General features: G+C 47.5%; 9 protein-coding genes, 1 long non-coding RNA gene and 1 pseudogene across 12 annotated transcripts; 4 read left to right on the forward strand and 7 right to left on the reverse strand.

The window, feature by feature from the left end:
• Positions 1-9,057: 9,057 nt before the first annotated feature.
• Positions 9,058-11,045, reverse strand: LOC100844292 (GATA transcription factor 2). Its single transcript, XM_003574275.4, has 2 exons — positions 10,205-11,045; positions 9,058-10,033 (listed from the first exon to the last, which is right to left on the reverse strand). The coding sequence occupies exons 1-2, from the start codon at positions 10,571-10,573 to the stop codon at positions 9,317-9,319; spliced, it is 1,086 nt and encodes a 361-aa protein (XP_003574323.1). The 5' UTR covers positions 10,574-11,045; the 3' UTR covers positions 9,058-9,316.
• A 14,474-nt stretch (positions 11,046-25,519) lies between these two features.
• Positions 25,520-27,366, reverse strand: LOC100844905 (metalloendoproteinase 1-MMP). Its single transcript, XM_003574277.4, has one exon. It carries the CDS (start codon positions 27,091-27,093, stop codon positions 25,711-25,713), a length of 1,383 nt encoding a protein of 460 aa, XP_003574325.4. The 5' UTR covers positions 27,094-27,366; the 3' UTR covers positions 25,520-25,710.
• A 1,738-nt stretch (positions 27,367-29,104) lies between these two features.
• Positions 29,105-30,923, forward strand: LOC112271497. Its single transcript, XR_002964574.1, has 2 exons — positions 29,105-30,419; positions 30,494-30,923. It is a non-coding gene; the product is annotated as an uncharacterized LOC112271497 (long non-coding RNA).
• Positions 30,924-40,054: 9,131 nt separating this feature from the next.
• LOC100845211 (S-norcoclaurine synthase 1) lies at positions 40,055-42,791 on the reverse strand. Of its 2 annotated transcripts, XR_002964347.1 has the most exons (5): positions 42,423-42,791; positions 42,104-42,351; positions 41,590-41,914; positions 41,073-41,258; positions 40,370-40,506 (listed from the first exon to the last, which is right to left on the reverse strand). XR_002964347.1 is itself a non-coding variant. In XM_003574278.4 (4 exons), exons 1-4 carry the CDS (start codon positions 42,681-42,683, stop codon positions 40,276-40,278), a joined length of 1,065 nt encoding a protein of 354 aa, XP_003574326.1. In that variant the 5' UTR covers positions 42,684-42,788; the 3' UTR covers positions 40,055-40,275. The 2 variants fall into 2 exon arrangements, 1 of the variants encoding a protein (XP_003574326.1); XM_003574278.4 differs by lacking the exon at positions 41,073-41,258 and having other exon boundaries at positions 40,055-40,506; positions 42,423-42,788.
• A 1,544-nt stretch (positions 42,792-44,335) lies between these two features.
• LOC100827174 lies at positions 44,336-55,755 on the reverse strand. Of its 2 annotated transcripts, none has more exons than XM_010236694.3 (17): positions 55,407-55,755; positions 52,523-54,507; positions 52,157-52,393; positions 50,993-51,348; positions 50,656-50,872; positions 50,508-50,583; positions 50,369-50,421; positions 50,160-50,270; positions 48,505-50,082; positions 48,316-48,422; positions 47,612-47,714; positions 47,275-47,455; positions 46,806-46,873; positions 46,304-46,419; positions 45,357-46,202; positions 44,902-44,998; positions 44,336-44,819 (listed from the first exon to the last, which is right to left on the reverse strand). In XM_010236694.3, the coding sequence occupies exons 2-17, from the start codon at positions 54,495-54,497 to the stop codon at positions 44,803-44,805; spliced, it is 6,138 nt and encodes a 2,045-aa protein (XP_010234996.1). In that variant the 5' UTR covers positions 54,498-54,507; positions 55,407-55,755; the 3' UTR covers positions 44,336-44,802. The 2 variants fall into 2 exon arrangements, with proteins under 2 accessions (XP_010234996.1, XP_010234997.1); XM_010236695.3 differs by having other exon boundaries at positions 50,160-50,267; positions 55,407-55,754.
• A 2,421-nt stretch (positions 55,756-58,176) lies between these two features.
• LOC100827488 lies at positions 58,177-62,650 on the reverse strand. The gene is made up of 11 exons (XM_003572021.4): positions 61,972-62,650; positions 61,774-61,849; positions 61,527-61,664; positions 61,307-61,423; positions 60,637-61,002; positions 59,960-60,276; positions 59,773-59,872; positions 59,618-59,677; positions 59,447-59,533; positions 58,922-59,062; positions 58,177-58,821 (listed from the first exon to the last, which is right to left on the reverse strand). Exons 1-11 carry the CDS (start codon positions 62,118-62,120, stop codon positions 58,486-58,488), a joined length of 1,887 nt encoding a protein of 628 aa, XP_003572069.1. The 5' UTR covers positions 62,121-62,650; the 3' UTR covers positions 58,177-58,485.
• Positions 62,651-62,900: 250 nt separating this feature from the next.
• On the forward strand, positions 62,901-65,609 carry LOC100828101 (annotated as a pseudogene).
• A 10,962-nt stretch (positions 65,610-76,571) lies between these two features.
• Positions 76,572-79,588, reverse strand: LOC100828404. The gene is made up of 2 exons (XM_010238355.1): positions 79,226-79,588; positions 76,572-79,109 (listed from the first exon to the last, which is right to left on the reverse strand). The coding sequence occupies exons 1-2, from the start codon at positions 79,586-79,588 to the stop codon at positions 76,572-76,574; spliced, it is 2,901 nt and encodes a 966-aa protein (XP_010236657.1).
• Positions 79,589-83,171: 3,583 nt separating this feature from the next.
• LOC100828706 (glucan endo-1,3-beta-glucosidase) lies at positions 83,172-86,353 on the reverse strand. The gene is made up of 2 exons (XM_003572024.1): positions 86,116-86,353; positions 83,172-84,079 (listed from the first exon to the last, which is right to left on the reverse strand). The coding sequence occupies exons 1-2, from the start codon at positions 86,351-86,353 to the stop codon at positions 83,172-83,174; spliced, it is 1,146 nt and encodes a 381-aa protein (XP_003572072.1).
• A 3,632-nt stretch (positions 86,354-89,985) lies between these two features.
• Positions 89,986-92,996, forward strand: LOC100845820. Its single transcript, XM_003574280.4, has 3 exons — positions 89,986-90,532; positions 91,361-91,534; positions 92,281-92,996. Exons 2-3 carry the CDS (start codon positions 91,424-91,426, stop codon positions 92,731-92,733), a joined length of 564 nt encoding a protein of 187 aa, XP_003574328.1. The 5' UTR covers positions 89,986-90,532; positions 91,361-91,423; the 3' UTR covers positions 92,734-92,996.
• A 1,898-nt stretch (positions 92,997-94,894) lies between these two features.
• Positions 94,895-97,517, forward strand: LOC100846122 (VAN3-binding protein). Its single transcript, XM_003574281.4, has 6 exons — positions 94,895-95,643; positions 95,712-96,123; positions 96,253-96,396; positions 96,745-96,794; positions 96,899-96,956; positions 97,036-97,517. Exons 1-6 carry the CDS (start codon positions 95,338-95,340, stop codon positions 97,263-97,265), a joined length of 1,200 nt encoding a protein of 399 aa, XP_003574329.2. The 5' UTR covers positions 94,895-95,337; the 3' UTR covers positions 97,266-97,517.
• Positions 97,518-122,523: the final 25,006 nt, after the last annotated feature.

Consider the following 122,523-nt stretch of genomic DNA (forward strand, 5'->3'; position numbering starts at 1 on the left):
TGTAATTATGTGGTGCCAACTCTTTCTAAATATATACTAGTCGGCAAGAGTTCTTCGATATGAATGGGGTTTTGAGCACTCGTGCAGCTAGGGTGATCCCACATATGGTTTGAGGGATGAGAAGGGGACAATGTCGAAGAGTTTTATTGTTGTTGCTAAAAACCTTACATAGTCACATATAACTATGAGGAGTTATTGTAGTATCTCTCTATACCCTAGCCACCAAAGTCCAAAGCATATCGCATCAGACGTCTCCTTTGTCCTGGCCGGCTGGCAAGCAAGCAATCCAATGGGTCCTAGGCTCCGCTTCAACGATCGGAGGGGGCGGGGACCCTAGAGCTGCGCTTAGCGCTATACTAGGTACCTAAAGTTAGGGTTTGGTCAAGCTACAACGGCGTTGTGGTGGCCATAGCATCACTCCTCGTCCACCCCGTTGAGGGCGATCTACTGATTGCGTTGAGGAGTGTCGGGGGGATGACCCCGGGTAGGGTCATGACGACACGCTCTAGCCGAGATGACGAAGGCAAAGCCGGCATGGTCAAGTATGCCGGCATCGTAAAGCTAAGTTAACACTAAGCCGGCATACCGGGTATATGCCGGCATGACTATCTTGTCTTATGAATTTGCAGGATAAGAACGAGCCCCTTGATCTCGGCCCGTGCCGAGATCCTTCAAACGGTCTTATCCTGACCACGCGGCGCAAAGAAAAGCAACGTCATCATTATTGCGGGAAAAGCAGTCGCCGCTTACGTAGCGGTGCCAGGCGACTGCACAAAAGAAGCACCGAAAGAGAATCTCTGACGGGAGCCGGCAGAGGTTAACAGTACTTGTTGCAGGGTGCCAAGGAAAGTAAAGTTGTCTTGTCCCCCGCGGTGCCACCCGGAGGGAACCAAGCCGCGTGCCCGGCGGGGCCCAAGGAAGGTGATGTTTGTACTCGGCCCACATGTCAGTGTGACATGGGCGGCCTATAAATAGAGAACTACCCCTATGTGGAGAGGGGGGCACTGAGTCATCTAGGGTTTCCCCTCCTTTTTCTTCTTCTTCATCCTCAAGAATACAGCTCAAGGAGCGCCATTGTAAGAGCTTGTCTATCTCGGCTAATACAACAAAGCAGGAGTAGGAGTCTTACCTTGGCAAGAGGGCTCCGAACCTGGGTAAATCGATGTGTGCTTGTGTGCTTGTGCGTGTTTCCTTTCACGTCCTCCCTCCTCCGGTTCCTCTTTCGTCCATCAGCCCCAAGTTAAGCCATCCTATGGCATCTGCCGGACACCACCACGACAGTTGGCGCCCACCGTGGGGCCAGCGGCGGCGCTGGCTGGAGTCTTCATGCGGACGGGAAGTTTTCTCGCCACCGGAGAGCGCGTGGTCTCCGTTTTGGTCCAGAGATTCGGCTCTCTAGGCTTCATTGACAATAACGCGGGCTGCTTCAACGACGCACCGCTTCCCTGCGCGGGCCGCTTCATCAACTTCGGCATGCACGAGGTTTATGTTGCCACTGACAGCCCCTGCAGGTACCCAGAGCGGGTGATGTTGGCCGAAGCCCCCCCCCCCCCCCCCCCCGTCGTCTGCACGGTTCGCGGTCGGTATGTCGACAACCCCGCTGACCGTGTGGAGGTCATGGTGACGGCTGATGGTGCCGATGCTGGAAGGGACGCTATGGGAAGTGGCGCGGTCCCAACCAAATCCGGCAAAACGGCGAAACTCCCCATGGAGAAGCCGGAAAACATCGCTGCTCAAGCCGGCACGTCGCTGCTGCCGCCGAAGCCGACCCAGCTCCAGGCCTCCATCGAACGGCTAACCGCGCCATTGGCGTCGAACGCTAACCCAGCCCAGCTGCAGGCGGAACTGGAGTTGGAGTGACAAAAACTGCTGAAGGAAGCTGTCGACGTCACTCATGCTCGGCAACAGCTTGATATTTCGCTCCGTGAGTACAACAAAGCCCATGGTCTTAGTTCTATTGCATTTACTAACCCTAGCCGAGTTGGAGAGGTGCGTAACCGTGGCAAGAACTTGAATGCCGAGATAACTAGAGATGGCAGGGGTGTGCCAGCAGTGTCGGCAAGTTTTGCTTCAGCGCTGAAGCCGAAATCCAATACCCCTGTCAAGAATCTCAAAGCTGCTGATGCTGCGGCCGAAGAGTTGCCGAATCTTACAGGAGAGGCACTCCGGCAGCAGCAGCTGCGCGTGAAAGAGCTGCTCCATACAGCTAATGAGCAGAATGAGGCATACATGAGAGCGCATGGCAAACCCGGCGCATATCAAGTTATTCAGTCCGCAGCAGATGCTGGTGGCCGAGTTGACAGACAAGCATCTTCACCTGGTGGGAAGCGAGATAAAAGTGTCAACTCTGGCCGAGATAAGCAACTAGAGCGTTATGACCCAGCCTTGGCAGAGAAACAGATGGTTAGGAGGGTTGATGACAGCCAGACTGGTCTGCATCCCGGTGACAATCACCAAGACCAACAAGAACGTTACCCGTTTGATCATGGCCACCGACCTCGGGGTCCGGCACCCAATACTGCTGCAGGTCAGCAGGGTGTCGGGCGCAACCCCTCGTATCGAGGTGAAGATCGCCAGTATGACCGTCACGATGATGGATACTCGGCCATGGGTGACGAGGGTTATATCAGATGAGAGCGTGATAATCTCGGCCCGCTCGGAGGACGAGTTGGGAACAGGCAAGTGTCGCCCTTGGATGCCCGACATCGGCTTGATAGAATTTATCTGTCTGAACTTCTGGAGGAGCAAGGCCCTCCGGGACCGCGTTGTTTTGCGCATCGGATCATGAGGGAGAGACCAGCTCCGGGTTTCTAGCTGCCCAGGGGTACGAGAACATATGACGGCAGTACTAAGCCGGAAGATTGGCTGGAAGACTATATCACTGCAGTAAGCGTGGCAGGCGGCAATCGCAGATGGGCGGTACGTTATGTACCCCAGATGCTGGTAGGGCCGGCAAGGATATGCCTAAACAATTTGTCGGAAGGGAGCATCAATTGCTGGATAGATCTTGAAGAATCTTTTGTCAGCAATTTCACTGGCACTTACAAGAGGCCAAATCGCCCTCAGAAGTTGTCCATGTGCATGCAAAGAGACAACGAGACTGACCGGGATTACCTAACAAGATGGAACAATCTCCGCAATTCCTGTGAAGGGATAGTGGAATCGCAAGTCATAGCGTGGTTTGCCCAAGGATGCCGGCACGACAGCATGGTGTGGCAAACACTGCAAAGAGAGATGCCGGATACCCTATCTGAGATGATCCGGATCACCGACATGTATGCGCTTGGCGATCCGACTCAGCCATCGCTAATGCCGGCAGAACCGCAAAGGGAGCAGCCGGCATACAATCCTGCCGGGGCATTCCGGAGGAATGACCATCAAGATCACCGCAACAAGAGAAGGGATGACAGACCGGATTACCGATATGGGCCAGCCCATGTCGCCACTATTCAGGATCAACCTGATGCCGGCTCCAGCCAACGTCAAAAAACAGGAAATCAGCAGTGGGACAAGAAAGGAGAACAAAAGAAGCCCTGGCAAGATAAGCCGAAGTATACGTTCGAGGTGATGCTGGATCAGCCTTGTCGTTTCCACACGACTAACCCCAACAAGCCGGCGAATCACACAACGCGGCAGTGCAACTGGATGCAGCGGGCCGAGAAGGGTGAGGCAAGTTGTTTACCCCCTCCTACACCGCTCACAGGTGCTAACGCACAGATCCAGTGACCACCTCAGGCAAACAATGCCGTCAACTAGGTGGAAGACCAAGATATCTCGGGATATGCCGGAAGAAATGAGTACAAGGAGCATCACCAAAGCTACATGATCTTCATCACTGAGCCGACTGGCAAGCAAAGTCCGCGCAGGCGAGAGATGGAGGTCAATGCTGTAATGCCGGCTGTTCCGAAGTTCATGTACTGGTCGAAGCAAGAGATCAACTGGAGCCGGGCAGACCATCCCAAGGTTATGCCCAACCCCGATGGATATGCTCTGGTGGTTGACCCGACACTCATCGGACCCGACATTAACGTCAAGTTCACTCGGGTTCTCATTGATAATGGGAGCAGCATAAATATCTTGTACCGGGACACGATGCTTAAACTCGGCATTACTGATAACATGCTTGAGCCTAGCCGGACTACCTTTCACGCTATTGTGCCGGGAGTGTCTTGTGCCCCGGTAGGCAAGATCCGAGTCGACGTCCTATTCGGCACCAGGGAGAACTGTCGGACCGAGAACCTAGTGTTCGAGGTGGTGGACCTTAGTAGTCCGTATCACGCGCTGCTTGGTAGACCGGCACTCGCCAAATTCTTGGCGACTACTCACATTGGCTATCTGAAGATGAAGATGTCGGGACCAATTGGTACCATAACCATCACTGGCAACTACAAACGCTCAATGGAGTGCGCAGCAGCCGGATCTGCTTTGGCCGAGTCACTGGTCATCGTTGGCGAGAAGAAGTTACAAGAAGCTGTTGCGATGGCTTAGGCGGCACAAATTGGCCTGCCGGCTATGACCAATCCCCATGGAAGTGTGGCTTTTCAGACAGCCAAGGAAACAAAGAAGGTACAGGTTGACAACGAGTTTTCGGACCGCACCGTCAACATTGGTGCCTGCCTGGGTGAAAAATAGGAAGGCGAGCTCACCAGCTTCCTCCGTGAGAATCGGCACATCTTCTCACGGTCAAATCAGGACCTGCCGGGTGTGTCGAGGGAGTTGGTTGAGCACTCATTACATGTCAGACCAGGCGCAAAACCGGTGAAGCAGCCCCTTCGACGCTTCGCCGACGACAGAAGGAAAGTCATATCGGAAGAGATATCCCGGCTTCTACCTGCCGGCTTTATAACGGAAGTGTTGCATCCTGACTGGCTGGCAAACCCAGTCATGGTTAAGAAGAAAAAAGACGACCCAACTGCTGCCAAGGTGTGGCGCATGTGTATCGACTACACCAGCTTAAACAAGGCGTGTCCCAAAGATCTTTTTCCGGTACCTCGAATTGATCAAGTGATCGATTCTACAGCCAGGTGTGAGTTGCTGTCCTTTGTAGACGCGTACTCAGGTTTTCACCAGATACCGCTGAACCCTAATGATCAAATAAAAACATCATTTATCACCCCGTTCGGGCTGTCGAGGGCGATCTACCGATTGCTTTGAGGAGTGTCGGGGGGATGACCCCGGGTAGGGTCATGACAACACACTCTAGCCGAGATGACGAAGGCAAAGCCGGCATGGTCAAGTATGCCGGCATCGTAAAGCTAAGTTAACACTAAGCCGGCATACCGGGTATATGCCGACATGACTATCTTGTCTTATGAATTTGCAGGATAAGGACGAGCCCCCTTGATCTCGGCCCGTGTCGAGATCCTTCAAACGGTCTTATCCTGACCAGGCGGCGCAAAGAAAAGGAGCGTCATCATTATCGCGGGAAAAGCAGTCGCCGCTTACATAGCGGTGCCAGGCGACTGCACAAAAGAAGCACCGAACGAGAATCTCTGACGGGAACCGGCAGAGGTCAACAGTACTTGTTGCGGGGTGCCAGGGAAAGTAAAGTTGTCTTGTCCCCTGCGGTGCCACCCGGAAAGAACCAAGCCGCGTGCCCGGCGGGGCCCAAGGAAGGTGACGTTTGTACTCGGCCCACATGTCAGTGTGACATGGGCGGCCTATAAATAGAGCACTACCCCTCTGTGAAGAGGGGGGCACTGAGTCATCTAGGGTTTCCCCTGCCTTTTCTTTTTCTTCCTCAAGAATACAGCTCAAGGAGCGTCATTGTAAAAACTTGTCTATCTCGGCTAATACAACAAAGCAGGAGTAGAAGTCTTAAATCGGCAAGAGGGCTTCGAACCTGGGTAAATCGTTGTGTGCTTGTGCGTGTTTCCTTTCACGTCCTCCCTCCTCCGGTTCCTCCTTCGTCCATCGGCCCCAAGTTAAACCATCCTATGACATCTGCTGTGACACCACCACAACAAGGAGTACGGGGAGTAGGGTCACGACTCTTTAGGAGTGGTGTATCTAGTTTTGTCATTGTGTTTTGCACATAGTTTACGTGGCTCGGTTTGTTGTTTCTTTCTCCGATAGGCGATGTTTGGCCACTTTCAACTTCATCGTGGAATGAGGCCAGTCTTCCTGGATCTACGGTGGTCATATATCAACTCTCATCGTCACCTTTCTTCTGTGGGACGCTGGTCTGTGTTTCAAATCACGGCCGCCGGCGTCTTTTGGTTCCGACCGATGACTTCTTGACTGACACATCAACAATGTTTTCTCGGTTGCGACGTGGTTCGGATGTTTAGAGTCAGCATCGAGTTTCTCTCACGGCACGCCACTGGCCAACGCAAGAGGAACACGATGTCGTTTATCAAAACAAAACTTGCATGCAACTTTTTATTGAAAAAACGATTCTATAAGGATTGGTTGATTTAACGACCATTTCCTTCTCACACTACATCGTGGAGATACTCCATCCTAAGGAGAGAACAGGCAGAATCGTCACGTCACAGATGAGTCGTCCGCTTCTCTCCCTTGCCAAAAAGAGGCCACTTCAGGCACAGTTCATGTGTTACCTGAACCACTCACCGTTCTCGCACACCTGTTTCTTGCTAGGGAAAATTGGCCACAAGACACCGTTATTTTATGGCCTTTGCCGAAATACACTGCCGGATTGCGTCTTTGCCCAGTAGCATTACAATTTTATGCCCATTTGCCACAACACACTGCTTGGCCTAAAACAGAAAGTTTCACTTTTTTTCACAATACCCCAGACCTGAATTTTAAACCTATGATTTTGTGGAATGTTATTGTTCGACTTGTGGGGAAATGCTAACCAATTTTACAATCAAATTATGTCAAAAGTTGACACTTACGTACTGCCTTTTGGGCCTAAAATTTCTGTTGTAGTAAAAAAAATCCTTATATGGGCCGGACCGTAAATTCTACGTGGCGACAATCAAGTCAACGTTTCACAAGCACGAGTCAAGACGTCCACGTGGCGCGGTCAATCCTACGTGACAAAAGAAGACATGTCAACAAGTCAAACCTCTCATGCCATGGTCAAAGGGTCAAATGAGTTAGAGTAGGGGGCAACAAAGGTGTGGGATGAGGTTTTTGGTCCATGGTGAACCATGGACCATCCCTTACTTCCCCCTCATGGTGCACACAAAAGCTATGGACCAAAGGAGCTACTTTTATTATTTTGCTTTCACTTTTCTCTCTCGCTCAAGGGTAGCCATGGTCTTTTGTCATGGACTCATAGGCTATAAATTTCCCCCCATGGGGGCATGTATCATTCACACTCACTTGAATAAACTCAAGGGGAGAGTGCTAGAGTGCTCCCTCTAAGATTCGCTCTTGCGCGCTGCTCTCGACTGAAAGTCGATCGGCCTCGAGAAAGCCTTCTAGGAGACTCTAGTTTCGAGGCTCCGAGCTAACCTTGGTTGGTTTGGGTTCAAGGTGAAGGGGTTGGGTTAGAGTTCCAAGGGTATCCTAACCTCGATACTTGGAAAGACGCGTTCGGTCCAAGTATGAGGCGGCCCCGACGAACCTCTCGCCAAAAGGTGTCTTGGGAAGATCCGCTCGGCACAAGCCCTTGGCTAATAACCCCCTCGAAGCCTTTCCTAACATAAGATTAAGTCGCACCCGCAGAGTCGACCGAACCTATTTAAAAAATATCGACGTGTCAACTTGTTCAAGTGTACCGCGACCTTCGCTATAAGCCCGGCGTACACGCCCTACTTTTATACCCGCACTTGTGCCATCGAGCATTGACACCCCTTACTCTTATTGTTGTCGAGAACAACAACAATTTCAATTAGAGATTTTTTTTTTCAAAACCATCATCCTCCCAAACAAAAAGCGTCATCCAGAGAAATAAAAATAAGTCCAACTTTCCATTTTGGGCTAGACAGTGTGTTATGGCAAATGACCACAAAATTATAATGGTACTGAACAAAGTCACAATCCGTCAGTGTGTTTCGGCAAAGACCAGAAAATAACGGTGTGCGGTGACCAATTTTCCCTTCTTGCTATGGTCGTCAGAAAGCTAGATCTACCGAAGGAAAAAAAGAGGTGAAGTAGCGATTTAGCGGAGGAGCAATAAAGCTGCCACGCAATGAGCAGATTGAAGTACTACTAGAACCAAACCAAAGAACGGACACAGAAGAGAGATCGATACTGTTGCCAACGAGAATGAACAGGCGAACCGTGCAGGCTTCCAAAGACAACGCGTCCATGGAGGAAACGGCGTATGAAGACGCCGTTGTTGTCCAGTTAAGAAAAACTGAACCCGAGTTTTTCTCAGAGACACCTTAAACAGAAGGGATGGGATGCATTGGTGCTGCACGACGATGCCTTCGAGAAGAAGGCGACGTCCGAGGACGCCGTCGTCACCGGCACTGACAAGATCTGTGCAAGATACACAGGCCACCACGAGCAGTGCGACGACGAAGCCGCACGCCCACCACTTCTCAAATCCGACCACCGCTGGCCGCGCTCCAAATCAGAGCTCGCAACAGCGCGGCCACATATGCCGACACTGCTGGGACGCCACCCTGGCACGCTCCCGAGCCCACCGCCGAACACCACCGGAGCACGAGCCTCCACAGAGAGCCGCCCCCACGCCGGATCCGGCACCACCAACCTCGAATCCGGCGCGGACACAACGCAACAGGCCCCACCGGCCAAGAAACCGGCACAACCGCCACCGGAGCCCAACGCGGAACTGGCGCCGCTGGTCACCAAAGCGCCCATAGGAGAGGAGCACCGGAAACAAAGGCCCCGCCACTGCCGTCCCCGCACGGGCTTTTGTCCGGCGGCGACCACCGGCGGCGGCGAGGAGGCATGGGAGGTAGGTGGCGGTGGAAGCTTGGGGGGACTGGGTCGCCGCCCGACGCGGAGCGATGCGGGGGCCTAGGGTTCTAAGTTCTTGAAAGCATCGATATAGGGTCTAGCTGCTTCGATCGGAAGGGAATTCACTTGAATTATGTCCAGAAAAAGTGCAAGTTTGAGTCTGATTTTTCATTTGGCATGATTAGTGAAGTTTTTGAGGAACCTTGGACTGATCGCGATGGGAATTATACCAACATGTAATTGATATTGATCTCGATCTCTCAGGGTAGTAGAACTTAAAAGGGAGGCACGTACTAACAAATTAATTAACAGAAAGATGAAAAAGAAATCTGGAACAAGAAGGCAAAAAAGGTAAGAAAGAAGTAGAGGAGACGGGAGAATTTTGCAAAAGGAATCGATCCAGCGAGGCTGCGCGCGATGCATGCCGTGGCTAGCTCCATCCGTACGTACGCAGGCACATCCGGTGCTTAATTATTTAACAGATGCCGTAGTCACGGAAGAGGAGCTCCGGCTTCACGGTCGCCGCCCCGGCGGGCCCCGTCGGCACCGAGGGGTGGCTGCCGCGGATGAGGACGATCTCCTTCTGCCGGCGGAGCTCCATGACCTTGCGGTGCGAGTTGGAGTGCTGCGTGAGCAGGAACGTCGGGCTGGCCGCCGGCCGGTACTCGGGCACCAGCCGGCCCGACTTGAACCGTACCCCGCAGGCATTGCACAGCGTCTTGGGCCCCAGCGGGCCCGTCCGCCACTGCGGCGTTTTCTCCGACGCGCAGTGCGTGCACCGCCTCACGCCTCCCTCCACCAGGCCCACGGACTGGTCCGCCACGGGGGGGCCCTGCTTCTTGCCGCGGCTGCCGTTGCTGTTGTTGGGCCGGGCCGGCTTGTTCGAGGACGCCGGGATGTCGGACGACGAGCAGGACGAGGAGGAAGGCGATGACTGCGAAGGCGGGCGCGGCATCAGGGAGTGCCACGCGGCGGCGGCCGCGGCGCTCGCACGGGACCGCTTGCTCCGCGCGCCGCGGCCCGGCGGAGCCGCCGCTGTGATGCAGCTGCCATGCTGACCAGCCGGGCTGTTACTGGCCGCGGCAGCAGCCTTCGCCATTGCCGCGTGTGCGGCCGAGGAGTAATTCGGCATGTCGGAGTAGGAGTCGTCCACGAACTTGGATAGCCACTCCAGCTCCGCGGCCTCCTCGCTCTGTAACACCACATACACAACATCGCATTGTTCAGCTCCGCAGTTCGATTACTCCAAGTGTCAGAATTCGCGAGGTTATCAATTATGCACGGAGGCATAATGAATTGCGTACGCAAGTAGGCGTAGGGATCGATCATTTAGGCGTTTAATTATGCGGTGCTTAGTGCTTACGGGTATGTAGAACTCGTCGGCGAAGGAGAGCATGGACGTCTGGTGATCCGACGACGTGGCGGACGGAGTAGTGGCCGCCGACGGCTCGCCGACGCCGGGGCCGAGGTGGTGGTAGTGGTAGTGCCCGTTGTCCGCGGCGGCGGCGGGGAAGAAGTCGTGCGCGCCGGCGCCGGCGCTGGAGAGGTCGAGGAGCTCGTCCACGCGCATGGAAGGGTCGGCGGCGCCCATCGGCTGCATCCCGTAGAAATGGTAGCCGCCGCCCGCGTGGTGGCCCATCGGTGCAGCGGCGCCGGCGCTGGAGGTGGTGTTGTACGCGCCCATTCCCATGCCGAGCTCCACGCCCATGGCAATTTCCCACTCCGACGCCATCCCGGAAAACTAGCTCGCTAGCTGTGTACCGCGTACTGAATTGGAGGTTGCTTAAAATGAGCAGTGACGATACTGGCCCGTTCCAGTACGAGCTGAGCTAGCAGTGAGGAGGGAGTGTGCGAGAAGGTATATAAAGCGGTCTAGAGAGAGAAAGAGAGGAGCTCTTCTCATGTGCGAGGTGACGAGATGGGGGTGAAGAAGTGCGTTCTCATGGGGCTTTGAAGAGCGAGCTCCCTCCAATCAGTCACCAGTAAGAAGGGTTGTTGCGGAGTAATTAATACAGTACTCCGTAGACACAAAGAGAGGGATGAGAGAGAGAGAGTTAAGGTGGTGCGATTAGAGGAGGTAGGGGATTAGAGTGCGGAGAGGAGAGGAAACTGCAACCCCAGTATAGGGGCAGGTCCCCAGCACCCATCCGGCCCCTCTCTTTCTTTCTCTACCCACCCACATTCATGTGCTCCACCACTTGTGTCCCTCCCTCCGTTCCTGGTAGCGAGAGCTTTAATCCCCTCAATCACCTAGCTTTCCGCTCACTCATTTCGTTTCACCGTGCATATGTACGTCGAGTACTACTGGTAGTTATTAGTAATGGTTTTTCCTTTCTATAAAGAAAGAAGAAGAATCTGTCATGTGCGAGTAGTACTTTAACCGTAGGTCCGTAATGCACGCACACGACGTACCACGTGACTCCGTGAGCTGGAGCCTGCGGCGAGTGTCGTCTCCTCAGTCCTCCCCCATGGAGGGATGGAAGGAGTGGACGCCGCAGGAAGCAAGCATCACGCATCATTTGCATCCTGACGGGAAATCAATGAATGCTTCCTCGCGGGGGGAGGGATTTTCGTACAGCCAGCATATGCAGGCAGCCCCGAAAAGTCTGCGCACCCAGAATGGGTACGGCCTCCCGATCGAAAAATTTCCCAGTCCGGCCGGCGAGGGGGAGCAACCATGCTGCGGGAAGCGTGGCCGTTTCCGGTGGCGTCGATTGCCACCCGGCCCTGCGCATGCAGAGGCAGCACAGCAGCTAGGTGGGTGCTCGTTTTTTGCCGGTCTCGGCATGCAATAAAGTCCCCCCCCCCGCCCCTGCCCCTGCACCGCGTCGCGTGACTCCTCTGCCCGCTTGCTATTCACGTCATTGCTAACTCGTCGTTTCTGCTGGCTACCCACCGCCCAGTCTGCTACTACTGGTAAAGTTTGGGGACAACGACGCCGGTGGCGCGCGCGGAGGAGGGCGCCGTGCATCGTCAGGCCGGCCCTGGCGCCCGGCGGGCAGGCGGGGCCCGGGGAATCTTTCTTTATATGGGCGAGAGGCCGAGTCGCTTCCCCGGGAGGGCTAGCGCGCCTGCGTGTTCCGGTATGCGCTTCGTGGTGAGCGACTCAGGCCGGGCATGCATGTGCCATGATGGGATCGATTGGTAACCAACGTAAAGGCGCTTCCCGACCCATCACACCTTTGCTTGGGTTCCATAAGTGCACTGCATGCATGGCTGATGGCTCGATGCATGCTGCCCATAAGCTATACTCCTATTAATCAGCTGCCATCAATACTTCGCATGTATTTTTTTTTTTGACCAATACTTCGCATGTATTATGTATACGTAGGAACGTAGCATGTCGTGTCCATAGCCATTAGCCAGGTTTATTACTGCAGAGAACAAGTTGGGTGCCTTTCACTCGAGGGATCGAGCGACCAGTGGCGCTTTGGCCGTGCACCGATCGAGAGAAAGACCAGGCTACCGATGTTTGTACGTACGTATGGTAAGGTTTTGGATTCAACCGGTTTAATCACTGCAGGTGAATTGGCGAGCTAGCTAGGAGAGAAAGGGACGGCCCATCACTAAGTAGGGCACGCATGAATGGCCCGACAGCGGACATGTTGACACATGGTGCGCCTGACACACGAGAATATTGATACGTGAGCTAATGATGCGAAGCTGTCGTTTTACGCGTCGTCCCCTCGTGTAAACCTTTAGACGACACCAGTAATTGTCGGCTTTTGATGAGTGTTGTGCAGTAGTAATGGAGTGTAGCTGTAGAACTCGATTTGATTACTCTAGCTAGCGTGCACTTGTTGTGTATGCGTACGGAGTAACTCCAGTTTAGAACAAACGTTACCCTGATTGCAGGCTAACACTTCTTTTATATTCATATATATATATAGAGAGAGTACCATCGGATCAAGAACGGAACTCTGAATTCTTCGACGAGCAGAAATCGATGCAATATGTGTGTACCTGCTAAACGCAACATTGCCTTGAGAGCCGGCCGGTTATTAGAAAGAAAAACTAATCTTGATATTTATGCAAGTCAAACTTACATTAGCTGTACTTGTCTCCGGTGCATGGGCTCGTCGAAAGAAATAAATCGTGGGCCACTATACGTGTGATCACACCGAAATCACATGCTAAAAGCGATCCGGGGCATAGGAAAACATAATTAATTTGTACGGAAACTATACATTAACCTGGTCGCGTCACATGAAGCTAGCAAGCTAGCTTGAAGTGAGCTGCCATGGCTTGACCACAGCTAGCTTACTTGCCACTCTAGGCTCTGGTCAAAAGGCGAAGCTATCTAGCTAGCTAGCTTACCTTTTTTTTTCCGAGTATATCTAGCTGGCTTACTTAGCTTAAGAGCCTGCTAGTCATATGAGCAAGGATAATAGCATAGCCAACTCCTTGTTATATTCTGTTACCATGTCGTGTATAACTAGTGCAATAATCAGTAATATATAGTAATTAGCTATAAAAATATACACAGTATGTTTCAAAATGTAGAGCTAGCGTACAACTTTGTGGACTGTCAAACTTTTTAATTTTTACCAACCATATAACAAAAAATATCAACATATACACTTAATGTCAAATGATTATCATTAGATATATTTTGAAAAAAAATCCACAATATTTTGGTTTGGCACGTTATATACTTATACTCCATAAGCTTGGTCAAACTTAGAAAGTTTATTGGGAGAGATTGAGGAAAAATGAACTGCAATCCATCCGTTTCTCATGAATCGTGTCAACGATGGGTTCAAACGAACAATCCCTAACAAATCACACAAGGTGATTAGACAGCGTACGTGAGAGTTTTTAGGAAAGAAGTTCCCCCTTACAAAGAGTAGCATTAAAATTTACCCTATCGTCTCAGCGAGAAACCGGATAAGGTATGCTCGATCGGAGGTGCCCGGGCTGCCAGTCACGCTCTCTCGCCACTGGACCGAGTTTGCGCGGGCGTCTACTCAATCACTTCGTCCGTCGCCGTCCTCCGCGCGCAGTAACCAATCATGTGGCGCGGCTGGACTGGAGGTACGTAGTGAAATTGAGGAAAGCGAGCGTGGGGCCGACATGTGTGCAGTTTGGCGCGCTTGGTTGGTAACGCTTGCCCGGGTGTCGCTGCGGTGTCCCGTAACACGAGTCACACACGCATCACTAAATCTTCAATTTGATTAATTAATTATGTATCTTTCTTAAAAAAAATACATCATTAGATTCGTTATAGCTTTCTAATGATATAATTTTTTAATTTTTTAATTTATATTTATTAGATAAATTGATAATTTTAGAATGTGTGCGTGCATCATGGAACGGAGGGAGTACTTGGCTACTTACACCCCTCGTAAGGTAAAGAGGCTTTGCAGGGGCCGGGGCGCGCGGGGGCCGGGGTTGACGTCAAGGCAACGTGGAGTGTCGGCGCTCATGGGGACCCTCCTCCCGCGGCTCCTCACTCCGATGCAAGGCCGGTTTAACTTTCCACCGTTGCCCTGCCCCCGGCGGCAGTGCAGACTCTTGCAGTGCGTGCCCACCTCGTTGCCCACTCCGTTCTCTCTATCTCCTCCCAATCCAATGCGCGCGGCACTCCACCAATGGCCAATGGCACTGCTACTCGACCGGGGAATGCACGTTATCCAGACCAAGACGGAGCTACTAGACCAGTGGGGGTAAGAGTTGCAGTAGTAGTACCATACAAACACATGGGCAGTGCCCCGCTGTTCCCTCTGTTTCACCGCCGTCCAGGGGCCGGTAACGTGCGTACGGCGGCCGCGCACTGCTTACTCCGTGGTAAAAGGAACAAAAGCGAGGGAAATGACGTGCATGTGCGTAATGCAAGCGAGCGGTGACGGAGCTCGATATTTTTGTTGCATGCATGATGAGTTAATCAGCGTACCCGACGTTCGTGAATGTGGCCGCGGATAATATATAGCTGGAAATGGTGGGAAATTCCTCCTCGACTGCTCCCAGCTGCTACCTTCTCCCAGCTCTCGGCGCGTCAGGAAATTAAAAACCGGCGCCACGCTGCATACCCGTTGGCCTGCACGCTGCACCCATCACCACGTGGACGCCTTCGCACAGGACTTTCCATCTCCCTTCCGTACGTTCTCCTTGCCTTGATCTTACGCGGTACCTAATTAATCTCCCATGCATGATGCATGCATGCTTCAATCACATACATGCATATGCATGCATGCACGTACGTGTACACCTAATTAGCAACGTCAACATCCAAAATCTATCATGAAAAGACAATCCAAAACTTCTCGATCGACCAAACAGCGGATTAGAGAGGGTATCCAAGAGAAATAATTAGCCATTGTCATTTAGCGCGGTGATCAACGGTTTGTCGTAATCTCATGTTATAGCTAGCTAATGAAACGGAGGGCTCTCTGTTTGAAGTGGCGACAGGCGAGGGAAACCCCGGCCTCAGGCCACTTAATAATGACGCATACATAATGTACGGGTGACATGTCGGATGTGTCTCGGGTCGACTAAACTGTGCGTATCAAAGGACCACCCGCGCGCACTGGCCGTGGTAATCAATAATGATGCAATTGATTGAAATGATTCTGTCTAGACTAACAATACACTGCGAATTTTTCCAAAAAAGCATTTCCTTGATATATATATTTCCTTTTCCATTATGATGAGGGCGCGCGAGCTACTATCACACACAAGATAACCAATAGTCCAATAAGAGCTCCAATGAGACGGTGTGTATGATGGATGGGACGATGGTTGCCATTTCGCGACCACATGAAGGACCACAGAGTGGAGCATGCACACTGCTGTCTCGTCATGGACAAGGAAAATGTACGAGATCGTTTGCTAGCTGTACACGGCCCAGGCGGACCACCGTACGCCATGCACCGGCTTTGTAGCAGCACCCTTGCCTCTTGCCTGCACCCACCACGCCCACACTGTACACTGTGTGCCAAACACACATAATGTCACGAAAGAACTGACACGCAGCTGGGGGCCGCAGCTACTGGGGCCCGATCCCGTTAACCTTGCTGGCTGCCTTGGCGTCATGCACGTTGCATGCACCGACCGTCATGGCTCTCGGGACCAACGGATAAAGTTTTGGCGCCTGTCTACACTCTACACACATGCATGAGATGAAAGTATATAGTATGGAGCAGTAGCGAGCCACTTTGATCATTCACTGAGAAGTTATTGTAATCGATCTGATCAATTTACTCACAAGGGACAGCGACATGCTTGTGGTTGCTAGAGAAATGTCTGACACTGACAGTAGGCAGCGCATGCTAGCTAACATATACAAACACCAGCAACACAATAATTTACCACCAATAATGGTATCCACACCGCAGGGTCGTCATCAACTGATTATGAATCAACGTACTGGAGTCCTGCACGGTGCACTTGCTACGCATGCATAAACAGCGCCCCTCTGTCTGATGCCAACCGATCGAGCAAGTTCATGCATAGCCGATGCATGCACAGTTGCACACGGACGCACGCCGGGCCGGCCGTTCTTCGGAACTTCCTTCCATTCCATGCCTGTGTGTGTATCAACCGGGGCGTCTGAACTCTTCGGGCGAGCGGCCGGCCGGCTGGCGGGCGCGGACGCCGCAGAACGTGAGCTAGCAGGACTATCGGCATCGAATCACGTGAGGGGCAACGAGGATCCCGAGGAGCGGCTGGTGTAGTATGTGCTGTGTTTGTGGAGGGTCCCGCCAGCCGGAATGCGCGCGGCACGTGCCCACTCGTGCTTTACGCAGCGGCCCGGCGGCCTCCTCCGCCCCACGTGATCCACTCTCACTCTCCCGTCGTCGATCGTAACCCGTCCAACCAACGCGCTCGTCCGATCAGTTTAATATTATAACTAACCCCGTCTACGCCAGCCTAGCGCGGCCTGACACGGGCGCATGCTACATTGCTACGTCGCGTGAGGCCGGGACGGGTGTGTCGGCTGGAAACTTCGCAGGCGTCGCGTGGAGGCGGAGGATCATGCGTGCGTGGTGGTGTGTGTTGGTTGGGGAGAGTGGTGCGCAGGCCGCGTCGACTCGACGGGCGGATGATGGATGGCCGGGCAGGATGGGGGAAGGGAAGGGCGTGTCTCTTTCGGGGCTCTGACGCCGGCCTGCTGGGCGTCACGTGGCGGTTGCTTTCGCAGGGCCCCTGCCGTACCTCCTGCCACGAGCCGGTTGGCGGCCGGGCACCCCCCGTCCATACCTCCCCCCCTGCCGACGCGACCAGCCGGCGAGCGCACGTCATCAGTCATGTCATTTTCTCCCTCCTGTGTTTACCGACTACAGTAATTTAGCCGTTTTTCTACCACTAGGTCTACTACCTATGTATAGGTAGGTAGGTAGGGAGACCCGCTCGATCCGTACGTTCGTGTGACTGCATGCTGCTGTAACATTTATCGGAACAGGATGAAACGGTGGTGATAATGCATATGTATCGGTCCTGCACGGTCACGCTTGTGGGGTTCCCGTTACATTGATCCATGCATCTTGCAATGAATGCCACAAACTGTAGCGATGAGATCATCATTCAACCGCGCCCGCTCACATGCATGGTGACTCCACTGACCTGCGTTCACAATTCACCACTCCACTTCCACTGGTTAACCGGTACTCGCTATGTTCTCAAAATTCCCTATGTTTAGGGCTTTTCCGGATCGCATGATTATAAAATCATAGAAATACGAAAATCAGAGGATTGAAATGTCGTGAACATGACTTCAATCAATAGAGATTTTCCATGAGGTCTCATCAAATGTTAAAGAACCCATCAGAATTAGATCAATTTAGGCACAAGCCTTAGGAATCTAACATCTCTATTCCTTCTAAACGAATAATATCCATAGAAAAAAATTAGCAGGGCTTATTCGGTTTACATGATTATAAAATCATGGAAATACTAAAATCAGAGGATTGAGTGTCGTGAACACTTCAATCAATAGAAATTTTCCATGCGATCTCACCTTCGAAACGAATGATACTCATAGAAAAAAAAATCTAAGGTTTGAAATTCTGTAAAAGTCCTCTAGAAATACTAAAAACCGAATTAAGCCCTTGGGTTAAGTCAAACTTTATTAACTTTCTAGAAACAAAAATCAACATATGCAACACCAAACTAGTATCATTTGAACTACTCCCTCCGATCCATAAAAAGTGTCGCCCACTTAGTACAAAATTTGTACTCTCTCCGATCCTAAATTGTTGTCGAAATATTACATGTATCTAGACGCTTTTTAAGAATAGATATATCCATATTTAGGCAAATTTGAGTCAAGAATTTAGGGTCGGAGGGAGTACTAACTTAGTACAAAATGGGCCACACTTTTTATGGATCGGAGGGAGTACTATTAAGTCTATTTTCACATTGCAATTGTTTCGTGCTCCCTGGGTTCCTAAATACAGTATACAAAGTCCTGCCTTCTTTAAGTCCGACCAAGTTTATAGAAAAAACTCCCAAGATAAACAATTCCAAATGAGCATACTATGAAAATATATATAATGACAAATTTAATCAAACTAATTTGGTATTTTTTTCTATAAATTCGGTCAAACTTTAAACAGTTTGACTTAGCGTGAAGTTAGAACTTTTTGTGTTTACTAGCTGAAATGCCCGTGCGTTGCAACGGAACAACAAAATAAAATGATACATTCAAAAACATGCATCAAAACCTCTCTTTACTCTTCTTTAACGATCACCAAATATCCATTAAAAAAAGTTTTCTTCCAAATATTGTGTCTCTATACTCTAGTCTCTCAAAATAGAACAATACACTTTCTTCTGAAAATTATATAATATCACCCGGTCAAAAAAGTTTTGATACGTAATCACTTAATTTTTTTAGTTCTCTCCACTATCTCACTTCACCCGTAAAACAAAGAGTTAGAAGGGGCAACAAATTTATGTTTTGGCAGCTGGATGTTCTCTCTACTATGCCCTAGGCGCCGCCACCATTCTCTCTCGCAGTCTGTCTCATGCATTAGCTTCTTCTAACAATTCGTCATCTCCTCGTGTAATTTAGCCCTAGGAGGAGACGGCCATGGCTGGAAAATGAAAGAGGGGACCAGCCGTGGCCGCACCTGGGAGACAGAGTGGACGGCCGTGGCTTGGGTTCCTTGCCCGATGGGTGCCCGATCGGGTCTCATCTTCCGACTCCCGTAATGTTTCGGCGTAGCGATTTTTTTCTCGTCAGATTCGGAGTTTTTGCCCGACTCTCGTAACGATCCCGCTTGCGATGGATTACCTCGCGGAGTTCCAATCCAATTCGGTGCAGGTAACGGGCCGGGCTTAGTAGTTCCAGTCCAATTCGGTGCAGGTACCGGGCCAGCCGACTTAGTAGGCCTAATATACATGCAATCTTAGAGGGCCCACAAATTTTTTGGAAAATTTGACAGACGACGGTGAAAAAAACGGTCCGTATTTTTTAGATAGGTATAGATAAGAACTGAGGTAGTATTACATATGTCTGTGTTTTTATTTACAAGATCGGTCAAAGTTGATGAAGTTTTACCCAGAACAACCCCCAAAATACAAACATTTAGACATTTAGAAACAGAAAAAATATCAGCTGGACTTGGATAATTCTTGGGCGCGCTCGAGAGTTGTTCCTCTCTTTCTTCTGGAGGAGCCTGTGGGCCTAACAACTAACTACCCCTAGCACCGCTTGCTTGCTCACATTGGCAGCGTCGGAGAGCGAGGGCAAGTATCTTCTCTCTCGCGCGCGCGGACCACGCCGTCACGTGGGCAACACCCCGGCGAGGCGAGACAGGGCCGGCAGGCTCCAGTGGACGGAGCGGGGGGACGGGCCGCTGGTCCTCGTTTTTGCCCTGTTTCGCCACTGCTCCGCCTGCTACGCGCGCGCTGTGACTCGTACGTGTACAGTGTACGGCCCAAGCATCCCGACTTTTGCTTGCCTGCCATGTTTAACCCGTTGCTAATCAACCTACTGTAGTAATCTTTTACTGCCAGTAATTACTATAGGCTCAGCTGTTTGCAGATCAGAGGGCCGGGAAAGCTTTCTCTAGAACAAATGCCCACGCTTTCGTTCTCCTCAAGGCGCGATCAGTTCATGCATGCATGCAACAAGAAAAGAAATCAAAATCCTGCCCTTTAAATTGTGGCCGTCCGGTAGCTTTCACGGTGGCTGGATGCATTCAATTGATCTTTTCATCGTGTTTCCTTTAAGCCGGCTCGGTTGTGTGCTGCGGTACGCTTCGCTTCGTAGGTCCACCCATTTGGCAGTAGGTTTTTTTTCCCTTTCTTGTGATGTACACATCGCCGATCCTTTTTAAAATTTAAAATGCTTCCAGTGGTATGGTACGGAGTATGCTGCTAACTGCTCACACGCAGGGTCAAATATCTCTGTTCGCTTGGCACATAAGAAGCTTAACTTATGCTCTCTCCGTTTCTAAATAATTATCGCTGTTTTAGTACATATTTAGAAACAAAGGGAGCACTGCTACTAGTGTACTGCCCAAATTTTAGCTCGTAAGACGGGGATAGAAAATGTTGAGTTAATTGTCCAACCTAACCAACAACATAGCAACACATGTCCTGTTCGATTAGTTACCACACTTTCCAAAAATCAGATGCTACTTAACGCTAGGCCGGCCGGTTGTACACCTGCTTTGCTTTGCAGGGAAAAGCTGCCAAAATGTGCTTTTTTCAGTTGGGCGATCGAACCTTTAATTAATGGAGAGGTTTATCGTGTAGGTAAAGGGAAATTAATCATCAATTGGTCCGCAAGCACTCCACCGTGACACGCACACACCGCACTGCATCTGCACATGCATTTGTGCTTGTGAGAGTAGAATTGCTTGCTTGTACCATGCGCCATGACTTTTCCCTGCCTGTCTTCCCAGCTAGAAACCAGAACTCTTTTGGCGCCCGCAATGGTTTGTTGCACACAATTAAGAGGTGCACGGCGTGGCCTATGTACCCCAAGAGGTCGAATTAATTCAGAACTGTCGTGTATATAACCATGTTTGCATTATTGGTACGGTCCCTGAATAGCTATAGCTATATCTATGTTGGAAATCAAGATCACTGCTCTCATTTCCCCCTCCCTCCAAAAACTACCCTCCTTTAGTGGTTGAGCAACTATATATGTTCATTTGTTTTTCTTTCATACGTTTGTAAATGCAAGCTATTTTTGGAAACATTATACAAATGCGCGCAAGCTGTATCACAGAAATACCTGTAGTATAAAAATGTATTTCGGCTGGGAAAAAGAAAAAAAATTCATGGATATGCACTTTGTTGTCATGTTTTTGAACATTGAGGGTTGGTGGTGCACATATACATTAGCGCAATGTCCCGCACATATGTTCGAGTGTCTTTTGTAACAGGGAACTGTCATCTACAAGTAACGGGTTCACGTCAATATAAATACAAGCTTCGTTGGACGCTAGCTAATGCTCGCACAAGCACATCGTACGCCGAGTTGACCTGCAGGGCAGCTGCAGAGTGGGAGTATATGCTTCCTTCACACTCCTCTCGGCGCGTTCTCCATTTTCGGGGCTGTGTGCAGTGCGCTGCTGCAGCTTCAGGTTACATCAATGCTCGTCCACTGCAACCCAATTAAGAAAGCCCGCCTGTTCCGTTGACAGTACTTGGAGCAAAATAAATTCGGGCTGATGATCATTAGTTAGAGAGCAAGCAAAACCCATTTGGCAATTATTGCCCCTTAATTGCTTTGTTGACGGCATGCAATTTGCGTCGAACAGTATATGAGTTCACGTCACTCTTCCAAAAGTAAGAGCTGCTCTGGTCTGCTGCAGCATACCGGTGTCGATCTAGTTCGTCACGTGTTCTGCATACGCAGCATGACTTGCCTTAATTTGTCATGAAGAGGCCGGCATATGTACCACTGCAACTTGCTTATTCTATGAGCTTGATCGGTTCAAGGAGAAAATAGGCTACCAAGGAAACATATGCATAATTTGTTGTAACTAAAGTCAACCTTGAGTATAAGAAACGAGACGCAAGGGGTGGAGAAACAGAGACCCTGGTTGGTTGAATTGCATGCATCTGCCCGTCATTACAGGGACACATGCATGGCCTGAACTGGAGCACTCACATTCACAGATTCCTATGAAAATGTGAAGATTTCTTCAACCCGCAGTCATTGATCGATTGGTGCACACGACCCTTCGGAACCGCAATAAACCAGCAGTATATCTTGCTTGCTTTACGGTGATCGAACATGAATCAAATTACGCTAATCTTGAGTACTATGACAATGGAGCTAGGTTGACCTAGCAATGCCATTCTTTCTTTCTTCTTATTTTTTTACACACAATGTCAGTCGTTTTTGTTAGATGGTACTCACTCCGTCCCGAATGAACTTTTAACTTTATTAAATATCTCGGAAACAATTATAGTGCAGTGCTTAGTAATCCTTGTGGCTAAGAATTTTGCAATGAAATCTCTCGAAAACATATTATCCATGTTATCAATCTTTGCAACACGAAGTACCTTCTGGGCATCAACAAAAAAATTGTGATTAGACTGGAGGAGCAACATTGTCACTCGTACCCCTGCACGAACTTAACTACTTTCAAAGGTTTCAAAGAGTCACTTGACAGGTGGAGCAAAGAGCATGATTTCGACAATATTAAACCTACAAAGCCCATTATTTGGGTAAAAGGCTGTAACAAACAGCTTGGCCCACAAACAACTCGGCCCAATTAATCATTAAACTACTATTGACCGAACACTAAAACACAACGGAACCACTACCATAAAGAAGATAACCATGCGCTGCTGCAACGATCAATCCTTGTCCAATCTCGCCACCGCGTTCTCCATCAAGGTCGATATCACGCCACAATAAGATATATTTAGAAAAACCCTTAATGAGACATGGTTGAAAGAATAAGAAAGTAGACAAAATTTTCAAACGAACTTTTTTGTTGTTGTCAACAAAAAACAAATTTTTTACGTCACATAAATTATTAAATTATTTTTTCTCGTATGGGCCTAGGGTATAGCTGACTAACGGGCTGGGCTTTTTCAAAAGGCCTGCTGGCACGGCGTGCCCGGCCCGTTACGGTCTCGGCCTGGCACGGAATTACGTCTTGGCCCGTGCCTGGGCCTTGGCCTCGAGCCCGTGAGCCCTGTGCGTGTTTATTTTTTTATTTTATTTTCACAGCTCAGCAGCCCCTCTCATATTCTTTCTGGCCCATCTTCTAACTCTTCGTGGTTCCAGCCCATCTTCCCTTCCTCTTTCTTCTGGCCCAGCCCGGCTCATTTATCGCTCGCCTCTTTGCTCGGCAACCTTCCCTCCCCCTGGCCCAACCCGTCGCCCGTCGGTCGTCTTTCTCCTCGAGCAGTCGAGCGAGCGCCGCCACCCCCTCCCTCCCAACCCGCTGCCGAGCGCCCCAGCCCCCTCGCTCCGTTGCTCGTCTTCCTCCTCGCGCGAGCGCCTCCACGGCAGGTATCTATCTCCCCTTCAATTCACTCGTTCCCGACCGTTTCTCCTCCCATCACCCCACGAACAGATCCTGCCCTTTAGCTCCCCGTTTCATCTCCTTAGTCTTCCCCAATTCGTAACTGAGGCAAAAATCAAGGTAGGGCGGCCGCCCGGCCCTCCGCCCTTGCGTGGTAGAATCACCATGGGGTGCTCTAGTGTTCGTGCAACTCGTCTTTTCTGTGTGAGCTTTCATGTGGTCGGTGCTCTCAAGCCTGGGTTCCTCTGCTCGGTGGCTAATTAGCCAGTCACACACTGCAGCCACCGCCATGGCAGCGATCTCTGTGTGAATGGTCAGTAAGCTTACCTACATTAACTCGTTTTGTTGTGTCCATTGAAGGAATGACTGTCCATCGTGCTTCCTGCTGTGATACATCAACTCACACGATTGCATCAACCAGCTACTTTTGTTTCCTTGCAGCAGAAGTTCAAACTTTAGCCCTCTAGAGAAAGAACCTTAGATGCTAGCACCATGTCCCACCACATACGGAGTAGTATTGTGGTTACATTCCTTCAGATTAGCACCATTTGATTTTGACCATATGTTTGCAACTGTGTCTAAAGCCTCTCATGATGGGTTAGAACATAGAACCCACCATGTAGTATTCTGGTTACGTTCCTTCAGATTAGAACCATTTGATTTTGACCATATGTTTGCAACTGTGTCTAAAAAGCCGAGTAAAGAGTGCAAGTATAAACTATCTATACAAGGAATTATATGACGTTCCCCTTGTGGAACAACCTTATGCAATATGGTCTCAAGTCTCTCTTTGCTTGGTGGCTAATTAGCCAGTTACACACTGCTGCTTCCTTGGCAGCAATCTCTGTGTGAATGGTCAGTAAGCTCACCTACAATTACTCGTTTTGTTGCGTCAATTGAGGGAATGACTCTTCCAAGTTCTTCCTTCTTTGATACATCAACTCACATTATTGCACGGAGAAGCTAAAATTTTATTTTTATGGCAAGTTCTGTAAAGTGTCTAGGGACCATTTTGTGTATATGCTGCTTGCGCTTTCTGCCTTTATTTGCTTCATTTTTATTATGAGGGATACTTATATGGAGAAGCATGGTGAGTGGTGACTCATTAGCTAGTTGCATAGTCCAGTAGTGCAAATACTAATAGTATTAGGTGTTCACCTAGATTTAATTTAGTCGATTTACATCTCAGGTAACGGTTCATGATGTGATTAGCCAAATACTACTCCTACCACTTTGCTTGCCTTTACTGTTGCATTGCAGATTCAACCTACATCACTCCTCGAATCCATGATGAGCACTATGCTCCTCGGCTAATGTCGTGCGTCAGTTTTGGTGCCATTATCTTTAGAGTACCACCGTTTGCTTGTGAGTTGTGACCAAAAGGCTTGCAATTCTCTCTTTAGTTTATTAGGAGACTATGACTGTAGATTTTTACTTTATTTTGTTTACCCGCCATTGCTGAGAGTAGTCATCTCCCTGTCATAAGACGTGCCTTTTCTGAAACAACCTTATTAGGTTATTATATACACAAGTAGTTTGGGCAATTGCTTGTTGCTCTTCAATATTGAAGCCTATTACTTTGTAATAAAATTATCATCATGGTTTATTATTGATCAGAAGACATCCCCCCTATTCTTGTGAGCTGAAAGTATTCTAATGCTTAAGATTTAGCAGTCATCATTTTTTTCCCCATTGATTGGTACAGCATTGAAAAGGATTGATCTTCCTGTTTTATCATAACATAAACACCGTCAAACCGAAATGAAAAATTAGTTCTTTGAATTAGGTTAAGGATGAGTATCTGCTGTTAGTTTTCTGTTAGTGTCTAACTGTCTACCATGATTGATTGCAGAATTAGTCCATTGGGCTCACTTGTGTTTGCCATCATATGCAGTTTACCACGATGAAGTCTGGCTGTCCCATGTCTGAAGGCTCCCAACCATCTGCTTCTGCTGTAAAGCCTGCCTCAACTTCATGCCGGAAGAAGAATTCTGACAACACCTCATTTGTAACAGAACTGAGAGATCACTTCCATGAGTTTGTTCATGCTTCCATGGATGAACACAAGACATGCTTAACAAAGACCGTCAAGAGATTGTTTGCCATGTCAAAGGAAGTTGCAGAGAGATCAGCTGATGCCAAGGAAGCTGGAGCTGAAAGCGTTTTGCCTCTCCAGACCCAAGTGTCACGGTAGAAATAGGATGTAATGTTAGTTCTCTCTAGTGGAAGGCTTTCACTGTCAGTAACCATAAGCTAGTCCTCACTTTTTGATGAATATATTATGTCCAGTTACATCTGCTTTCCTGTAACAAGTTGACTGTGCAAAGCAACCTATATACAAGAAGAGAAACAATTCTTTCTCTCGCCACCCAACACTTGTTTTTTCTAACTTTGTGACCTCAGCCTATAAAATCGTGTACATGTCTATCTACAATTGCGTCACAAGTATGACCAAGACAACACCAACTATTCCTAGCCTGCCCGATGAGGCAGCCCAAGAGCTCCTCGCCGGCGACCTTGAGGTGGCCCTCTCGTTGTAGAGAGAGCTGAGTCGGAAGTCCGGGTTGGAGCCATACAGGAGCTGCACGCCTTCGACGTCATCGATGGTAAGGTCTGCCTTCCTCTGCAGCGGCTTGATGCTTGGGTACATGACGGCTTCCTGCGACGTCGAGTGTCCGAGCCCAAGGACGTGTCCGATCTCGTGAGTCACCACGGACTCGAGGTCGATGGCCGACGAGGTTTCCATCTCACCGCCGAAGTCCACCGCCCACCGCTCCGACGCGTCGAGGTGGAGCCGGCCGTTCTTGGGGGAGAAGGCGTGGCCGAGCACGCCGAGGGGCCCGTCGAAGGGCACGCCGTCGCCGTGGCTGCCCTCGTAGAACCCCACCTTGATGTCGGCGGCGTCGTAGTCGTCCGTCTCGACGAACGACACGGGGATGACCCGCGCCCACCTCGTGAACGCTCGCTGGAGCACGGCGCGCACGGCGTCGGGCGGCAGGTATCCAACAGTGGCGGTCGGGGACGCGGCGTACGTGAGCACGATCGCCGGGTCCGACTCTGACTCTGACTGCGGCCGCGCCCACCGCGGCTGGCCCTTGAAGAAGGAGAAACGGCTTACTGCGCCGCCATGCTCCGGTGGGACGCCACCGGCGACGGACACGGACATGCCGTGGTCCTCGACGCCGCAGCGCGGGGACATGATCCGGTCGAGCGTGGCGGCGTCGAGCCGGCCGCTGACGGGCAGGCCGAGCCGGGACTGGTACCGCTTCACGGCAGCCTCGAGGCGCTCGTCGAAAGCATCGTCCGTTGTCGTCGGCGTCGCGTGGTCACCGGCGTGCTCCGGCATGTACCCGAACGTGTCCAGGTACCGCTTCAGCTCGCCGAGCCCCGTGACGCGGCTCCCACGCCGCGCGTGCAGCAGCCGCTTGAACGAGTGCCACCCGGCGCCGGCGCTGCCGTGCCTGTGTTGCACGGGCGAAGGCCGCCCGGCGCCCGCGCACGAGGAGAGGATCGCGGCCGTGAGCAGGAGGAGGAGGCACGCAGCTGCGCGAGCGCCACGACATGGGAGCATCAGAGCCGCCCGGCCGGGCCGGGTGACCGTTACGCGGTTGGTTATTCTCGTTACAGGTCTCTCCCGCGGCAAAGAATCAGAATCCTGTGCGCAAGACACATATCGGAAAAGGCTTGGATAGGGCCATCGGGGAGTGATGGGACCTTGGTTGGCCACCGGCTGACCTGACCTCGTCGTCGTCTTCGTCCCCCTCAGCGCGTCTCCAAGGACGAGCCCCATTTGTCCTTCCCATTTCTCCATTTGAGGGGTTTTTGGACAAATGGGGGTGTTAGAAAATATCAAGTTGTCCAATAGTAACCCACATTTATCTCTTCATGAATATTTGACATGTGGGCCAAAAAAACAAGTGGACAAGAATTGGATGAGTTTGGCACAAATGGGGAGTCCCTATGCTCTCCCCAAATTTGAGAAAGAAATGAAAAGTGTGGACCACTTTTAAACAAATGGGGGTTCCCATTAGGTTGCATATTTTGCTCTTGAACCTCCGTATGAACATATTTGGACAAATAGACAGAATTTGGGGCTTCCGTCGCGCAAGCGCCGTGTCAGAACGAAAGCTAAAACCCCCGAGCTCTGCGTCACCCGCGACGACCAACGACTGCCGCGAGCCATCGTGACACCGAAACATTTATCATGATCCCCAAACAGTACGGTACTCGGACTGGACGGTTTGCCAATTGCAATCGAGGAAGGATTAGGAGTGATGATTAAGTTGACGAGTTAGTGGTTTAGGTTTCCGTAGGTGATTTGGCAGCGGAGAGGTCTTCTGATGCGCAAAGATTATGGAGGCCCCTGTCAATGGCGTTTTCGACGCTTTCGCCGCCCACGCCAAGTTGGAAAACGACGGACCGGACAATTTTCTCCGCTCAGTCTCAACTCTCAACAAGTGGCTTACGTCTGTATAAACAAACAGAGCAATCCACGAAGGAAGAAAAAACACTCTGCTCTAGTACTACCTAGAGAGGCACCTCTGCTCCATCACAAGAACGCGTGCGTTTCTTCCTCTCCGGTATTCCCCTTCTAAAGCAAACATAGGTAGGAACACATACCACACCGGTCGATCCTTCATACTAATTCTTGAATAATGGATGTATGGCCGTCTCTACACTGTTGTACGTGTCGTGATTGCATGGCGATCTCGTTGTTGTCCAGAGGCGAGGTGTTGTTCGTCCACAATATCCCTTCCATCCCATCCCCATCGCGCGGGCGGCCATCTGATTGCGACCCGCGCGCACCGCATCGCACCGCACTAGATAATGTTTCTTCTGTGGTTTCTTCGCAAATCTTGCCATCTCGGGCCGCAAATTGGCTGATGCTTCGTCATATCCCATGAACGCTTCGCGATCACAGTTTGCTCCGGGCTCCGTAAGTTCGTAGCGTGGCAACTCGCTAGCATCAAGCTTTAACCCACCGTTAAACCCTCTCAATTGCCTTGAGTTTCGTCGTGGAACAAGTGCCGACCTATATATATATGTGCATGTTTGGACAAGATAGGAGGGTCAAACCCGAATTTCTCAGAAATAGTTTCCGCCCATCGTAGTTTCAGATTTAGAACCGTAAGTACAGGTTGTTCAATTTGTTTGGTTACGCAGGATTGATGGATTTCTTTCTCTCTGTTCCTGCCTAGCCTTTTTGATTTGAGGATTTCTAAAACACATGAATAGGAAAAACACATGATTAGGTTGTCATCTACTACTATTGAATCCTACGGGACTAAAAACTATTCCATATCATAACTCAAATTTGTTTAAAAATGGAGATATCTATATACTAAAATACGTCTACATACATGTAATATTTCGGCACTTAATATGGACGGAGGGAGTATAATAATTAGTGTCATGAGAGTGTGACACGCCATAGAAAAACAAATGAATTCTAGCAAGAACCCTTCAGCAGATCAAGCCTTCCGACTACGGTGACACTTTGTGGTGGATTCAAGCATCCAAGACGATTTGACAAGGAAGGATAGAAGACGAATTTCAATGGGGTGAAACATTTGGAAAGAGCGCAACCATTTTTCAGGCAGTGACCGTTTCTGCCTTTGTCGTCACATCGCTGGCCCCCATGGACGGTTTTTCTCTCTTTTGCTTTTGGCTTTGGCCTCAATCACTTGTACATATACTTGATTTCCACTTCTATGTTAACCAAGTTTAATAACCGAATTCATTCGATCACATTTAGCCACCGAAATTAGTAACGGTTAATTATGTTACGGTTTCGTTTTTCGTTTTTAATGCCCCCCCCCCCCCCCAATGTGCTGTAGCAGGTATTTACATATGACAAGTATGTATTCTGCATAATAATAATAATAATAATAATAATAATAATAATAATAATAATATATTTATTTATGACATACAGGTAGTACACAACTTGCAGTGATAGCTGGTTTTTCCCAATTTCTAGTTGTGTACCAGATAAACGTTGCATAACTTAAAGTTACTTAACCAAATTATTATAGTAAACAAGTTTTGTTAGAGAACTGAACACTCATTTTATTCTACTTGTGTACCAGATAAACGTTGCATAACTTAAGTTACCTAACCAAATTATTATACTTCATCTGTTCAATAAAGGATGTCTCAATTTTGACTAAATTTAAATGTATCTATGCACTAAGTTATGTCTAGATATATCCAAATTTTGACAAACTTAGACATCTTTTGTTGGACAGAAGGAGTAGTAAACAAGTTTTGTTAGAGAACTGAACACTCGTTTTAATTTCTTTTCGCGAAAACTAAAATAGAATTTTAAAAAAAGAGCAAAGCACACCATGTCGGTGTGCAGGATATGATATGAGGATTAGCTAGATTACTCAAGCAGCAACCACATGAGCAACTAAGTTTGGCTGGTGAGTCCTATCTATTATAATTATCCATCCCTAGATGACTCAAACCAGCCCGCCACATGTGTAACTAGGTTGACTGGTTGAAGCATCTAAGCACGCTCATGTCATGTATCCAAGATTATATTGATTCAGCTTTAAGATTTTGCTTACCACATATGCCAGGTGGTGGTCAATGGGTCCGGACGCCACATTTTAAACAGCCGCAAACCTACTTAGCTTAGCCGTGTGGTACTAATTTTCGAGATCTTTATCACGAGTTTAAAAACAATCGAGATCTTCGTCCGCCTCCGCCTCCAACGGACTGGGATCGCAGGAACGGCACGATTCAGCACACGCGCGGAAGGACCGGGACGGGACAAAACTTGGCGGGCTTCTAGCCGAAACTGCGGACTACGCGGGCTCTCCTCCTCCTCCGCCGCCGCCCGTCGCGGGAGAGGGGAGCAAGCTCCGCCGTCCGCCCCTGGCTCCTCCGCCCCCGCTCCAACGGGCTCCTCCGCCCCCGCTCGGACGACCTCGTCTGCCCCCGCTCCGACGGCCTCCTCCACCCCGCCTCGCCCCGCGTCGCCACTCTCCGCTCCGAGTCCGACGGCATACTCTGCTCCGCCCCTCCTCGCCAGCGGCGACCCCTCCTCCAATCGCAGCGGCCGTCGACGACCAGTCCCCTCTCTGCCGTCGGACGCCAGCGACCATCCAGTCCATCCTCTAACAGCAGCAGGTGCACATCAACAGAACTATTGGTATTGAGAAATAAACATTATCAAACACCTTAAGATTCCTTGAGATCCATAGGTTCCAAAGAAAAGAAATTGCCGCAGAATCCCACGCAGGGAGAAGCTCAAGCTCTGGAGAACCCGAGGCTTTGGCCGTAGTGAACTGAAGAGTTCTTGAATGTTATGTAATTCATCAACCGGGAAACCCAGCGAACGCAGAGAATTGCAAAATGCTCCACAGTTTCAGAGGTGTTGCAACCATAAGGACAAACGTCCTGATCAATAACAGTCTGCCGCTCGAACTTTGATTCTTCCCTTGAGAGAAAGCTAATCGAAAATTTTACATTTTTAGGGCTGAACTTTGCCAAATGTTATTTTTTTACAATTTTTAGGAGCTGAACTTTGCCAAATAGGAGCTGAACTTTGCAAGCTTTTCAATTGTTCAGATTTTGCTTGTATAATCTGTTCTCGTAATACATCAGTTTAGTTTTGATTGATGCAAACATGTCCCTTGTGATGTATTTCTCAGTTTTTCCTTTTTCAGTTCCTTTTTCTAGTACTAACGGTGTGTGTTGCGTTCTATTTTCTGCTATTAATAGTCTCTGCTGTTAACTAACGAGATGTACATGCTCAGTCAAGCCAGCACTTTTTTTTTTTGACCAAGCAGTCAAGCCAGCACTTGTCCGGCGGGAGAAAATCGCTATTCTATTGAGCCAGCAGTTCTCCACCGGGAGAAAACCATTCCTGACCGTCAGATCTGAATGGACGGTGGATGCATGGGGGCATCAGGCATGGCATGCTGTGACCTCCCCTCCCAACTGCCAAGCCTCATCCACGCCGCCCTCGCCTACCGCACCTTCCTCCACGTCGTTAGTTCGTCGCATGCCTTCCGCCGCCACTTTCGGGCCCTCCATCCGTCCCCATTCCTTGGGCTCTTCATCGCCCACAACGTCCCCTATTTCTTCCCCCTTCGCCGCCGCTCTGACCCTGACCTCGTCACAACAGTTTGCGGTGTTGATCTCTTCCTGACCCGACTCCCGGAAGATAACAAAGATCCCTCCCTCGGATAGGAGGTGAGAGTAAGCACCGAACAGACCGTCGCCTGCAACCCTTCACGCTGCCACTGGATCTCTTGCCCGAACCGCCCCATGAGTTCTCCCATGGCGGCTCTCGTGAGTTCCACATCCATCGTCTCCTCCGAGAATAGGATGAGGGGTCGTTTCGTGCGGGCCATTTCTTTCAGAAACAAGGGAGCAGCTGATTTTGTTGTGGATGGGTGGTCCGTCAAGCCACAGTCTTGAGATGACGGAGACGACTAAACCAGTGCTCATATTTCAATGGTACGCTAGTGGATGTGTTCATCGATTGGAAACGCAATAGGGGCAAGCCTACATGCTCCTGCTCACGCTAGTGGAGTGTTGCATTGCTAATTTTGATTATTTGGAATTGGAATTTTCTCTCTAGTAAGCTGTTGTCTAATGCCAACCACTATGAGATTGCATTGATGTAACAGTATCTTACTTCACTTCTATTGCTTCTATGGATGCTAATTAAATAAATAATAGCGTATCATCAGAATCTATAGCCTTGCACAATTTGTATGTACACACACTTGAATCCTTAAGCTGAAATCTTTTTAATGTCTCAGGGGGATTTGCAAACCAAAGTTATTAGAGATAGCGTTGCACATGATGGCCATGTACGCATAGAAGAAACTCTATCTGTTCTTATCATAGCGTTGCAATTATACAAAGTAACTTTGATTAATGACGATGGGAGAAAGTCACGGAAATTTAGGCCTTTCTTAGGAAAAATTGTTTAGTCTAGATGCAGATTTTACAACTGCAAGATATCACATCGTGAATATTGTTACCGATAGAAAGAGAGAACCAATGACAAATGCGCAAGGGGTTGCTGCGGAGAGCCTGTTACAACTTGTTTGCCAATTGAACTACCCTTTTTGTCTATCCTAGTGATCATGGTGTAATTTCGTCTGATAAGGGATTTTTCTCCGGGTGTTGCAACCTAAACTTTTTGGATGGTACCTCTAAATGAGTGTAACTGTGGATTTGGGGATTTTAGTGTTAGGGATTAAGAGGAGAGACAACCATAAGTAAGAAGTTGGGGAAAATTTCTGGATGGGTCTTACCCAGTCCATTCTCTATGATACAACTATATCATATTGTTCACTTTACATTTTAGTCCCCATATTATCCTTTAATTCTATGACACACACCAACACTCCCCCTCAAGATGAGGCAAAAATATCATACAGACCCATCTTGCTACAAAACATAGAGAATGACTTGTCTGGTAGTCCCTTAGTAAGCACATCTGCCACTTGACTAGCTGAATTCACATATGGTAAGCATATGGTTCCTGTTTCGAGTTTCTCTTTGATAAAGTGTCTATCAATCTCGACATGCTTCGTTCGATCGTGCTGAACTGGATTGTTGGCAATATCAATGGCTGCTTTGTTGTCACAATACAACATCAAAGGGGTGTGCTTGTACAACCTCAACTCTGTTAGAAGGATTTGCAGCCATAACAATTCGCACACGCCATGAGCCATAGATCGGAACTCAGCCTCCGCAGTGGATCGAGCCACAACACTCTGCTTCTTGCTTCGCCATGACACCAAGTTACCTCCAACAAATGTGCAATATCCTGATGTCAAGCGTCTGCCATCCAATGAACCTGCCCAATCTGCATCTGTGTAGCATTCAACTTGCAGGTTCGCTTGACGAGTATATAAGAGTCCTTTACCTGGGCAGCCTTTGAGGTAGCGTAAGATTCTATTCACAGCTTCCATATGAGTTGATTTTGGATTATGCATATATTGGCTAACAACACTAAGTATTGGACGAGTGTGAGACAAATATATCAGTCTTCCAACCAATCTTTGATAGTGCTCTCGGTCCACTGGGGTTCCTGTGTCAGCACTCAAGCGATGATTTTGTTCAATTGGTGTAGCTATTGGGCGAGATCCAAGCATACCTGTCTCTTTCAGTAAATCCAAGATATACTTGTGCTGGCAAAGAAAAATGCCTTTAGACCCTCTAGAGACTTCTATACCAAGAAAGTATCTCAAGTGTCCCAAATCTTTCACTTCAAACTCTTGTGCAAGATGACATTTCAGATCTGAAATTTCCTTTGAATCATTCCCGGTGATCACAATATCATCGACATATACTATCAGGATTGCTACCTTTTCCTCATTGTGCTTATAGAATAGTGTATGGTCAGCATTACTTTGGAGATAACCTCTTTTCAGCATTGCCTTTCTAAACCGGTCAAACCACGCTCGTGGCGACTGCTTTAAACCATATAAAGAGTGGCACAAGCGCAACACTTTTCCAAAAGTTTGATTTGTTTCAAACCCTGGTGGAATATGCATGTACACTTCCTCTTCGAGATCACCATGAAGAGATGCATTTTTTACGTCCGTTTGATAAATGTTCCAATCAAAGTTGGCTGCATAGGATATAAGTGTTCTTACCGAGTTCATCTTAGCCGATGGTGCAAAAGTCTCTTCATAATCAATACCATATGTTTGTGTGTATTCCTTAGCCACAAGACGAGCTTTATATCTATCCACTTTGCCTTCCGGAGTATGCTTAATTGTGAAAACCCACTTACAGCCAACAGGTTGCTTACCTTGTGGTAGATTAACAAGCTCCCAGGTTTTGTTCTTCTCCAAGGCTCTCATCTCCTCAAGCATTGCATCTTTCCACTTCGGATCCTCTTTAGCTTCTTTCCAGTTAGTATAGGTACGGAATCAAGGGATGCAATAAAACTTTAGAAGGATGGGATACAATTTTTATATGATAGGAAATTTGTAATATTATGTTTATAGTCTTTGAGGTATGCTGGAACATTTAAAGATCTAGTAGGTTTTCTAAGAGCAATAGGCAAATCAGTTTGAGAATCATGAGTAGATAATTGATTAGAACCTTGGCCTATGGTGCTAGTCGGAGCAAGTGGACTAAGAGAGTGCAAGTTGGTACCTGGGTCCTCATGCATAGAAGACTCTAAATCCTGAGAAGGTGGCAATGAGTTCTCTATCACATCTTGCATGTCTCCATGACTAGAATTACTATCATTAGAATCACCATTAATATTTGTTTCCTCCCCCTGAGTAGGAGACTTATTATCAATGGATGGAACATCTAAAGTGGGAACAAGAACAGAGCCCTCTAGATTGCCTCCACTATTACTCTCCCCCTCTTGTTCCACTTCAAGATTAGATAAGGTAATTCTAGTGTCATTGGCAAGGCCATAATAAGGTTCATGCTCGCGGAATGTCACATCCATACTGACAAAGAAACGACGCTCTGAGGGACACCAACATCTATAACCCTTTTGAGATGAAGAATAGCCCATAAACACACACTTGATTGCACGAGGGTCAAGTTCTCCAACAGAGTTTCTATAATCATGAACAAAGCAAACACACCCAAAGACCTTTGGAGAGACCACAAAATCATTTGTTTTCAAAAGACATTCAACGGGAGTCTTATAGTTAAGAATACGGGATGGCATACAATTTATTAAGTAGGTTGCAGTTTTAATTGCCTCTCCCCAAAGAAACTTAGGCACATTCATTGTAAACATAAGAGAGCGAGCAACCTCAAACAAATGTCGATTTTTACATTCTGCAACACCATTCTGTTCAAGAGTGTTAACACAGGTAGTTTGATGTTCAATGCCATGTGAGGCAAGAAACAACCCAAACTCCTGGTTAACATATTCAGTGCCGTTGTCAGAACGCAAAATTTTAATGGTTGATCCAAATTGGTTTTGAATAAGGGCATATAAATCTTTGAAAACAAAGAACACAACACTTTTGCGTTTCAATAGATAAAGCCAAGTATAGCGACTAAAGCAATCAATAAAGGTTATGAACCATCTATGTCCAGAAACAGAGTGAACCTCATAGGGTCCCCAAACATCAGAGTGGATAACTTGAAAAGGATTTTCACTTCTTAATCCCCTACTAGGATAGGTACCCCTTGTATGTTTAGCCAACTCACAGGCATCGCATACAAGGGATTCCCTAGGACATAAATTAAATAGAGAAGGATAAATACGAGATAGAGAAGCAAAAGAGAGATGTCCAAGCATGCGGTGGTGCAATAGTAATTCTTGACTAGGAGACATGCATGTAGCAAGGGCAACTTCATCACTTCCTTCATCAAGATAGTAGAGTCCATCATGCACGGTCCCAGTCCCAAGTAGCCTCCCTGTCCCCAGCTCCTGAAAAGCACAACAGGTAGGATCAAACCAACCTCTACAATTGAGGGACTTTGTAATAGAGCTGACTGATAGAAGGTTAACAGGGAAATTAGGAACATGCAGAACTGGTGATAAGGACAAGATATTAGTGCATCTGATGGATCCACGCCCTATGATAGATGATGTGGATCCGTCAGCCACACGTACTTTGTCCTTACCTAAACATGGTTTGTAGGACATAAATAAGTGCGAGTCTCCTGTCATGTGGTTAGTGGCTCCTGTATCAATAATCCAAGATCTAGATTGGGCTGTGGTTGTATGAGCTTGAGATTCCATACCTTCAGAAGTGACACAAAAACTAGCATCAGCCACTGGAACTTCCCCTGTGGCTGAAGTGTGATTAGCCTGCTTCCACTTACCACCTAGAGCTCCCCCTTGCTGAGATCTTCCCTTTTGCCAACCAGGTGGAAAACCATGCAACTTGTAGCACCTTTCTTTAGTGTGCCCCCTTTGCTTGCAATAGTCACAGAAGAACCTATTCTTATCTGCACTCATGCTTTTGCTGCGACACGCCTGAAATATTTGCAATGACATAGCTGCATGAGCATTTGCACCATTTTGATTATTCTCCTCTTTTCCATCAGCAAGCCATGTCTCCTCCTCCATCACACTCGAGACAATGTCTTCTAGGCTGGGCCATTCGGTCTCGGAGAAGATTAACTGCAGGCGAAGATTAAACTTTTTATCCAGACCATCTAAGAAAATCTTGCTCAAACCATTTGTGATGAGTGTCTAAGTCCTTTTTATCAGCAGGTTCAAAAGGGTGATAATAGTGCAAATCTCTGTATAATTTTTTCATCTCACCGACATACTGCGTGACAGACCTTGAGTCTTGTTTTAGGTAGATTAGCTCATGCATAACGCGAGTAGCTTGCATCTTATTCGACTTCCCTGCAAATTGCTTCTCCAGAGCTATCCATACTTCTGACACACTGACCATACTTTCCACCTGCTCTCGGACAATTGGTTCCATGCTTCCCAACAACCACACACTCGATGAAGACTCAATTAGCCAGCCAAACACTCGATGGAAACACACCTATTGCAGAGAGAGGCAGCTCGAGAAAGACACAGCAACACGAGCTATTCTTCAGCAACAAGAGCATGCACAGGCAGCTGGCAGACGACTCAAACGGCGGCCGACGGCAATGGGGGCTTCCTGCGACCCAACCCGGCAACTCCACCACCCAGCAACTCACGGAACACAGCACCGCGCTCGATTGAATCACGGGAAGATCACGCACGATCGATCCGCTTTGATACCATGTGGATTTGGGGATTTTAGTGTTACACTGTGTTTGGACGTAGATATTGAAGCATGGAATTGGGAATTGGTATTGCCAACTTCCAATTCCAGTGTTTGGATGCGAACGGAATTGAGACTTGGAAACAGACGTGAATGCCAAATGGTATTGAGGAGGAGCCCTCGCTTCGTGACTCAATTCGGAGCTCCCTCCCTCCGTATTGCTCAGAATTCGGCCGAGCTCATTCCCGCAAAGGGTCACTTACCGCTTCAGCCTCCTCGAGAGAAGGAAAAGACAGAGCCGGGAGAGGAGACGGCGGCGCGCTCTTGGTCCTTCGGCCAACTTGAGCTCGCCCCGCTGCACAGAGATTCCGTCGGAGCAGCCTCTCCATGCTCCTCTCGATCCCGCCGATGCCGCCTCTGCCTGCTCCTCTCGATCCCGCAGGTGCCGCCTCTCCTGCTCTTGCCCTCCTCCCCATCCCGCCGCCTTCGCCTCTCTCTCCTCCTCCCTGTTCAGGGCTTTGGCACCCCGTTCAGAGCAACCGCCGGCGACGGCGGAGCCGTCACGAAAGACGGAGAGGCCACCGGCAGTGGCCGGGTCAGACTGAGTCCAGAGCCCACGGCGGGAGACTGCAGATCTCTGCTGCCCTCCTTCGTCGTGCGGCCCCAGGGGCGACCAACCGCCATGTCTCCGTCAGATCTCTGGCTACGACGACATCTAGCACCGCCATCGAAGCTGAGGAAGGCTCCGCAGTCGGTGATGGCGGCGGTGGTGGAGGACGGTATGAGGGTGTATGCAAGGGTGAGGCAGATGATGGCGGTGGCGGAGGATGAGACGAGCGCCGTTCCTAAGCATGGAGCGTGGTGATGGCTTCCAACTCTTGATTTTCATATGGTTCTTGGTTCAGATTTTGTTCTTGATTCCGCTGCGATCCTTGGATTTTGATTCTTGGACGCGGTTTGTTTTGCTCGGCTCTCCTCTGCTATGCTTAATGGAGATCATGTAAAACATTCAAATTACTGTGATTTGTCGCTGGTAATAATTTGTGCCTTGTTATGGTACTGATATATAATCAGCGTGACACATACGTATGTTGTGAAGATTAATTCCAAACTTTGTCCATCCAAACAAGAATTGGAATTGGTGTCTTGTTTCAATTCTATGTGCCAATTCAAGTCACATCCAAACAACGGAATTCGATTTCAGACCCAATTCAGTTTACTTGTTGAATTGGCATTCATCCCAATTCAATTCCAACCCTCCCAATATCTACATCCAAACGAAGCATTAGGAATGAAGAGGAGAGACAACCATAAGCAAGAAGTTGGGGGAAATTTCTGGATGGGTCTTACCTAATCCATTCTCTATGATACAACTATATCATATTGTTCACTTTACATTTTTACATTTTAGTCCCCATATTATCCTCTAATTCTATGACACATACCAACAATAACCATCAGCATGGGAGGCTAGCTCAAGACTAAGCCACGATCTTTATCTTTATCTTCCTGGAGGTTTCTATGTTGCTGTCCATGATGGCGTCGTATCAGGTGAATCTGACCACATTGGTGCATCCCTGCATCCGTTCAGCGTCAACCACCCGATCCAATTCGTGCGGCTGGAGTACTTATGCGGTAAATTTGCAAAAACACGCCTGCTTCTAGGTAGCCCAACTAAGCCCACGAATTTGCAGAAAACCTACCGGCCGGCCCCAGGAATCTCTCCCAGCCCATGACTACCCCGTATTGGCAAGAACCTCTTGACTCCTCGTTCAATCACCCCATGGCGACCACCTCGATTAGGGACGGCAAATCTTCTTAGATGGAGGCTAAGGGAAGAACTTGTTCATCCTCCTTCCTCCCGGGTTTAGTACACGACCAGGAGCTTTCCCATCTCCCGGTCTAGAGACAAGTCGCCTTTGCTCTACTCTGCTTCTCTCCAAATCTCTCCAACTGCTGAACCGCAGATCATGACTTCACGTTTTCAGTAGGGTACATCAGATGTTCTTCTGAACATAGGAAGGTTTTATTGATTGAAATATTTGTTAAAACAGTAACGACTCTGACTAATGCACCCTAATGCACCCAACAATTCTAACAATCTGGATAGCTAATCTAGCTCATCATACCACCGACTGACAAAAACAAAAGAAATACGAAGTACACTCAAAGCTAGCTGAAATTGACTTGATGTCTTCGATATAATTCCTCCTGCAAGAGATCTGTCCATGCATGATGATCTGAATTTCTGTACCAAGTTAAGAGTTCAGACTTGCATGACAACCTTCTTGCGTTGTTGATCTTTAAAAACCTGCATGTCATATTTGAAACTAAATTCTAGCATGTATGTGTTAACAAGGAGCTGCTGTCACTAGGATATGGTGTCCGCAGGCTGCCGTATCTCCGTCCTAGCGCAGGCTCATGTAGTGGCCGCCTACCACAAGCCACCCTCGCAGGCTGCGATTGCAGAAACTTGTGTAAACCTAAGTAGATCTTGTGCGGAAGGAATCCGGTGGCCATCCCAATCCTGTGGATTCCGAGGCCGCCGCTGGTGATTTGGGGTTGGAGAGATGGTTGAGGCATTGAGAAAGAGCAAAGAGGAATTACCGGGGAGTCAGGAGAGATTCGTACGAGCATACGACTGAGGGGTTTCTTGCAAATTCACAAGCTAAGTTGGGGGTGGAGGTGGGCGTGTTTTTATAAGTTGCCATCGGAGGGCTCTGGGCACACGATTTGGATCGGAAGGTTGGCGATGAATGGATGTAGGGATGCACCAAGGTGGTCAGATTCACCTGATACGCCGCCGCCATCCATGATCGAGTTTTGGTTATGGACTTGATCCATGCCTTGCAGTCCACTTTGTGTCCGCTATTATCTTAGTTTATTCACAGCAACTGTGTATTCCTCCATACTTGATCATCATACCATAGATCATCATTGTTTTTTCACATGACCGAACATACATACGGTAGATAATGCTTTATTGAATATATAGTACTCCCTCCAATTGATAAAGTGTCGGGGATTTAGTACAAAATGGACCAGAGGGAGTACAAAAATAAAAGAATGTTCGGAGAATGCTCAAGCACAAGTAGTATGTACATAATGTTCACAAAATATTTCCTTAAAAAAGGTTCCCCCAAATTATTTGATTGCATGGTTAAGGTTTTCAGAACTCCAGACCAGTTAAAATCATGCTACTAGAAAATTACACATCACAACCATGCTGAAAGATAGGCACAATTCATTATGAGCAATCCACGAAATAGAAAAGATCAGAAATTAATCATAACATTCTCAGTCTAATCGTATATATATGCTTATAACTTCAGGCTCTCCAAGTACCTCCTGCCTTCCAGCTTCGCTGCGAAGTATCCCTTGGTGAACTCGACGCCATCCATCGCCCTGTAGCGCGCGTTGCCTAGCTCTGGAAGCGGCCCGATCGTGCAGGAAAGGTGTGCGCTGTGGAACGCCGCAATGGTGATCCTTTCCGTGTCAGGGTTCACCACCGCCCGGTGCTCGATGCTCTTGTACTTGCCATTGGTGAGGATCTGTTGGAAATCATCAGCAATTTATCAGGCGATTTGAGAGTAACGTTGTCTTAGCTAGGAATATGGCAAATCCGTTAATAAATTGCATAAATTTGTGTGTAAACATTCTAATTTTCCCCTGAGCTGGTACTTTTCCTTTCGAGTGTTTCCTATGTGTAAGTTCGTGCTCGGTCCTCAAATGCCGTGCTGCGGCCGTCAAAAACTCAAAATGTGTCTAGTAACGCGTTGGAAGTATTCATTGTTTCTTGCAGCTTAGGCAATTTTCTCAGCAACAGGTCAGACCGTCAGAGTACAGTAGTACTCACTCCGTTTGGGTTTATAAGACCCACGCATAATTTTATGCCGAACTTTGACCAAAAATTACATTGGTAATATGAGATTATTGCCGCACAAAAGATATATTGTTGGATTCGATTGAAAACCTCTTTCTAATGGTATAATTTGCTAAATATAATTTGAATAATTATTAGTAAAAGTGTGGCACAAACTTCAATAGAAGCCTTATACGGAGTATAACCCAAACGGAGGGATTAACTAGGATTAAAAGTGAGGTAAATTTTACGTACTATTTTGCGAAGGTCCAGCTGCATGCTGTCCATTTCTTGGAAACATGTCACTCATTTGAATGTCCAAATCATGTTTCTTTCAGATGATTTCAGAAGACGAGGTATCAAGGTTGGTGAATGATGCACATAAATACGAAGTTGAGCTGAATAAGGATGCTTGCTTGAAAACCTACAAAGATATGGTGTCTACTCATGATGTTAGGACTTCGAAAGAAAAACTATTGAAATAATTGGTTGAGGAGGCTAAGGAAGCATATGAAGCTGAACAAGCGGAAGTGCCTTGGAAGAATATAGACCATATAAGCTCACAGCTAGCTGAAACTGTGGCAGCTATATAATGTGTTCTTGTTAGTCTGAAGGGAGATTTTGGTACGCATGTAGGTTTGTAGGGTATTATGAAACATATGCTGATCTTGGTTTGCTTCATTACCCATCTTTAGTAAGCTAGTCTCAGTATGACATGGTCTGTACTCTGCCCAACATTATATAGTTTGGCTGTCACAAAAAAGGAACGCACCTCAAGAACGTCGCCGATGTTGACGATGAGAGCCCCGGGAAGGGCCACCACAGGATACCATTCCCCATCCTTCCTGATCTGCAACCCTTGCACATCATTTACATGGAGGAGCAACGTCATGCCGACACCGTCGGTGTGCGGCGAGAGGCCTAGCACCCTGTCGGCTTGACGGCAGGGAGGGTAGTAGTTGACCCTTACGCACTGGGGCAGCCCCCTGAAGGTTCCAAGCAGCGCCTCATGGTCAACTCCCAGGTCCTTTGCCATGAACCTGAACAGTTGTTCCGTCACATTTGCTAGCTCCAATGTGTACTTGTCAAGCGTGTCCCTGGAATGAGCAAAAGTCGTAGGATCAAAATGTATTGTAATTCCAAACAAAGGTGCCGTTTAATCCACCAGAAGCAAATCAAAACTTTGACGCGGTTTCAAATTTTGATGAAATTTTGCATCACAAGGAAAAAAAAAAGGGAAAACATTTACGATTTTGAATGCGAACATCAAGTGGTTGACGAATCACCTGAAGGTGGAGGGATTGGTAGGCCAGAAACCCAGGCTCCGTTCCTCGACGGGCCTGGTCACGAGGAACAGCAAGTCTGCCCAGTCCAGCTTCTGCTCCTCGGAGAAGACGAAGTGGTGGCCGAAGCCCTGCATGCCGCCCGGCGGCATCGCCACCGCCGACTTCTCCTCCGGGGAAAGGCCGAAGAATGCCGCGACGTCGGCCTTCGTCTGCCCCAGCAGCTCTCCGTCCACTCCATGGTTCACCAGCTGCAAAAAAGTTACACGATTACAGAGAAACAATTGTGAAGTGTATGCCTGTGAAGACTGAGAAACCGGACCTGGAAGAATCCCCAGTGCTCGCAGGCGGCTCCGAGCTTAGCAGATTCCTCCTCGGAGGATTCGGGGTTAAGCAGCCTCGACATGTCGATCGTCGGCAGGGCGTAGCCTTCGGCGTCGGCGATGAGGGGGTCGGCGTCCATCTTCGGCCTGACGTACCTTTCGGGAACCTCGCCGGTGTCCTGGCAGGCCGCCGCGACGGCCTGCACGCTCTCTTCGCGGCCGATGAACTCCACTTTCATTTTGTCCAAGGCCTCGGTCATCCTTGCTTGCTGCAATTACCTTGCTGGTGGTTCAATATGGATCAAGAGAGTAGTAAGACTGTGATATAGGCAGGCCATTCAGACAAGCGATCCATTTCGGAAGTCAACCCTGACCTTATGTACTTGAGATATTGGCTTTGACAGCTTCCCGTTTGAAAACTTCGGACACCGCGTTTTGTTTATTTTTATTTTTGGTCAATACATTTGAAACTTATTTCCTCCGTTCCTGAATTCTTATCGTCGTTTTAATGCAAATCTAAACTAAACAACGACAAACGGAGGAAGTACGAGGCTTATAAAGTGAACATAGATTTAAAATAGTAGGCATATGTGTCGCAATTAATATAGATTTAAATCCGAGAAACTAAAACACTCTCTCCGTTCCATAATTCTTGTCGAAATATTACATATATCTAAACGTTTTTTAAGAACAGATACATCTATATTTGGAGAAATTTGAGACAAGAATTATGAAACGGAGGGAGTAGAAAAGTTACAAAATAGGCTTACAGCCTAAGAAACCCCAAAACTGGAGGTACATAAACTTAGACGGGGAGGTACATAATTTAGCAAGTCATAACTCTACGTATAATCAGGCAATATTGTCCTGATTGGTTAATAGGAAGTCAAATCTTCTACACAGCAATCTACACCTACACCTAATAATGAAAGGAGGTGTGTTCCATTTGTCGTGGTACGTCGGTACAATTGCATTTTGCACCTTCCGTTTTTCAAGAACACAATCCGCAGTGCAAGTTGCGGACGGATCTAGGATTTTATACAAAATTTGTTTTTTGTTTTTGTTTTGCAATTTTGGCCTCTATCTCTCCCCACATCTGCCGACCCAATGGAGGCGGCGGCGCTCTGCCTGCCACGACGCACGCTCCACCTTCTACGGCCGGGCGCACGCCTCCTCGCCTCCATCGCGACGTCGTACTTCGTCCCTCCCCGCCCACACGCGCGTCGCCCCCGTTCACGCCTCACGCACAGATGAATCACCGAATCCAGATCAAGAGGCGACCTCAGGACCCGGGAGCGGAGGTACTTCCCGCATGGTCCACCCGCGTCGGATTGTCCCCTGGCATGTTCGCCCCATGTGGCGCAAGCCAAGAATTCCAGGCTTCCAGCACGAACGCCATCCGCCTCATTGCATCCACGGCCCCCCGCCCATTAACGTTTCCGTCGTCTGCTTCCGCCGCCGAGCTCCGTCGGCCGTCGACCTGAAGGCGACCACGTCCCTGGTAACCCTAGCGACCCCGAAAAGCGGCAGCAAGAACCGCCCTAAAAGCAAGGGCCTGAGGCAGAGATCGATCCGGCAGCAATCTTCCCTCACGAAGCCGCTGTCTTCCAGTGCAATGAAAGCTAGGCCACACGCTCCCAGCCTTGCCCCTTAACCACGGCAGAGGAGCAGCCTTCTTTCACCGAGATTTCTCCAGAATCAGCCCCAAAGTAGCACAGAAGCCGCAGCACCAACAACAGCAAAGCGACAAGTACATAATCGCATGATCCTTCTTTTCAGTTTATAAGGCTCGCATGCATGACGGTCAATCCATATTGGAGATCATCAGTCCACCACACCTATTACAAACTGCAAGTGAAAATTCTCAGGTGATATCATGCAAACGAACCTACTTAGACAGGTACTGTCAGAATCGTGACTACGCACCAGTGCCCACACAGGCAGTATTAAAAGGTGCACGCCAATCACACGTCAAATTTGTCAAAGCATTCACTTACACCATAGAGTACCAGTCGTTCATTCTAATATGGGGCTGGCACTCCAGATAAAGTAAAATAACCATTGTCACATACACGGTGCACGACTGTCGCTGAGTTTAAACCAGGTCCAGCTTTTCCCCTTCGCGTTGTATCCATGCAGATTACATGGAGGGTTTTGGGTGATTAATGGACACCTACAACATGGAACGATACTGTCCAGCACAATAGAGAATGAGAAAGAAAAGCCTCTAACTTAAAGCTAATTTATAGTACATCCCAACACACCAGCGCGAAAAGCCTTTACTCCAAGTCTATCCTTTTGCTTCCATACACGGCAAGCTACCGATTATGTACAAAGACGCCAGAGTTGTCTCGCCGAAACAGCATCTTGACGCCTTTTTTAGCCATGAGCTTTCCCTATCAAAAAGTTTTCAGAACAGATACAGATTGACCATCACAGGATTAGTAATGACACCAATCAAGCAAATAGAAGAGTTACCTCTCGAGGTAGAAGTAGCACTTCTGTAATTGGTCCTAGGGGCTTTTTCGCCAGGAACTTTGGAGATTATAAGAGAACTCTGCAGGCCCTCGAGCAACTGTGTTGCACAAAACAGCAAAACCAAGTTAGACGTGTTAACATAAAGGCTCAGACATGCTACAAGCACACAAAGGAAGAAAAATAAATCAAGATGACAAGCTCAAACAACCCAAGGAAATTAATCTAAGGGAACCGCACCAATACTGAAAGCAATCGCAATTATAAGAAGTGATTAAAGCCTAGACCACAATGTAACTCCAAGGTGCAAAAGTTAGCTACAGCAAAACTTATGCCATATGGGGTAAGCAATTACCACAACAAAGTACTATCAACATTCAGTGGCAGGATGGAAAGAAGTAACCCAAACATCTACCATATAAATATATTGCCAATTCAAGGAGAGTTCCTGTAATTACCCGTGAGGTTGGTTGAATTCGGCGGTTGGACCTTCGGGGTTCGGCAAAATCTGAAGTAGTCTGACCTGGAATTTCAGACGTTTTCAGCATCCTCCGGTTCAAGTTACTATCCACAGAAGGGACATATTTCCTCTTAGCTCGATCAGTAGCTGTTGAATTCTTCTTGGTAGCAGGGCCAGTTGGTGCAGCTGGTATGCGCGATTCCGGAAGAGACACATTTTCAGTTCTAAGGCCCGTGCCATGAGCAGGATTATTTCTTTCCATAGTAGGGTTCGCAGTGTTGGAGGAACTTGGCATACTTCCCGCAAAAGCAAAACTACTTTCAAGAACAGCAGAACTCAGGACAGGCATGGATGGAGGATCCTTGCCAGGAATGCTGTTAGTTGAAACATTCTGAGACTTTGCAGATTTAAGTCCTCTGGACCTCATGTCACCTATCCGGGTTCCTCTTTGGTCAGGTTTTGAAGTACTTTCCCGTGGTCTTGACACCTGTGGCATTAAATGTTTTGCAAATCTTGTGGATGCATTGCCCTCAGAAATCTTATCAGCTTGATCTGCAACATAATGTTTGCTTACTTCCATAAATTTCTTCTTCTTTCCAGGTTTTGGGACACCAAAGACCTTTGATCCTTCTTTTTGCAGTCCAGGCCGTCTGGTGGATTTATTCTCAACTGCACTCTTTCCAATGTTGAACATAATATCCTTATCAGATAAAGCCAGTGGCTGCTCCTCTGGTTTTGTTGTATTTTTAGTGCCTTTGTCCTTGTGTGGTTCAGGTGCTACTCCAACAGTTGGCACAGGATCACAAACTGCTGTCTTTTGACGCTTCTCATAAGGAGAATCACCCTGGCACCATAAAATACTGTTATTCGAATATAACAGTGCAGAAGCGCTACTTAACACATTAAACTCAATGAAAAGGCAACAAGTATGAACATGGAAGTAACCTTATTATTAGATTTATCTTTCCTCTCTTGTGCACGTGACCACTCTGTCCATTGGCCATCCTTCCAAACAAGTGATGGACGAAGATTCCAAGCATCAACAACCATGGAATCACCAACTGCAAATAAATGATCAAGATAAGATGGAGGATTAAATAATCATCTATTGAAGAACTTTTCACATTATATAAATGACAATACACAGATCAAATAGGAAATGTTAACATATACAATCAAGAGCGATAAATATTTTATCTTCATGTCTCATGAATTCTGACACTGTCAGATTCAATTCAGATATGTGGTGGCAGTTCTCACTTCTCAGTACTACAGCAAACGGTAGTGCACTTCGTTGACTGGTAACAAACTTTAGATTGAATTAATACTGACTTGAAAGATGTACTTGATGACAAGACTCAAAGTGGAAAATACCTAAAGGATGTACCAAGAAAGAGAACAATACCATAACGGAGCATGTGATGAGAGTGAGAGATGCTAATGTTACCTGACAATTGCACAACAAACTTTATTTCACCGGATTCACAGTTCTGGGAAATAATGCCCTCTCGCCAACTGTGGGAAAAAACAGCCTTCAGATCAATAAGTGATTAAAGAAAATAATACCAATGTCACAATCCACCTCTTACCAGAACACTGCCACATGGAATGATAATACAACAGGAAAGCATACATTGTAGAATTGTTCTAAGAAAACCATTTCAAATATTTCCAGGACATCGTTATTTTGGGCATAAAGTCTCCAGTCCAAAACACTGAAAACTTTATACTCACGGCAGCATTGAACATAAAAAGTATCAGTGGATAAGTAGATACAACCTATAGCCCTATCCACAGCCATATTCTAGTCCCTTCCCAAAATAGCAGAACTAAAGAACATTGGATACTTCTTCTTAGTGAAAAGGACACGTCGCTCGGCGTGTTCGAGAAAAAATAAATAACATTGGATAGAATACCTATTTTCGATCCATGCATCCACGTGATCACCAATAGCCCAAGAATAATTTCCTGGTGTGTCCCTGCGGCGCTTTCTAGTGCCTTTGGATTTAGGCATTGTAGCAGGATGGCAAAGACGTATTTGAGGTGCCTTCTCCCCATCCTGTTTCAGTGACACCCATGCTTCACGAATACCAGTTCCTGAAAACAATCAGTTAATCCAACAGCCTAACTAGCATAATGGTCAACACTTGAGTGTAGCTCGAGGATAACAAAAAGAGCGGAAAGAATGCATGTTTCATGGAGCACCCATGGATGTCAGCATATCACATCTGAATATAAGAAATTACCACTAACCTTCACCGTGGGTTTCATAGCTGATGCATGCACTATCTTCATTTATATCAAGGACCTTGGCACAAAACCAAGCTGCTTTAAACGCACCCTCATCAGCTAAAACCTGGCAACAAAGAAGAAACTATACTTCTAAGGCTCAGTTTGTGGTTGCTGCACTGTGATGTGCTGAGCTTATTTTATAATATGCTGTGAAAAGTACACACAAAAGTGGGAAAAGGTTCGCTAGCCAAACAATAAATAGGCAAAAGAGGGCAGAAAAAATAGGATTATGAGAATCCACCGCAATGCCAACCGCAGCTTAAGAGGTTTCATCTTGAAGCTGGAGGTGGTAGATAAGATAAGGAAACAGCAAGGTGCCGAACAAACATAATAATATCGAACATGGGAAAATAGAGCATAGTGTGGTCATCTAAAACGAGAGTGATAAATGTACAAAACTTCTTACACTTCAACAGTTGAATGCTGATATAAAAACCGGACAGATTGGTCTCAATTGAAATACTAGTAGGTGCGTCATAAAAAGTACTTCCATGATATATTTTTATATGATTTTCCACCAATACGTCAGCAACAAAACCAATGGTCTAAGGTGTATATTGAAATTAAGAAACAGATGGACAATGTTGTATTACAAATTAATACGCTGACCATTATCAGTCATGTAGACGGGGAGAACCATATCAAAGCAAAAATAATCAACTGACCTCAACAAGAGATCCCTTTCCAATGCCATTCCAGATTATGCTTGGTGAAGTATCATTCCTGCTGTCATTGAGTGGGGCAGCGGCAGGGTCATTTCCAACCCCATTTCCTATATGAGCCAAACAGACAAACCAAATTCAGCTGGAAGTATACATCAATCATTATACACAAAAAGGTACATGTAGCATTACCTGATTGCATCCCATCTGGCTGCAATCCTTTGACACTGGAAGATTGCTCTGAGTTCTGTGTTGCTTTATCAATTTTAGCTTTGCTACGAGATTTTCTGCCAGATTTATTTATATCATTAGGTACCTCCACTTCTTCTATTACAGCATTAACACTGGTGTTTCCAGCCTTCTTATTCTTCACTCTGTCAGACTTCCAGTAGCCATCAGGACCAGCTTCCAACAGCTCACTTAGAGTAAATGGCAGAGGCTCACCCATTCCTATGATGCTTCCTGCTTTGAACACAGCCTCTGCAGCAAGCTCTGCAGCTTTCAGTATGGCATCTAAGTTTTCAGCACGTTTTGCTGCTGCAGATGCCTCTTCAACTCTCTTTCTAGCAACCTCACGTGCCACCGAAATGGTGGAACCTGGGGCATGACTGCTGTCATTCATTTTCCAAGATGATTTGGGTGTTAAACTTGACAGACTAGCCAGATTATTATTGACATCAATTTCACCAGCATGGCGGTTCTGCAAGGAATTTGCAGATTTTGAAGAGCCAAGGGCCTCTTCTGTCATCAATTTTGCTTGCAATGCGGCCGCTGCCGCCATCTTAGCGGCTTCTGCAGCAGCCTGCGCAACAGAAACTGCTGCAGAAGCAGCAGCAGCAGCTGAATTAAGCTTTTGTTCAACTTCTGCAGGTAATTGGCTCCTAGAGTTTTTGGACAAGTGGCTCCATACAACTTCACTGTGCCTAAGTGCCTCCATAGAGGACATACTTGCACCTTTTGCTTGGTCCATTGATTGCTCTACAGCACCACTGATCTGTTCTGAAAAGATTATTGTTTTCTCGGCACCCTTACCAACCAGGTAGTCAGGCACAGAGGTGATCAAACTTGTGTTAGGAATAGGCCCGCCGCCCAAAGCACTACTTGTAGAACGAGTAGACAAGGTGAAGCCTGGTGTGTGATCAGTGGCAGGAGTAACAGATGCAATGTCTGTTTTGAGCTGAGAGTTATTGATGTCAAGTTCTTGTTCTGGACTTGCTGAAGCTTTCTTTCTCTTTCTTGGCTTTCGTGATGCAGCTCCACCTCTACCACGCTTAGAAGTAGAAGCGGGTGTCTTCTGTTTCTCCTCATGTACAACTGCTAATGGAGAAGCCACAGTAGCAGATGCCTGATTGGGAAGAAATACACCAGGTGTAATAGCTTGCGAAATGGATATATTTTGAAAGGACCCCTTCGCAGATTCACTTGAAGGCGCGGTTGGTTGCATCGATGAATCAAATATTAAGTTCTGAGGTGGAACCAGCCAAGGCGCAGCACGTGGACCAGCACTCTGAGGAAACCAGGATGCAACAGCAGAAGTAGGTTGCCTCGTCTGTGAATTATATGCGAATAGCGGTGATACAGCCTGGCTAAAATCCAGATGGGAACCTCGCTGCAGGTTCAATGTAGAACTACCAAGAGGTGACGCATTAAAAGTTGGTGAGTGCAGCAGTGTAGCAGGATGTGCCAGCGACACAGTTTTGTCACCTTTTTTGCTAGCTGGTGCAGTTTTAACTGCCAAGCCCTTACTAGCTTTTTCAGCCACTCGACTACCTGCAAACTCATTTACCAAGGAATAAGAAATGTGTATATATATCATAAATAGTCCAATCATCATATCACATATTTACCTATACGTGAACTCGTAGGAGTTTCCAAGCCAATTAAAGGTGACTTCTGAATCTGAAATCTCTCGACGGCAACTCGCCAAACTGCCTCCCATGTAGGCTTGCCACCACCTACTTTTCATCAACACCACAAAATATAAGACAAGACAAAGGAAAAGATCTCACAGAAAACAAGAGAAAAAGAACACTTTCAACAATGAAATAACACACACCATGTTCTCCAAAAGCTGACACCATGTAAGCCTCTGCTGGTGGTATTGTTTGACTGCGGAAAGAAAACTAAATTCCATTAATCCGTACATTTTTAGCTAAACAAGTGTAAAGCATAAATCTAAGGGGTCTAGAACTCACATAAGAGCTCCATAAACAAAGATCTGTGCACGTAGCTGCACATGTTGTATATCTGTGAAAGGTTGATGCGCTAGAGCTGCAAGAGAAACTGAAGTGTTCACGACAGGTAACATATGTGGACTGTTTGAATATATATGAGGTTGCCTACCAGTGCTCTCAGTAGTTGGATGCTGTTGTGGCTGCTCTAGTGGTGTACTTCTGGTTTTAGTGCCATCACCATTATGTGAGCTGATAGAGAGCACCCCAACACTTTCAACCACCTTTTTTCCCGGTAGCTGTTCTTTGCCAGTCTTTCTCTTACTATCTTCAATGGTCCTCAATGCATTTCCAGAAGGATTTCCAGTTTTAGGAGTTTCTGTGCTTGCCTAAATATAGGACATAGTAAAAAAAATACGATATAATAAAAACACTAATAAGTCTCAGCTAGCTCATGTAAGTCTAATGTGTGATACTTGAGAGAGACAAGGAGAGAGAGAAAGAGAGACCTCGGTACTCTGAGGCTGAGCAGCTTTAGATATGGGAAAAGGACTCCAAGCAGGACAATGAGCTTTCTCGGATACTTCAGGTGGATCTCCAACCTCAAACGAGAAACCTCTATCATCTCCTGCTGTATTTGTCTCCTCGGAACTGATGGTAGGTTCTATATTTCTGGCTGAACATTCTTTTGAACTCTGGAAAATGTCAGCTGAGGCTGCAGGATCTTTTTGATCACCGGATTGTTCAGAGGGGGTTTGACGAAGCAAATCATTACCCCCCTGTCCACCTTCTTGGACACAGGGTTCAGTGCAACTAATCACTGTAGGTGAACCACATGTAGCATCATTACAGCTTCTGTCGATATCTGTAGCAAAAAGAATATGTCACGTTGTGTCACTTAAACTATTCTGCTGCTTGTATTAGCATGGCTTAACAAGTATACTACTCGTAAGAGTCGTAACAGAATGAAAACAGATGTGTGCACATAATCACCTATAGTGGGACTTAAATTTGTACTCCCTCCGATCCTAAATTGTTGTTGAAATATTACATGTATCTAGACGCTTTTTAAGAATAGATACATTCATATTTGGGCAAATTTGAGTTAAGAATTTAGGATCAGAGGGAGTAACATGCTTCAAAGTTGAGTGCACAGAATCAAACCACAATGAAGCTTAATTCAAAGAGAACTTCAAAGTTCTCTAAATATAATTATATACCCTTTTATTTCAATTTTACATGTGCAAAAGGGTATATGTTGTGAATTCTTTTCAAGCAGTTCATTTTGTAGTCTCTTGTAATTAATAACATAGCACATTAAAAAAAATAAAGAAGTGAAATACATAAATCCAAGGGGTATACAATGCATGGGAGTACACCTATGCTAGGAGTGTATGTATATACACACATATGCTAGCAATATATTGTAGATCTGGAACTTGCTGCAGCAAGACACAAAATGTGCGAAATTTGGTTGTCTGCTTTTGCATGGAATATGGATGGAAGGGGATAAAGGGTTTGCTATTCAACCAAATGGCAAAGTATAAAAGCTCCTTTCAAATATTCCATTTGTAAAAAAATGTTGGTTCTTCTAAAAGAAGACAGTCAAAGACTGCTCTTCTGGAGGGAAATTGCATCGCCGTTGTAGTATTCTGCTAGCACAAACAACTAACCTTTTATATGTGCACTCTGATCATCTTTTGCATTCAAAGGAGTTTCTATAATCGCCTCTGCAGCCTTGTCAGGTGAAACACCCAAGGAGGAGGGTGTGACTGAAATCCCGTGATGTTCAGATTGTATGGGAGGTTCATCAATCTGGAACTTTTGCAGATGAACATTTTCTTGATGTTCAGATTGTAATGAAGGTCCATCAGTCTGGCATTTTTGTGTATAAGAATCTGGATGATCACCTGAATGAATCCTAACATTGTCAGTTTCAAAAGAAAAACTGCTAAACTGGAACAAATCATGCGAATAAATAGAGGTTAAAAAGATAGCAACAAAACTGGAACTATAGAAGGAAAGAAAGAGAAAGTCACCTGATTTATCATCAGTTTGATTCATGGTCAAAGTAGCCTGCTCTTCGCATTGTGTCTTACTTGCAACAGAATCAGTATTGCTGCTATGAATAGCATCGATGTTTGAGTTCACTGGTATTGCCAGATTCTTTCCCCAGGGCTCAGAAACAGGGGATGTTACATTGTTGTCTCCAACTTCTAAAGAAGAAGAAGCACCTTTCTTGAATGACTCCGTCATCAGATCATTTCCATCAAGTATACCAGAAGGAGAACCACCAGATGGAACACCTCCAGAACAGTCGAGTTTATCCATTGATGTATTGGAAGTATCAGCAACAGTGGTAGAACTGATATTGATGCTTGAAGGCACGGAATTAGGTGATACCAAATGCTGGTTTACAGGCTCATTTTCTAAAGCAGGTGTATCATCTTCCTTGACTGGTCCCTGGTGGTTTACTGACAAAATGTTTGGATCGGTTTCATCTAGTAAACCAGCTGAAGAATTGCCAGTGGTGACATCGCCTGATAAGTCAAACTCATCTTTTGATGTACCGGTAGCACTTTTAGCATTTTCATCATGACCAGTTTCTACCAAGTGTTCAAAATCCCCTGAAACAGCAGAGATTTCCTCCCTAGTTATTTTTTCTTCCATGACAACACTATTTAGATTATCAACAGAATCTTGATGCTGCTCTGGCACTCCAAGTTTTGAGTCCTCGCCAGTGTTTATATCTGTATCATCCATGATAACAGTTTTTAGACTATGAACAGATTCTTGATGCTGCTCCAGCACTCCAAGTTTTGAGACGTCAGTATTTGTATCATCCAGACCACCACCTTTTGTTTCTTCAGGAACTCCTGTGACATGAGTAAGCTGTTTCCCATTTGGAGACTGAATCAACTGGCCGCTTTCAGTTGACAAGGCAGTAATGACATGAGAATTAGAATGTTCCATATCTGGCTGGGATCGACGAGATTTAGCAGAACTGGGTTCTTCACCCATACCAAACTTCTCAATGACAAGCTTGTCACTTGTGTCAACTGAAGTTTCAGGCTCATTTGCTGCATCTACTTGTGAAAAAGATGGTTGAAGAGGGGCACTGGCTCTCTTACAAGTGTCATCATCCCTTTGCATCATCTTGACTGGATTTGTGATGGCCTCCAATAATCCATCAGAGCTTTCTGACATTTTTTGCAACTCATGAATTCCACCTTCCAGTTTATTCTTATGCATACATTGTATTTCTGAGTCCTGATGGGTAACACCAACTCCAGATCCTTGATTATCTTGCTGAAAATGATATGAGCCAGTAGAGTACATGTTCTGAATTGGAGCCAAATCTGAGAAGGGTTCATCATTCAACTTCCCGGAATCTACTCCAGCTGAGTGTATGCTGAGGTTGTCCAAAGAATCGTCAGCATGAACCACATCAAAATAGTTCCCAACAGCTGGACAGCTTTCAGTTGTGTTTTTGGAAGCTGAGGACAACTTCTCACTCGATTTACTCTGAGACTGATCATTCTCAGTTGGCACTACAATGCTACCTGATGGAGAGTTACTCGATTTTGGTTGAGTATTGGATAGATCAATTTGACTGTCCATACCACTTAACTGCTGATGTGCACTACCATCCATGCTTCCAGTCATCTCATTTTCTCCCACCGACTTCAATAACATTTCCACACACTCTGTTGATGTTGCCTCTGACCAGACATAATTAGTCCTAGATATGGAGCAAGATTCAGCTGCACTAGCACTAAAATCAACAACACTACTTCCAGTGGACAGCACTTCAATCCAACTATTATCTTGCCCCCCTGCACTGAAAAATCCTTCTGAATCGACTAAATTGTCAAATCTTAGATGGCCCTGCAGCTGGTCGTCGATATCAAGCTTCGGCAGTGCAAATGAACGCAAAGCTGATGGGGATTTACTGTTATCCTCGCCAGCTAGTTGAAAATTTTGGCTCTGGAAATCAGTATCATCATAATCCATGGGTGTTTGCCTGCGAGATGGATGAAGTTAAAACATACAGATGGAACTCGCAACAACATGTCAACATCATTAAGTAAAAGTACAGTGTGAGCAGGAAACTTTGGAGGAAGCTAAGCACTGGGTTGAGTATCCATTTTACTGTTTACAGAGGCCACAGTTGATACATAAGCACGACTGCACAGATCATTGATCTTTGGATGGGTGAGCAGGCACAATAACCTGATTAACAGACAGTCCAGCATCATAGCCAATTATATGAAATCACCATCAAGTGCCTAACTATGAGGATTGCATCATGACGAATGACCTGGATATTACAGGGACAGTTTATCGTGATGACCTTATGAGCATTGGCTGCTTGTAAGCTCTGGAAAATAAGCTACGTGGAATATGCATACTACAAAATTATACTCCCTCCGTCCCATATTAGTTGTCTCAAATTTGTCCAAATATGGATGTATCTATGTCTAAAAAGCGTCTAGATACATGTAATATTTCGACAACTAATATGGGATGGAGGGAGTACATGAAATGTGTCTGCCAGCAAAGAACCCTGTGATGAGCTAAATCTCATCGCTAGTGCAGAAACAAAAGACGTGGTTCGCCACGGTTGTGCTGATGCAAGCCAGCTTGCTAAATTCCTGACTTAATCCGAAACTCAGCGGACTGACACTGGACGCCACTAAAAAAATGCTCCAAAACCCTAATTTCCCAGCGCGGGGGACGAACTTGCTACCAGACCGCAAAAGGCACCCGAACAAGGAAGCGCCGCAGTTCAAAACCCTAGCTCGTCAGGCCAAGCACTACCGGAGTAATTCCCGACGCAAAACACGACCGAGCCGAAGCGACGCGTCGCAAACGGGGCCCGACAAACGGGAGGGGTGGGAGAGCGGTAGAAGGGGGAGGTACCGAGGGGAGGTCGCTGGAGCTTCTAGCACCCTCCATCCGTGAGCGGGGTCGTTGGAACCCTAGATCCTGCGGTGCGGCGGCTGCTGCTCATACCCCGGCGCTCGGCGCCGGAACGAACCCTACCTAATCTCCGGCTTAGGCGACACACGGGAACGGCGGCGGTCGGCGGCGCGGCGAGGCGAAGGGCGGAGGAGGCGATGAGCGGGGTGGGGTGGGGGGCTTTGTAGCTTTGTGCGGGCTTGGTTTGGTTTTGTTTTTGGCTGCGCGGAGCGAGCACCAACGCCAGTCGCGAGCCAGGCACACCAGTCAGTTCTTCGGCCACCGCACGCACACGCTGGGGAGGAGAAGAGAGAGCCGCGGGCGGGGTCGAGTTGTGGTTGGGTGCGGGTCGGGTTTTGTGGCGCTTTGGGTTTTGCTTTCGTGGCGACCGAGACTTCCGCCTGTCGCCGGCTGGCTCGGGTTCGGAGTGTGAAAGCCTTCTTGTTTGTGTGTTCTTTTCTTTTCTTGCGTTGTTTCTTCAAAATTTGCATTGGCGGGTTTGGAGTTTCGTATGACACCGTAGCTTTGTTGAACCGAACAAAATTATCTCTGGTACCGATGATCAGAGTCTCAGAGCGTGTACAACTTAAGACGTAAGGTGTTTAGGGAGGTGTTTACACAAAATGAATCGATTTTTCTTAAGCGTGAGTGCTTGTGTTTATAGGACGGATGTTTAATTAGACACCTCTAACATATAAATAAGCATCTGTGCTTAAAAATAAACCGGTTTAATTTTACTCTAACATATAAATAAGCATCTGTGCTTAAGAATAAACTGGTTTAATTTTACAAACACCGTCTTAGACATCTTGATTGCACACGCAGTATAATATGTGGACATAGTTGATGGCGCGTGACCAAATCCACATTTGATGTTGTAGGCATTGTGTAAAGTTGTGACTGAATCGATAACCGTCATGGTTATTTGCTTGAGAGCATATTATCTTGAAAAAAGATTTTTATTTTGAGTTTTCAAGATGGAGTTATCATAATATGTTTATCATCGTTTTCGTTTGTGTAACTAGTTGTCTTTGCCGCACTCAAACATTCGCCTCTTGTATGTCTGTATGTCCTTTTATATGAGATTTGGCCACTCTTTCTTGTCATCTCTTCCACACATGGGTGAGCGCATGATCGGTCCTTGTGTATTGTCTTTGCCACACCAACATTCGCCAGCCCATTGCCCATTGGAACTCACGTGAGCGGTTGTTGTCTTTGCTACACTCCAATGTCTGTCAGCCCATTGCCCACTGGTGCTACCATCCCTTCTCACGCGGCCACGCGCATGACCAGCGCGAGTGGTCCCTTCTTTTGCACCGCTCAAACATTCGTTCACTACTATTTGTTGGTGCCCACCCATTCATCAGAGCATAAGCCGAGTGAGAAGTCCGTTGGTGCCCCGTTTCTGCTTCACATACGGGCTAGCGGTGCAGACCTTACCTTTGCCACGTTCTAATGTTCGCCAGCCTATTTCTCGTTGGTGGCCCTACCTCTCACACACCCATGAGCAGTATGGGTGATTTGTTGGTGCTTCCTTCCTCCTTCACGCGCGAGTCAGCAGTGCAAGCCTTGCCGCTACCGCATTCCAATACTCGCCAACCTAATTCCTACCGGTGGTCCCACCTCTTCCATCTCGCCAATCTATTGCATATTGGTGCCCAAACTCTTCCACACGTAGATGAGGAGCATAAGTACATGGACCTTGCCTCTGCACCACCAACGTTCGGTGTCCTATTGCCTGTTTGTGCCCCACCCTTTCCAAGGACACATGAGCATCGTGAGTTGTCCTCTGCAACACGAACGTTTACCAACATGTTGGTCGTTGATGCACCACTTCTTCCACGCACGCATGACCAGCGTGAGCTGTCCTTGCCTCTCGACACTCCAACGTTTGTCATCCTATTGCTTGTTGGTGCCCTCACCTTCCTACACGGGCAATAGCATGTAGCATGAATGGTTTTAGCATGTGCCACTCTCCAATGTTCACGAGCCTGGTGCTTGTGAATGGTCCTTACCTATACCACATATCAACCTTCATCGGCTTGTAGCCCATTGGTGCCCCTCCCTTCTTTACACATGTGAGACCATAAATGGCCTTTGCCTTCCCAACAATCCAATGATAGCCAACTTCTTCTCCACCATTTTATATGTAAAAAATCTTTTTAAATACTAGTACTTCTTTCGTCCGAAAATACGTGATTTGGATTTGGAGGAAGTACTACTTGCAACATTTTACCTCTGAATAGGTAAGATGAACTTTTTAATCACATTAGAACTCGGTGGTTGGCTAACCTTTAGGAAGTTTAAAATGGAATGCCATTAACTGGTCTTTACCTCCTGATATGGTGGTCAATAATACGTACTCTAGAAAAAGTATACAAACGGAGGACTAAAACCCGAAAATAAAAATAAAACCGTAACACTGGGCTTTACCCTCAGATAAACCCGAATACACTGGGCCTCCGAGCGGGCCATCCAGTGCATGGGCCTAGCCCAGGGAAGAAAGCTGCGTGGAGCGGGCTGCGCAGAGGGTCCGGGGTCAACGTGCTTCTCCAGTCACGCCGCAATGCCGTCGCCGCGTGGCAGCGGAGGAGACGAATCGCATCTGCTATGGCGCACTGGCTCTTCTTCAGTTCTACCTCCGCGCGCCATCCTCCTGTTCACGGATTCAACCTATGCATCTGGATTTGCAAATTGCAAGCATCCATATAATTCTCACCATAGAGGCATAGAAGCTGGGAATCGAGCATCCTGGAGGAACCCTCAGAGTTATATCGCCAGCAATGCTGGAAAATCAATCATTATCGATCTTCATGGTATGGTACTCATCGAAGCAGCAGCAAATCCTACGCGATCTCTGTACAGCGTAGGAAGCATACTAGTAATACTATAAGCTAGTCCCGGTCCGCATCCTCATCAATCGTCATCGTCTTTCTGTCTATGATCATCATCCTCTTCTCCATGGCGGAACAATGGCGACACGGTCCACGAGGCATCCGTGGTTTTGCACCGGCTGCACGCACGCTACGCCAACGCCATGCTAGGACGGCAGCACGGCGGCCTTGTCGACCACGCTCCTGGCGAAGGCGTAGCGGAACCGGGTGTTGTACGGCAGCCACTCGACGGCCCGCCGACCTCCGGCGGCGGCGGCGCACCGCTGGACGGCGTCCTGCGCGGCGCGGCCGTCCACGTTCTCCCGCGCCCACGCCAGGACGCCGCCGTCTCCGCCGGCGAGTCCGGCCTCCCTGGCGTAGCGCTCGACGAGGCGCGGCAGGAGCACCTTCCTCGGCTTCCGCGCAACCACGCTGCCCTGCAGGAACTCCCGCTTCGCCCGCTCCAGCTCCACCGCCACGTTCTTCGCCGTGTACACCTTCAGCTGCACCGCAAACACAACGTCAGGGTTCACCGGTTCAGTGGAGGTCAGCATTTGCAATGGCGTTAAGGTGGCCGCGTGTGCTAGCGAAAACACATAGTACCATGGGGTCGGAGGCGGCACCGGTGCACAGGGCGAACAGGGCCAGAGGCTGGCAGTCCGGCAGCCCGAAGTTGAGCTGGACCAGCTGCTTCTCGTCCGCGCATCTCTTCCGCATCGCCGTCGACAGGATGGATTCGAACCACTGCACATAAAATAGGATCAGACCTTAATTCTTCAGAAATCAGGCTGCTGGCTGCCCTCACTGCAGATCAAATAGGATGCCATTCACTGTTCTTTTCGGCTTGTTTCAGTGGTTTTGGCTGAGGTTTGATGAACAGCTGACAAAGCTAAATTCAGGGCCTTGATTGAAGTACATAGTCTTTCAAGCATAACCAGTTTACTTCTGAAAAGGGATTTCAGAAGTACCTACTGTATGCTCTGAAAAAGGACTTCCAAAAATACTATTCTTGTTTTTCTGATTTTTCATTAGAAGCTATCGACTTCGAATGAATTAACTGATCTTAAATTTAGTAAATGATCTGAATTTTGATTCAAACTTCGGCATGAGATCGCAAGTCATACGTACACGACCGATCCGTGGGGATCTGCAGCATAGCAGGGAGTGTTCGATGGAATTGGCGGTGACAGCATGACCAGCAATATTGTAGGCAGCCTGTAATTTTGTGAATCATTTGTTAGTGAAGGAATTCGGAGCTCCTGCTTTCCAGGGACAATGTAAGTATAACATCCCTTTCACCTTGTGAAATAGAGCCATTCTTTTCAGAGAACTGTTTGGGATTCCGTATGCTAGATATGCCTGCAAGTGATACATGCAAATTGATACACTGGCAAAAATCGTAAACGGGAAGATAAAGGAAAAAGAGAAATCGATGTAGAGTTTCTGGCAATTACGTGCATGACAAGAGAATTGTACATATTGATCCAAAAGGCCAGTTTGATACTGCTATCTGACATACTCAGATCAACCCTTTCAAGCTGCTCCACAAGCAACCTAAACTCAAAACAACGTCATGCAATTGTTCAGAAGCATGAATTTCTTTTCAGGATATAACACGTGATATCTTGTTTTTCGACAAACCTGTAGTGGGTAATTGCACAAGAGACATCTGGCATCTGATTCTTTTCAACCGATATTGAGCATACTTCAACAATGCTTTTGTTGGTTGGAGGATTATTATTTTCTTCAGCATTTCCCCTCCGGGGAAGAATGACACTTGTTGATGATCTTGACAAGAACGGCGACCGGGCCTTTTCTGGCTTTTCTGGTGACTCGGTGCGCAGAAGACAGTATATGGAGGCCATGCATCTAACCATTTCTTCAGATATCTTACTTGGACATTGGTAGAGATGATCTTTCAGAGTACGTGCCAGCGAACTGCTTCCTGAATAAGGCAGCTATTGTAAAGAAGAAAAGGTAAAACAAAGGGAGAAGAAACAGTTAAAATAAGTTCAATATGTGCATGTTATGCTTTTATTTAAGTTCTATATTAATTAAAACATGTCATGTATTATAATCAACAGGTTCAGATATCAGAAGTACGGATTTGTGACAGAAATGCAAGCTCCTGAAAGCAATAGAATGCAGGAAAATGTGCATCCTAACATAGCAAGGGCATACAAATTATTGTTTTTTGAAGATCAGCAAGTAGAATGTATGACACATCACACATACATATCATTATAACCAGTCCTGTAAATTATACAGCTACATACTTGCAAGGTTCTGACCAAACTCTGTTTGCTTTTGTATCTTACCTTCCTTGGATCTGATGCAAGGGAAATAGGACGGATATCCAATGTTTCGCTCGAGAAAGATTCATGCTTGATTTTGGTCTTGAGCATGTTCTTCGTTTTCCCTGACTCCGACACTGATGACATGATCTGGAAAGGTTGAAGGGGCAGCTTCTTCGATGAGCAAAATGCACTTGAGATTATGCTCGACCGCCTCGTACTCGAGCTCACGCTCTTGGTGTGAGCTGGGGAGGAAATGCCGGAACTCTGTCCCGACGAAGGCCCGGACACGCACTGATCGAATATACTCCTGTAGAGGGAGAGGACGTGCTGTTCACGGTTCGCGATCTCCTCTTCGAGCAATTCGATCTCCGCTATCAGCTCCTTCGTCTGCAGGGATAACAAGAAAATGAATTTTACAAGGAATGGATTTTATAAATTAAAATTCAGCAGGCAGTTGAAAACTTGAGGTTGTACTTTGACAGTAGGTAGCTGACACTTTCCCTTGTGTGCTACTAGTATCTTGACCAGACAACCGTAACAATGCACTTGTTTTTCACTAAAATAGTAAAATTGCACTATCCTTGGACGATTGCAACAATTTTTGTTTAACGGGGAATGAATCCTAAGGAAAATAAACTGAAGGATTTTGTTGCTGTTGTACAGTGGGAGATGAGAACGAGATCAACGAGACCTGAGCTGGGAAGTGCCTGTGGCCAGGAGATAGAGTGCTGGAGGCCCGGCCGATGGCCCGGTCAAGCATGATCCGGATTGACCTCTCCTGATGCAGATGGAGTTGCAGCTGCGAAACCTGCCACAGTGCAGCAGTTCCCAACAACGAATTACAGAGACGCAGAAAAGGATCATTGGAGGCATCAAGAAACAACTGTTAATTTTCGTAATGTGGCCCTCACGTCGTTCTCCAGCGACACCCGGTGGTTCGGCGGCGCAGCCGCCGCGCACGGCTGGCGATCCCTCGGCGGCCTCCGGTGAGCCGCCGCCGAGCCTCCTGCCGCGTCGTGAGAAGAAGGTTTCCTCGCGTCCGGCGGGTTCTGCCATGGAATTTCACGCAAATCCAATCGGCAATTCGAGGGGAATTATTCAGTGATCATTAGGCTCTGCCGTGGAAGGGCCGAAGGGGGATTTAATCAGTAGCCGCACCTGTGCTTGATGGAAGCGGTGCTCCACGCCGCCGCCATGCTTGCACGGCTCCTGGTTCCTACCAGAAGAAGAAGCGCTGAAAGAAGAAAAGACAAGCACCCATGAGATTTTCTAACCAAAATGCAGAGGAACCTGAAAAACCAAAATACGACAAGATAAGAAAAGTGTGGGGAGGCCACACGCGGCAGAGAGACCAACCTCTTGGATCGCCGGTGATGCGGCACGGTGGGGGGCTTGGACGCCGACTCAGGAACCGGGTCGCCGTTCTTGGCACCATCCTCGCACGGTCCTTGTTCTCCGACCACTCCTCCTGCCTGCTGCTCCATCTTCCCTTGGATCGAGGCCATGCCAGATGCCCACCTCTACTACCTACTAGTAGCTACCTACCGCAGAAACGCATCAGTCCGGGCACGCCGCCGCATGGGCATTATATGAGCAGAGAATGCTGCGTGCACAGGGTCCGGATTGATTGGGATTCCAGTTTCCTCCCGCGGGGGGCAAAGAGCATCCGGGGCATGCGCGCAGTGCCGGCCGTTATTAATGCACAGCACAGGTAATAGTAGCACCACGATGCTGCTGCCGCGGCAGCGACGTCGGTGCACTGCACAGTTAGACAGCGGAGCAGGAGGAGGTGGAGGAGGAAGAAGAAGAGTGGGACTGGACTGGGAGAGCGACAGGGAGAGTGGACACTGGAGACGGATGGCGAAGGGAATTAAGGTGGGGAGTTATTGCGGGGAAGCTAGCGAATGGAAGGGGTTTGGTGAGCCGCGTTGAATGCACTGACGCGGGGAGTAATGCCGCCGAGCAGCCAAGAACTCGCCATGCCGTCCTCCTGCTCGCCTCCCTCTTCTGTGTCCACACACGACGTCTGACCGTACGTCTGAAGATGCAGTAAACCGAGTGGAGTAGCAGTGCGTTGCTACGGAATAACAAACTCGTGGACATGTTAATCCAATGATAGATATTTAAGGTTCTTACTTAAAAAACAGTCGCACGAGACATGCTCAAACAGTTTGGCCGTATGTTTTTTATTTAGGGATAAGTTGATTGCATGCTTAACCGTTGGATCTGATTCATACGTACTAAGATAGGGATTTTGGACTAAAGATGAAGAGTAGAGACTAGGGATGGCCTACAAATAGTAATCCAACGGCTCCGATACTTTTGACTGATATTTAAGCAATTTGTTTAGAAATTAGCCGTAGGAGATGCAGACACGTCAACGGAAAAAATACTACATGTATTTAGAATATTTGAGTACATAGATACGTCTATTTTTAGACAAATTTGAGTCACTTAATATCAGACGGAGGAAAATGTATCATTTCACAATTGAAAATAGAGAAAAATGTCTAAACATAGTTGTAACACGTATCTTAAATAGGAAGCCGTATATATGAAAGATCTAGCAAACTACGGGCTATCATGTTTTTTCTGCGTAAAAAATAAATCATCCAACATTATCAAAGTTGTTTTAGTTATGGTATGTATTTAGCAAGGAAATTAGCATAGAATTATTTTGACAAAAAGAACGAGATTAGCAACAATTAATTAAAGAACGAGATTAGCAACAACTAAAGATGTAGGGGAAAAAAGACAAAAAAATAAACCTTATCCCTTCTCACCCACTCAATCACACTCTCAGCTTCCTCACCCTCTCAGCTCCCTCGCCTCCCTCGCGGTCTCGTTCTGGATCTCCCCGATCCTCCCTGCCGGCGTGTTCCTGCCACAGCCCAAATCTCAGCTCCCTCACCAACTCCCTCCTCCCTTCCCTCGCCGACAAATCCACCGGCCTCACCAACCGCCGTCTCCTGGATCCGGGCCAACCTCACCCCCCTCCCCCCGGCCACCAACGTCACCCTCCTCCTCGCCGGCAACGAGATCCTCCCCTCCCCGGACCCAAACCTCATCCTCTCCCTCCTCCCCGCCATGCGCCTCACCCAAGCCCTCAAATCCGAAGGCTTCCCCTCCATCCGCGTCTCCACCCCGCACTACCTCGGCATCCTGGCCCCCTCTGACGGGATCCCCTCCAACGCCACCTTTCGCGCCAGCTACAACACCGAGCTCTTCCCATCTATGCTGCAGTTCCACCGCGACACTAAACCCCCCTTCATGGTCAACCCGTACCCTTACTTCAGCTACAACCCGCAGACTCTCAACTACGCGCTGTTCCGCCCCAACGCCAGGATCTACGACCCGGCCACCAAGCTCAACTACACCAGCATGTTCGAGGCGCAGATGGACGCGATCTACACGGCCATGGTCAAGCTCGGGTACGGGGATGTGGAGGTCGCCATCGGGGAGGCCGGGTGGCCGACGCAAGCCGAGGCGGACCAGGTCGGGGTTGGGGTGAAGGAGGCGCAGGATTTTAATGAAGGGATGTTGAGGGTTTGCAGCAGTGGCAAGGGGACGCCATTGATGCCCAACAGAACTTTCGAGACGTATCTGTTTTCCTTGTTTGATGAGAACCAGAAGCCTGGACCCGTTGATGAGCGGCATTTTGGGCTGTTCAATCCGGATTTCACTCCTGTTTATGATCTCAGGCTGCTCACCGATGGCAAGGGCAGTGTCTGATTTCTCTTCATTCTTCTTCTCATGAACCTTCCCTCTCTAGCTTGCGTTGTTTCATCTGAAAGTTTTACTGTCGTTGCATTGCTCCTGTTGTCTTTAGTTTTTCAGCATGATTGGTTGGTTTTTAGTAGTGTTAAAAATGAGGTTTTAAATTCAGTACATACCGTCAGCTTCAGCACTGTTCGCCTCTGGGTACGTCATCCTATTTCAGCCTTAGGGAGTATATTTAATGTCGAAGATTTAGAATGTCTGGCCGTGTAATCAGGAGTGGAGGTTTTGAGTCACCAATTATAAAGATGAATGTCAGTAAGAGACATTTGGGTTATCAAATCAGGAGTATTACTTTACGTGGCGTATTGCAAAAACCAGATTGGCTTCTAGTGCATGCCATTATATTTATGTACCATCCATGATCTTGTCCTTTTAATGCTATCGCCTATCGGTATAGCAATCATTTGCTAGTGCAAACAATCTGATTTGTGTAATAGTATGTTGGTTAAAAAAATTGTTTCGCTGTTTGAGGTTTTGAGTTTGGACCCATGAGTTAAGCTTTAGGTGAATGTACTTTGTGGCGTCGTAGTGAAGTGTTTGATTATTTTGACTGGACTAATTGGCTCGTCTTGCATCAAGTCACTGTAATCTGCCCCACAATTAAGAGGGTCCTGATGAGTTCTGTTTATGTGTGGTTCACTTCCAGCTTGAGAAGGTGATTGAAGCAGAAAAGGAAGCTGCACGGCAGTTGGTTCAACAAAAGAAGAGAGATAGAGCTTTGATTGCCCTAAAGAAGAAGAAATCCCAGGAAGAACTGCTGAAACAAGTTGACACATTGCAAATGAATGTTGAACAGCAGGTTTGTAGTTTATTGGATAAATTCAGATTCCTAATGTACTGTCTGTTACTGTATAGGCCAGAAGTTTGACTTTCTGCTCCACATCATCGAATCTAACATTCATTATGTTTCTTAGTTTTGACGTATAATTTGACAACCTACTTTTTGTTTGCATGTTGTAGATGGCAGACATTGAATTAGCAAGGAAGCAAAAGGCTGTACTGGAAAGCCTAAAGACTGGAAATGCATCCTTTGAGTCTATACAGAGTGAGATAAATATCGATGATGTCCAAACGTTGATGGATGACACGGCTGAGGCTAAGGCTTATCAGGATGTAAGTTTTAATAAACTTTGTCAGTCCACTGGTTACTACATTTACGTCGGTGTTAAACTATTAATGCTTAATACCTACAGTGGAACCTCAGATCTCTATAAAAGCTGCTTTGATCTACTTGTGTGGACTGTGGAGCTAATTAGACTCTTTACATCTTTTGGATTGGATAATTGCCTGGGAATGTTACATAACTGATTTCATATTACAACAGTATCATGATTCTCAAATGGATATATTGACAGTAAAAAGTGAAAGGTTGGCTATATACCGACTTGTAAATCTAAGTTGTTATAATCAGCAAGGCTCACTTGTAGCTGCACCTAGAGACTGAATTGAGGGAACTGTGCAAGCATAAGCATTTCTCACAGCAGTAGCGCGTGCTCCATGTTAAATCATAAAGCAAAGCTTGAAGATATCATTGTGCTAAATTTCAATTTCATATTTAAAATTTTGATTACTGAAAATAGTTTAGAAAAATATATCAGTGAAAAGACATGGGGTAGCCTCACATATGCATCGATGCAAGTATTAAAACACAAAAGACCGGTTGCATGGAAAATAGTAACAGGGAACACTCGCAGGAGGGTCTGGAGGCTGCTCGATTCCCTCGGCGCCTATGTCATCACCAGCGACCTGGACCTGGGAGCGAGATGGCCAGCTTCACCATCAGCTTCAGCATTGTTCGCCTCTGGGTATGTCATCCTATTTTTTCTTTGATTCTTCGCTTTCCTTCCCCCGTCTCGTTGCTTCATTGCTGCGTGTATATATGGGCATGGCCTTTCCATTCTATTTTCCTGTTATCAACATAAATAAGTAAATAAATAGGCAAAAAAAAAGAGTAGCTGAAATAGATCACCCAAATTAAGAGTAGTTATATAATTTAACTGTAATCTCCTGACGAGTTCAGGATTGCTTATTAATCCTTTTTTATTTTGGTTGCCCTTTGATAATTTGGAGATGTGTAGGCTTTCTTGGCACTTAGTGTGAGAAGAATGCAGAAAAACTTGAAAAAATGCTGACTAAAATAACTTAAACTAAAAATATTGGAAGCAATCCATTACAACCAACCTTCCATGATATAATTAGGTTCATCAGATGGTCGATACAGATATGGACCTAGGTTGTGAAAAGAATATCATGACTCTCAAATGGATATTTTGACAGAAAAAAGTGAAAGGTTGGCTATATACCTAAAATTTACTCGTGACTTGCTTCCGAAATTAAGGCACTTAATAGTTAATTTTTACCATGCTATCCTATTTGCATGGTAAAAATTAAGGCATCTGAAAATGTGCAATAGGATAGGAATTAGGAATTAGCAATTTGTTAGACATTGCTAATAGGATAGGAATTAGCAAGTGTATCGACCATAGAAATCAGAGTGTTCCACGCAATTGCGTGGAAAACAGAGAGGCCAATATAGCATAACTAAAAAGTTACAAAAGGAGTAATACAATAAGACTTTAATGCACATATTAAATTTAAGAAGGTTCACGCCATTCACTTGTTCTCATGGTTCTCCACGGTCTCTCTCGACCTCGTTTTTTATGCACTTCAGGAAATGAAGGGGTACTTCATTAAAATCAGTAATAGGCCTGTAAGGATAGCCCGTATTATTTATAAGGTGCAAGGATAGTACGTATTACTTCATTAAAATCATTAATAGGTACATACACGGGAGCGCGTATGCACGTATGTACGTGCATATAATTTTATGAAATGCCTTAGCAGCATCACAGTTTGGAAGGTTACCTGACAAAGATGGCAGTAGAATGACCGTTGGTCTTCCTTGGTGCGAAGTTGGCAATGACGGAAAAGTACTTATCATCCCTTGTTTAAGGAAATGGACAAAAAAACATGTTATTAGTTTACAACAATCACAAAATAATGCAGGTCATAGTCGCTTACTCGAGTGTAGTGGCTTGTTTTTCATCCGCGTCATCCTTTACCCTATACAATAGATCGAAGCATCATTATTGATATGACCGTCTAATTTTAATATTCATATTATTTTATATACTACCCTACCATTTGACGAAGCTGACAATTGTGGTGCCGGTGCAATCATCAATATCGAAATGGGCATATCCTTCTCCCCATCCAAGGTTTCTTAGGAACCCAACGACAATAATCTACAAAATTAACAATTTAACAAGAAGGTTAAATTACCATTTCCCGGACATCTCGGAAGCACAAATTAACACACAAATTTAGGCTGTACCTTTTCTGGCTCCAAACCGTCTTCAAGTTGCTTCACCGTGACTTCTGAGATGCCCGGGAAGACTCCAGAGATACATTTTTTTGGTTGTAAACGTTGGGTCGGTTATTTCAGACGTGCCCATCACAATTCCCATGCTCGTTCATTTTGTTGTGCCAACTGGTTCGGTTATTTTGGGGGTGGGATCTAATTACCAAGGTTAGAACACGTTAGTGATTAAACAATGATTTAAAATGCAGCCATAGCGCATACCTTCGTCACATTCAAGGAAAATTCTTGGATTCGTGTTCAGTTCCGTGTTGAATAATATCAACGGGATTTTTCGTCTGAAAGCTGACATATCGCTCTGCGAAACAAATTATTTAGGGAATTAATGTGTGAATGCAATATCGTTGATGCCTTGAAACTTTGTGATACAAGAAAAATACCTGTTCAACTGGTTCGGACAACTCATGCCCAGTAAAATGCTCTATGTAGTTCAACATGAATAGACCGCGCGATGAGCTGTAGGATTTCAAATATCGATCAAGACCATTATCTGACAAGGTGGTCATAATCTAGTAGTGTTGAGCGTACCTATCTGTTTGCGTTTTCATCTGTAGCATTTCCTTCACTTCCCATTTTGAAACTTCCATATCTGGCCATTTATTGCACAGTATGTCTGGTATTGTCTGTTGGGCTATTTCGATATACTTGGTCAGGCCTTTTAGCTGTTAAGGTTTGCAGGGTTAGTTTTAGAGGAAGAATATCTGAACTTTAATGAAGTAGCAAATACTTACGGTCTTATGGAGGTCAACGCGATTCATGGTAACACCAAAGGAGTCTAGGACCTGTATGACGCGTTTGGGGGCATTGATACTTGCCATGTACCAATGCGAGTCTTTCATATTAATTGGTAGAAAGACCTAAAATAAGTGTTCTGTTAGTTGCAGTCCTAGCTAGAATAGATAATAAAACTTAAACAGAAAAAAGAACTGGCTTGATGTGTACTAACCATGTCACTGTCGAGATATTCGATAACCATATTTACTATCCACTGCCGTTTTCTATCTGATGGGTCGACATCAATGTCCGTTCCGTCCTCATTGTTTCCACCATCCCGCTTCAGGTAACCACTCCATTGCCAATGGAGGTTTCTAGAAAAACCTTTCCACCGGCTCGTGTGAGCATACTGTTCTGAGTCCGTAAGTGGTATATGTACGCACTTACAACCTATAAAAAGAATAAGATTAGTATAGAAAAAGCCACCTAGATAGGCGCTAAATTTTAAACAACAGCTATATAGATTATTCATACAACTACACTTACATCCCCTTCCATCCATGCTCGGTCATCTATAAGAGACTTCAAAATCTTGTAATTCAAAGACAAATCATGGATCTTTATCAGTTCTTCTTCTACTGCTGAGGACTTGGATTTGATATAATCGATGTACTCCACTTCTGTCATGATGAAGTTGTCAAGAGATAACATACGGAACGTTCATTGTCAACAAAAGCGTAGGGAATAGGTACCTTTTGATAAAACCGTCGTCCCTGCATTCAGCTTGGTTGTAACCTGTAGGGGCTTTGAGTCGTTTTTCTTTTCAGGCACGGTAGAAGTAATTGTGGAGCCTGCATCTTCAATTGATCATGTTGTTGCCCAAATCAGCAAAATAATGTAAACAAGAAGCTTTGCATGTATGGGAATAGCTTTATGAAATATCATGGATGTGCCTGGACCACCATTACATCTGCAGTCCCTGTTGCATTCATGACAACCACCAAGGCAAATCAAAATCTAAGTTTGGTTGAATATACTCATTGATCTGTGATCTGCCTTAAGCTATTACATAAGATCGAATACTCGCAGCCCATCTGATTGACCCGTTGTTGCTTCAGGAAAGTCTTGGCTAATGAATTCTGACCTTGTATGAAATCTACTATCATAATTCATAGATATGTTTCTTTAATTAAAACTGACGTACTCTATATGTGGGAGCAGCTTTGTAGTTTTCTTTGCTAGAGCTAGAGTCTGTATCAAGGAGATAGTGCTGTCAAAAATTAATCTGTGATTTTTTTGGATGTTCGTGGAAAATATAGTCTATGTGCTTTATTTACTATAATTAAATTGCCAGGCAACTGGCAAGTACTTAAGGTGGAAGCACTTCAAATATGTTTGTTATGGAATGAGATATTTATCTCGAGCTTTAAGCATAACTATTTCTAGTTTTTCGCTTAAGGTGGGAGTGGAGAAGGGTTAAAATACAGAAAAGATGGCAATTTTTGTCTTCTTTGTTGTGGCAAATCATCAAGTGTTTCATGCTATAAGAGTAATGTTCTTATTTTTTTCAGTCACACTGACCTGCAAGTTATTGTGCTATATGTGTCTAGCCTTCTTTTGGTACATCCCGTGGAATGTCATGATTTCCTCCACAAAAGCATCCAGACAAATCAGCTGAAGGGAGCAGGAGGATTATGTGGGAGGAGTATCCAGGTAATATATATGTTCCTGCTAATCGTGTCACAATTTCTATGGGTAATAGTTTTGTAGAACATTTTCCCAGCATTTTATGAGGTTAATTCGGATCAGGTGACCAAGAATTAGCAGAAAGAATATGATATACTCAAGCCACAGAGAACAGAGCCAGATATTCGTAATTATCGAGCGATGACATGCACAAGGTATGAGTTATGATGATATGATCTTGCTTCCGAAAAAAGTACTACTTGCATAAATTCATTGATTTGCTGATTGATAAAACTGATACTTCCTCCGATCGGTATTACTTGTCTCAAATTTACCCAAATACATGTATCTATCCGTAAAAAGTATAATATTTCGACAAGTAATTCCGGCCGGAGGAAGTAGCTTTATTCGTCTATAAATTAACAGAAGCCACTAAATAAATATCTTGAGTGATTGAGAAGGAAAAATATCATGAAAACCAAACATTAATACTCAGGCATTTCCATGTCAAGATCAATAAGATCATTTTGCTTTTTTCATACAAACAGTAACCCTGTCCAGTGCATAAAAACAATCATTGCAAGTCAGGAACCCATTTAAATTAGTCCTATCACTTAATCAGTATAAATGTCCAAAGAACGCCCATAGTGAACCTACAAATACAGTTTGTAAAAACTTAAAAAAACAGTTTTCAGAACCATATTTAACATAAACATGCAATCAGTGCGACAACCTTTCAACCAAAGCTAGCAAGATCGATAAGAGAAGTGTATATGTACCTTGCGTGTCCACACAGTCGTTGTGTGTCATGGCGGTGTTGCTAGAGTCAGGGGTGTTGTTAGGTTCGCTCAAACTGTTGTCGCCGGTGTCGGTCAAGGTTCGTGGGATTGTGTTGGGGGTTTGGCACGAACCCTAGGCTGGCTGCCCTCTGTTTTATGCCGTGGCTGTAGGAATTAGCTATAGCCGCATCTTTTTCCTCTTTATGCTGCTCCTCTCACAGACAGGGTTCAAATCTCTCTCTTGTATTTTCTTTTTCTTTGTTGCCAAACCAACATGACTCGGATCACATACTCTATTTACTCCTGAAAACACAACCCGTCCCGCATTTATTGTATTCCTTAATTATGGAAACAATTTCAGGCAGGGAATCACATACTCCCTCCGTACCTGAAAACAAATCCTCCACGATTAATAGCTAGGTGATTATGGAACATAAATCTTGCCATTGATTTCAGGCAGGGAACATAAATCTTGCCATCCCAATTATAGCTAGGTGATTATGGAACATAAATCTTGCCATTGATTTCAGGCAGGGAACATAAATCTTGCCATCGAGAGATCTTTTGATGGCCTACTGTTCCATAACTTTCTCGTTAATTAAGGCATTAACTCTCCTGTTAATTATCCCTCTCCCGTAACTTCCTCTCTCTGACGGGCAGGTTTTTAGGAAGGCCTCTAAAACGTCGATTGACGGAGCATGTTTAAGTTCGGAGGCAGTTATTGAGGGTACCGGACACGATATGGCCAAAAACTGATATGCAATTTGTGCTGCTGCTCTTAGTTGAGTATTTTGGTCACATCGGGAGCAAAAGGATAATCACACCATATTTTTTTGGAACAAACGAAAAACATTTATATATAATTCGGATTACAGAAGTCTCAATCTTGAATAGCGATTATATATAAATCGGATTACCGAAACAAAACGTTTCCAAAAAAAAACTAAACTAAGTACACAATCAAAATAACTTGTATTGTTTGGAATAATAAAATTGAGGCCTGACTAATTCATTTATTCATAGAGGAGCCAAATTGTTTCTTTGAGTGATATACGGCTCAATCCGGACTTCTCGGACCAAGGTATCACGAAGATCGTGTAGCTCCCGTGCCGCCGGACCCGGTGGTTCAAATGCGAAAATACTGTCGTATGTTGTAGTCAGGCCTCCTTGTGCCGTATCAACCCTTAGCAATGTGGCCGTCATGACCCAATTCCTGTTTCCAGCTGGTCGCCACTGTGTGATGTCGCGGCGAACATGATCGTCACAAACTCGGACGAACATTAGTTGGCCCCTGATAGCGTTACTAAATTAGTACGTGAAAATATATGATTAGAAATTATGAGACAAAAAGAAATATCATACCTTGTGTTCACGAGCAGGACATCTCTGATCGGGATGCGTCTCTCGTAAGTCTGTCTAAACGCCACCGGACTCACATAGACGACAACGCCTATGACATCTGCGTAAAAAAGATTAGGTAAAACGCAACAAATCAATATTTGTAGGAAGGACATGGATCCTTTGGAGTACCTGCGGGTGTTCTGTCACGCTGCCTATAAACAGTGTGAAATTCTTAGAACCGCGGCGGCAGATCAGGTATTATTATATTTGCTGCCGCGTCAAGCACCGTTCTTCGTCCGATGCTGCAGTAGAGATCAGCACGTAAGTTAAACTCGACCTCAAATGTCGCTTCTGTGTCCATGAAGCCCACATTGCTGAACACGTAGGCCGAGCCGGTGCGGAGAGCGGTGTTGAACCGATCCGCTTGGTCGTCGTACGCAACAGCCTCAATTTTGGTACCCTACAAGACAGCATCACCAATTATAAAAAAAATGTAAAGATGTTACGAGTTATGACCATCAATACTTCAAGACATTCAAAGTAGAAAAAAATCATTGGTTACCTCCTCGTCCACCAATATTATTCGGAGATACGGGATGCCAACGCGAATCCGCCTGATCCGCGCCTTGTAGACGACCTTCGCCCGAATCCTCCAGCTATCATGGAATATATGTACCTCTTCCACGGTACGGAAGAGTGTATCTCTCGGTCTCACCCCATCTCTCGTCCTCACAACATCCATGTCCCTAGTTATGTGAGTAAACAGATTATGATCTGGAAAATCGAAAAAATGTTATGAAAAAACTCATGTGGAAAACTGAAACAGTATACCTCATGTTGCCTCCCGGAAAGAAGTTCTCTGGTGCCGGTGCATGGACACGCCTTGATGGATACATACGGTATGGCATCACCATTTTTTCTTTTTGAGTGGTTTAGAAAGAAATGAGGATAGAAAGAAATCAACCGGGAAGAGGTGAGTTTGGCGGGTAAGCATACATGCAGTATTTAAAGGGGCTTTTGGCGGCAAAGTTTGAGTTTCGGTGCTATGCTCATACGCCAGAATTTTTGTCAGCTTAAAAGGAAAGTGCTGTGGCCGGCGTGATTAAAGAAACAAAGGATTTCACGCAGGGAACAAATACAAAACTTCCTCTCCGGTAGCCTTCCTTTCCGAAAACTTCCTCTCTCCCATGGGCAGGTTTTTAGGAAGGCATCTAAAACGTCGTCAGTTATTAAGGGTACCACGTTTGTCTAGCAAATCTTAAATCTTTCCTTGGTTATAAATTGAGACGGGATTTGTGCTGCTGCTCTTAAATCTTTCCTTGGTTAAGGGGATTTTAGATCGAGGCCTTACGGAGTATATTTATTATTTTTTATACCATAGTTTGGGATTCAGTAGCTCGAAATTATATGTAGTTTTCTTTAAATTAAGTGGCATGTCAGCTAGTTCACTGGTAGTAATAGTTTGGGATTCAGTAGCTCAAACTTAGGTGCCCATGCGTTGCAATGGAATAAAAAAATGATACATGTGAGACTCAAGTACACTGCCATTTCATGTCAAAGATATGTATATCAACATTGTTTTCTCGACGTTGATGCAAAAACAGTCGATTCTACTTCTCACTGTTTCTTTTTGACAACAACCAAACAACCCCTTTGAAAATCTTGGAGCACTTGTCAAACAAAAAAAATGTTGATACTGTAGCTTCAACAAGGTTCATGACTTTGTGCCTCCTCCTCCCACCCCTTCTCGGCGTCCACTATATGAACAATTCATCACCAATCTTCGGCTGTAGGAAATATAAAAGATTCTGAAAAGCTAGTAAATGATCAAGTGCAAATTATAATTGGCTTGGAAACGAGTGAGTCGACTAAATATGAAGAATCATGTTTATCTTCATACACCTATGGGCAGTACAAATTGGTTTTACATGTCATAGATCATGAAAGACGAAGCAAGAGAAGTCATTACAGAAATCCTAAACAACTATCCATATATAAGGATATAAGGTACCTCTAGTTACATTACAGGAAAATATTTATCTGTATATCTTTCCGTTTATGAGGTAAATATGGCGACCATTCTATTCATCAAACAGTAAAATAGTACAATCTTTCAAGAAGACCGAATACGGTTTGGTTCACAATAGCAATCTTTCTCTTCCTCGTCATCCGGCTCCATCTTCCTTTCTCCCCTTATCTTAGTTGGTGCCCATCTCGTTCCTTCCATACTATATGAGTATGGACATTAACTTGCCATAAAAAAACAGGAATTCTGGTGCATTAAGCCATTAACTACCTAACTTTTTTTTCAACTTTGAAGCAAAAACCAATTCTCAGACGACTACTAACTTTTATTGCTTCAAAACATGCAAACCTGGAGAAAAGGAAAACGATAGTTATGCAAACCTGGATGTGGATGTGGTAAAAAAAACCTGGCATATATATGATATTGTGATGCGTATGGACATTAGAGCACATGTATAAACTTCCTGGCTGCAACAGACATGCAAACTTCTAAAAGGACAGATAAGAGACATGGAAAATCCAGAGGGTCATTAAGACAAATGAAAAAGAATAGGGCATATACAGAGGATTGTCAACTCTGATGGTTTGATCTCTGTTAAGATCTGAAAGATGCAATGAACAAATACGTAATCTACCATGTCATGCCAAAAAAGAATTAAGGACAACTCAAACTAAAACCTGGAACTGAAATCTGTACGCTCACAACTTCAGAAAGGACAATTTTATTTCATAGTTTCAAAAATAGCTATCTTTATATTCTGGATCTTTATATATGACAGTTTCTGTACACACAAACACACTGATGTCCGGCATGGTGAAACACATAAAAGAATCAATGACTTATTATGGAATTACCAGAAGTGCCAGTTGCAGCTCTCTGCTCCTGTGAACTATTTGTTCACTGCTCTGAACTCTAGACAAGATAGCTTATGTCCTCTGCTTCTCATAATTTCAGGCAACATGAGGGAGTTTTTGTTACAACTTTAATTAGTCTGAGAAGACTGCAACTTGACAAGTTCTTGTGAACAGCTTTGTTGACATGGATTGCTAAGTAATTTCATGAACTGAGAGGAACCATATGATTTTTTGCAGGGAGCTAACAGAAAGAGAATGACCAGTAGTGAGAAGATGGGAGGCATGGATGTTCTTTCCAGTTATAAAACTGCAACTTTGATCATGAATAAGCTTAACATGGAGAAGAAACCAATTGAGGTGAGAAGTGCAACAAATAAGTGAAAATGTATGACTTACTCACTGGAACGAAAACGATTGCTAATCCACATCTTTACTATCTTTAGAGGGCTTACAATGAGATCATCAACATGACCTGGAGATACCATTTGCATTGTAATCATATTTTCTCTGAAATGACATGTTGTAACTGAAAGGACATGTTGTATACCAGTGCAGAAACTAAAGGGTTTTTCTTCTTCTGTCAGGCAGCAGACTGTGTATATAAGTTGTTGGATCCATTCATGGTTACAATGATGAAGGTTCTGGCGAGTCATGTCATGTGTGTAATTACCAGAATGGTAAGACCTTACTTGTTTTTTATTCTGCTTTGCAAGATCACACGCTAATCACATGATTCGGTTTTTCAACTGCAGCAAAGAGAAGAGCTGGAGCAAGAGAAGTGCACTCAAACCTCTGCCGGTTCCATTCCAATAATCAAGCTGCTATTATTGTCTTTCAGGTGCCTCTTCTATACTTGGTATATATTTTATTGCCTATTTCTCAATTCTGTCTGAACCTCTTAGTCTGTATGGTTACACAAAGAATTTTGTTATAGAAATACAGTAGACTAAAACGCACGGGCACATATAAACTAAATTGTCATCAACCGTACATAGAAAGTAACCATGTCAAACCACTCCAACTTGAACCGGAAAGGACACAAAATAATAACTATTAGGCCATGCAACACATAAGAAACGAGAGAACATGGGAATTAGAACCGGGTACATTACAGGCAGCATCAAGCATCGCTCAAACGATCCACAAAAATGACAGAACATACAGCAACACGGGTATGAAATATAAGTATAGATGGCTGAACTCAAAACATCTAACATGAGAAAATGAACAGTGTCAGCATACATGTTGAGGCCAACAAATTCGCAAGGAAGAAATCTTTCAGCAACAATATAGTAAAACCAACCAAAAAAAGTCATGCTGGAAAGGAGATGCAGCAAGGCAGAAACCGACATATTAAATTGAATTGAATGGAAGCTGGTTATTTTCTTTCTTATCCATCATGCAGTGAGTACTTCCTTGTACACTATGTTTTTAGTGGTGGACACCACAGACATCTCTTGTTTCTTTGGCTTCCTTTTGTATGACTTGTTCGTATTCTCATCGTCCTGCACGGTGAGGATCTTTATGTTCCCTCTTGCTATTGCTCTGGACAAGGCCACATACAACTGGCTGTGGGAGAACACCGGGTTCGGTAGGTACACACCGACAATTGGTATGGTCTGCCCTTGTGCCTTGTTGATGGTCATTGCGAAGCTTAGTCTGACCGGGAATTGCTTCCTCTTGAAACGGAATGGAAACATGTCATCATCGGAGGGGCAAAGCGGAATGCGGGGAAGGAACACCCTTTTGCCGTGTTGCTGCCCTACCACGATCTCGGCATCAATTGCATTCCTTTGGAATCCCCGGACTATGAGCCGAGTGCCGTTGCACAATCCGTTAACCGGGTCAATATTCCTCAGCAGTATGATGGGGTAGTTGATCTTCAATTTAAGAACATGCGGAGGCAGCCCGTTCGGGGTAAGCGAGTTCAAAAACTCGGGAGGGTAGTAACCATGCGGATCATCCTCCGCACTGTCAAAACTATGGTACACCATCTCCTCTCCATTGAAACGCTCTATCATCCGCATGTTTATTTTGTCGACGCAGTCGTTCTTCATGGAGAGGATAGCTCTGGAAGTAATATAGTTCGGGTCGGCCAAGCTGGTATTTAAAGCCGGGAACACATGGTCAATCAGCCTCTCTATGTCACTCTCCTTGTCAGTGGATGGCACACAGACGTCTTCAGGGAGCTTTATGTTGCCTTCTTCATTGGCCTCCTCGGTGCCATTACCGACGCGCAATAAGAAGTCGGCGAACCACGGGTCGGCTTGAGCCCTCATGTTTGTCATGAGCTTGAGCTGCCGCATCTTCTCCCATAGATGGGAACTGTGTAGGCTCGCGTCTATTATCTGACCCCGTGTGCACTTCCTCACAACCGGAAGCACCTGCCTGAAGTCGCCGGCGAACACGGCAGTCTTCCCCCCGAATGGCCGGTCTCGTTGGCCCATGATGTCGCGCATGCTGTTGTCTAATGCCTCGATCGCCTGCTGCTTGGTCATTGTGGCCTCGTCCCATATGATAAGAGAAGCCTTCGATAGCAGCTTGGTCGTGCCACTCTGTTTTGTGAAGCTGCATGACGCACCGTCATCAATGGTCAGGGGTATCTTGAACCTCGAGTGGGCGGTCCTCCCTCCCGGCATGATGGAAGCAGCGATACCCGCAGTTGCTGTAGCCACCGCTATCTTTTTCTCACCTCGGAGCTTAGCGAGCAAGGCCCTACACAGGAAAGTCTTCCCAGTGCCTCCTGGCCCATCAACAAAAAACACTCCTCCAGCACCGCTGTCAACAGCTGCCAGTATCTCATCGTAGGCGGACCTCTGCTCTGCGTTAAGGGAATACGCTAGAGAAGTGTCTGCCATGTCGACTTGGATATTGGACTCCTCGATTATCTCCCTAGCTTCGCCCCCGGTGTCGTCGTATGTTTCGTCGATACTCGGAAGAGGGAAGGACGTTATTTCTTTGCCCATGGACTGCAGCATGCCCCTTATTTCAAGCAATACCTTCTGCTCTACCTCAATCGGGCAAGTGAGGGACCGTCTGAAGTCGTCTGACATTCCGTCGAGGTGCCTATCCAAGAGATCATGCGGATCTCCAGGCTCACAGAATATCAGAATTGTTGCGAACAACCTTCGCAGCGATGATGGCATAGCCCACTGTTCCGCCTCCGTGAGGCACTCATCGAGCGTGCTGTCGGCCTCGATAAGACCCCTCCTTTCGGCAGCCTGCCGAAAGGTTGGACATAGGATGCCGTCAACTGTTCGTAGGTCTTCAAAGGAAGTAGAGCCTGCGACATGGTTAAGCAACACCCTCAGATAGTATCTATCTCCCTCCGCCGGATGGGCTGACACGATTCGGCCTACCTGGGGCCGTTGTTCCCTTTCCTTCCAATACTTTTCTGCTGGCACCCATCTGAACCATTCTGGAAAATCCTTGTACAATATAGTTCTTGCCTTCTCGTGTATTTTGTTGGCCTCAAAATACTCCGTTAGCATCGACTTTGATGCTTTCTCCTGCACGGCCACATCTCTAAGGTCCTGATTTGCGTTGAACGACACCATATGCATATCCGAAAGATGAAGTGGCAGCTGCAGCACCGACGGATTGTTATCATGGAGGTCGAACCCAAAAATCCTCCAACAAGCTTCTGGCGGGGTAACCCACCTCGCGTCAACATATCTTTTAATCTCGTCGATGCTGCCTTCGCTGTCAGGCTGTTCCCAGTTCATCGACGTGCGATCCCCTCCCTTGTAGATGTACTTGTACAGATACTTCACCGCGCAGATGCTGGAGCACACCTCGACGTTAATGTGACAGTTGAACATACGAAGCAGGTAAGGGTTGTACGGCACGGCCCATCTGTTATCCAGCGTCTGGCCTTGTACATGAGCGGTGCGACCGTTGTCCCGCCGACGATACACTGGATAGGAGTCTTTCCCCTGCATGGTAGTACCGTTGAATGTTCTTGGGTATTTGTTTTTACACAACTCGTCCTGCATGCACACGTTCTTGGGTTTGAGAACACCACACGGGCATGCATCATGTGCTTGACAACCATGGCGTAAAGCTCTGGGTACTTGTGCTTGTCTGGGAGCTCGGCCGAGATTAGGCGTTCATATTGCTCAGGCATCACGAGCTTATATCTGGAATCCATGATTAGCAGGAAGTGGGCATGTGGGAGGCCTCTCTTTTGGAACTCGACAACGTAAACGTACGCTTTGACAAATCCAAGGATGTGTTTCTTCAGAAGCATCTCCTTTAAGACTTCAAGCTTGGCTCTAAATACACGAACGACAAGATCCGGTCGGTCCTGAGGAGTCTGGCCAGGCAACAACTCTTTGACAATCTCATCCCAATTGGGGTTGCAGGTCATTGTCAGGAAGATGTCCGGCTTGCCGTACTTTTGCACCAACGCCATTGCATCCATGTGCCTTCGCTTCATACATCTGTCACCCCCTTGGAATGACCATGGGAGCACAATTCTTTTGCCGATCTGGCTCGCTCGAGTCTCCCCGGCTGCGATGCTATCAACAACTCCTTTGTACAGGTCAGCTCGAATAAGTGGCTGGTTGTCCCGAAACCATTTCAACCTCGTGCCCTCGATCTTTATATACATGTCGACTGCGTACTGCTGGAACAGCCGTGCTCCGTGCAGTATCGGGTTGAATATCGCAGGTCGCGTCTGTAACCTGTAACAGTAGTAGTCCCTAACAGATACACATAGATGGTGACTTGCATCTGCGTAATCAAAAAGGTGGGAGGAGAGTTAGAAATGTAGTATAATGCATTAAACAAACGGATGTGCTAGATCATGTCGTGAAGGCCAACCTGGATCATCGTTGCTAGACGCCCTTGAACGTTGGGCAAGCTCCCAATTTACGCCTCGTTTGGTATGTTGGGATGCCACCCGAGCTCCCCCTTTGGGAAGAATAGCGGGTACGAGAGCGGGTCATAGCAGCCTTGCGTGGCATGTATGCCATACCTCTCGTTGTTGTCCCCGTACAGAGTTATGCTGCGTTGAAACCTCCTCGCCAAGTCGGTGCCCTCCACCCAGATAGCAGCCACCTCTGAAGCAATCGGTGTGTTGTATGTCCGTTGATCCAGCTTCTTGTCGGTGTTTAGGTCGATACGGTACTCCGCGAGGCTGCCCTCACAAGCCCCTAGACTCCTAAACGTCTCGGAGTAGGGGTTTCCTCTCATGATATTGGCTACCTTCTTGACCATATCTTGGTCCAGTATCTTTGTAGCTTCTGCGCGATGAATTAGACTTGCGTCGTCGTCATAGAAGTAGAGTTGTAGATGTTCTGACTTCGACCCAGGCCCAAAAGAATGCACATTATGGTAAATTGTTCCGTGAGCCCAAAACGTGTATACCCCAGATCTCATGTTTGTATAGTTGTTGTCTAGACTGACGCCGAGGGTCGTGAAGGAGAAGTGATTGTTGAAGTACCGAATGCTGTCCTCAAAATGGCGTGAGTCCGCATCAGCGCTAGACCAGAGCCTCATAAACTCTGGGTCCTGATCTGGCACCTCGTAGGCGAGCTGTATCTTTCCTCCACGACAGCAGAAACCGCCGGTCTCGTGCTCAAACTTCTTGGCTTTACAGTGCCTGCAGTCGTCGACTTGCTTCAGGCTATGGGTTCTTTCGGGAACGTTGGAGTAGACGAAATCGAATGGGTCGATGACATTGCTAACGGGAGAGTCCCCCGAAGGCGCGCTGATGTCCATGTTTTCGTCATTACAACCTGCAGGTGTAGAGACAGAGACATATATTATGTATATGACCATTTGACACAACATATAACATCGAGAACAACAAGGAGGGGGTGTACATTCAGCAGAAAAAATATAGTACTCATCATCCATCAAATCATCGGAAGCGGCATCCCGGCAGGCGTCCTTGTCACATGTTACATGGCTAGAGGGCGTTCCTTCCTCGGCCTCCATGACCCGCTTGAGGAAGGCGTCCACGTCACCTATTACACAATCTCGGTCAGTGAAAAACAAACCAAGAATCCTAGGAAAAGAGACTGGCCATAAATGTGATCATTACCGTCAGTTCCAATGGTAAACGTTGGCGCTGAAGCCACGTTTGTAGCTAGTTCCGGGCAGGGGTTTGCAGTTAGTTCCGGGCAGGGCATTGCTATGGATTCAGGGCATGGCGTCCCTATCCTAGCTGCCAGTGTCGCTCTATATCGTTCCCTTCTACGGGCACTGCCTGCTTCCTTTTTCTCTGGTGTTTGATTATCCCGGCATGATTTTTGTTGCTCGCTTCTTCGGGTATTGTTGGCCTCGTTCTCCTCGGCTATTTGCTTATTCCGGCGTGATTTGTGTGCCTCCCTTCTCGCCACAAGCTCGCCGGGTGTCAAACTATTCCGTCGTGCTCTGTCTCGCTCCCTTCTACGGGCATTGATGGCCTCCCTTTCCTCTGGTGTTTGCTTATCCCGGCATGCCTGGTCTCGCTCCCTTCTAGCCTGATTTTTTTTTCCTTTATGTTTGCAACATTGTCGACTGGAGCATCACGTTTCTGAAATTCCTGAATGCACGAGGTACCAGGGACACACAGTGTTGCACCCTGAAATGTGATCGTACTTTGTGATGGATGTTGAGCTGTCAATTAACAAAACAAGTATATCCGATTAGAATTTTCTACTTCGTATAACAAGTTGCATTAGAATCCTATTGTAAGGAGTCGGGGGTCTGAAGATATATGTCAGTAATATCTACCCGCTTAATGTTGTTTGAAATCACAATGTAAACTACAAATCAGTCACCTATATTCTGGTGAAACATGCGTGTTGACAGCAATGGTATGAGAAATTACCTTGATCCGAATCGGGGGACTGAGCACACCTGTTAGTAATATCTTGCAGAGCGGCACGGCCATGATTAGCATATCCAACTTCAACCCGCATACTGCTGTCTGAAGGAAAAAATATCATGCAAAGTCAGGGGGACTGCCTGTTACTGTATAGGCCAGAATTGGATAAATATCATGCAAAGCAAACAAAAAGTAGGTTGTCAAATTATACGTCAAAACTAAGAAACGTAATGCTGGTTAGATTCGATGATGTGGAGCAGAAAGTCAAACTCCTGGCCTATACAGTAACAGACAGTACATTAGGAATCTGAATTTATCCAATAAACTACAAACCTGTTGTTCAACATTCATTTGCAATGTGTCAACTTGTTTCAGCAGTTCTTCCTGAGATTTCTTCTTCTTTAGGGAATCAAAGCTCTATCTCTCTTCTTTTGTTGAACCAACTGCCGTGCAGCTTCCTTTTCTGCTTCAATCACCTTCTCAAGTTGGAAGTGAACCACACATAAACAGAACTCATCAGGACCCTCTTAATTGTGGGGCAGATTACAGTGACTTGATGCAAGACGAGCCAATTAGTCCAGTCAAAATAATCAAACACTTCACTACGACGCCACAAAGTACATTCACCTAAAGCTTAACTCATGGGTCCAAACTCAAAACCTCAAACAGCGAAACAATTTTTTTAACCAACATACTATTACACAAATCAGATTGTTTGCACTAGCAAATGATTGCTATACCGATAGGCGATAGCATTAAAAGGACAAGATCATGGATGGTACATAAATATAATGGCATGCACTAGAAGCCAATCTGGTTTTTGCAATACGCCACGTAAAGTAATACTCCTGATTTGATAACCCAAATGTCTCTTACTGACATTCATCTTTATAATTGGTGACTCAAAACCTCCACTCCTGATTACACGGCCAGACATTCTAAATCTTCGACATTAAATATACTCCCTAAGGCTGAAATAGGATGACGTACCCAGAGGCGAACAGTGCTGAAGCTGACGGTATGTATTGAATTTAAAACCTCATTTTTAACACTACTAAAAACCAACCAAATCATGCTGAAAAACTAAAGACAACAGCAGCAATGCAACGGCAGTAAAACTTTCAGATGAAACAACGCAAGCTAGAGAGGGAAGGTTCATGAGAAGAAGAATGAAGAGAAATCAGACACTGCCCTTGCCATCGGTGAGCAGCCTGAGATCATAAACAGGAGTGAAATCCGGATTGAACAGCCCAAAATGCCGCTCATCAACGGGTCCAGGCTTCTGGTTCTCATCAAACAAGGAAAACAGATACGTCTCGAAAGTCCTGTTGGGCATCAATGGCGTCCCCTTGCCACTGCTGCAAACCCTCAACATCCCTTCATTAAAATCCTGCGCCTCCTTCACCCCAACCCCGACCTGGTCCGCCTCGGCTTGCGTCGGCCACCCGGCCTCCCCGATGGCGACCTCCACATCCCCGTACCCAAGCTTGACCATGGCCGTGTAGATCGCGTCCATCTGCGCCTCGAACATGCTGGTGTAGTTGAGCTTGGTGGCCGGGTCGTAGATCCTAGCGTTGGGGCGGAACAACGTGTAGTTGAGAGTCTGCGGGTTGTAGCTGAAGTAAGGGTACGGGTTGACCATGAAGGGGGGTTTAGTCTCACGGTGGAACTGCGGCATGGATGGGAAGAGCTTGGTGTTGTAGCCGGCGCGGAAGGTGGCGTTGGTGGGGATCCCGTCGGAGGGGGCCAGGATGCCGAGGTAGTGCGGGGTGGAGACGCGGATGGAGGGGAAGCCTTCGGATTTGAGGGCTTGGGCGAGGCGGCGCATGGCGGGGAGGAGGGAGAGGATGAGGTTTGGGTCCGGGGAGGGGAGGATCTCGTTGCCGGCGAGGAGGAGGGTGACGTTGGTGGCCGGGGTGGCGAGGTTGGCCCGGATCCAGGAGACGGCAGTTGTGAGGCCGGTGGATTTGTCGGCGAGGGAAGGGAGGAGGGAGTTGGTGAGGGAGCTGAGATTTGGGCTGTGGCAGGAGCACGCCGGCGGGGAGGATCGGTGAGATCCAGAACGAGACCGCGAGAGAGGTGAGGGAGCTGAGAGGGTGAGGAAGCTGAGAGTGTGATTGAGTGGGTGAGAAGGGATAAGGTTTATTTTTTTTGTCTTTTTTTCCTACATCTTTGGTTGTTGCTAATCTCGTTCTTTTTGTCAAAATAATTCTATGCTAATTTCCTTGCTAAATACATACCATAATTAAAACAACTTTGATAAGGTTGGATGATTTATTTTTTACGCAGATCAGGGGTTGATGGGGGACCAACGTTGATCAGTGGCGATCATCTGGGGTCGTGCGTTGCTGAAGTTGGGTTTGGAAGGTGAAGGTAATTTGGGGATCGGAAGATATCGGGTCTTATTTTTGGTATGCCCACAAAGGTAACGGATTGAAGGGAAGCCCACGAAGCTGTTATGATCGGTAAGCCCAGGAAGGGAATCGGGCATGGTCGGCCGTGCGTGGGGGAGGAGGAAAGCCCAGAAAGGGGATCGGGATCGGTCGTGCGTGGGGGGAGGAGGAGGACATATGTAGCACTAACCAAACTGAGAATTAAGAAGCAGTAAAGATTCTTCTTTTTCACTTGCTGGGTGTGTGTGCCAACACAGCAGTGCTCCTGCCAAAGCACCCATACTACTACTGTGGGTCTCTGTTACAGTATTGGCGTATTGCTCTACAGAAAAATCGCGATTCAGATTTATAGGGCCATTTTTGTGCTGGACACCGGCCGCCTCGCATGTCCGCTCGGAGGAAGATTGCATCAGCTCGTGTAGAATTGGAATGGCGATACTCCGTCAATTTAGTACTTCTCACTTTTTAGCCATAATTTGTGGATTGAAATTGGCATGGGTTAACGCTCACTGGATTAGGAGGGAGTTAAAGTGGCCCCGAATTTTAAGTGGGTATAGAATGCCAACAAAATTGTCAAGACATGCACAATTGCACAGATGGGAGGATGGCCACAGTGAGTTTTCGGTCCTGATGGATCCATCCGTACGTATTACTAGCTGCGGTTTTTGAGTAGCCACATTATACCCGAATATTCGGAGGGGGGGGGGATATTTGCATAATTTTCCATAAAGTGTACACGTAACACGCGCACGTGCCGGCCTAATCAAGCTCCTGCCTGATCTTTGCATGTACTCTCGGTACCAAATTCAAAGAATTTATACAAATCAACCAATCTCGGTTAATTCGGGATGGAGGAAGTACTTTTTTTCATGAAAATTAAGGTTGTACTATGCGAACAGATAGATGGGCTAGGCTACGAGATACATACAAACACACATATGCGTATAGCAGAAATACCCGTACGTTGTTACGGACAACAAAACACACCACATGTTTAAAAAGCTACTGACAACAAAATATAGATGCTACTCACAGCTTTATGAGATTCAGTACCCAAACTAATTGCTGTTTGCCAACTCAGACCGGGTGCCAACTCAGACCGGGCACAATACTCGATACCCGTATCCCGAACCTAAAAAACCCGAACCCGAAAAACCGGAAGTCCTAAACCCAAAGAGAATTTTCGGGTGCCAAGTCTAAAAACCCGATTTATTTCGGGCAATCAGGTTTTAGTTCCTGGTACCCAAATACCCCAAATAGCCTGATTAAGTTAAACGTACAGGGCAGCCCGGTTTAGAATTTAGCCCACTCTCGTATCCCTTGCTCGTCTCCCTCATAACGCACGACAGGGAGCCCCCGACTCACCAATATTTTTTTTTTTGAAGAGTCGTTTATTACTAAATGAGCACATTCATCTAAGTCGGTCAATGCATAATCTAAAAAAAGTTTGAATCAACAGATAGTTATAATGAAAAGCATAGGTACAAAAGCAAAAATAATAATAAGAATAATAAGAAAGAAAATCATAAGAAAGAAAAATTTACCTTGATTTCTTTATGTTCGTCTAGTTGATTATTATCATCTGCTGAAACAGTTTGATTATCAGTATCTTCTTCTTTTTTTCAAGATTGTATCATCATCTTCTGAAACCTTTTTCTTCGTTCATAATTTCAGAAACTATAGATGATGTCGAATTGGTTGCTGATGGAGGTACAGTTTGATTATCATCACCTGCTGAAGCTTTTTCTTCTTTCATAATTTCAGAAACTGTAGATGATGTCGAATTGGTTGTTGATGGTGGTGATGCCAATGGATCACCATTTATCTGAAGATCTGAAATCATAGATGATGCTGAGATGGAAGGTGATGTCAATGGATCATCCAAAACACTTGATTCATAATTTTTTGCTTTCTTTAAAGGCCGGTTTTCAAAATCTTCAAAAGTGGATGTTTCAGCGCTGTGATCCATGTTCTGCAAGCACAAAAAAAGGACGGAATCAACAGATGGTTATAATGGAAAGCGTAGGTACAAAAGTAAACAAAAAAAAATTTAGCATAGATAGTCAGATGCAATGAGCAGATGGTTGTTCATCAACTTAGTAAGGTATAATGATTTCAGCGTGGCATTAGCATATACGGAGTAGTTACCAATTTTATCTTGTGGTAGATTGTCAGCTCGGGCGGACGAAGCTGCGATTCTGCGGCTTGGGTGGACCAAACGACACGGGGGCTGGCCAGCAGTATATACTCGGCGGCACGATCACAAAGTCTAAAAAATATTTATAGATCGATAGATGCGTGGATATTTGTAGATAGAAGGGTGCTTCCGTGGTTGCTCGTGTTCGAGTCGGCTTCCGTGTTTGTATATTTGGCAGTTTGTGATTGTATATGGCAGTTCAATATGGATGCCGATGGATCGATGATGCGTATCGATCTCGTTATCGATTCTAGTTCGTATGTGTACCAGTGTGTGGATGAGTTCGGCCTGCTGGGTGGTGAGACAGGGGCGTGGGTGACAGGTTGTGGGATCGGGCAAGGCGAGCGAAGGAAAGCTTGACAGGCGATGAAATCGCATGGTAAAGAAAACAGTCCGTATTTTTTAAATAGGTATAGATTGTAATTTTTTTGTCCAAGTTAATTCGAAACGGAAGGAGTAGAAAGTGATTCCGCCGTTCAGGCATACTAGTACGGATAATGTTGTTCTCTCCTCCACGGCATTGACCTGACCTACCCATGTACTCCACTGGACAATGCGGGCATGCATGCAGTGCAGTACACGCAGCATGTCACGAGGCAGGGCAGGCGACGGCATGAATGCCTTGCCGGCGTTTAATGCGATCGAGCAGTGGTGAAGTTTGGCGACTGTCGTCTCTCTCGTCGCCGTCGACAACGGAAACCTGACATCTGCGTCGTGGTAATGGGAATCACCAGCCAAACCGACCAGCAGTAGTACCTAGTGTAGCACGAGCTAGCGTTGCCAGATGCAGGCCCGGGAGGGAAAAGGCTACGACGTGACGTCCTGCGCGAGCGTACTGAAGAGGAGTGGAAGCATGGGTTCGGTGGAAGGCGCCGCGCGCGCACGTACGCACTCCGGGTCTGGCACGGTGGAGTCAGGTGACCGTCGCCGTATTTATTGCTGAAGTAGTATCGATTTCTTAGGTTGGATTGGCAGCAATCAGGGCTTATCTTTTTGTTGGTTGTCTCGTCGTCCGTTTACCGACGGTTGTGTGGTCATACTTCGGAACTGTGACGCAGCATAAGACGGCGATGGCGGCCGGCGTACGTACGTGTTCGATGGTGCAGGATCCAGACATCCGAATGAGAATCTTCGATGAAAGTAATTAGCGGTGAAATACTTGCGCGGAGCCGTGAGCGCCTCACGGAGAAGGCATCGATCAGTCAGTCGGCCGTTGTCACGCGCGCATCGTGAGGCGGCGGCGGCATGACGGGCGAAGAAGGGTAGGTAGGATGGGAAGCGCACGTACGGGACCCCGCGTTTTGTTCAGTACCGCGCTGCCGATTCGTACCCAGGGTCCAGGCCACGAAGCAGCCAAGCAGGCCCGCGATTTTTTTTCCTTTTTCCGTTATCGCTGTTGCCGGCATTTAATTACGTCGTTTTTTTTCTTTTTCTTAAACATCTGTCTTTTACCGATTCATAAAAACGAAAGAAACAACTTTTAAAATATATCCTTAGTAAAACAAAACGTAACGTCAACAAGATTTGAAGTCAAAATCGTCATGTCTTTGATGATGAAATTATGCAACACTAGACCTATACAGAGACTAGATTAACTTTGTGGGTAATCATAATTGGTGACAATATAAGACCATTGAACACAGTGTGACCAGGGACACAGCCCTCCAAGACAGATTATCAAATTGTTTATTGGCTATTGAACCAACGAGCCGGAAAACATCAAAATATCCAACGACCTGGAAAACATCAAAATATCAATAGAACAAAGAGGTAGTTGCACCAGTGGCCCAACAAATTGAGAGATGTGAGCACGTCAATCTAACAAGTTGCAAAATGAGCAAAACTAGGTCCAAAAGTTGAGAGTGTTTAGAGGTCCAAACCAATTAGGCGTTGACATGTGTCCTATGGTTTTGCTGAAAAACCCCTGCGGTTATTCTGCATCCCACTGACCTCATGAGATGTGGCCAGCAGGTCCGGAGAAGGTGGCGCCAGGGAGGTTAGCGACGCTGGGCGACTCCTGGGCGAAGCCGCCGGCCTAAAATGCTCCCAAACCTCAACTCATCGAACTAGTTTTGCTCATTTTACAACTTGTTGCACTAAAATGCTCCCACCTCTCAAGTTGTTCGGCCAGTGGTGCAACTACCTCTAGCACAAATCCCGAAATCCATAGCTCAACGGAAGTAGATCCATATGACTACGTCAAGACGAGTTCGAGCCATAATTAAACCATGTATTTCGTTTGAGGTTGAAAGACATGTTTTCGTTAAACTAATTGTTTTACTCCCTCCGATCCATAATAAGTGTCTCATACTTAGTACAAATTTGTACTACGTTAGTACAAAATCCGAGACACTTATTATAGATAGGAGGGAGTATTAAGTTTTTGACTAAATCGCTTTTAATCAACGTCAACATATTTTCAATGTTTTTATTTATTATTTCAGGAAACCTTTTCCGCTAGTAAAACAAGTTTGTACTACATTAGTACAAAATCTGAGACACTTATTATACATAGGAGGGAGTATTAAGTTTTTGACTTAATTGCTTTTAATCAACATCAACATATTTTCAATGTTTTTATTTATTATTTCAGGAAACCTTTTCCGCTAGTAAAAATTCTAAAAAGTAGGGATTAAGTCTAAGAGTTATCTTGGAAAGCACGCAAAACGAGGCAACATAGATCGCCAGGAGGGAACCGTGTGCCCTAGGTGTGGGCCAGCCATGGGGTCTTGTGGGTCCATAGGTGGCCGCCGTCACCCTCTAGTGGACGTCTTCTAGACCCGAGATGCGCAATGTCTATTATAATTTTTCATTGCGTACTGACTTCGGAAAAGGGGCAGAAGAAAGTAAAACCGTGTTGTTTTCATTTGACAACCCGAACTTTGGTTCCTAACCGAAAACCATATTTCTGTAATTCTGTTTCTTGATGTATGCTACAAAATTCAATAGTGGTTGCTATAAACCAATATCACAAATAAATCAAAAAAAATAGAACTTCTAATAGTATTATAACTAATCTAGACTAGCAAGGAGCCCCATGCGATGCTACGAACAACGATAAACTTCATTCAACATTTCTAGCTTCATATAGAAAAGCAGAATATTAGGTGACCGTGCAACAGGCCGTGTGTTACAACGGAATACACATCATCGTCTCCTGACAACATTTCTAGTAAGTAATTGAAAAAAGAATGGCATGACCCCTTATTTTGGGCTGATTTTGTTTTTAAAGGCAAGCGCCTCGGTCCCAGAAAGCGCAAGCCCAAAAGAAGAGAAAGCATCTGTCCAGTTTTCTTTTGGCAGCCCATCCAAGTTCAGGCGTATTTCCAGAAACTGGGCCGGACCCGTTTAACGGGCTTCTCAGCCGATACAAAGCAACGTGAATGCCACTGCCACCGCAGCCATCGGGCCGTGAGTCCTATCCCGCATCCCCCCAAAGCCCCCGTCGCAGCGTCGCTGCGCTCCTGCAGCCGCCGCCTCCCATCCGCCGCCGTCTCGCCTACCGCTCCGCCGCCGGAACGGCCCTCGCCTCCCCCGCAGACCTCCCCTGCCGCCTCTCTCGCTCCCCCTCCCTATCCTGCTGCACTCGGCCACCGGCGCTGCCGTGCACGTCCGCCGTTGGCCCGGCCGTTGCCACCCGCGCACAACTCCGCTGCCGCCTCCCTCGCCCACCTCGCCGCCACCTTGCTCGCCCGCATCTTCTCCTCCACCCCTACACTCGTCATCGATTCCGGCGTCGACGCTGCTTCACCCGCCAGCGACGACATCCTCCGACCTCTTTTCTGCGCACCTTGCAACTCCAACCCCGAACACCCCCGCGGTGGGCGCTGCGGGTTACACTTCCAGCCCGTCGCCGGCTTCCTCGCCCAGCAGGTCGCCGCCCCCGTCGCTGCTTCCTTCGGTTGTGGCGTGCTCTGCCGTGCTCGCTGCGCTCCTCCTCCACAGTGCAAGGTAATGTTTTTTTTGTGTTGTCTTTTATTCAGATGAATCGAATTATGTTGGATGGCACTGCTATTATTTTTGTGTGTATGCAAATGTAGATGTTTCTGTTTGTTGTCTGTTTATGTAAAGGGGCCCCTTGTGTAAATTATGGAGATGTTTTTTCCGTGAATTTCCAGATTGGAAATTGAGATATGAATGGATTCTCAAGAACTGAAATCTTTGAGAGATCAAGATGCTTGTGTAGGAATGGTGTAGAATGTAGATGCTTGTACATGAATGTATTTATGTGCAAGTGTACTTATTAAAAAATTAGTACTTTATTATGGTCGAAATTCAAATTATTGCTAAGGTCGGCAGTAAAACGGTAAAAAAGAATGATATTGTCAGTTAAACATGAAACAGTTGAGGTACGTGGGTGTTACAGACTTTTCACACTAAAAAATGAAAAATAAGCTAAAATTTCAGAAGCTGAAAAGAAGGGGATGAGACAGTTTCTTGAGGCTTATTGTGGCCGTAGCTTCTCACAGAAATTCAACTGGCTTCTGGAGAAGTTGCAGTTGAAAACAAGGGATGTATCAATCTGCGCCTCTTCCACTGATATGCACCTAATGTTGTCAGGTGATTCATAGCAGTAGTTTTCACCTAGTAGTGGTTTCAGATTCTCTCTCACATTGCTGTTTAGTTTTGGTGATCCCTCCGTGTCTGATGAGGATCTATTTGAAAATACAAATGCCAGTGTTCTATGTCATTGCCACGGTGAAGGAAGCTTGGGTTTTTACTTTCTGCAGAATCTTGGCTGAAGAACTTGAGCTCTAAAATAACTTTATTTTTTTGCAGAGTGATCTAGAGGTTAGGCTAGAAATAATCCAGACCTGCTATTTGGTGAGCATTGAGGTAAACATGCTCAAGAACATCTTTAGCCAGTCATGGAGAAGGGGGGCTCATGTGCTACAGGAAGGACATCCTACTGCGGCACTCTATACTTGTTCGAGTCGATTTCATGGTGGGCAGGTAAATACAGTTTGTTTTGAGTCTCTGACTGCTACCATTTCAAAAATTTAACCCCTGAAATAATCTATGCTGTTACGGTGTTTTCATTTGAGCGACTTGGCTATGTCTATGATAATTATCTCGAAATATCTAACCTGGGTTGTGAAAACGGAGAAAAATGGTTGTGGAACCAAATTAAATCCCAGACCCCTCCCGCTAATGAGTAGAAGGAATACATGCAACCTAAGTTCGTACTAATTTTAATCATGTGGGCATGCAGTACCGCATTCCATACTGTTTTTAATCATGCGGGCATGCATGCTGAATTCCGTACTGTCTATAAATTTTTATTCTGCCTGAAGGACTCAAGGCATTGCCCCTGGCTTCTTCAGCTGAACTTATCCAGTCAATTTACAAACATGTATAGGTCTAGCACAGTATAGTCATTGTAATCAGTCGAACAGTTCATTTGCCTTTCTTTTTAAACCAAGCATTTAGCTCTTGAACAATTCATAAGCACAATTACAGTCCGTTCAAACTTGGATCATGCATTTCTCATTGCTTAACCATTTTCAGTCATTTTTACAGTCATATTTAAGCTATCAGATCGGATAGGCATACAGATTCATTCCTGTTCATTATTTACACTGTGTGCAATGGACAATTCAGTATTTTCTTTTTTCTTTACATGTCCTTTCCAGATCCACATTCCCTGGAGTAAAACTAGCTGTATAAAATGCGATAATTTCACCTCTTGATTCCTTCAGGCCCTATGCTCATCAAGGAGCTTCTTCGGCGTGGAGGACTTCATGGACGAGGACAACAGCAGGCCTTACACGTACAAGAAGGAGAAGCGGTCTAAGAACCCTCACAAGCACATCTCCTTCAAGCAGCGGACGATCGCACACATGGAGCCCTTCACCCTGGACGTTTTCATCTCGAAGCGGTTCGTGTCGGCGTCGCTGACCCACCGGTCGACGTGCCGGCAGGTCGCCGTGGCGGGCACCAACTCGAAGGACGTGAAGGCGGCGCTGGCATCACGGTCAGACGTGCCGGCGTGCCTGTCTGTGGGGCGGTTCCTGGCGGAGCGCGCCAAGGAGGCGGACGTGTACGCGTGCACCTACACGCCCCGGGAGCGCGACCGGTTCGAGGGCAAGATCCGAGCCGTCGTGCAGTCGCTTATCGATAACGGCATCCACGTCAAGGTCTATCTCGACTGATCCTGTTGCTCTCTGTGGTTGTTGAACGCTGATGAAGGAAGGGTGGTGGGGTGGCCTTGTTTGCGTGCGTCGTGCAGCCATCAGCTAGTTCTGTGACTCGTTTTCCTCTTCCGATGTTAAAAAAGGAGGAATTTGGCAACTTTATCAAGGTAGCTTGTTTCCGTGCGAAAAATGTCAACCCCTGACTTAATCTTCCCCTCTGAAGTTGAATAGTTGATGTCTCCTTTTGTGTACTTTTTGAGATAAAATGGTCTGCTTATCCACAGCTGAAAAACGCCGGCGTCAGGTCCTCTGCATCGGTAGCCTAGTTTTTGGTTTGGTTTGGTGCAGCGCCCGCGACGGTCGAATGATACCCAGCGTGCGCTGCCTACGACCAACGGGCCGATCGGTGCAGGGGTCCGGTCTCAACGCCTGCCCACCTTTTTTTACAAGCTTCGATGGCTCGGCTCATCGGCACACGAATCATGTTGTCCCATCGCAGGCGCGCACAGGATGCTGCCCTTTATCGATTCGCTCCTTTCACAAGAGCTAAAAGGTGGCAGCCAGCGGCTTCTTCCCCAATCCAACCCATCATGAACTGAACAGGCAAGGCAAAGGCAAGGGCATCTTTCCGTTTCTCACCCAGCGCACCCACCCCTGCTGATCATCAAACAACACCAAGAGGGACGACAAATACCACGCGTGGCAGCATCTTCTCTGTCCCTGGAACTGGAAGTGCATCACGGACGGGTGCAGATGTTCCATGCCGCGATCGACAACACGATCGATCCGTCGCTCGCTTCCACCTGACGCAAGCCGGAAAAAAAAGAGAGAGGATATTGCACTTTGTCTTAACCGGTGAGAAAAAGAAAAGAGTACAAGTACGTAAAGTTGCATCGATGATGAGATCGAGTTCACGCAGTTGCATGCGGACATAATATAGATAGATGCGGTAAGATGAAGTAAGCCTAGGATCATCGATCGATCGGCAGCCTACAAAATGGCGTGCTAGATAGCTAAACTGCTTTTGTTTGACGCGCGCATTTTTGAAATAAAAATAATCGGTGAGCACAGGGCTACTGTCAGCCGGCACTAATGCCATCCCAGACCAGAATTACGCGGCCATTTCTCTGCTCAGGTTGCTGCTAACTACCAAGGTGACACGATGATTTCCAGGGCAAAGGCGAGCGAGCAGCTAGCTGCCGCAATGTCCCCGCTAGCGCGGGCTGGGTTCTGGCGATCCATCGATGGAGGTCACGCAGGCGTGAGACGAGAGAGATTCCCTCCTCGTTCCAGTGGCCCGGATGATTGCCAGCCGTCACCTCACGCACGTAGCAAAAGCATATCGACAGCCGCAGCAGCCTCTCAGGACGGGACGGGACAAACATTCCGCATATGCTCCTTGCAGGCCGCCTGTCGACACGACACCTGGCAGAAGAACATCATATGTTTTATTTTATTTTCGACAGCAAGAAGAACAGCATATGTTATTATTCCTGTATATTGGACAACTCCTTTTCCCTTCCTTGGTGGTCGAATGCATGCTTGACTGCTCCACTGAGAGCTGTTCGAACTTCCAACAACATGTTCGCTCGCCGCTCGTGCTTTACAAAGAGCGCACCCCCCCATCTCTACGCTTGTATTCCTACTACACGAAAAGGATACATGGAGAAACATCAAGCCCCACGCATGAAAAAAGAAGCAGAAAATGGACACGAACAAATCGGATGGATATACAATACAGACGAGAAACCCAAGCAGACCAGTGTTCCAACCTATACGGGTCGACTGTCGTCGCCGTCAAGCTCCTGATGACCGATGCTATACCTACCTTGACCAGCACTAAAGCGTCACCGCAATAAGAATATGTACATCTCTTCAAACCAACGTAACTCTGGATTTCATTTTATCATTCCAAGTTAATTAACTAAGAACGTTAACTTAATCAGCGGAAACAGCGGCATCATGGGTAGCTAAATACGCCGGGAAAACAGGGGATTTCTCTTGGAAGCATCGCAAGACGTCGCTGCAAGTGCACACAAATTCTCACAAGTAAAGCGTTGCTAGCAGTATATAATACAGCTCCGGAGCTCCTGTACGTACATCCACCCCGTGAGTCTGGGACCCGGCGGGACGGCCGGACCTCTCCACCAACCGCACGTCTGAGACTCTGAGACGCCGTCGCCATTTCGCCGTTGCCATCCTTGGTTGGTACTCCCTTCAAAACCCCCTCCGAGGTCCGAGATAGCTCAACCGCCGGGAACAAACAAACGGCTAGAGGACAGCAACGCCAGCACTAGTATATTACACTGGCAGGGGCATGTAGTACAAGTTTAAAGTATATTTGGTCCCAGGTAGTGGTAGAGAAACTCGGGGACAGAGTACAAGAGGAAAGCCAGGGACGTGTCAGCCTCGTGTTCCCCTTTCCTTCGTCCCTTCTCTCCCTGCCGTGGGCAAACAATGGCGGCTCCACACCCCCGCCCTCGTGCTCCGTGCGTGCCTCCCACGCTATAAGTAAGCGACCACCACTCCCTGAAGCTTACTACCCGTGCGTGCGACCGAGCAGAGCACGGACAGACACACCAGCTAGAGCGTACTGCGTAGTGCCCAAGTGCTTTGTGGAGGATGGCCATGGCCATGGCGAGGTCGGGCTGGAAGGCCGGCGGCGCGCTTCGCGTTGAGATGGACGAGGAGGAGGAGGATGCCGGGATACCGCCGCCGCAGACGCCGCTGGAGCCCATGGAGTACCTGTCGAGGTCGTGGAGCGTGTCGGCGTCCGAGATATCCAAGATCCTCGTCGCCGGCGCCGGCGCCAAGAGGACTAGCTTCGCCGCAGCCGCGAACCGGCCGCTGCCTGTGCCGGAGATGGTCATACCGGAGATTGACGAGTCTGCCTTCATGGCCATTGTTCCTTCGAGCCATCGACACCACGTAAGCAGCCAATCCCTTCTCTTCTGATTGAATATTTCCGTTTGATTTCTGAGCCTTTTGACCCGCAGACGGATGAGAGGAGGAGCTCCATCTCCATCGGCGGCGGCCACCACGAATCCATCAGCAAATGGTTCTACCACCGGGACGCGAGCCGGCGTGGGAAGCAGAGCGGCAAGAAGGAGAAGCTGCGCGCCGAGAGGGCCCACGTGCACGCCATGGTGTCGGTGGTCCGCGTGGCGGCCGCCGTGGCCGCCGTCGCGGCGGCATCCGCCACGACGACGGCGAGCTCGGACTCGGACGACGCCGCCTCCAGGATGGCGGCGGCCATGGCGCCCGCGGCCGAGCTGCTGGCCACGCACTGCGTCGAGGTGGCGCGGCGCGCCGGCGCGAGCCATGAGCTTGTCGCGTGCGCCGTCAGGTCCGCCGTCGGCGCCAGCAGCCCCGGCGACCTGACCACGCTCACGGCGGCGGCCGCAACCGGTAAGGGACCGATCGATGCGTATATGCAGTTCAATGCCCGCAGGATCGCATTGTACACTGTTTCTGTGATGTTTTCATGGAAGAATTAATTGATCGAGCTGTGCTGTGTTGGTGTCGGAATTGGATCAGCTCTACGGGGAGCGGCAGCGATGAAGCAGAGGGTGCAGCGGGAGGCGAGGAGCAGCGCGAGCGTTCTTCCCTACGAGAAGGGCCATTCGTGGAGCCCCGATGTCTGGTGCAAGGAGGGGGAGCTGCTGAAACGAACGAGGAAAGGTACAGACGATCGGGAGTACTGAATTGTTCTGAACATTCAGTCATATATCATGAATCAAAATCTTTTTATATCTTTTGAAGGGGGTGAATAATTTTTATATCTAGAAATACATGAATCAAAATCATAATCCAGCAGTATGTAACTGAACTTTATCCAGTACTAGTATGGAACTGAAATTTCCTTATGTTCCAGTCGATCTCCATCTCAAAGCAAATATGAAGTCTGGGATGGTGGTTGACTGAAACTTAAGAGATTTTGCAGGCGATTGTGTATTAGCAATTCTGCTAAAACTAAGTCTGATCAAGGTAATTAAGGTGCAGAAACTTCATCTATTTTTACTGGTGCAGGGGATTTACACAGGACGAAAGTATCTATCTACATCAGCAAGACGTCCCAGGTAACAGAAATACAAAATGACTAAATGATTGCCGATTTGTCATACCAGAAATAGGTATGCAAATTAGTCCTTACAGTGCTGACAACATAGCCAAACAATCCCAGGTCATGTTAAAGCTGAAGAGCAAGCACATAGGAGGCGCTCTGTCAAAGAACAACAAGAGTAAGCTCCAGCAGGCCTAACAAAAATACAAAATACCCCATTGTCGCTCTATTTTGACACTGAGTTCATCGTGCTGCAGGCGTGGTTTACGGCGTGTACAGCGAGCTCCCGACGTGGGTGATCGAGCCGGGGAAAGCTCTCATGGACGAGAGGCGCTGCTTCGGCCTGAGCACGGCGCAGGGCCTCGTGGAGTTCGAGTGCGTGGACGGCGCAAGCAAGAAGAGCTGGGTCGACGACGTGCAGAACCTGCTCCGGCAAGCTGCAGCCACTGTCGCAGGAGATAAACTGGAGTCATCAGTAGTAAATTAATCTCAGCTGATACAGCAGCTCATGTCATGTGTGTATCTGTTTTGGTGGCAGGGAGATGGGTGTGGTGTGTTGTGATTGCAAGGAGGGGTACATATTGAGTATGATACTCTTGTCAGGCTGTCTAATTAGTTCTATATACAAAATGGCGAGATTAGAGAATGGGTTATATATGCTTAAGTCTACTATGGCTTGTTTCTCAGATATGTTTGCAGTGTTAATACCCGCAAAAAAGAACCAAGTTCCTGATGTTAATGAGTAGTATGACCAAATTTCTTACTGCTCAAAGAAGAGAGTCAGGGGCGAAACGTCTCAATGTAGTATCGGAGCTGTTTCAATCTTTACTCTTACAAGTTAATGATAAATAAAACTTACAAAGTATAGATGAAAATGTCGTTTTATTTAACAAACTTCAACAATTTCTAAAAGTTCAGCAACTTCAATCTAGATTTTTAAATGAAGAGCACCTTGCTTTCAATATCTAATGCCATGTCAAACTAATAGTTCAGCAATATCAATCGAGATTTTTACATGAAGATCACCTTGCTTTCAAATATCTAATGACCTGTCAAACAAACGAAGATCCTGCATAAAAGAATTCATTCACTAGCGTACCACTGTGAAACATGAGCATAGGCAGCTTGTCGTCTCCAACTCTCCATCACCCCTCACCCTCAGATTGTGGTTTCACGGTACCCATCCACGGCAAAATCTCCCGCTCCCTGGTTTCTGATGAAACGACAGCAACACGAACCGCCCGCTCTCGCGATTTACGGTGGCAGGCACAGACCGCACGAAACGACCCCTGATCCTCTTCTCGGAGGAGACAATGGATGTGGAGCTCATGGGGAGCCGCCACGGGAGATCCAGTGCCTGCGTGAACGGGTGGCATCTCCTGCCCGGGGGAGGGATCGTTGCTGCTGTCTTCCGGGAGTCGAGTGAGGAAGAGATCTGCGGCAGCGAGGTCAGGGTCAGATCGAGCGGCGGCGAAGGGTAAAGACGTAGGGGCTTGAGGGGTTGTAGGTGATGAATAGGCCAAGGAATGGGGACGGGTGGAGCGCCCGAATGCGGCGGCGGAAGGCGGCGCGACGAACGGACGGCGTGGAGGGAAGGCGCGGCAGGCGAGGGCGTCGCGGACGAATAATTAGTCCCACACGGCTAAGCGAAGGAGGTTTGCGGCCATTTATAAGGTGGCTTCTGGTCCGGTAGATCACCACCTGGCATATGTGGTAAGCTAAAATCAAATCAATACAATACCAACACAAGATATATCTCTCTGCTATGATGAGAGTCTGCTTAGCTTAGATGCTCAAAGAGCCACCTAGTTATACATGCGGCGACTGGTTGAAGTCACATAGATGCTCAATATTAGCCTGTGCCCATGTGGTTGCTGCTTGAGTCATCTAGCTAACCTCGTATCATGTCCTGCACACCGACATGGTGTGCTTTTCTTTTTTTTTAAATAATGTATCAATTTTTAATATTTTCGAGCTAATTTTTTTTTTCAAAAAGGAGGTCGAAACCTCCGGCCTCTGCATCAACATGATGCACACAACCATAAATTTTCAAGCTTCGAGCTAATGCTCGATACATCTTCCCCGTTGATTTTAGTTGCTTCCAAATAGCTACGGGCCGCGCTATATGTTTTGAATTATTTCAAGTTATATTAGCTCATTATGAAACATCAATTTGTTTGGTCACAACATACTATAAAATACACAAATTTGGTACACTTAGGAGCAAGCCAGTTCACTTAAAAAGCAAGATAGGTCAAGGTTCATAATAAAAAAGAATAACATACTATAAGATACACAAATTCAGTGCACTTAATAGCAAGCCGGTTCACTTAAAAAAAGTAAGATAGGACAAGATTCGGAATAAAAAGGAATACAAAATACCTAGTGTCTTGCTGAGCGCCATGACGACATGGGACGCCTTGTAAAACTCGATGCAAACAACACAAAAGGTAAACGTTTTGAGATGAGACTAGATATAGTATATAGAGACATAAAAAAAAAAGAGAAGCACGAGGCACAAAATGTTAAAAATTGATTGCCACAACTCTTGAATTTACAAATGCACTCAACTATTAAGAACATGCAGAGTAACAAGTAACCGTCCCGATTAATATGCAGCTGGAACTTGTCTCTTCTTCCTCCATCATGAAACATGGTCCTCACTAAGAGGAAATACACCCAAAGATTTGAAGAAACCACTTCTAATTTCAAGCTCCAAATACCACAAATGCATCTTATATATGTTAGTAATAATAACTAATTCATGCAGGTGGATTCATGCCCCCATTCCCGACCCCTGAGAAAACTAAGTGTGTGGTTAGTAAATATAACTAATTCATGCAGGTGGGTTCATGCCCCATTTCCGACCCCTGAGAAAACTAAGTGTGTGGCTATATCTAAGTTGTCTGATTTTTAAGTAAAAGGTTTAAAGCTAAGTTGACGAATCAGAACCGTTGGATTAGTATCTGGATCTCATTTTATCCTTATTTTTTAATCATCCATTTCGAATCTTAAAATACAAATCATATTCAAGGGCTGAGAAATCAACTTATCTCTAACTAAAAATCAGAAAACTTAGATATAACAAAACTGAAAAATTAATTCATGCAGTCCAGTTAGTGTCTTGCAATAGATGCCCAAGTGAATCCTTAGCTCATAGAACGCAATATGAACAGTTGATGCTGTATAAATTGGAAATATAAAATGACCAAACAATAAAATTGGTAGCTAAATATCTCTAAGTGGAGAAAAGAAAATTCTAAAGCCGAACCTACAATCACATGACTTGTGGCATACAAGACTGAAGACGATGACCAAAACCGGGAACAAGATGACGGCGAGGCATCTCTTGGAAAGTGATCCTTGATCGACCCTCCCATATTCCTTCTCATCCTCATTAATCACAACCTTGTCCGACCCCTTGCTTTCGGTCGGTGATGGCGGGCTTGCCGGAGCCGAACGGGGCGACTTGAGGACCCCAGATAAGCTGCTAGCAGAGGAGGCCCTGGAGTTCGGGCCGTCGCTGACAGGCCTTGCCGTCAAGGATGAGTGGTGCATGGGGCGTCGCATTCATGAATGACGACTCCCGCAAGATTGAGCACCGGATTTTGTATTCATGTTTTACCAAATCGGAAGACGACATTCTACAGAATACTTTTAATTTATAGAGCATAACCCAATAAATCAACAAAATAAATGCATTGGCTGGATTGGTACTAGGCCTGATTTTTTTTAAGGAAAAGTACCAGGCCTGATAAAAAAGCTGTATTTTTTTGATGTTATGTTTCCTCCCTGTTTCTCCGGTTCTCCCTCTGGGTCATTCTATAATCTGTAATTTTCTTTGTACTATACAAGTATTTTACCTAATTTACTCGTATTAAGTTCCTCCTTGAGATGTACGCAAGCATAAAAATCATTTCCATGCATGTAAATGTTGCACACATAAAGCTTAAACTAGTATTAGTTAATATTCAGGTCCAAAACTGTTCGACAGAGTTAATGCCGGACACGTGACAACCACGTCAGCTTAGAGCATCTCCAACGGGATCCCCTAAATTTTGCCCCCCAATGTATTTTTTTTGGTCATTTGGGAGAGCAAGTGGACATATGTCTGGCTTATGTCCATCCTTATCACCCAACCACACCCGCCAAATTTCTCTCCCAAATTAGTTTTTACTTCTCTTTATCCTTCCTCCTCTCATTTTCACCTTTTCTTTTCCTTTTCCCAAACCTTTTTTAAATTTGGGGCAAGTTTGGGACATGTGTCCAGATAAACATGACATTTGTCCGTTTAGGAGATGCCATTGGGGGATGATTTTGGAAGCAAAATGTCCATATCCACCAAATAGAACATTTAAGATAGGTTTGAGAGATGCCATTGGAGATGCTCTTAATCCAGAACCACGGGTTGGTGTCGGGTTTGTGTAAACTGAATAAAACCAAGAATCTGCTTCTTCTTATCTTTCATACTTCCTCCGTACAACAAAAGATGTCTCAAGTTTGTAAAAAATTTGATGTAACTTGTTGTTGATCTCGACAACAATTAAAGTAAGGGGTGCCAATGCTCGATGGCACAAGTGCGGGTACAAATATAGGGCGTGTACGCCAGCCTTATAGCGAAGGTCGCCGTACACTCGGACAACTTGAGCGTCGATATTTTTTGAATAGGTTCGGTCGACCCTGCGGGTGCGAATTAATCCTATGTTAGGAAACGCTTCGAGGGGGTTGTTAGCCGAGGGCTTGGGCCGAGCGGATCTTCCCAAGACACCTTTAGGCGAGAGGTTCGTCGGGGCCGCCTCATACTTGGACCGAACGTGTCTTTCTAAGTATCCAAGTCGGAACTCTAACCCAGCCCCTTCTCCTTCGAGTCCGGGCCGAACGCGTCTTCCCGGATCTCGAGACTAGAGCTCTTTGCAAGAGGCTCTAGCCCTCTCCCCTTGAGTTTATTCAAGTTGAGAGTGAATGATACATGCCCCCATGGGGGGGTATTTATAGCCTAGGGTCCATGACAAATGACCAAGGCTACCCTTAAGGGAGAGAGAAAAGTGGGGGCAAAAGGCGAAGAGTAGTTCTTTTGGTCCATAGCTTTTGTGTGCACCATGTGAGAAAAGTAGGGCTTGGTCCATGGTCCACAATGGACCAAGAGCCCCCTCCTCTCACTTTTCTTGCCCCCCACTCTAGCTTATTTGACCCCTTGACCATGGCATGAGAGGCTTGACTCGTTGACTAGTCTTTTTCTTTCACGTAGGATTGACCGCGCCACGTAGGTGTCTTTGACTCGTGCTTGCGAAATGTTGACTTGGTCGTCGCCACGTAAGATTTACGGCCCGGCCCATATAAGGGTTTTATTTTACTACAACAGTAGCCCCCTTGAGCTGGAGGCATTGAAAATGCCTTCGGGTCAACCTCTGAGACGAGACTCTTGAGTTACGTCCTTGATGAATTCCGTGGCTGGCTCCCTTACGAGATGCAGAGGTACTCGGTGGTTTTCCTGCAAAAAATGGGAGTCTTGGAGGTGTTGTGGGGAGATTACATGCCCATGACGATGTTCTCTGCGAGAAATCGAGCTTCGGGGGGTATTTTTAGCAAAACCGGGACCGTAAGGGCCTCTCTGCGAGAAATCCGGTGTCCTGAAGGACTTTTTTTTTTCAAAAATCAGGGGCCCTACGGGCCTCCCCGAAAATTTCAGGGTCTTATTGGTAATTTTCTCATGTTTTTGGGCTTTTCTGTAAATTTTTCGGACCCCGCCGGCCTCATGGGCCGCCGGTCCAGCCTGGTGCGCGCGCGGGGGATGGGCTGCCAGCTGGGCCGCCTCAGGAAGGCTGAAGCGACCGCCCCCGTACACGGGTTCGATCTCTGTGCTTTAGTGCTAGTCCCTGGATCGACTCACTAGCACACACAGTTTCAAGATGTAATATCATAGAACAAAGGTCTCAATATTACACGTATCATCCAGAATTTAAAAGGTACTTACAACTCGCATAACCTCACGGGTTAGCTGGAAACAAAACAACTGTTTAGCAGCGGAAAGCGAAAGATACAAGGGCACATCAACACCACGGTGAGAGCGTGTTGGAATGTAGGCCCGTAACCCAAACAAGCAGAACATACATTTTACTCGTCGTCGGAGCTTCCTGCATCATTAAACGATGCAGCCACTAGGGTCAATACATTGAATGTATTGGCAAGTACACCAAAGGGTTATAACAGACCTAGCAAGTATATGCAGTATTTGGCAAGGTGGAGTTCAGGCTGTTTGCGTGGAAGCAGAACATAAATTACCCTACTACAAAGAAATGTTATACTAATGTTAACTATTGGACACGGGGTAGACACACCCATTCTCCTATTAACTTAGAGCACATTGAAGTGGATTCATCAAGTGCCCCTATCCTGTTCAAATCATTCATTTTATTTAAGAAATTGGAATGAGTGAGACTTTCCTTACAGCTCCACATCTAGTTGCTCAAATTGTCCGTTGTCGGGGACACGGCTAAGTACTTAGTTTTGAAGCTCTCGAGAGTTCGTACACATTCCCCACAAAAAACCGACGTGTTAATCCCTTGCTGTCCTCAGGGTAGAGTAGCAACGACATCGATTACGAGATTTTCAGAGGTAATTCCCTAAACCACGAGAGAATCACGCTCCCCCTACACGGCTACCTCAGTACAATTCCTCTGATCTAGGTTCATACAACTTACTCTTGTCTCGCCAGATCCCATATAGCATTGTGGTTGTACTGGAAGCTACTAAATAGGAAACTAGTCCAGTCTCGGTTACCCCAGGTGGCATTCCACATTTGCAACGTAGACGCTCCCTGAATCCACGGGAGAGACGTCCATGGACGATCCATTACTGAATCCACAGGAACTCGACTCAGAGGGACCCATAGAAATGGACCTGATGCCGCTAATCCTCAAAATCTTCAAAGCAGCCCACCCAGGATGGTTCATTGAATTAGTTGTTTTGCCTTACATCTAACAAAAACATTTCATATAGCCAACGGCATAACAATATCATAATGTAGTTATTTCCCCCACGGTACTACAATAGCTTAGCATTCAACTACAATCGATGGCAATTTGGTGGCAAGGTAATGGCGAGGGTAAACTATACTACCTGGGATTTATAGCTAGCATAGAGGTACGAGTAATAGTCCTATCAATGCATCTCTACCAACAACACTAATGCATAAGTATTTTAAAACAACAATAATAATGGGATATGATCAAAGTGAACTTGCTTGTCCAAGGTTGTGGTAGTTCTCGCGCTTTTCGCAACAACAAGGAATACACTCCACACAATCTAAAATAAAAGAAACACACACAATAAACACAACATTCAATACAAAAACCATGCCATGATGATGCACTCAAAGGTTACCTCCAAGGTAAAAAGTTTTGTTTCTGTTTTGAAAAGTTTTTCACATAATTTGGACAGATTATACAACAACAAAGTGGAAATTAATATGCTTGAACAAGGATAGGGTTTAAATCAAAAAATTGTGTGGCTTTTGCAACATAGAGCAAGATTTAAACTTGTATGCCATTATTATTCACAAAATAATTTCTTTTCTGGTCCTAATGGACAGAGAACAAGTTTAAATAATTTTACAGTAGGATAACATGCTCAAAACTTCATCAAGTGAAATTGTATCCCTTAGTGGCGTATCGGTCATTTCCGGGTGACACTTCTTTAACTGTGACACGCGGAAAACGTCGTGGACACTTGTCAACTTTTCAGGTAACTCCAACTTGTAAGCTACCTCTCCTTGGCGTGCTAGAACCTTGTAGGGTCCAATATAGCGTGGCGCTAGTTTTCCTTCAATCCCAAATCTCTTAACTCCGCGTATCGGAGAAACTTTGAGATACACTATGTCACCAATCTCGGTCGGGGCGGCGCGGGAAGCACGGGCGCGGCGTGGCGGCGGCAAGCGGGCTCGCGGGCAGGCGGGCTCTCGGGCATGGGCGCGGAGCTCGCGGCTGGCGGCCGGCGTCGAGCAAGACGGCGGACGGCGGCGCGGAGCTCCAAAGCACGGCTGGCTCGCGTCACTACGTGTGCAAGGAAGAGAGGAGGAAGGAGATGGGGTCGGCGCGGCAGAAGCTCACCGGAACGACGGCGATACGCGAAGAACGACGACGGCAGCAACGAACTCCGCGAGCAATTACTTTCTAACCGGTGCGAAATCGGGTGAGCGGTTTAGGGGATGTGGAGGAGAAAAGCGAGGGCTTCGGGGTGACGCGCAGGGATTTGGAGGAAACAGCCCGTGCGCGGAGAAATCGGAGGGGGAGTCGTGGGCGACTCGAACTGTGCGTGGCCGGGAAAATCGGACGGAGGTTGAAGAAGACGTGGGGCCCACCGGTCAGTGAGAGAAGCCAGCCGGTTCGGGCTAGGCCGTTCCGGTTCGGTCCGGTTTGACCGGTTTTCTTCGGTTATTCCTTTTCTCTTATATATTTTCTGTTTTTGAACCTCAAAATTGACTCGAAGCTCCAAATCACTCCAAATAAAATGCAACAAAATTTGTGAAATCATATTTTCATATGATCTAACTTTTGGAACAAGAATTTCCTCAAAATAAAATATTTAAAAATACATTTGCCTATAAAATGGCTTTTAGGGCCCTTAGGCTATCAAAACAAATTATTTTTCAAAATAATTTCAAAAGCCAATTTATGGGATAGCTCTATATATGCATTAAATCCCTTTTTACCATAATACCCTCATGGGTTAAAATGCAAATACTCAAAAGCAAGATCAAGGTCCAAAATCAAATAAAGGAATTTTTTTGCAGAAGGGTTTTCTGGGCAAATTTTAGGGTTTTGAAAGTGATCAAATGCAAGGGTGACATGATGCTCATGATATGCAATGCATATGAAGAGTTTTGAAAAAATTGGGATGTTACAAAGGCCCCCTTTGTTTTTTTTTGCTGGGCGATTTCTTGGGCCGCAGCTGGGCCTTGGCCCAGTTGGGCCCGGTACCGTTTCGGGAGTTAGTGGCAGATCTGACGGCCACGAACAGAGGGGAGCCCTAGATCGGACGGCCCCGGTTCATCTTCCTCCTTCTTACGGGAGGGGACCGGGGGCCCTCCTTCCCGAGCGCTGTGCAGGGGTCCCGTCACCGGAGTGACGTCGGCGCGGCGAGGACGCGGGGGCCCGCGAGCGGGGCACCTCCTTTTGGCCAGGCCGGTTTGCTTTAGGGAAAAGGAAAAGCCTTCCTCACACCATGCTCTTCTCTGTCTTGTTCCTTGGGGATGAAGGACGGCGAGGTGTCGCCGCACCATTGGCCCGGCCCGGATGCCTAGGAGCTCTGGCGGCCTATAAAATGGAGACCCCATCCGCTGGAGAAACTCACACCATGCTCGTTTGATTCGTCCGGCGTCGAAGACGAGTTCGGCGACGCCCGATGTTTCTTCGAGAGGTTGGTGTAGTAGGGAACTCCGCAGGGGCATTAGCTACTCCTCGGTGATGACGGAGGTCGCGTTGTTCGTTAGGAGCAAGCCGCGGAAGCTCTCCATCGTTGAGTCGTCTTGGGGGCGCGCAGCTTGGTCACGGCCGCGCGGGGGGCGGTGCCGGTTGTGCTTGCAAGTTCTTCCGGGCGATCCCCACCTTCGTCCCCGCCCGTCCTGCTCGTGCGAAGGTAGGGGGAGGCGTGCGGACCTCACTCCCGAAGTTTCCTGAGTTGTCAGTCCTTGCGAGTATTTCGTCGAGCGCTCCGGGGGCGTCACGGTCGCGCACGGGCGCGGGCGGCAGAAAGCGGGCGCGGCGGCCGAGCATGGGCACGGGTGGCGGAGCGCGGGTGCGGGCGTGCTGCAGGGCACGGGCGCGGGCACACGCGGCAGAGCACGGGTGCGGCACGACGAGGCTTAGGCGCGGGCGGCTAGGTGCGCGCGCGGGGACTGTCAGCGGAGCGCGGGCGCGGCACGACGAGGCTTAGGCGCGCGCGGCTAGGTGCGCGCACGGGTACCGGCGGCGGAGCGCGGGCGCGGCACGACGAGGCGTAGGCGCGCGCGCGGGTACAGGCAGCGAAGCGCGGGCGCGGCACGACGAGGCGTAGGCGCGCGCGGCTAGGTGCGCTCGCGGGTACCGGCGGCAGAGTGCGGGCATTTTGCCGAGCATCTTGCGGGCGAGGGTCGCAGCACCCTTGTTTCTCCTTCCTTTCTTTTTCGCTGATTCTTTTTGAGGTATCCCGCACTTTGCTAATCCTCGGCGGTTCTTTCCGCGGGTGAGATGGGGGACTCGACGTCGAGCGTCCAATGGACGAGCCAGCGAGGGGATCTCCGGCGGCACAGCTTGTGGCAAACCGACCGCCGTGGAAGAAGAAGGTCTCCTTCCGTCCTCGCGGTGGCCCTGCCTTGGTTCTGACAGCGCCGGTGGACGGGGGAGGTTGGGCGCATGACCACCTTCTTCCTTCGTCGATGAGCCCCGAGGACCTTGCCCAGCTGGAGGAGGCAGGGTACTTCCCAAAAGGGGATGGTATCCTGCCCGATGGCGAGGAGGTGAGGCTTGACCAGCGACGGCGTCCGGGATGCATCGTGGCATTCTCGGCCTGGTTTCATGCCGGCCTATGCGTGCCCGTTCACCCCTTCTTGCTGGAGTTCTTGGAGACGTACGGCATCGAGTTGGCCCAGCTTCACCCGTTGGTGATCGTGAGGTTGAACGTTTTCAGGTGGCTGTGTGAGACAGCGCTTCACGAGGAGCCTTCGATGAAGCTTCTGCTGTGCTACTTCACCGTGGAGGTGAGGGAGTTGCTCACCCCGGACGGCTTTGCCTTGAGTGCCTTTGGTTCGGTGAACCTGAGGCTTCGCTCCGGTTTTGGGGACGACTTCCTGCTCATGCCGGGGAAGAGCGCAGAGAAGTTGTTCGTCAAGTGGGAGTCCCAGTGGTTTCTTCTTCGGGCTTCGAAGACCCATCTTCTGCACACGGGTGATCTCCTCTGGCACTCTGGGGCCGGAGGTCTGAGGGAGGTGTCCCACCCCGGCGATCCTCGGTCGGCCGACCTCTGGAAGGTGGCCAAGATCAAGGAAGTGTCGGCCGAGAGGAGCTTTCGTGACCTCATGGAGGAGATGGTGATGGCGGGACGCTTCATGATGAGGAGTCGTCCGAGGTCCGAGATTGGGATCCCTCGATCTTTCCGTCCTCCTCAGCTCGTCACCGCACGTGAGTGGCGCTCCTCTCTCCTCCGCGCCTTGATTGTTTTCCCTTGTGAAGGTACTTAACAATTTTGGGCTTGTCTTTTTCAGCGACATTTTCCGAGGAGAGGGCGGCGTTGTGGGCCACGCAGCTGATAGGTCCGTACGGCGGGCCAGAGCACCGTGACCACGAGGCCAAGATCAGCGAGGGGGGATGTCACAACATCATCACGAGGTGCTTCGGGAAGATGGTGCCTGTGCGACTGGATCCGAAGCTTGGTCGCCTTCTTCGAGTGGGAGATTGCTACTCCCGCTTGGCTACGCCGTCGATGTTGACAGTGGGGTCCAAGCTGCAGGATTCCTGTGGGAAGGCGAAGGCGGGAGCGGCGGTGCTGGGCCTGGCGGTGCCTGTCGCGCCGATCCCCAAGATACCTCGCCCGTAGAGTGGATGCAAGAGGAAAGCTCCCCCGACTCCTTCTCCTTCTCTTGACTACACCCCGGCGGATTCGGCGGATCCTGTCGTGGACGAGTTAAGGTCCCCCATGAGGGTGACCTTGGACCTGCACATGAAGGGGAAGATTGGACTCGAGCAAGTTCTTCCTCCTTCGAGTCACGAGGTTGAGGCTTTCACTCGTGAGACGGGGCTTCGGCTTCGGAGCGACTCGGTGGTGGAGTTGTCGACCGGAGCCAGTGGTGCGGGCGTCCAGGTGTTCTCCATTGGTCACGAGCGCCCTGAGGAGGATGCTCCTACCTCGGGTGATCGCCCTTCTCTTTTGTTCGCGTCATTCTTTTTAAGAATGATTTTGATGCGATCTTCTTGGCTTGTTTTTAGGTGCGAGGGCCGCGGAGCCCGAGGCTCTTGGGGGCGAGCCCCCGACTCAGGCGAGGGATGGAGTGCTTCCGGCGTCCGAGGACGGAGTGAGAGACCCTTTCGTGACACTGGAGCTGGTGAGCATCCGTGACGTATCTCCCTTTGCCCTTTGGGTTAGCTTTGTGCTAACTTCCTCTTCTTTGCAGGTGAGAGGCTTGGTCGAGGCCGTGGGTGCCCTTCCTGCCCTGAAGACCCAGGTGGGGGCGCTTTCTACTGCCTTGGACATGGAGATGTCCAAGTCTACCCTTGCCTTGAGTGAGTTGGCTTCGAAGAGGGTGCGACACGAGGCCGTGGAGGCTGAGCTCTCCCATGTTTCGGCGGAGCTCGCGGCCGCGGAGACCAGGGCTCGACTCGCTGACGAGCGCCAGAAGGACGAGGTCGCAAGGACCCGTCGAGCTGAGGAGGACTTGGTGGTGGCCAACCTTGATAGGGAGCACGCCCGCGCGGAGGCAGCTTCCCTCAAGGTGGAGTTAGCGGCAGCGGGTGACGGCCCGATGCTTGCTCCTCGTGCTCGTCCTCCACCAGATCGTCGTCCCGAGGTGGTTTCGCTTTTGCTTGCCTAGGCCACCGAGATTCGGGAGACGATGACTTGCCTGAGGAGTGTTCCCCAGCCGGATCTTCCTCCGTGTCGCACGGTGGATGAGACGAGCAGGGTGCTTACTTCCCAGGTGGAGCTCATTGAGCCTACCGTGAAGAAGTGACTCCTGAGTACGGGTGCCCGACTTGTTTCGTCGGCAGTGGCGGCAGTCCTTGACAGCGGTGGCGGGATGAGCGGGCTTGAGGGTGAGATGTCTCACGGGGCGAAGAACTTTCTGGCGGACCAGGGTGCCCCTCTTCGCGCTCAGGCTCGACGCTTCGTGCGTTACCTTGAGCCCTCTCTTCAGGAGGGTGACGGTGAGGTGTGAGCCTCGTCACCCTTGGAGGTGGTGATATACCTGAGCTGCTTACTTATGCGATGTTGCATATCCCCACTTGACTTAGCCTCATGTCTAGCATGCTTAGGCTCTTAGTCGTAGAGGTCCCAAGGCAGCTTTTTTGTTGTGTTTCATGCTTTACTATGTAGTCAACATCATCGGAAATGTTAACCTAGCTTGGCATCTATTTCTCATGTTTCACCATGTAGTTGAAATTATCGGAAATGTTAACTTGGCTCAACATGTGTTTCTTGGAGTACTATATTTCCTTCTTGTGAAGTACTATATTTCCTTAGTTTATATAGCTCGCGATCGTTCGCTATGATTGCACTTTTGTGCCATCAATTGCTGTCGCCGTTGGGATACGACTTGGCTTTGGTGCCTTAGGCCATGGTTACGAGCCACGGGTCCCAGTACCCTTGTGAGGGTCGATATCGATATGCCGGTAGTGATCTGGACACTTCGACCTGCCGTTCGGGAAATTTCATGCAGAATTTTCCCTCTTCGGACTTCAGAAAGCTATGCTTTCTCGCGATTATTATGGAGCCTTAGCCCGGTTACTATCATGCAGGCCCCTGCGCAACGTCTCGCATACGGGTAGCATGGTTCTCCGAGGTAAGTATGCTCATGCATAACTCGCTTATTTACGATTCTCCTTAAACGCATTTTAAGGAGCTTCCGGCCCTCGAGGGACATGGTTCTACTTGGCGGATGGCCTCGAGGCACGCTAGGATCCACCAAGGAACAAGTCGCTAGTAGCGACCTATGTCCATAGACATTTTTAGAGGATGCTTAGGCCAACGGAGGCCTTTTCGCATTCCTCGGCGAGCGGCACAGGGGCAGCGGCTCTTCTACGACGATGAGTCGTGTGAGTGTCTCGTGTCACTCTTAATTTTTCCTCAAGGACTTGTTTTTATTGATCCTTGCTTTCTTGTCTTAAGTTATGGCCTGATGGGCACTTACAACCTTTATGTAGACGTGGCCTCGTTGGCGCTTATGATCCCTCGAAGTTTCGTAGGGAAGAGGCTGGTTGAGCGCTGATGGTCTCCTTTGGGAGCGGCAAGGATTGTGCTTGAAGGTTCTCCTTAGGCGTAGAAACGCCGGAGCTTGTCGCCGTTCCAAGCATGGACAAGATCTTGCCCTTTCATGTTCTCGAGGTGGTATGCACCATTTCCCAATACTGCGGTGATGCGGTATGGTCCTTCCCATTTAGGGTCGAGTTTGCGCTGAAGCTTTGGGTCGACATTCTTTTTCAGCACGAGATCTCCTTGGTAGAAGGCTCGTTCCCGCACTCTTGTGTTGTAGAAGCGTGCGGCGCTTTGCTCATAGACGGCGTGCCTATGGAGGGCTTTGTCACGAGCTTCTTCCACAAGATCGATGGCCGTTTTGTGGTGCTCTTCATTTTCGATGAAAGCCATTGGAGTGGCTTCTTGGAGCCTTTCGACCCGAGGTGAGCGGAACTCGACCTCGGCGGGAAAAACTGCTTCGGCTCCATACACCAAAGAGAATGGTGTCCGGCCCGTGGAACGGCTTACGGAGGTGCGTATGCCCCAAACCACGCTAGCGAGTTCATCTCCCCATGCTCCCCTTGCTTTGCTAACCGTGTTCTCTACCCTTCGGCGGAGTCCTTGGAGAATTAGTCCATTTGCCCTTTCGCAAGCACCGTTGCTCTTTGGGTAAGCAACGGATGCGAAGTGCAGTTTGATCTCAAGGCATTCGCAGAATTTGATGAATTCCGCACAGTCAAACTGTTTGCCATTGTCCACGGTTAGCTCCCGCGGGATGCCATATCAGCATATGATATTCTCCCAGAAATTTTTTTGAATGGCCTGTGACGTGATTTTGCCGAGTGGCGCTGCTTCTATCCATTTGGAGAAGTAATCAATCGTCACCACGAGGTACTTGCAGACCCCGTTGCATAAGGGGAAAGGCCTGAGAAGGTCCATTCCCCAGCGTGCAAATGGCCATGTTATCGGGATATTCTTCAGGAAAGTCACAGGCGCATGGCCACGTGCTGGTCTTTGAAGCTTCGTGAAGGGTGTCGGCTTCTTCCTTTATGGATGGGGTGGGAATCACTTCGAAGAATGCGCCGGGTGGCAGCGGTTCTTTGGAACCGGCCGTTCGGGCTAACCTATCGGCCAGGTGATTTTCTCCTCGTGGAATGCGTCTCGCCTCCATGCCCAGGAAGTACCGTTCCATCTTGCGAACTTCTTCGATATATTTCTTCATCCTCTCATCAAGGCATTGATACGACTTGTCCATTTGGTTTATCACCAGATGGGAGTCTCCTTGGATGAGAAGGCGTCGGACTCCCACGGCCTTGGCCATCCGAAGCCCGAGAAGTAGCGCCTCATACTCCGCCATATTGTTGGTGGCGTTGAAGTCCAGGTGCGCGGCGTACTCCAAGATTTTTCCCTTCGGGGCTGATGAGTATGACTCCGGCCCCGGCGTCGTCGAGGCGCTTGGAGCCATCGAACCTCATTATCCAATGTGGTTCAAGGGGCTTGGTTTTGGACATGACTTCTTCGGGCAGGGCTAGTGGAGCATGCCACTCGGCCACAAAGTCAGCCAAGACTTGGGATTTTGTGGTCGTCCTCGCCATGAGCTCTAGCGAGAAAGGGGCCAATTCCGTTGCCCATTGGGCGATTCTTCCGGTGGCTTCCTTATTGCCGAAGACTTTCTTGAGTGGGAAAATGGTTGGCACCATGATGGTGTGGCCCATGAAGTAATGACGGAGTTTTCGAGAGGCCATGAGGAGGGCGTAAGCGATCTTCTCGATCTGGGTGTATCGACCCTTTGCTCCTCCTAAGGCTTCGCTCACATAGGCGTTGTGACCCGTCTTCCTCCTTCACGAGTGCCGCGCTCACGGTGACCGGGGTCGCGGCAAGGTACAGCAACAAGGGCTCCCCCTGCTTTGGGCTCGTGAGAAGCGGAGGGGTCAACAAATAGGTCTTGAGTTCTTCGAAGGCCCTTTGAGCTTCGTCGGTCCACTCAAAGTTGTCGAGACTTCTCAAGGCTTTGAAAAAAGGAAAACCCTTCTCGGCTGATCAGGCGACGAATCGTCCCAAGGCCGCCATTCTTCCCGCTAGGCGCTGCACATCTTTGACGGAGTGAGGAGACTCCATTTCCATGATGGCCCGGATTTTCTCCGGGTTAGCCTCGATCCCTCGTTGAGAGACGAGGAAGCCCAGGAGTTTTCCTCCTCGAACTCCGAATGCGCACTTCTCCGGATTGAGCTTTACGCCGTACTTGTGGAGATTGTCGAAGGTTTCCTGCAGGTCCTTGGGATGAGTTCCTGCAATTTGACTTTTGATGACGGCGTCATCCACGTATACTTCGGCGTTTCTCCCCAATTGTTCTTTGAGGATGAGGCTGACGAGGCGTTGGAAGGTCGCGCCGGCGTTCCTCAATCCAAAGGACATTCTATGATAGCAGAAGGTGCCGACGGGAGTGATGAAGCTGGTCTTTTCCTCGTCTTCCTTGGCCATGTGGACTTGGTGATATCCTGAATAGGCGTCCAAGAAGCTCAACCTCTCGCATCCCGCCGTGGAGTCGACCAATTGATCGATCCGAGGGAGCGGGTAGTCGTCCTTGGGGCATGCCTTGTTCAGGTCGGTGAAGTCGACACACATTCGCCACTTGCCGTTGGCCTTTTTCACCAAGACAGGATTGGCTAGCCACTCGGGATGCCAAATTTCTCGGATAAGCCCGGCGTCGGAGAGTTTAGCGATTTCTTGTTTGATGACTTCGCTTCGCTCGGTGGAGAGTTTTCGAAGCTTCTGCTTCACGGGAGCTTTGTCGGGTCTCACGGCGAGGCGATGTTCCATGACATCACGCGGGACTCCTCCCATGTCGGAAGGTGACCAAGCGAAGAGGTCGGAATTCTTCCGGAGTAGGCCGACAAGTTCTTCCTCGAGTTTACTCGGGAGGTCGGCTCCAATCTTCACCGTGCGCGTGGCGTCATCTTGGGAGATGCGTACTTCCTTGAGTTCTCCCTCGGGGAGAGGCTCGGGGATGTAGCGCTCCTGAGAATTGGTTTCGGATGCTCCCGTGCTCGAAAGCAAGTTGATACTCTTGGATGATTCTCCCTTTTCGGCGCATTTGGTCTCGTGGCGGTAAAGTGTCTTCCTGTCGGAAGATTGCTCGCCGCGGACCGTTAATACGCCCTTCGGGCCTGGGATCTTCATGCACAAGAAATTGTGGTGGATGGCGGTGCAAAGACGGTTTAGCGTCGTCCTTCCAAGGATGGCGTTGAAGGAGGCCTCCATATCCACCACGTCGAAGCGTACGAGCTCGGTTCGATGATTTGTGGCGTCCCCGAAGGTCGTGAGGAGCTTAATTTGTCCGAGCAGCTGAATGGACTTTCCTGGTACGAAACCTGTGAGGGGATAAAGGGATGGCTGAAGCGAGCCGTTCTTGTATCCTCCCTGTGGCTCCATCAGCTTCTTTATTGTGCTCAGATGTAGGATGTCGGCGGAGCTTCCGCCGTCCAAAAGAATCTTCTTGAGCTCACAATTGGCGATGATTGCTGTCACAAAGAGGGCGTCGTCATGTGCGAAGCGTATCCCCTTAGCGTCTTCTTCGGTGAAGACAATTGGCACGCTCGCCCACTTAGGTGGTGGTGTCGGGGTGAAGGTTCCCATGACATTGACTTCGCGAGCATACTCCTTGCATTGTCGCTTTGATCCTCGTCCCGTTGCGGAGCCCCCGAGTATCACTCCTACGTGATGTGATGGTTCCTGAAACGGGTGGTTGTCTTCCTTGGGTGCTGGGTCAGCGACAAGGATGTTGGCGGGGAGCGGAGCCTCGGCTGTCTTCTCATCCTTGCGCCGGGCTTGCATTCGCGCCTGGAACTCTTCGCGGGCCGCGATGAGCGTGTTGCACTTTTCGGTGCTATGACTTGCCGAGTTGTGGATGAGGCACCTTCCAGCCACTACCTCGGTCGGACGAGGTGGCTTCTTGGCTTGCCAAATCTTTTGAGGTGGTGCTTGACCTTCGACGGCTAAGATTTTTCGGGCTTGGTCACCGGCGCCCTTTTTCCCCCCCTCCTCTTCTTCTTGGAAGACGAAGCGGGTGCAGGAGGTTTGTCGGAGGAGGGAGTTCCTTCGGGAGCGGCGCGTGGCGCGTCCTTTTTGGCGATGTCCCCGTCTTCGCCCCGGGTGTATTCTTGCAAGATTCGATAAAGCTCTTCGGTCGTCTTCGGTGGGTTACGACTTAGGGCCCGATTCACTTCTCCTTGGAGAAGACCTTGCATGCATGCGTCGATCACGGTGGTTGACGGCGGGTTGGCGATTTGGTTTCCCACCTTCATAAAGCGATGGAAGAAACTTCGGAGGAATTTCCCCGGCTTTTGTTTCACGGCGTATAGCTCGTGAGCCTGTACGGGCTCCTTAAAGTTTCCTTGAAAGTTGGCGATGAAAACCCCTTGGAGGCGTTCCCATGAGTGCACGGAGTTCCTCAACAGGTTGTAAAACCAAGTTTGCGCCATTCCGGTGAGCGCGAGCGGAAAAAGATTGCACATCTCGACGGGACCTCCCCCGGCGGCCCGTATGGCGGTGGAGTAGACATCCAAGAATTGAAGAGGATTCGACTCCCCGTCGTACGGCTGTATCGTGGGCGGCTTGAACCTTGGCGAAAAAGGCGCGTCTTGGATCTTCCGAGTGAGCGGGTTGCAAGTTGGCCGATTCTTTTGGTTCCTTCGATGGCGAGGTCCTCCCTCGTCGCTCTCGTCGCTAGAGGGGTCGCTTGGAGAATCATCTCGACGTTTTCTTAGGGGGTCGGAGCGTCGACGGGAATTCCTTTCGCCGTCGGCACGGGTTCCGGATTCCGCAACTTGCTCGTTTCCATGCACGCTAAGGTCTCGTTCCTCGCGAGGCACTCGCAAAGTGAGGTTGATGTTGAGAGTGTGCGATTTGGAGAGCACCTTGCGGCGGAAGCCCCCAATAAGGAGGATACCAAGGAGCTCCTTGCGAGATCGCGGCGAGCGCCAGTGGAGGTAATCCCGGGTTGGAGGGGTTGTAGGCTGGGACTCCTTGGTTTTCCGGCGCGGATCCTCCCGACGCCACATGATTTCCTCTTGTAGGTTCCGAGGGCAGGGTTACCACCGGTTGTAGGGAAGGTGGCACGAAACCCATCGAGCGAGGCATGCCGAGTTCCGTATCCCCTAAGTGTCGAGGGACCGCCTACGACGGTTACGAGCACCTCGGTTCCTTCCGGGACAGCCGGTAGCGGAGGGACGACCGCGACTTCCGTCGTGGCGACCATGCTTGCGGCGGCGTCCGGATTGGTGATGTTTCCTTCTTCCTCGGGAGCCCCCGAGGCACTTGCTTTCTTCTTTTGCAACCGTGTAGACTTCGTGGCAAGTTGGGGACCCGATGAAGTAGGCTTCGTCGGGGCCATTAGATCTTCAATTGCGGCGAGGGTTCCCCACGGTCGGCGCCACTGTTGTTGTTCTCGACAACAATTAGAGTAAGGGGTGCCAATGCTCGATGGCACAAGTGCGGGTACAAATATAAGGCGTGTACGCCGGCCTTATAGCGACGGTCACCGTACACTCGGACAAGTTGACACGTCGATATTTTTTAAATAGGTTTGGTTGACCCTGCGGGTGCGACTTAATCCTATGTTAGGAAAAGCTTCGAGGGTGTTGTTAGCCGAGAGCTTGGGCCGAGCGGATCTTCCCAAGACATCTTTAGGCGAGAGGTTCGTCGGGGCCGCCTCGTACTTGGACCGAACGCGTCTTTCCAAGTATCGAGGTTAGGATACTCTAGGAAATCTAACCCGACCCCTTCTCCTTCGAGTCCGGGCCGAACGCGTCTTCTCGGATCTCGAAACTAGAGATCTTTGCAAGAGGCTCTAGCCCTCTCCCCTTGAGTTTATTCAAGTTGAGAGTGAATGATACATGCCCCCATGGAGGGGTATTTATAGCCTAGGGGTTCATGACAAATGACCATGGCTACCCTTGAGAGAGAGAGAAAAGTAGGGCAAAAGGGGAAGAGTAGCTCTTTTAGTCCATAACTTTTGTGTGCACCATGTGAGAAAAGTAGGGCCCCCTTCTCTCACTTTCTTGGCTCCCACTCTAGCTTATTTGACCCTTGACCATGGCATGAGAGGCTTGACTCGTTGACTAGTCTTTTTCTGCCACGTAGGATTGACCGCGCCACGTAGGTGTCTTTGACTCGTGCTTGCGAAATGTTGACTTGGTCGTCGCCACGTAGGATTTACGGCCCGGTCCATATAAGGGTTTAATTTACTACAACATAACTAAAATGACTTAGTGTATAGATGCATTCAAATTTAGTCAAAATTGATACATCTTTTGTTGATCTGAATTAAACCGCTGAAGCATGCTCGGTCACGAAATAACTGACGTGGTCCACGTCACCTACAGAGACGGAGGGAGAGGGACTAATTGATTTTGCATACCGGCGATCTGAATTAAACCGCTGAAGCATGCTCCGTTCGGTCCGCCGTCGGCGCCAGCAGCCCCGGCGACCTGACCCCGCTCACGGCGGCGGCCGCAACCGGTAAGGGACCGATCGATGCGTATATGCGGTTCAATGGCCGCGGGGACGCATTGTACACTGTTTCTGTGATGTTTTGATGGCAGAATTAATTGATCGAGTTGGGTTCGTGTTGGCATTCGATCAGCTCTGCGGGGAGCGGCGGCAATGAAGCAGAGGGTGCAGCGGGAGGCGAGGAGCAGCGCGAGCGTTCTTCCCTACGAGAAGGGCTATTCGTGGAGCCCCGATGTCTGGTGCAAGGAGGGGGAGCTGCTGAAACGAACGAGGAAAGGTACAGACTACCGATCGGGAGTACTGAAATATTCTGAACATTCAGTTATGGTTATGGATCATAAATCAAAATCTTTCTTTTAGAAATACATGAATCAAGATCTTAATCCAGAAGTATGTCATGAACTTAATCCAGTACTCCATCTCAAAGCAAATGGAGTCTGGGATGGTGGTTGACTGAAACTGAAGAAATTTTCCAGGCGATTGTGTATTACTCCGTAGCAATTCTGCTAAAACTAAGTCTGATCAAGGTAATTAAGGTGCAGAAACTTTATCTATTTTTACTGGTGCAGGAGGTTTACACAGGACGAAAGTTCAGCAACTTCAACCTAGATTTTTACATGAAGAGCACCTTGCTTTCAATATCTAATGCCCTGTCACTAGTACAAAATGGGCATTCGCGACCCCCATCAGTGTCGGGCCGCGCGAACACGACACTGGTAGCTAACTATCAGTGGCGGGTACAAGGCCGCACGCCAGTGACGGGCCGACGATGGTCCATGTCTCGTCCCCCGGGACACCCATTAGTGGCGCTGCACGTTGAACCCGCCACTGATACCTGACTATCAGTGGCGGTGGCTATCAGCGGCGGTTACCTACTTACAAACGACACTGATAGGCAGGTTATCAATGGCGTTCTTTTCTGTTGTAACCGCCACGGATGGTTGGCGAGCAGCAGTGGCGTGTCTCTCGTTGTGTCCGCCACTGATAGCTCGGCCATATAAATAGCCCCAGCGGCGGCGGCTGGTCGCGCGCTGCGCGTCTTCTTGACCAGCTGCGGCCGCCATTCTCCTTCTCGACGGCGGAGCGCTGCCGCGGAATGGCGCCGGCCACCACCAGGTAATCCTCCTCTCCTTCTTCCTCTCCCCAGCCATCCTCTTCTCCTTCTTTCCCTTCTTCTTCCTCTCCCCGCCCCCCTTTTCTCCCCTGCGCGCGCGGCAGGCGGCGCCGGCCGGCTGGCCCCCGTCCACTTCTCTCTGTCCCATCTACTTCCTCTCCCCTCTGGCTCTCTCCCGCAGCAGCCGGCGGCGGTACAGGCCCTCGATCCCCATTAATTTGGCCCCCACGCAACCTCCCACGCTACTATTGCGCCCACCACATCGAGAATTGGATCACCAACTTCAAGCCCGTATGGAGGACGTCATTGAAGGAGCTGCACAAGAAATGGAATGAGGAGATGCGGGATATACATGATGTAGATTGGCTTGTCTACAACATCCAAAGAATCATGGCCAAGATAATCAACAAGGAGGTGATTGATGACGCTACTTTGGAATGAAGTGCTGTGTGATTTCTGATATATTGTTGTGTATATTAATCAAAAAAATTCAGTGCAGCTGAGCTATCAGTGTCGGGCCACCCCCGCCACTAATACATCTAAGGTACCCGCCACTGACAGATCATTTGGCCTGTCGCGTGGCTCCGCCGGGAAGCTATCACTGTCGGGCGGGAAACGTCGGTCGGTGTCGGTCTGCGGTGACCGACACTGATGGGGAACACTATCAGTGGCATGTTTTAGGCACGACACGATAGCTCACCTATCAGTGACCAAGTCTGTGGTGGGCGGACGAAACGTCACTGATAGCCAATTTCACACGACACTTATGGACCATTTTGTACTAGTGTGTCAAACAAAAAGTTCAGCAACATCAATCGAGATTCTTACATGGAGAGCACCTTGCTTTCAAATATCTAATGACCTGTGAAACAAACAAAGTTCCTGCATAAAAGAATCCATTCACTAGCGTACCACTGTGAAACATGAGCACAGGCAACTTGTCGTCTCCATCATCCCTCAGACTCTGGCTTCACGGTACCCATCCACGGCAAAATCTCCCGCTCCCTGGTTTCTGATGAAACGACAGCAACACGAACCGCCCGCTCGCGCGATTTACGGTGGCAGGCACAGACCGCACGAAACGACCCCTGATCCTCTTCTCGGAGGAGACAATGGATGTGGAGCTCATGGGGAGCCGCCACGGGAGATCCAGTGCCTGCGTGAACGGGTGGCATCTCCTGCCCGGGGGAGGGACCGTTGTTGTCTTCTGGGAGTCGAGTGAGGAAGAGATCAGCGCTGCGAACTACGGCGGCGAGGTCAGATCAGGATCGGAGTGGCGGCGAAGGGGAAAGACGTAGGCGATGAAGAGCCCAAGGAATGGGGACGGGTGGAGCGCCCGGAAACGGCGGCGCAAGGCGGCGGACGAACGGACGGCGTGGAGGAAGGCGCGGCAGGCGAGGGCGGCGCGGACGAGGCTTGGGAGGGAGGGGGAGGCGGACGAAGATCTCGGACAATTAAATTAGTCCCACACGGCTAAGCTAAGGAGGTTTGCGCCTATTTATAATGTGGCTTCTGGTCCTGTAGATCACCACCTGGCATATGTGGTAAGCTAAAATCCAATCGTTAAACATAAGATACTCCGTGATATGATATGAGTGTGCTTTAGATGCTCAAGACTCAACCTAGTCATACATGTGGCGACTGGTTGGAGTCATCTAGATAGATGTAGGATAGGACTCAACCAGTCAACCTTAGCTCTGCCCATGTAGTTGCACATCTTCATGGTGTGCTTTGCTTCTTTCTTTTTTGTAATGATTCTGTTTTAGGTTATAATAGATTTTACAAAGATGTGTTTTCAATTCTATACAAACATCTCGTTTAGTATAAATTTTTGTTTCTCATTTGAATTCTTGAGCTAATCTCGTATATTGCATATCGACATAGCGTGCTTGGCTTTTTGAATTTAGATGCCTTTTTAGTTCTCTAACTGGCATCTTGTTTAGTACAAATCTTTTCTCACTTCAATTCTTGAGGAATGTTTGGTGACGAGACGTGTGTGCAGAAGTTTGTTACACTAGTATAAATATGTCTTCTTTAATACTCCTTCCGATTCATAATAAGTGTCTCAGATTTAGTACAAAGTATCGGACGGAGTATCTATTAAATTACAGGTGGTGGTGATACTCGTTGACCATAGGTCATTTCACTAAATTTCGTTCAACATGTCACTGCACAACCCCACGTACCCCTCGGTCCCGAAACCCTTTGTCATGGAGGAGTGGGGAGAAGACTCTTTGGTGTTCGTCCGTCCCAGCCTCCCTGGTGGATGAATTTCCACACTCCTTTCCATGCACGCCTCTCCTTCCACGCGTTCCCTCCCTCTCACTGCCTGTTTCTTCTTTCCCTCCCTTTATCTCTTCGTCTCTCCTCCACCCTGCACCGTACCCCTCCTCTTTCCCTTCGCGATGTCGCCGCGGCTGCCGAGATCTCCTTGTGGCACGGAAGGGCACCTCGTCTCTAGTCATGCTCACGGTCTAGTAGATCTGGAAACACCGTTACATTGTCATCTTCGACGATGCTCGGCCTAAGATTGCCACCCTGTTGACTACACCAGGCAGAGGCACAACTTTGGGTCCTCGCTGGAGCGCTAGCCTGTAGCGTTGCATTCCCGCTTTGCCAGATTTTTTTAAAAGAATATGAGCTAAAATGTTTGAAAACAAAGATATTTATTTCGGTCGAAAAAAACAAAGATATTTAAACACCATCCAATTTTGGCAAACTTGTCACAATTGAATCAGCCTTCTCTAGTCTTTTAAGCAGTAGAAGTGCTTTGGATTTCAAGGGAAGAAGGTATTTTGAAATATATATATGCCTTTGTCAAAGAAACCAACTTAAGTATTTTATGCCATTGTACTAAATACTCCTATCAATAAGAAAAAAACACTAAGCACGCTAGATTTGGCAGCATATTAGCGTCCTTCAAGAGAAAATGAATGCTACATTCGTCTTCCCCAGTTTTCAAGAATCAATGACGTTATTTTAGTTGCTTCCAAATAGAACTAGGTCTCCTCTGGATCTGCATCGGGTAATATCTTCAGCAGTGTTTATGTACTTCCTCCGTCACAAATTAACTGACGTGGATCCACGTCAGTTAATTCGGGACGGAGTACTAAATGATTTCAAGTTATATTTGCTCATTATGAAATATCAAATTGTATGGTCAATGACATACTACTCGTACGTAATACACAAATTTGGTGCATTCATGAGTAAGGCAGTTCACTTCAAAAGTAAGATAAGACAAGATCCATATTTCCATAATAAATAAGGATTAAAAATAGAGAAATACCTATTATCTTGCTGAGCGCGGTGACGATAGGAGTGCCTCGTAAAACTCGATACATACAACTGCATAAAGTGAAAACAACACAAGAAGCAAACCTTTTGAGACAAGGCTGATATCGTATACGGAGACATAAAAAAGAGAGATACGACGCACATAATGACATAAATTGGTGGGATAATTTGATATATGCCACTGCAGTTTTAGCAAATTCAAAATCTGCCACTAAAATTCTCATCCATTGAAAAAAATGTCACTGTGGTGCCATCTTTCAACTCATTGCAGTGGAATTTTTTGAAAGCCTGCAAATTTGTAGTGGCATTTTTTAAAAGATGAGAATTGCAGGGGAGTTTCTTCAAATTCGCCAAACTTGCAGCGGCATATGTCAAATTTAGAAAGGAAAAAGAAAAACTCATTGGCGGCGATGCGACTGCCGCCTCCCAGCAGGGTGTAGATCCACGTCCTCCTGCCAGCGAGCCACAGCCACGCGCAGAGACGTGTCGTGCTGGCGCCAGCTTCGGCCATTGGAGGATGTGCGCGGCCCGGATCCAGGCTGCTAGATAATAAAGATAAGAAGACCTTTGTCCTAAATTAAACTTGTTAAACTTTGTCCTAGCACCATATACTATTCTAAAATAGTTTAATTAAATAATCATGATATATATTTGAATCGTATACTTATTTGATATTTCAGATATTTGATACACTTGTCTTAAAAAAAATTTGACGGGAACATTTCTATAAATTTGGTCGAAGTAAGAAAAAAAGTTCAACTCAAGACAAAGCTGGAACATTTTAAGCTTAGGAGCGGAGGTAGAGGCAGTAAATTTCAAAAAAAATAGAAACAGAGGTAATAGCGAGTACCAAAAAGAAGAGAAAAGAAAGCTCTGTTCTTATTTATTTTTTAGAAAAGAAAAG

Source organism: Brachypodium distachyon, chromosome 3 (assembly GCF_000005505.3).
Source record: "Brachypodium distachyon strain Bd21 chromosome 3, Brachypodium_distachyon_v3.0, whole genome shotgun sequence".
Classification (NCBI taxonomy): domain Eukaryota; kingdom Viridiplantae; phylum Streptophyta; class Magnoliopsida; order Poales; family Poaceae; genus Brachypodium; species Brachypodium distachyon.

What these genes read in the sequence shown, in the direction of transcription:
- LOC100845820 (XM_003574280.4), top strand. Translation starts at nt 91,424, where the DNA reads ATGCTCAAGAACATCTTTAGCCAGTCATGGAGAAGGGGGGCTCATGTG. An exon ending in GTCGATTTCATGGTGGGCAG is followed by an intron (nt 91,535 to 92,280) that starts GTAAATACAGTT and finishes TGATTCCTTCAG; the next exon opens with GCCCTATGCTCATCAAGGAG.
- LOC100845211 (XM_003574278.4), bottom strand. Translation starts at nt 42,683, where the DNA reads ATGACCGAGGCCTTGGACAAAATGAAAGTGGAGTTCATCGGCCGCGAA. An exon ending in AGCACTGGGGATTCTTCCAG is followed by an intron (nt 42,352 to 42,422) that starts GTCCGGTTTCTC and finishes ACTTTTTTGCAG; the next exon opens with CTGGTGAACCATGGAGTGGA. An exon ending in ACATCGGCGACGTTCTTGAG is followed by an intron (nt 40,507 to 41,589) that starts GTGCGTTCCTTT and finishes GATTTCCAACAG; the next exon opens with ATCCTCACCAATGGCAAGTA.
- LOC100827174 (XM_010236694.3), bottom strand. Translation starts at nt 54,497, where the DNA reads ATGGATTATGATGATACTGATTTCCAGAGCCAAAATTTTCAACTAGCT. An exon ending in TCCAACTACTGAGAGCACTG is followed by an intron (nt 50,584 to 50,655) that starts GTAGGCAACCTC and finishes TTTCTCTTGCAG; the next exon opens with CTCTAGCGCATCAACCTTTC. An exon ending in GTCAGCTTTTGGAGAACATG is followed by an intron (nt 50,271 to 50,368) that starts GTGTGTGTTATT and finishes GTTGATGAAAAG; the next exon opens with TAGGTGGTGGCAAGCCTACA.
- LOC100828404 (XM_010238355.1), bottom strand. Translation starts at nt 79,588, where the DNA reads ATGGCGTTGGTGCAAAAGTACGGCAAGCCGGACATCTTCCTGACAATG. An exon ending in ACCCAGAGCTTTACGCCATG is followed by an intron (nt 79,110 to 79,225) that starts GTTGTCAAGCAC and finishes ACTACCATGCAG; the next exon opens with GGGAAAGACTCCTATCCAGT.
- LOC100844292 (XM_003574275.4), bottom strand. Translation starts at nt 10,573, where the DNA reads ATGGCGTCGGAGTGGGAAATTGCCATGGGCGTGGAGCTCGGCATGGGA. An exon ending in CCGACGAGTTCTACATACCC is followed by an intron (nt 10,034 to 10,204) that starts GTAAGCACTAAG and finishes GTGGTGTTACAG; the next exon opens with AGCGAGGAGGCCGCGGAGCT.
- LOC100828706 (XM_003572024.1), bottom strand. Translation starts at nt 86,353, where the DNA reads ATGGATCACAGCGCTGAAACATCCACTTTTGAAGATTTTGAAAACCGG. An exon ending in AGAAGAAAAAGCTTCAGCAG is followed by an intron (nt 84,080 to 86,115) that starts GTGATGATAATC and finishes TCACCCTCTCAG; the next exon opens with CTCCCTCACCTCTCTCGCGG.
- LOC100844905 (XM_003574277.4), bottom strand. Translation starts at nt 27,093, where the DNA reads ATGGAGAAATGGGAAGGACAAATGGGGCTCGTCCTTGGAGACGCGCTG.
- LOC100827488 (XM_003572021.4), bottom strand. Translation starts at nt 62,120, where the DNA reads ATGGCCTCGATCCAAGGGAAGATGGAGCAGCAGGCAGGAGGAGTGGTC. An exon ending in GGGTGTCGCTGGAGAACGAC is followed by an intron (nt 61,424 to 61,526) that starts GTGAGGGCCACA and finishes GCACTGTGGCAG; the next exon opens with GTTTCGCAGCTGCAACTCCA. An exon ending in ACAGGCACTTCCCAGCTCAG is followed by an intron (nt 61,003 to 61,306) that starts GTCTCGTTGATC and finishes TTATCCCTGCAG; the next exon opens with ACGAAGGAGCTGATAGCGGA.
- LOC100846122 (XM_003574281.4), top strand. Translation starts at nt 95,338, where the DNA reads ATGGCCATGGCCATGGCGAGGTCGGGCTGGAAGGCCGGCGGCGCGCTT. An exon ending in CTTCGAGCCATCGACACCAC is followed by an intron (nt 95,644 to 95,711) that starts GTAAGCAGCCAA and finishes TTTGACCCGCAG; the next exon opens with ACGGATGAGAGGAGGAGCTC. An exon ending in TCTGTCAAAGAACAACAAGA is followed by an intron (nt 96,957 to 97,035) that starts GTAAGCTCCAGC and finishes ATCGTGCTGCAG; the next exon opens with GCGTGGTTTACGGCGTGTAC.